This window comes from Dasypus novemcinctus, chromosome 10 (genome assembly GCF_030445035.2).
Source record: "Dasypus novemcinctus isolate mDasNov1 chromosome 10, mDasNov1.1.hap2, whole genome shotgun sequence".
Classification (NCBI taxonomy): Eukaryota; Metazoa; Chordata; class Mammalia; order Cingulata; family Dasypodidae; genus Dasypus; species Dasypus novemcinctus.
The window spans coordinates 40,511,956-40,656,134 of record NC_080682.1 but is presented as its reverse complement, the minus strand read 5'-3'; the positions used below and the strand labels follow the sequence as shown (position 1 = coordinate 40,656,134).

The window sequence follows — 144,179 nt, the reverse complement described above, 5'->3', positions numbered from 1 at the left end:
ACAACTCCAAGTCCCAAAAATGCCCCCACATCAATCTCTTCTTCCCTCTCCCTGCCCTCAGCAACTACCGTGGCCACTTTCTCCACATCAATGATACAGTTTCTTTCACTACTAGCCAAAATAACTATTTTGTAGAATATCTGCTATAGTAGAATATCAGTAAGTTCACTCTAATACATATTTTACTCCTCCATCCTGTGGACCCTGGGATGGTGATGTCCTCTCCACCTCTATATCAAGAGAGGGCTTAGATCCCACATGGTTGATGGATGCAATTCTCCTGCTTGCAGTTGTAGGCACTCTCTGTTCAATGGTGTGGTGGTTGACCATCTTCACCTCCCTGTTAGCTGATATGGGTAAGTCCAATGAACCAGAGTAGAAGTTGTAAATCTGATGAGGCACAGGGCCCATCTGGCACATGGCCAGTCCAGAGATTCAAGTCTCCTGAGTATATACCAACCCCAGCACCAACCACAGGTTCAGTAAAATTACAGAATAGGCATGTGTAGAAAGGTCACATCTGAGTCCAACTCCATCACACTCAGGAACACAAATTCCAAAGTAAGGCCCTTGACATGACTGTGAACTCCAAAGCCCTCAGCAACGACCATAGAACCTGTGGGTCACCAAGGCCTGAGGAGAATCAGTACCTGGTGTTGCATCTACTTTGGCTGTCTCTGGGATCCTGCAGAAGTGTGTATAAATCCAACCCCTCTGATGACCTCCTGACTCTTATTGGAAGACTCTTAGCCATATAAACTCACTTGTCCTTGCCATTTCCCTCTTTTATTCAAAGTCAATAAGCAGTTTTTAACACCTGATAGTACATGTAGGCTGAGATATTCTGCTGGTGTGAGCTGACCCTTTTATTCATGGTGTCTTTCTAGTTGCACAACCAGTTAGTGATTGATAGTAATCCCTCAGCACCAGGGAAGCTCATCCCTGGGATTCATTTCCCTTGCTGGGGGGAAGGTAATACATTTACATGCTGGGTTTGGCTTAGAGAGTGGCCACATTTGAACAACATGGAGGCTCTCGGGAGGCAACTCTTAGGCACCCTGCAGTTCTAGGCCTAGTTGAAATTTCAGGCATGCAGGCTCATAAGCATAGTCATTAGTATCAAGGGCTCATCGTTGGACAATCCTTCCTCATTGGTCTTTGCCATTGCACTTGGGGGATTGTTGCTGTTCCATTGGGGAATGTGATAGAGCTCCCCTGACTGGGAACTCAGCACTCCCTTAGTTGTTGTTTATAACTGTAACTACTATGAAAACACCCAACATATATCCAAACATTTTTATGTACCCATATACATGCCCTGGAGAACTCTCTCCCAACCATGTTCCCCCCATCTATAACACCCCACACAAGTCAGTGTTCCTCCCCTGTCATAGTTGAACCTCTTGCACTTAATCAGTATATCAACAGTTTGTAAAGACAGAAACAATAGTTGAGGAAAGATTTGTTTTTAATTTCAGAAAGTGTTCTAATATTTTTTACTGGTTGAGAAGAAAGGCGGTTTATTAAAAGGTGAACTCTTTGTGCCTAGAAGTCCTGCAGCAAAGACCCAGTGACTTTTCAGGACATGCGGTAGAATGGATTCCAGCCTCCATATAAGAAACTGAATTAGGCACCTTCAAAGGCTCATTCTAATTTTGTTTTGTAAAATTGAAAAAGTAGTATGTTTCTGTTCTTCTGGCACAGCATGGAATAAAACTTTATTATTAAAAAGTTAAATAGTATTTTTTATTATTAAATATGCTTTGAATTTCTCTGAAAATCCAAACTATAAAATGTCCACTATCTTGATATTAAGAATATGAATGCCTCACTTCTAAGTACCTCATCGGCATTGGAAGTAAAGAAGACAGGATGACATGATTGAACTCATTCTAAAAGAACTTATGCAGAATCCTCAGAGGCAGAGAATTCTATACAGGTCTTATTTATCATCTACATTGTCACTGTCAGGGACTACCTAATCACCGTGGGTATCATCATCTGCAGTAAGACTTTGGAGTCAACATTATATATCTTCCTTCTTGTCTTTGATATATGCATGCTATTTCTCTTCAATAATTCCTACAATTCTAGGTGATGTGCTATCTCAGACAAAAGTCGTCTCCTTCAATGACTGCATGGCACAGTCCTTTATTGAACTTCCTAGGCACTCTGAGGTTGTTCTTCTCATGTTTGTGGCCTGTGATGACTATACTGACATCTGCAGATCTCTGCACTAAGTGAGTTTCATGAACCACTGTACATGCTGCCTTCCGGTGGGTATGTTTTAGACAACAGGCTTTCTATAATATAGGACAGGTTCTAGTCACCTTCTGGCTCCCACTGTGTGGACCAAATATCATGGAACATTTCATGTATGACATCCCATCCTGATACAATGTGCCTGCAATGATGTGCTCCTTATTGGTCTCTGTGTAGCTGCCAATTGTGGAGTAACCCCTTGATTACCTTTAATATTGTTGATATCCTATGTTGTCATCCAGTACTCCTTGAAGACTCACAGATATGCATGGATAAAAAAGCCCTTTCTACATGCAGCTCCCACATCACAGTTGTCTTGTTATTGTGCTCTGTATTTTTATATATTTATGTCCAGAAGCCAACTTCTCCATGGATTAAATCATAGCAATATTCTATAACTTTGCCATTCCCACATTAAATCCTATTCGCTATACAGTAAAGAACACAGAAGTAAAAAATACTTACAACATTATTAAATAAGGATGTAATTTCAGAGAGAAAGTATCCAATACAAAGATTATATTTTTATCAAAAACTTTATATATTTTTTTTGTTTTCTCACTCTAAAACCATTTTGCCACATCTCTCATCCAACACTTACAGAATTTTTCCAAGATAGGCATTATCATCATGATTATTCCTATTTTACTGAAGAGGGAAAATATACTCAAAAAGATTAAATGGTCTACCCAAAATAAGAGACAGAAATAATAACTTGGCTCTATATTTGTCAAATTCCAAATCCCATGCTCTTTGCATCATTTTCAAGAGTATTAGAAAAAAAACAGCCTATAGATAAAATAATTTCTTGTAGCAAATTAATTATAAAAATGAGCAATTTTGAGTTGTATGTAAGACACCAAGATAAACTTATTGCAGAGTTGCATAACATACCTAATAAAAAAGCAACTGCTCCTCACAAAGCTGTATTACCTACTGGTATATAGGAAAGTATGTAATACAATTTAGAAAGAAGATACTTTATAATACTTTATTGGGACACACTCTATATTCTAATGTTGAAAATTATATAGGGCACTTGTTTTACTGAGGAAGAAATGCCAGTAATAATAAAAATTTGTTGCATTTAAACCAAAATGAAAACTTCTATGTGCCCTCATACACTCATAACAACCCTATGAAATTAAAATCTAACATACTTATTTAAACAGAAAAAATGGAGGATCATAAATGTTAAATACCTAGATTATAGAATGTGTAAGCCAGTCTTGAATCCCAAAATTCTTAATCTATTTCCTGTGAATTTTTTAATTACATAGAATTCCATGGTGTTGGTGTTTGGTTATGATTTGATATAATAAAATATTTTTTATTATATGACATAGGAAGTAATAAATTCATTAGATTCAAAATCAATAGTATAAACTAAATGCAGATTTTTTGAAAGCACATAGAAAAATATATCCATAAAATATTTTTTCACTGTTAAAAATCAGTTGCTTAGTTACGTGAATCAGACATTACCAAGAACATTTTTTATATACTTTGTTATTTGCAAACTGCTTCCCAAAATGGTTTATAAGGTATGGGAGACAATAAGATACCCAAGTCTGATACCCAAAGATAAATGTACATTACAAATGTCTTTTTAGTTACTCCTTCAGTTGACAAATCCAGCCTCCCATGTCATAGGAACAGTATATTTTATCAAAGAAGTTAATGAATATCATGATGTAACAATATTTAGCAAGCATATTATGATTGTAGAAACAATGAAGGAGAATAAGAATAAAGGCTTCAGGATCAGGAGACATGAGTTTCAATTTTATCATTGTTCCATCATCTCATTCTATGATCCTAAACTGTCTCGCAATTTCTAAAGACAGTTTATTTAAGTAATTCAGAAGGTGTTCCGAAGTGTTTTGATTCTGTTAATGTCATTTTTATTACCTTAAATATTGTTAATACATTTATAAATATATTTGCTTCTACTCTAAGTTTAAGAAGTAAAATTGAGGAGTTATAATTAATTACATGTAGAGACCAGCAAATGACCATAGTCAACCACCCTAAACTTCCCCATATCTGGTAAATACCTTAGAAAATGTCCTTCTGGGATGGAATGATCTTTGGATTGGACAAATGACTTGAGGATAGGAATTCTTCTTTTGAATGTTTTGTTGCCTTGAGAATATGAATTCGTATCTATTGAAATGCACAAAGTTACCCATAAGAAGAACACTGGCAGGCAAACAATTTTTGCCCAGTTAATTCCTGAATAGTTTTAAATCCTATTCAAACTTTCTTTGGCACTTGCTATCACAAAGATTATCATAGCCAGCACTACAGTAGTTAAATGGTCTCAACAAACTAAGATTCATTAGGTGGCTTCAGACAGTTTTCTTGACCTGTTTTTTTATCATGACATGTTGCTCAGTGATCACACCCTCTTGAGTCAATCCAGGAGTTATCTTTTCCATCCCATTGGTGTATTGTGAGATTAAATTTGAATTGTTTCAAGAAATACATTTTACTATATTCATATAATTTAAAAAGTGAAATTATTTCCTTCATTATCATATTAGTTTATTCCATAATGAATGCAATAAACAACTGCCTTGAAGAAGTGCTGAACATTTCCTGTGGTATGAGGTTCCATTATTATAGAAGGGTTTATAATAGTCCTGCATGCATATCTGAATACAATATCTAAAAATTATGATGAACATAAAGGATGGCTTGACAAAGAAACACAATATTCTGGTGAAAATTTTAAAAATCAGATAGTTACCTACATAAATATCTACTTTTTGCAATACCAAATATCCAGAAACTCCATACTAGACTCATTTGTTATCAAATGTTCAAATCATAGAGTCATTTAGTTAATTTGTAAGGGTTTGACTCATTTCATTTTGTTCTCTTGTTATTATGACTTGTGTTCAAGTAGACTTAAGGGTGGATTTGAAAGTTAAAGATGAAATGCTGTAAAAGTTCTCCTCTGATGTTCTGTTAAGTAATGTGAAATAATTGGATGATTGGCAGGTTCTACTAAAAATGGTAAAATATCCCTGAGGTCTCATTAGCCACAACTAAGAAATTTCACCTAAAACACTTGAAATCTTACAACTTTACTTCTCTCTGGGTCAGCTAACAGCTGCCTGGGCCCCTAGCAAGGAACTGTCAAACAGGTTAACAGGAGAGAATTTTATTTCCAGAAATGATATGATTGTAGATAAATCTGAGATATAAATGCACCTTAAAAATAATATAATCATACCTTAACTCACTGCAGTCCCAACAATTTGAAGTTTAAATTCTTTCAGCATGTAAGCATCAAGGAAAAGAAAATCATCCTAATTTCACCCATTTATAAGTAGCATCGTGGGATCTTTATTCTTTTTTCCCAATTAATATGTATTTAACTTACAATCGTATCATGTACTCAAATTTGCATTCAGATTTTCCTGCTAATATTATAAGATAGGAATTTTCCTACATTTTTACACAATATTTTAAAACATTTCTTTTAAAATCTATACACTGTTGAAAGTGATGTACTCTATTTTTATTTAACCATTTTTTCTGATTTTGGACAGTCCATGCATTTTCTAACTTTTCACAACTAATGAGTTTGTTGGACATATTTGTTAGTATTGATTTTCCCTTTTAAATATATTTTCCTTTATGGTCTGTTCCTAGAATGAATATTTTTGATTCAAAGAAAAATAAAAGACAGTAATTTCTATTTCTTCATAGTTATTTCTAAGTCATTTTGTAAATAATATCTTATTTCTTTTTTGAACAACATACCCTTTTTCAACTGTTTGTGGGATGCAACCTAGGATAAAAGAATTGCAAAGAAGTAGCAGCACTTTTCACATGTATATAAGATTTTCATGTTCACTAATTAAAATCAAAATGCTTTTATCTCTTTGTTTTTGGAAGGGAAATAGATATGTTTTGCAGAATAAATTTAACTAATTTTTTAAAATTTTCTCTTTTTTTCCTTTGGGGAATTTATGTCCCCAAATTGGGATGATTGTCCCATTCGAGAAATAAAGATACCCTTTAATAATTGATGGACGATGGATGTAAAAAGAGAATGGGAAGAGAATGGAAGAAAATGTATATAGTGGAAACATAAAACACTTAGGAAGTTCATTCATCTTACGGATGTTTGAACCATTGCTGTTTGGTAATAAAGTAATGGGAGTGGAGAGAGTACTAAAAACACTTAACAAGGACTTTTTATAACTTTGTAGGCAAACATATAAATGTATATGCATAATGAGAACCCAATAAAGAATTGTTCGATTAGTGAAAATGTAAGCAACAGGTAGATTTTATAAATGTGTGTTTGTGTGTGTGTGTGTGTGTGTATGTATATAAAAATATATAGTGGGAAGCAGACTTGGCCCATGGTTAGGGCATCCGTCTACCACATGGGAGGTTTGTGGTTCAAACCCTGGGCCTCCTTGACCCGGGTGGAGATGGTCCACACGCAGTGCTGATGGCACAAGGAGTGCTGTGCCACGCAGGGGTGTCCCCGCATGGGGGAGTCCCATGCGCAGGGAGTGCACCCTGTAAGGAGAGCTGCCCAGCACAAAAGAAAGTGCAGCCTGCCCAAGAATGGTGCTGCACACACGGAGAGCTGACACAATAAGATGACACAACAAAAAGAAACACAGATTCCTGGTGCCGCTGACAACAACAGAAGAACACGCAGCAAATAGACACAGAGAACAGACAACTGGGGTGGAGGGGAAGGAGAGAGAAATAAATAAAATAAATAAATATTTAAAATATATATATATATATAATATTTTATCTATTAAGCTATCTATCTACCTATCTATATATCTTTCTAACTTTAAAAACTTCTTTCTTTTCTCCACATTAAACTTATACTTTTTAAAACTTTAAAAGTTAGGGTTCTCTTTATTTAAAAGATCTTCATAGAATGTAGAATGTATCAAGATTCTTTTGCTTTATTTTTAACCACTTTCTATTGAAACTGTAAGTTTACTGAGTGGGAATATACCAAATTGTATGTGAACACAATTTTGTAAAATAAGCAATATTAATTGACCAGCATTGTAATTATCTTGAAAACCAAATACCTTTGTAACAAACTCTTTCCTAGAGGGAATTGATATATCAATACTTAACATTATAGATTATGCTACAAACTGTTAAACTGGGATGTAGCCTACTTTTACAAATATATATTTTTTTCAATGTTTATCATATGGTGGGTAATGATAGAGCAGGTTGACAGGACCACTTGAGCTCCTAGGTTTATGGACTTAGAAGCATGCATATTCTTTCACATAGGAATGTAAGAAGTGTGGCAATTCTCCAAGCATTTATTCATCATTTAGTGAGTTCCAGGCATCACAAACAGTACTTCTGGCATTTTACTCTGCACAGTGAGGAAAGAGAGGTGAATAGCATGTACTGTGGTAGGGAGCCAAGGTGTGTTTCCAACTACTTACAAACTTCCTTAATCTGTGGTTTATGACATTTCTTGTCCAGTGGACAATGTCTTTCTTTCTACAGTTAGAGCTGTTGGTTCAAATGTCAATTCTTCTGAAAGATGGAATAACCCTTTACTGTTTTCAGTATTTGGAGTTTACAAAATATATTTTGTGGTCCCTATTAGTAGGCTCCCAGATGCAGAAGAGCCCTTGGAATGTGAAAGAGGATTATCAAATTCTGCAGTAATTCACACGCAAAAAAGATGAGAGACTAACATATATGAGCATTTAATAGTGACTAGCTGCATTTGATTTCTTTTAATGTACTTAACCAAGGATTCAATGTTCAGGTATGATATTCATATTCTAGGATATGCAATGGAAAGAACAGTAAATCCTCAGTTTGATGATTCTAGGGTGTGTTTTGCTCCAAGGTTTCTCTGTTGTTTTACTAAATTTTTCACACATTTGTTACTTGAGTGAAATTACTTTTCCACAGACCTTAGCCTCAGAAATTCCTTTATTTTGGCTTTGTTTTGGTGAAGCAAAAAAGAAGAAACCCCAGGATGGATATATGGGGGCCAATGCAGAGTTGATGAGTGAAACAACCACCACCATTGTTGCTGATTATTACTATGAATCATGGAGAGAAAAAGGAGAAGTACAAACTAAAGAAATAAAGGACAAATTCAAAGATTATTTGTAAATTTTTTCTTGGCAAAAAAACTAAGTCAGAGAATATGAATTTACCTTTAATTTGGTCTTATTTATTCAAATAACTGCATGGTTCACAGTTTTTCTAGAATATAAAGAAAACTTTTTTCTTTTTTCTTTTTATCTACACTTTAAAAACTATTTGAAACAATAAGGATAAACATTCCTTTACTTAATCTCAACAAAAATGGTAAGTTTCCAAAGACATCAATCAATAAGTGTAATACATATATTTGCATTAAATGAATTTTTTATCTATCAGGCATAATGACTTCAATTAGGTGACTTAATCTATGTACTAAATTTATACTTACAAACTTATTGTCTCCATTTACAGAGAAGCAAATTGAAGCTAAGAGAGGTTTTGTAATTTACTTGCCTTGGTCACACAAAAAGTTTCAGCTACAGAATTCAAATCCAGGTCTTCCTAATCTCAATCCTATTCTCTTTCAAATAAACGACAGTTGCCTGTAGTATGTTCATGTCTATAGATAAGAAATTTATATTTACTCTTCATAATGTACTTTATCCTTCAAGAAAGATGATGCCAAATTTTTTGTTTTTTTTTCATATGTAGCAATATCTTTCAACAATAATTTTCCTCTATACACATGAAAAATATAGGAACATTCTAAATAACTACATAATTTATGAATCAAACATTCTTTGATATAATACTCCAGTTTGTGCTACTTCTCGCAAATAATCTCTTTCTTAAATGACTCATCATCTTTAGCTATTTATTCCATTATTTGACCTTACAGTAATGTCATTGCAAGATACATCTGTTTTTTTGGGTGACTGTGTTCTGGTTTGTGCATACCTATCTCTAGTTCATAAAAAACAGAACCTGTTAAAAACCTAGGCCTGGGGCACAATATAATAAGCAGCTAATTGACTCAAATGGCCAAAGTTGTAATTGCCAGTAAGAAATTTCAAGAGAATCTAGACAATGCCATTTCTACTTTAAGACAAAAGGATTTGAAGAGAGAAATGAAGACCAATATCTGTGTTTAGGGGAGAAACCAAGTGTCTTGAATTGAGAAGTGATAGGATTAATAAGACCCAGTTTACAAATTGTGAAAAGCAAATTTGGAATATGTAGAAACTGAAGGTGGAAATGTAAAGTCATCTGACATTCTCAATTGGTGGAATCTTGCCATTTAGGAATAATATTAAGGAATTAAATGTTTCTTTTCACACTATCAACAATATCTCATCTAGACCAACTTTCATTTGATTATTCTGGTACTTTAAAAAATAAAACAACATAAAAGAAAATACATATATTTTCTCATAAAAATGAATATGATAATTAATAATTGGATCTGATGTGTGAGGATATTTTGGTTTAATCTACGCATTCAATTCAGTCAAATTAGTATAAAGTGTTGTAGAATTTGAGAGAGGTTCAATTATTTGCGTATAGAGAGGCCAGGATTCAGGAATAATTTTGAGAAGGAAAAATGGTTTATTGATGGCCAGCCAGACTCGGGAGCTTCCTGTTGCAAACCTGAGCCCCGAACAAGACTTTCAAGTTTCTTTTATACAGAGAGGAAAGATTAAATGGTTCTTTTGTTTCAGTTCTTAATAGGCTTGAATTAGCATATATATTTTCCACATCTTAGGTAAGCTTTTAGCATGGACTTCATACATTCTCGATAAGCTTTTAGCACATTTGGCTTGTATTTCCCCTGAATATTTAAAGTTTATAGACCTTGCATTGTTAAACTGTTTCCTGGGACTGGAGTCGTTGCCATGGTCACCAAGAGCAGGACTGCAGCCTCTTACCGTCTCACACCCACAAGTCACAGACAGCTTAGGTTATCTCTGAAGAGACAAAGAGCCTCCCACCCATAGCCCACATCAAAGTATTTAATTAAGAAGAGTAGGCTAATCATTGTAGTAGGTTAATTATCAAACATACACTTATGTTAAGTTCTTTGCATCGTCTAACTCTTAAATCTAGGAGCACATATCATTATATAGCTCTTTAAAATGAGGCTAGTGAGGTTACACAACAATCTCAAGCATTAAGACTCTGCCTCCTTTACTCTTCTACTTCAGCTAATGTTTCATAACATAATGAGAAATATCCAAATACTGAATAGTTCCTTGGTTACATAATAAAGATTGTTCTTGAGGTTTTCTTCTCTATTTTGGGAGTTTCTGTTTTCTTTCCTTCCGCTTTCCCCTGACATCAACTTCCCAGATTACTTATATTCTCTTACTCCCCTTGGGTCAGGGAAAGTCTTCGGATAATCTAATTCCCACAGATGTATTACACTTCATAAACATATGTGTATATTTTTAAAGTGGGATACAATGGGCTCAAAGAATGAAACTTTATGGTTGAATTTCAAATAAAGCAACACATGAATGAAAGTGATATTTGGAGGAGAAATAAGCAACTCCACTATAGAGGGACTTGATACTCTATTTGGGCACTAAAGTATTACATTGAAAAGCTAAAGAGTATTTATGCAGGGATTGTCACATTGTTATTCCATACAGTGTTCACATATATTACTTGAAAATGTAATGAAAAATGGCTCTATGGTCAATTAAGTTTAGGAAATTTTGACTGATTCAATATATAAAATAAATATTTCTCAGTGTCTTCAGCGTGTCAGACAGTTTTAGGGACTGGCTATACAGTGTTGAAAAATGCAAACAATAGTTAGGTTTGTGCGGAACTTACAATCTGGGTTGGAGGATAATAAACAAGTAAAATGTAAGTAATATTATTTTCTTTTGTTAATGATAAGTTTGATAAGAAAAGGTTAATGCAAAAAAGAAAACTGGTTTTGGTAGTTGTTTGAAACATAGCTAGAACTTTAATTAGGCACAAGTTTAAAGAATGACATTACCTTTTCTTTTTTTTTACAGTTAAGTTTCCTAAAAGCATTCATTTACAATGGGGATGATTTTTGTACCAAGAGGGTAAAAATTGACTCTTGGTGAATGGGCTAATTTTTACTGTTTTTACATATTAAGCACAGATATATATATTTTCATATATGTATAAACAACATAAAGAGATAAATAGTATACCTATGGTATTAAATATTCTGAGAAGGTTGATTAGGAAAAATGTTTAAAAAGACTGCTTAAGGTATAATTTAAAAAATGGTTGAGAAAGGCTTCCCTGACCTATGTCTGAATGTTTAGGCAAGAATATGGAATAACTTCAGAGTTTTAGTCTAGATGATGCAGTTTTAAAGGTCAACTCCTCACCTATAATGATTATATTCTGTAAAATTGAGAATCTTCTCTCTCAAGAGAGTTCTCAAGATGTTAGGTCAAATGTGTCAATGAACCAATTATAACCTGTGAAGTGTATTGGAAATATAAGATATTATTTTATTGTCAAAAGTAGAAAATAAAGAAGGCTAAAACTCAAATATTTCTAAATTGTAAACACATTATTTGAGAATATTATTTGTTATGAATAAGAAAGAATTTAGTTTTATTTTTCCTAGCTGAGATAAATGTTTTTAATCTTTAATAATGGTAATTACCCTGAAGTCAAGCTGACATAATTTTAATAATAGTCTTAGGTGAAATGAACACTAAACTAGGTGATTGAAAAATTCAGTCTTGCTCCTGGTTAGGCGGCCAAGAAATAATCATACTGCCTTTTCTTCAATCAGGCGGTCAGGTGGATGGATCATTGTGTGGCTAATCTCTTAACAAAGGACAAAGTTTAATTCTGGGGCAACAAATTAAATGGTTAATACCATGATTTGGTTTTGTGCTGGTGAAGCATTAGCTTGGCCTGGCTCCAGTGAAGTTGGGTCCCTGGGAACCATATATCACTGCAGGGGTGGGTGGGAATTGACTGTCATTGTGATTAGCGCATCAGTCAGTAGAGACCCATCCTCAAAGGGATGCAACTGGAATGATGCAAGCCTGCACATTTTCACCACTTTTGAAAATGGCACTCTGCCCTCTTTTAGCCCAGACTCATTACCCATAGGAGAACATCTTATTAATGATGCTTCTTTTAGGATGTGAATTGCAAACTGTTTTCAAAATAAGCTCAAAATACAACCAAATGACAGCCACGGTCCCTTGAATGCTTTTATAAATAGCTTCCTTGGCTTGCTGTTTTGGCAACCTTGCCTATTTAAATGGCATCTAAATTATTTTGTCAACTACAAGATTTGTTTCTTATGTAAGTCCATAGGCAATTAGAATTGCTGTTTTAAATCTTTCTTTAAAAATCACTGGGTACTTTAGTTTTATCAAAATAATTTCTCATTAAATGATTGGATGATTTGTTCCTTGTGTAGGACCAGATTTATTCACTCCATACTTGAAATAACCAAGTTAAAACTCTAATGTGTCATGATTTCTAGCTATTCTATAAAAGAAGCTTCATGTGAGTAAATTCTGTTTGAGATCAGATATTTAATTAGGCTGATGTGATCTTAGAAAATTGATTTGCACAATTTTTCACCTTCTACCTATTGGTTCCATTGAGTAACTGACTGGATTTTGAAAGCTCACAGAAATGACCCTAGGCTGAGCTTTGGATGTGGACTTAGAAACTTACTTGAATATTAAACATGTTCCTATTAATTTGAGCTGCTATTTTGAAATGGTTGAAATAACTGAATCACCTAAACAATGTACAATTATATGATAATTAAAACGTGTTAATAATTCAACTGTTTTATCTGTTTATACAAATTGTGGTCATCTTACGGAGAATCTTGAGGTATGAAAAAATTTAGCTTGATTTAATTTCATCTCTTTTGAAAAAATATCAAAAATTAAGTGTCTTTTGGCCTCTATCTAGATCATGAAGTTGAGCAAATAAAAATATGTTTATATGTTTTAGAAATGTGCTATAAGTAAGGGAAGGCATGGAAAGAGCTGGTGTATCTAGAGTGGCTTCAGAGAGATTTTCTGATTCCCTCTTTTCCTTCATCTCTTTATTTCTCTGTCTCTGATATCTATCTATCTAACTCTCTCTCTATCTATCTCTATATTCTACTTTCATTTTGTACCAAGGTACTTTATTTTTCTACTAAAAATTTCTGAGGAGGAATTTATTCAGTATTTTTCTTTGTTTAATTAATGATACATTAGAACTCTTTTTCATTTTAAATGTAAGGATGGGTTGAAATTTAACGTCCTTCTCTATCAATATGTATATAAAAGCACAAACATTTATTTGTGAGGAGCTCTCAACTCTGCTTATAAGGGTGGTGGTAGTGATATTGGGGGGGGATGCAGATAATTTGATTGGAGATAGATGGTGAAATCAGGAAAGGTTGTTTCTGGATTAAGCCCCCCTCTCAAAGAATTCCAAGAAAACATTAACTTTTTTAACTAAAATGTTATAATAATTTCCATTTTATAAAGATGCTATTCTATATAATTCCATTTCCACCAACCAAGTCTCATCTTTCAAGAAAAACAAAGTAAATTATGGAGATTTACCACAGAAATAGCCTGTTTAAAGGCCTTGATTGGAGACATGTACAATTGAAAGTGCATGTACTCAGGGAATAGACCTTCCAAAGGACACAGGACCACTGATGGTTCACTGATGATAATCCAAGGCACTCACTATACGATTGCTAACACACTTAACTTATTATCCAGGATTTTATTGGAGAAATTATTTATCTTCATAAAAAATTCTGATGCAGGAAAAACATACCTACTGTAAAGTCAAATTCCTAGATTCAAATCCAGGCCCTGTTAATTATTAAATGTATGGCCTTGAGGAAATTAATCATTTTCCTATTTCTCAGCTGTACTATGTGCCTCATCATAAGCAGATGTGAGGATTAAATGTTATAATGTGTGTAAAATAACTAGCAAACTGTCTGGTCCATAGCAGGTCCTTAGCAATTTATTATTCTTATTCTTATTTTAGTTTGATATGGATATCTGCATATAGCTAATATATCTCTATAACTATTATATAGTACTTTATTTGGTTTTATCTGGAGACAAATAACTATTTCTTGCTTATGACAACTTTTTATGGCATCAGTGAAATTACATGAATGTGTGAATGTATGACTGAGTGAAAGAAAATTAAAATGAGTTATTTTTCACCATATTGTTTAGTGAACATAACCAAGATTGATAATATTTAGTGTTAGTAAGGTTGTAGGGGAAAATGATCCGTTTGTATACTATTGTTGGAGAGATCTGGTATAGAATTTTGTGAGAGTAATGTTACAAAATATGTTAAAGTTAAAATATTCATACTCTTACTTGGTGATGATGTTTCTAGGAATTTTTCCAGCATAAATATTCCAACATAATAAGTAAAGACCTCTCTGAATAGCTATTCATTACAGCATATGTGTAAGGAAGAGTATTGGAAATAATATAAATATCAGGCATAAATGAACTGGTTAAGAGAATTATGGTGCAACTGTAAAATGGAATAATATATGGCAATTAAAATGGAAAATGAATAAATACTGAAGTCAAGTCATGTTCATGTAAATTGTTAAATTAAAATATTTAAGCACTAATACAAAAGATAAATATTGATAAAATTCTTATATATTTTAATATAGTGTAAATTACAAAAATGAATGTACATATACAATAACTACATAAAGATGCATATCAGAAGATCATGAACTAAACTGCTAATACAGGGTCGAATGAGTATTTGTGGTTGAGAGTGGCCCTTTGACTTTAAATTTTCGATTACTCTATCATTCCATAGTGCATGCTTTACTTTTATAATTTATAAAATTAGTAATAAAAACTCTTCAGTTTTATGCAAAAGACTCATTTTTGGTTAGAACTGCAGATTATTTTAGAAAATGATTGTTTTTGAAGATTTGACTTTTAAAGTCAATTCAAATCTTGCATACTGATAAGTTTTGAAGAGTCATGATATCCTGTTTGTCAACTGCACATTTAAATAGACATGTTTGTTGGAAATCTAAAGACAGAGGATCTGTTTTTAAATGGTGATTGCCATCATTCTCCTCATCCTGGTAAAAGAAATGGGATACCACTCTAAGTACCCAAATGATTAAAAAAGTATCTAATATTTACAACTACCACTTCAGATAGAGAACATTAATTTTCCATTTATAGAGAATAAAACTGAAGTACAGAGAGGTTGTCAGGCATAGAGTAGGTACACAGAAGGAAGAATCAGGGATTTTACATAGATTTAGTTAAGAAAGTTCTTACTACATTTTCCCGAAATGAACCATCATCTAGCTAGACACATCTACTCAAAGCAACCTGTACCTAGGAGTCTATATGACTAAGTTTTATGATATGCCCACAATATGATATCTAAATGTCTATACTGCCTTTTTAGTATACTGTAATGTTTATAAGTTAAAACATTAAATTTTATACCATAATGCCAGGCACTTTATTTGTATGATATAATAATATTAAAACAAAACAACTGAAGATTAGAGGAAGTGTATAACCTCTAGTCAATTCCATCACTGGAAGGTCCATAGCAAAGTCAGGTTTATGTGATATCAAAGTCCATATCTTTGGCTATGTACTTAACTTTTGCCCTTTCTCTTTTCATGCCATGTCATGCTGTTGCCCTTACTGTTCACTTTCCTTTCAGTTTTCTAAATTCTCATATCAAGGCCTAAACCTTTCATCTTCTTTAAAATGGATAGGTCACACTGATGTCTTTCAGCTCTGGAACTTATATTATTGGCCCATTGTTTCGTTTATGCTTATTCTGTTTCCATCTTTAAGGATAGGACATTTCCCTGTATCCACCAAACTCTCTGCATACTATTGAACTTTAGAAATATTTACTATCTAGGTAATAGAAAATCGAAGGAAATGTAATCACCCACTTCTTCATTTCAACAGTACTGTGAATGATGGTCTTTCCCTGGGACTCACTACAGAAAAAAAAAAAAAAACAATGTTAAAGAGTGGATCTGATAGCAAAGATTCAACCCTGAACTGGAAGTCCAAGGTATGATTTAGCAGGTAGATATGGTTAATGCCTATCTATGATTGTACATGGTAAGGATGATTAATTGGATCTTTGAGCCTAGATACCAATGGAAGAGTAACTTAGCTCACACAATGGCAAGCTCATTTAGGGAGGTAGGGACTTGTACAACAGTGGTCGGGGAGTCAGAGTTCAATGTAAATGCAGTTTTCTTTGTATATCTTTGTATATCATGGGTTTAATTAAATGACTAGTGTGTACACAGCACAACATTAAGAATTTAGTAAAATAAGACTAAATTATCTATGCTTAAACACCAACATAAAGAGGTAAGACCACCATGAAATTGATATAAAAATTGAGCTGAGAAGATAATTTAATTATTGCCAACACAGTACAAAACTATATAGGTGAATGTAACAAACCCTCAAGGTTATGGTGGCAAGAGGGAATATAGGGAGGAAATGAGGTGAATGGTGATAGCTTTGGTTGATAGCAGAGGGCATTATCAGAGGCAGTAGGAAGTCAGCAACTTATATAGAGATGAAAAATAATCATGATATTTCAATAGTGCTCTCCATAGAATCTCGTGCTTGTTACTAACTTTGATCTTCAGAACAATGTGGTAATGCAGAATGTAGAATTCTTGGAGGGGATGCAGAAGATGGTGGTTAGCAGCCTGAAATATGAACTTGCCAAAAGGCTTTAAACATGTCTCATAATTTCTCTAACTCTCATCCACCTGCATGAAAAAAACAGCATAATAATAATTCCTACCTCATATTTTTGTAGTAATTAAAAAATAAAATCAGGACTTTATTATTGCATTATTTTATTATTGCAGGATTTGTAGGTTAGGAAAGTTGATATGTAGCCAAAAAGTGTCCTGACTGGGATGAGAAGTTAAGTCTGCTCACTGAATCCTTGATCTTTGCCACTGTATTACACAGACTGAGGTGTGTGCTTTGGCAATAAGAGAAGGGCCTGTCTTGGTGAGGGGGGGGAAGTACAAAAGAGGAGCTTGATTGTATTGGGAAGGGTTTTGAATGTCAGGCTGAGAAGTTTATTAATTGACTTTAAGACTGAAGGAACATTATTATCTATTCTACTGCATGTTGTTTAAAAGTATTTCATCATGAGACGACTCAAAGGAAATCTTTCTTGGAACTGCAAACAGTCAATGCGTACAAGATTTGAGCTGCTAGTTTTTAAAGGGGCAGCATCCATGAGCCTCTGATGTTGCACTGATCAACCACAACTACTGCATATTGCAGATGAGGGATCAAAAGCCCACAAGGACAAGCAATTAAACAAGGTATCCTAAGGAGGTAGAGTGACAGTCTTGAGTAAATTCAGTTATCCTGATTTCCAGGAAAGCATTCCTTCTACCTTATGAGGACTCTTCAAAAACTATTGAAGTTCTCAGACTCAAGATGGGAGAGTCTGGGTTTAGTCCACACTGAAGATTTGCAGAGTCTTCAAGGAGTGACTTTGTTTAGCATGGAGAAGGATATTATGAATGTGTCTCTGAGTATTTAGATGAGTCTTAGAGGACATGTAATTTATATTCCCCTTTTAAAAAATGTCCTTTAATATATTCCATCAAAAGACAGACAGTCTCTAATTAAAAACCCTTAGTAAAGAAAAGTTTTCTACTTAATGAAGCTGTTTGTTTTCTTTAAACATACAATATGTTCTTGGCTTCAATGGCTATGGCATTTAGCTCATAGAGGCTGCTGTTCATTTCTTCAGTTTACAGTGTAATAGTGATGAATGTGTGCTTCAAAATGAAGCTACCTGGATTCGTTATCCCCACTCATCATAGATGACAGGCTGAATGTCTCCAAGCCTCAGTTCCCTTATCTCCAAGATGGATTTTATAATAGTGACCACCTTGGGTGATGTGGAAAATGGATAATACACATGACTGAGCAGTCACATTGCTGGCACAGAGTGAGTAGAAAATAAATGAATTGTTTTATTGATATTTCATTATCCTTTAGAATCCTTTGTTCCATCTGGAAACAATAGTTCATAAGGAAGAATTGAAGGGACAATTTGCACTGATACAGGTTCATGTGAAGAGATGTTATCAGGTAAGTTGTGGGTCTAGGCCTTCCTAGAGCAGAGGAAAAACTCATGGTTTTAGTTTCTGTAGTCAGCGGCACATCTGGAAAATGACTAGTACCATTTGAAAATTAAGTCAATGATTGTGATTTCTAATTTTAGAATTATATTGTTCTTACATATAATTGGAACATGTTAGAACTGTATGTTAGAATTGCACAATTGTGTTGTTGAAAGAAATGAGCACAGGAAGTAGAAATCTATCTCATTGGATTGTTATGAAAATTATATCATGAAGCACAGTGTTTCACACATATAGAGCACCCTGAAAAGATGGATTTGAATTCAGTCATTTTTCACTCCTCTTAGCCTTAATATTTTATCCATAAAATCAGGAAAATATCTCATGGGTGATTCTACTACCTGAGACACAACAGTGACCCATTAAATATTAGCTATATGTAATAATAAAAATAGTAGATTAATATTAATAGGCCAGTTTGAGAAGGAAGACATGTACATAGAAAGTGAAGAACACTTGTTGTAGGACATATCTATCTTGTCAGCTTTCAACTAGCATATTCTTGGTGCTCTATAAGTATTTGAAATAAATTAATGGAAATTGATATGAAATTTTGCAAGTTCGTAAATATACTGGGTGATAAATGAAGGTCAGCACCCCAGCTTGGATTTCCCAAAAAAGAAAAGAGGTTGAAAGAAGGGCTTATATGGAGGTATTTTCTTTTGCAAAATTGAACAGAAGCACTGGTAAGAATGAAAAATGGGAAGGAATGAAAGTTAACCCAATATTTTGTTAAGTTGTTCATTAGTTTTCCACTGGCTCTTAAATCCTAATGGGCAAGTGTTTCCCTGGGAAGTGTTAACTCTCCAATATTTCTGGAAATTCATATGCACTAGAATGATAAAGCAGGCTTCCCCAAAGTGTCACAAACAGCAAGTTCCAGGACAGAAAGCAAGAGATGAGAGATGAATTCATGAGATGAGATGCTGTTAGAAGGATCCAGGGGAATCATGCTACTGCCAGGCTGTAATTGTGAGCAGCTGTTTGTTGTCGAAATGGAGAAAAGTAGTAGGTCAAAAGGGGGTGTACAAAAGGGCACAGTACAAAAAGTGCCCAAGACACTGGTTGCTTACTAATTAAAAATAATATCACTATTGCAAATTTTCCAGCTCATAGCGTTGTACTTGCATAACCACATGGTAAATGAAGAGTCAAAACAATGTGACAGAATTCATTCTTTTGGGTATTATAAAGAATCCAGAGCTGGAGAATATATTCTCTGCTGTGTTTCTAATCATGTAAGTGGCCACAGTGATGGGAAATTTACTCATTATGGTAACCATGACCACAACCCTGAGTCTGAGATCACCTATGTATTTTTCCCTTATTTTCTTAACCCTCACAGATGTCACCTACTCTTCTATCATTGCCCCCAAAATGACTGTGGACTCCCTTTCTGAGAGCACTACCATCTCCCTGGAAGGTGCATGACTCAGTTCTTTGCAGAACATTTCTTTGGTGGTGTGGGGATCATCCTTTTCATCACTTTGGCCTATGACCACTATGTGGCCATATTAAGCCCCTGGACTTCCAGACCATCATTAGTCCTTGGTTGTGCTGCCTGCTGCCAGAAGTGGATTAGGTTGGGGGATCTATGTACACAATGATACAGCTTCTCTTGATGTACTAAATACCCTTCTGTGGTTCCAATGTCATTGATCACTTTATATGTGATTTATTTCTGTTGTTGAAACTGGCATGCATGGACACCCACATCCTGGACCTCCTTGTCATCCTCAACAGTGGGGTGATGTGTGTGGCCATCTTCTTTACAATTATTTCCTCCTACATGGTCATCCACTGCTCTCTGAGGTCTTGCAGCTCTGACGGGTGGTGGAAAGCCCTCTCCAACAGTGGCACCCACTTCACGGCGGTCATCTTGTTATTTGTGTCATTTGTGTTCTTTGTGTATCTTCTTATATATGAGGTCTGTGGGCACGAACCCCATAGACAAGACAATGGCTGTGTCCTTTACAATTCTTGAACTCATGTTAAATCCCTTGATCTATACCCTGAGGAATGCAAAGGGGAAAATTGCCATGAGGAAACTGGATGAAACGAGAAACCTTGAGTGGTCACTAGCTTATATGCTAAAAACTCATCTTCTCTTCCTATACGTTGATGACTTACCAATACCATTCACTCCAATCCATGGCATACCCAGTAGTCAGCAGCATGTCATATGAATTCAATCAGGTTTTCATGCAATGTTCCCCTTAATTATGTCTGCTGATATCTCTAATACATTGTGTACTTTATTCTGTTTCTCACAGGGCTCTGGCCACAGTACTTTAAAAACAAACAACAACAACAACAACAACAACAACAAAAACTTGTCTTTTAAATAATCCAACTTTCCCTAGTATTGAGTTTCCTAGCTACTTAAATAAATCCCATACAATGGGTTGGTTTAACGGCAGAAATTTATTGGCTCTCATTTTCATAGACTAGAAGGCTTACTTCTGGAATTGGTATTTTATAGATGGCTGGCAATCTTGTGGTTCCCTGACTTCTCTGTGACATGGCAATGCACATGGCAGTGACTTTCCTTGCTCTCCTGGGTTTTGTTGGCATCCATTTCCTGGCTACACTTGTGGCGTTCTCTCTGTAAAATTACCTTTGCTTATAAAGTCTTAAACCATATTGGATTAAGGCCCACTCTCATTAAGTTTGGGAACACCTGACTAATGACATCTTCAAAGGTCCTATTTACCAATGTGTTCATAGCCACAGGACCAGGTGTTGGGGCCTGAACATGTCTTTGTAGGGAACAAGCTTCAGTCCACAAGACCCAGTCAGGGCTTTTGTTCTCATTCTTCTCTCTGCTGGAATCCTCTTTCTCAGATGCATCACCTGTGTGGAACCCTCTCATTTTTTCTCATTTTTTGATCAACTCCAAACTCCTCCCAGATGTATTTCTTCATAGCTTTTTCTATGTTATTCTATACTCTTCATCCTGTTTATATACTTAATATCAGTGATCTCAAAGTATAATTAAAAATTTTTGTTGACTTTTATATTCTCTATTTTTCATCAAAATTGTAATCCCTGTTATGGCAGGGATGTGTTTATTCATTCATGATATAAACTCAGTGGTTAAAACACTCCCAGTGACTTAGTAGGTCCTGAATAAATATTATTGAATAAATGCAAATCTAAATGAAACTTTTTTGACATTTGATAATTAAATGATTGGGGAGAAGGAGGAGAGGATAAACACATCTAAAAATTTAGGGGTTAGAATCTCACCAGTTTGCATGCAGCAAAGTGTCCATTTTATAAGAAGAAACAATATTTTAAGCAGTACTTCCCTTAGACTTGGACAAACAAGATCCCATTCTCAGCACTACACCATGGAGTGACTTCTGTTAAATTTTCCAAGATCGCCTCTAGCACCTGGGCCTGGGTAGGGTCTATAATGACTTCTGAGTTGAACACCCTATCTTGGACCCAACTTCTTCGGTCCTGTCCCTTTTTCTCCCTTATAGAGTACTCTGGATTGTGAACCCATGACTTTATCCCCAGCCATGTGGCAGAGACCTTGGTTCCAGGAGGGTTACCTGTCAAGAAAATGGCTGCAGGCTGGCTTTTTCTTTCACAGGATTGTTCTACCTTGCTTGCTTTATCAGAATATAGCTGATATTCTGATTTAGGATGACAGAAGACAGTTTTAGGGATTTAGGCCACAAATGACCTTCTGCTGACTCTTGTCCTTGGGCCATGGGTGTGTACTTTATCAACTCTCATCTGTCCATGTTCCAACAGTTGTGCTGCCATCCATCGCACTGATGGTTTATGGTGGTGGTACATGCATTCTTCCCTGCTATGCTTCCCACTGGCCTGCACACATGGCAGTTGCCTCAGTTCTTCCACAGGCTCTGTGACATGTTTCAAACAGTTCTAGGATAGCTGCACCAGTCTCCCTTACCGGCTTTCAAGACCATTGTTCTGCAATGCATAGTGCCTTTCCAACTGATGCCCTATCTGGCCACTGATGGATATGGTGGTATTGTATTCTCCTGTGTTGGTCTTGAGCCATGTCCAATGAGGGACTTCACATTCCAGAAGTGCAATGATTATGGCCTAAAGAATTCAAAGTACAACATGAATGGAAGGTGTGTAGTTCTATACTTACACTATAAAATTATGAACAGTCAATTTAAATGATCAGGAGATGAATAATTGTTTTCCCTATCAGAATTACATTTGTGGTCATCATCAATAACATATCCTAGAGAAAGTCATTGGAAATCAATACTTACGGATCACCAGATGATTGACACAGAATCATGATCAATGATGATGTATATAAAGAGCATCAAATAAATGGTTTTAAGAACCTGCAGGGTTGCAATGTATCCCCAAAATATATGTTCAAGTCCTAACCTCCAGTCCCATGAATGTCTATTTGGAAATAAAATATTTGAAGATATGAGAAATTGTGTCCAAACTGGATTAGATTGGGTCCTAATCCAATATGACTTAATTGGAGTCCTTGCTTTCAATTTGGTATATACCAAGAAGGATTGTTCTTTTCATGGTTTTCTTTTTAGGAACCTTCATTTTAATTTTTATTTGATTTCATGTGTATATTTATGTTGGTTGGCTTCTGATTAGACCCTGAAATGAAGATTACAAAAGATTTTTTTAATGAATTTGACCCCACAAATTTGAATATTTATGAGGCTTCTTATTTGGGGAGTAAGTGTTCTTTTCCTACCTCTTCTCTTTCTCTTACTTTTTATTTTTCATGTTTTATTTGTTTATCTTTATTAGAGAAGTGGAGGGTTAACAGAACAACCATGTGTAAAACAGATTCCCTTAAACTACCCCAATAACTTGCATTGGTGTGGAACATGTGTTACAACTGCTGATAGCCCATTTTTATAACTGTAGTAGCATTGTCTAAGATTTAATGTAGGATTCACTGTTTATTCAGTTTATTTCCATGTATGGTTTTAAAACTTTTAATTCTGTTATCATGTAAACAATCAAACATTTCTCCTTTGAATCACATTCAGATACATGTTTCAGTGCTGTTAATTACATTCTTAATGTTGTGCTACCATCAATACCATCTATTACCAAAACATTTCCCTAACTACAAACAGGAAACTGGATATTTTAAGCTTTTGCTTCCGATTCCCCACCCCTACCCCATACCCTGGTAAACTATATTTTATATGCTGATTCTATGAGTTTGATTATTCTAATTATTTCAGATCATACAGTATTGTCTTTTTGTTTTGGTCTTATTTCAACTCAAAATGATGTCTTCAAGTTTGATCCATGTGATCACATGCATCAGGACTTCATTTTTACAACTCAATAATATCCCATTGTATGAATATATATAGTACTTTTTATTTATCCATTCATTGTTTGATTGGCACTCGGATTGCTTCCATACTTTGGCAATTGTGAATAATTCCACTATGAATGTTGCTGTGCAGACGTCTGTTTGTGTCACTGCTCTCAGTTCTTCTGGGTATATACTTCTGGGTATATACCAGGTAACATAACAAATCTATATTCACCTTTCTTAGGAACTGCCAAATACACCTACAGAGTGGATGTACCATTCTACATTCTCAACAAAACTGAATAAGCCTTCCTATAAATCTACCTCCTCTCCAACCCTTGCAGTTTTTTTGTCTTTTTCCTAGTGGGCTTACAATAGGTGTCAAATGATACCTCACTGTGAATTTGATTTGCATTTCCCTAATCACTAGTGATGTCCATCATTTTTTATGTGCGTTTTTACCATTTATATTTCTTCTTTGGACAGTTGTTGTTTCAATTCTTTCGCCTTTTTTTTTAATTAGGTCATTTGTCTTTTTATTGTTGAGTTTTTATATAGCTTTATATATCATGGCTATTAAACCCTTGTCAGATACATATTTTCTCCCATTGAGGTACCTCTCTTTTCACACTTTTGACAAAGCCCTTTAAGGTGCAAACATGTTTAATTTTGAGGAGGTCCCATTTATCTATTTCTTTTTTTGTTTGAGTTTGGATGTAAGTTTTCAGAGACTCCCATTTACCACTAGGTCTTTAAAATATTTTCCTTCATTTTCTTCTAGTAGTTTTATGGTCCTGGCTTTTATATCCTACCCCGTCTACATTACTGGGACAAAACATTTTGAATTGATTCTTTTATAGGGAGTGAGATAGAGGTCCTCTTTCATTCTTTTAGTTATGGACATGCAGTTCTCCCAGGTCCATTTGTTGAATAGACTGTTTTGTCCCAGTAACGTAGATGGGATAAGTTTTACAAAATCCAGTTAACCATAAAGGTGAGGGTCTATTTCTGAACTCTCAGTTCTATTCCATTGATCTAACTTTATGTTCATGCCATGCTGTTTTGACCACTGTAGATTTGTAGTATGTTCCAAGTTCAACAATGAGGGTCCTCTTACATTATTCTTCTTTTAAGGATGTTTTTGGCTATTTGGGTGACTTATTCTTCCATATAAATTTGGTACTTTACTATTTCTTTAAGGTAGGCTGTTAGAATTTTGATAGGTATAGCATTGAATCTATAAATCAGTTTGGTAGGATTGACATCTTCATGATATTTAGTCTTCCAATCCATGAACATGGAATGTCTTTACATTTGATCAAGTCTCCTTTGACTTCCTTTTATAGTTTTTGGTAGTTTTATGAATACAGATACTTTACATCTTTGGTTAAATTGATTCCTATATATTTGAATATTTTTCTTGCTATTGTAAAAGTAGTTTTTGCCCTTATTTTCCCTCAGATTATTCAATATTAGTGTATAGAAACATTACTGATATTTGCATATAGATCTTGTATCCTGCCACTTGCTGACCTGGTTTATTAGTTCAAGAAGCTGTTGTCCAAGATATTTCAGAATTTTCTAAAAAGAAGATCATGTTATCTGTGAAGAGCAAGTGTTTTACCTCCTCTTTTCCTATTTGGGTGCCTTTACTTTTTCTCTTGTCTAACTGCTCTAGGTAGAACTTCTAGTACAATGCTGAATAACAATGGTTACAGTGGATATTCTTGTCTTGTTCCCAGTTTTAGAGGAAAAGCTTTCAGCCTATCTCCAGTGGGTAAGATGTTGGCTATGGGTTTTTCATATATGCCCTTTATATTGATGAACTTTGCTTCTATTCCTATTTAATGAAGTGTTTTTATCAGGAAAAGATGCTGGATTTTGTCAAATGCCTTTTCTAAATCAATTGACATAATCATGTTTTTTTTTTTTTCCTTCAATTTATTAATGTGATGTATTACACTGATTTTTTTTTCTTGATCCACTTTTAAAAAAAAAGAGCAAATACCACTTGGTCGTGACTTACAATTATTTTAATATGCTGTTGAATTTGATTTGCAAGTATGTTGTTGAGGATATTTGCATGTATGTTAATTAGAGAGACTGGACTGCAATTTTCTTTTCTTATAACATCTTAATCTAGCATTGATGCTAGGGTGATATTGGCATCATAAAATGTTTTGGATAATTTTCTCTCCTCTTCAATTTTCCCAAGAGTTTAAACAGGATGGGTGTTAATTCTTGAAATGTTTAGTAGAATTCACCTGTGAAGCCATCTGGTCCCCAACTTTTCTTTGTCTGGAGATTTTTTATAACTAATTCAATCTCTTTACTTACGATCGTTTTTTTGATTTCCTGTATTACTTGCAGCATCAATGTAGTTTTCGCATTTTAAGGAATTTGTTCTTTTCATCTAGGTTGTTTAATTTGTTGTCATACAGTTTTTCACAGTATGCTCATATAGTCCTTTTTATTTATGTGGGTTCAGTTATAATGTCCCTCCCTCTTGTTTCTGATTTTGTTTGCACCTTATTTATTTATTTTTGTTGTTGTTACTCTAGCTAAGTGCTTGTAATTTTTCTTGATCTTCTCAAAAACCAGCTTTTGTTTCATTTTCTCTGTTGCTTTTTGTTTCTCAATTTCATTTATTTCTGCTCTAATCATTTATTGTTTCTTTCATTCTGCTTACTTTGTGTTTTGGTTTTCTGTTCTTTTTGTAGTTTCTCCTGATGTTAAATGAGGTATTTGATCTTAGCTCGTTTCCTAAAAAAAAAAATTGTGAGTTTAAGGGTATAAATTTCCCTCTCAGAACTGCATTTGCTGTATTTGATAAGTTTTCACAAGTCGCAAGATGGGTTATTGTTTTCAGTTGTCTTGAGATATTTAATAATTTCTCTTACAATTTTTTCTTTACCTTAGATTATTTAGGAATGTGTTGTTTAGCTTCCACACACATGCAAATTTTCCCTTTCCCCATATATTGTTTATTTCCAGGTTCATTCCACAAAATTCAAACTGTCACAGGTTCTTTATAGAAAGTTCTTACTCCCAGACACTTCTTCCTTGTTTTCTTTTGACACAATAATAGGTATATATGAAGATTATAGAATTAGATTTAAATATATTATGGTCTCCTTGTTAAGAAAATAGTTTTTCAGAGTTGTGCTTTCCTTCACTGTTTACAAAGAAATTCAAATTGTTCTTTCCCTGTGAATGGAAAAATGTATTTCAGATATTATAAAATGTGACTGGCTGCCAAAGAATATGACATTCTTTATGGCATGATAGAAATATTCAACATCTTTATTGTAGTTTGATTACATGGGTGCTTATACTTTCAAAGCTCATCCAGCTATATGTTTGAACATGGTGCATTTTGTTCTATGTAAATTATATATTAGGAAGTCAATTTAAAAATAAATATAAGTTAAAATTATTTCCTTTCTCTTTCTCTCTTCTTTCCATTTTTTGTTGACTAATTAACTGTAAAATGTTAAAGAAATTGGGGAGGACCCAAGATGGTAACAGAGTAGGGAGTGAAAACTTTGGATGGATTGTGCAAGGTGTGGGGCTGTATAGCGCAGAGATTTCTGTGTGGATGATGACTATGGTTAACAATACAAATACAAGAACATTCTGTCACAAACTGTAAGAAATGCACAATAATAATGCATGTGTTAATAATAGGGTGGTTTATGGAAAAGCACACAACAAGCTATAGCCTATAGGTAGCAGTAATATGTTGATGATGTATTTTTTTTCATTTTTTACAAATGTGCCATAACAATGCAAGGTGCTTCTAGTGGGGTGAGGTATGGGGGTCCTGTATGTTATATATGCTTCATGTATGTTATATATGCTTCACAAATATTCTAATGGAAAATAAATCATCATCATCATCATAATTTGAAAACATTATGCTATGTGACAGGAACTAGAACAAACTACTACATATTGTAAAATTCAATTGATATAAAATGTAAAAATAAATGAATGTTTAGAGGCAAAAATAGATTTGTGGTTATGTAGGAGTTGGAATGGATAGGGAGACTGAGAGGGGCCTCTTAAGCAATAAAGGATATTTCTTTTGGAATAATGAAAATGTTCAAAAATTGATTGTGATGATTAATTCACAACTCAGTGATTATATTAAAACAACTGACTGTACACTTTGAATGGACTGCATGGTGTGTGAATATATCTCAAAACTGCATTAAAATATTAAAGAAATTATACAAAGTTTTTATTAACAGATTTCATTATAACTATTTACATTTTATATTTTCACAAACAAGAACCTATTTTATTCTTACTTTTCTCTCATATATTGTTCGTGCTATGCACTTTAAATTCTTTCTTTTTTCTTTTTCTTTATTAAATATTTTTGGAGCTGTCCTTTCTAGCCTCTGATCACCATGAGAAAGCTAGCATAAACCTCAGTGCTCATATCCTTTCAGGTACTCAGAAAAAGAACTTATTGTTTTAATAGAGCTCTGCAGCTTTACAGCTTTGCAGCTTTATTAAATGGCAATTTGAATGAATGTCTTTCAAAAATTGAAATTACCTCTTGGAAACTCTGTAGTAATGACTCTATTGAAGATACTAAGTATGGACATTTTCTATATGTTTTGCATCTATTAAATTAACTAACACTTATAGAAATCCTAAAATGTAGGTAGTTTTATAATTTCAGTTTTAAAGGTGAAATAAAATAAAGCACAAAGATACCAAGGGACATGTGAAATGTCACATCCCTGATCAATTTGAATCTATGCTGGGTGGTTTCAGACTCTAGGCATAGACCACTGTGTTCATACTCCTCTCAAAGAAAAAGTTTAGAAGGTTTGCATGTCAAAGAAAAGGTTCAGAAATTGACTTTCTCCAGTTAAAATTAAAGCTCATCCCTTACATAATTTTGAATTCCATACTGACCATTCTCCATACTTTAAGAATTTACACTTCTTTCCCTGCAAGTCATTTCTACTCTTCTAATACATCCCATGTGGTCCTTTAATAAATAATGATCTTATCTACATTTATTATAAAACTCACACTAGGATGTTTAGAAGAGTTGAGAATTTTCCACATTCCTCATAATAATTCCAGCTAATCTTTATTCACTATTTGAATCAAAAGACAATTATGGAGGGGAAGCAGGGCAGGATGGCATCTGAGTAAGTACTCTGTTGTCATCCTTCTTACAAAAGACCAGCTATGTGGTCACAGAGTCCTTCCAGAGCAGGCTGTTTTGGGAAGCTGCAGGGTTGGAGGTGTCTGGACATTGATCTGGCGAGACAGCAGCAGAATTGGTGTTTGCTCAAGGTAGAACTGTGGGTTTCTAACACTGAACTCAGAAGCCATGGGAAGGTAAATTCCTTCCCCCTAGGTCTAAGAGCCACAGTGTTCACTGAGAACTGCTGGTTGTGGGGTGGAGTTTCTAAGCCTTGTGTTCCCCAAATGTATGAACCCCAAGCCTGTGTCCCCTGAAACTCCGTGGCCCATGTTACACAGACCTACATACCCTGAGTCCATATTCTCCCGAGCATTACCCTACCCCTCTGGCCATGAACTAACTCTGGGAGTGGGAGAGTTTAGGTGAGAGGTGCAGAGGGGCCCTTTTATTGAGTTTGGAGGAGCGTATCAGCTGACTTGGGGAGAGCCTAAGAAGAGAGGAGAGGTGAATCTGGTGAGAGAGCCCAATTTACCTAAATGGATAGGAAACTTGGTTTAGGAGAAGGTGGAGTCAGAAAATTAACTACCCCCTTGTAGCACACTTAAGGGAGTGGGACAGTAGGACATGCTTTACAGGCTTCCAAGAGCATGTTTAGGGTTCCTGGCAAGGGCTGGGTGCTCTCTCAAGAAATTAAGAGTAATTATTTTCTCAGGGCAGTTGATTCACCTGAGATCCATTTGAATTTCCTATGGGAGACTTCACTCGGGATTCCTGCTGCCTTGGGAGAGAGGGAAGTGAGGAAGGGAGAAAGGGGAAAAGCCAGACTCCTAAGTAGTTTATCCAATTGCAAAGAGGATTCTTTGCATGAGGCCTTGTCTGGTCTTTGTTGTTGGTTCATTCTCTTGTTTTGTTCTTCCTCTTTATCCCCCCACCACATCTTTTTTTCTTTTTCTTTTTCTTTTTTCTCCCTTCAATTTTTCTTGTTCTGCTTTTTTTCTTCTCTCTTTCATTTTCCTTTTCTTTTTTTCTTTTTTCCTTTTTTTATATTAATGCTGCAGGCAACAGTTCTTATTTGCTGTGCTTCCTCAACCTCAATTTTCTCTTTTCTGTGTGAACTGATTTTGACTACCAACACTATATCCCCTTTCCTTTACATCATTCTGTCCTCTATCATTTTTTGTTTCTCTTACATTCCACCTCTCTCTGTTTAACCCACAATATTTGACTTTTTATCTCTAATACCTCTAATCTGTTTTCTATCAGTTATTCACTCATTATATTATTGTCCTCTTTTCTTTTTTCCCTCTCTCCTGACCACACTGACCTTTTAATTCATGGTATATCCTTTCCCATATTCAATTTAGTATCTTATAGGTACTCCACTTTTTTACAGTTATAACTATGCACAGCTTACATGAGTTCTATATCCATTCTTCTAGATCTCACATGGTTTTTCTGCTAATATTCACTATCAATACTACTATTATATTTTACTCTTCTTACCCCTTTTGCTTTCTCTGGACCTAATATTTTCCTTCAAGGGAACTTAGCCAACAACAATGAAATAGAATAAGAAGAAAAAAGTGACAAAGAGAAGACTTAACATGCACACAAAAACAACAACTAATTAAACCCCAAGACTAGACAAAGTAGATAATTAACAGAATAAACCCAACAAAATATGTTGATGACCAGATAGCAACAAAAAACTACAGACCATACCAATAATCAGGAAAACATGGCCCAATCCAATGAACAAGCTAAAAACCAAGGAGAGAAGTGGAGCATTGAACAAATAATTAAAACTCTCAAAACATGTATCATAGACCAATTCAATGAAGTGAAGGAAGAGATTAAGCAAGTCAAGAAAACACTTGGAGAGCATACAGAAGAAATGGTGATCATGCACAAAAAGGTCACAGATATGATGGGAATCAATAACACAATCCAAGAAATCAAAAATACACTCTCAGCAAAAAACAGCAGATTTAAAGAGGCAGAGGAAAGAGAATTCATGATGTGGAAAACAGTACCTCTGAAATCAAACAGATGGTAGAATTCATTGATAAAAAGGTGGAAAAATTCCAGCAGGGACTTAGGGATCTGAATGACAATGCAAAATGTAGAAACATACACATTATAGGCATCCCAGAAGGAAAGGGGAGAGATGGGATGTTGGAGGAAATAATGGCTGAAAACTTCCCAAACCTATTGAGGGAGATGGATACACATGTCCAGGAAGCACAATGCACCCCAAACAGCATAAATCCAAACAGGCCTACAACAAGGCATATACTTGTCAAATTATCCAATGCACAAGACAAAGAGAAAATACTAAAAGCAGTGAGAGAAAAGAGAACCATTACATACAAAGGAGACTCCATAAGATTAAGTCCTGATCTCTCATCTGAAAGCACAGAGGCAAGAAGGCAGTGGTATGACATAGTCAAGGTACTAAATGAAAAGAATTTCCAACCAAGAATACTCTATTCAACAAAGCTAGCATTCAAAAATGATGGAGAGTTCAAAATATTCACAGATAAACAGAAACTAAGAGAGTATGCCAACAAGAAACCTGCCCTTCAAGAAATACTAAAGGGAGTTCTGCAGGAGGAAAGAAAAAACAGGAGAGACAGACTTCAAGGAGAGTGTAAGAACAACTAAAACTACAAAAAAGAGAAAAAAAATCAAACAACATAAGACAAACACAAATTCAAAGAAAATATGGCTAATATAAGTAATTCCTTAAAAGTAATAACACTGAATGTCAATGGATTAAACTCACCTGTTAAGAGACATAGATTGGAAGATTGGATAAGGAAATATGACCCATTTATATGCTGTCTACAAGAAACTCATCTTAGACCCAGGGATTCAAGGAGATTGAAAGAGAATGGCTAGAAAACAATCTAACAGGCAAACAATAGCCAAAAAAGAGCAGTTGTATTTATATTAATATCAGACAAAATAGATTTTAAATTCAAAACTGTTGTGAAAGACAAAGAGGGACACTACATATTAGTGAAAGAGATACTCTTTCAAGAAGAAAAAACAAACATAAATAATTATGCCCCTAACAAGGGCACCTCCAAATACATGAGGTAAACATTGGAGAAACTGACTGAAGGAATAGATGTCTCCACAATTATAGTGGGGGACTTAAACATACTACTATCACCATTGGAGAGAACATCTCAAAAGAGAATCAGTGGACTTGGTCCAATGGGTAGGGTGTCCACCTACCACATGGGAGGTCCACAGTTCAAATCCTAGGCCTCCATGACCTGTGTGGAGCTGGCCCATGTGCAGTGCTGATGTGCACAAGGAGTGCCATGCCACACAGGGGTGTCCCCCATGTAGGGGAGTCCCACATGCAATGAATGTGCCTTTCATGCCCAGTGTGAAAGAAAGTTCAGCCTGCCTAAATGGCGCCACACACACGGAGAGCTGACACAACAAGATGATGCAACAGAAAGAAAACACAGATTCCTGGTGCCACTGATAAGAATAGAAGTGGTCACAGAAGAACATGCAGCAAATGGACACAGAGAGCAGACAACAGTGAGGGGGTGGGAAGGAGAGAGAAATAAATAAAACAAAACAAAACAAAAACAAAAGAGAATCAGTAAAGAAACAAAGACTTTTTAGCATTATATTAGAGGATCAGACCTAATAGACATATACAGAACATTACACCCAAATACAGCAGGATATACATTTTTCTCAAGTGCACATGGATCATTCTCCAAGATAGACCACATGCTAGGCCACAAAGAAAGTCTCAGTGAATCAGAAAGATTGAAACCATGCAAAATAATTTCTCTGACCACAGTGGAGTGAAGGTGGAAATCTGCAAGGACCAGAGGCCCAGATTTGGCAACAAGATATGGAAGTTAAACAACACACTCTTAGAAAAACAGTGTGTCAAGGAGGAACTATCAACAGAAATCAATAAGCACCTTGAAACTAATGAAAATGTTAACACAACATAGCAAAACTTATGGGATGCAGCAAAAGCTGTACTGAGAGGGAAATTCATAGCCATAAATTCATCATCAAAAAAGAGGAGCTAAAATTGAAGAAAGAACAGAACAATTGGAGGAATTATTGAAAGGAAAAAAAAACCAACCAACTAACCTGAAAGGAAGAAAAAATAAATAAAAAAGATCAGAGCAGAACTAAATGAAATAAAAAATAGGAAAACACTCGAAAAAATAAACAAAATAAGGAGCTGGTTAATGGAGAAGATCAATAAAATTGGCAAACCCTTAGCTAAACGAACAAAGAAAAAGAGAGAGAAGATGTAAATACACAAAATAAGAAATGAGAATGTTATATCACCACTGACCCCACTGAAATAAAGACTATATCATATCACAAGAGGATACTTTGAAAAACTGTGTTCCAACAAGACAATTCAGAGGAAATGGACAAATTCCTAGAAACACATAAGCAGCCTACATTGAAAAAAGAAGAAATCAATGATCTCAACAAACCAATCACAAGTAAAGAGATAGAATGAGTCATTAAAAACCTCCCAACTAAGAAGAGCCTAGGACAGGATGACTTCACAGGTGAATTCTACCAAACATTCTGGAAAGAAATAACACCAATTTTGCTTAAACTCTTCCAAATAATTGAAGTGGAAGGAACATTGCCTAATTCATTTTATGATGCCAACATTACCCTAACATCAAAGCCAAACAAAGACACCACAAGAAAGGAAAATTACAGACCAATCTCTCTAATGAACCTAGATTTGAAAATCCTCAACAAAATGCTTGCTAATCATATTCAACAACACATTAAACAAATTATACTCCACCACCAAGTGGGCTTCATTCCTGGTATGTAAGGAATGTTCAACATAAGAAAATCAGTTAGTGTAACACACCACATAAACAGATTGAAGGAAAAAATCACATGATCATATATATAGAAGGAAAAAGCATTTGACAAAATACTGCACCCTTTTTTGATAAAAACACTGCAAAAGATAGGAATAGACAGAAACTTTCTGAACATAATAAAGGGTATATATGAAAAACCCACAGCTAACATCGTTTACAATGGTGAAATCCTAAAATCTTTCCCTCTAAGATCAGGAACAAGAAAAGGGTGTCCACTATCACCCTTCTATTTAACATTGTGTTAGAAGTACTTGCTCAAGCCCTGAGGCAAGACCCAGATATAAAAGGAATCCGAATAGGAAAGAAAGAAGTCAAAATTTCACTATTTGCAGATGATATGATCCTGTACATAGAAAGCCCCGAGAAGTCTACAACAAAACTTCTATAACTTATAAATGAGTTCAGTAAAGTCACAGGGTATAAGATCAATGCACAAAAATCAGTAGCATTTCTGTATACTGATGAGCAATCTAAGGAGGAAATCAAGAAACAAATACCATTTACAGTAGTAAATAAAAACATCAAATACCTAGTAATAAATTTAACCAAAGATGTAAAAGACATACACAGAAAACTGTTCAAGGAAATCAAAGAAGACCTAAGCAAGTGGAAGAATATTCCCTGTTCATGGATAAGAAAACTAAATATTATTAAGATATCTATCCCTACTAAAATTTATCTACAGACTCAAAGCAATCTCAATAAAAATCAACACAGCATTCTTTAAGGAACTAGAAAAACTAGCTATGAAATTTTTTTGTAAATGAAAGGGGCCTCAAATAGCCAAAGACATATTGAAAAAGAAAAATGACACTGGAGGAATCACACTACTGGACTTTAAAACATACTAGAAAGCTACAGTAGTGAAAGTGGCATGGTATTGGCACAAGGATAGGCACAGTGACTAATGGAACTAAACTGAGAGTTCTGATTTTGATCCTCATATATACAGTCGTCTGATATTTGACAAGGCCACCAAGCCCTCTCAACTGAGACAAAATGGCCTCTTCAACAAATGGTGTCTAAAGAATTGGATATCCATATGCAAAAGAAGGAAAGAGGATTACCATCTTGCACCTTATACAAAAATTAACTCAAGATGGATCAGAGACCTAAATGTAAGAACCAAGACCATAGAGACCTTGGACAATAATGTAGGGAAACATCTATAGGACATTGTAATAGGAAATGGCTTCATGAACCTCACACCCAAAACATGAGCAGCAAAAGAACACATAAATAAATGGGACTTCCTCAAAATTAAAGCCCTTTGCACCTCAAAGGAATTTGTCATAAAAGTGAACTGAGAGCCTACACAATGGGAGAAAATATTTGGTAACTATATAACTGGTAGGTGACTTATATTCTGAATATGTAAAGAACTATATGTTGAAAATAAAGAGACAAACAACCCATTTAAATATGGGGAAAAGATTTGAACAGATGGTTCTCCACAAAGAAACACAAAAGGCTCAAAAACACATGAAAAAATGTTCAAAATCATTAGCAATAAGAAAATGCAAATCAAAACTACCATGAGATACCATCTTACTCTCATAAGACTGGCAGCTATGAAAAACAAAACAAAACAGAGGACTAAAAGTGCTTGAGGGGATGTGGAGAAATGGGAACACTCATCCACTGCTGGTGGGAATGCGGAAGGATCCAGCCATTCTGGAGGACAGTTTGACGGTTTCTCAAAAAGTTAGCTATAGATTTGCTATATGACCCAGCAATTCCACTGATGAGTATATACAGAGAAAATCTAAAATAAGGATATAAACAAATATGTGTACACCAATGTTCATAGCAGCATTACACACTATTGTCAAAAGTTGGAGTCAAGCCAAATGCCCATCAATTTCTCAATGGATAAATAAAATGTGGTATATACATCCAATGGAATACTACTCAGCTATAAGAACAAATACAGTATGAACACATGTGATAACACTGATGAATCTTGAGTCCCTTATGTTGAGTGAAGCAAGCCAGACATTGAAGGACAAATGCTACATGATCTCTCTGATATGAAACAAGCAAACCAAGCTGTCTCAGAGAGCTAAAGATTGGAAGATAGGTTTAAAGGAATTTGGCAGGGGGGGGAGGGGAGGAAGTTTGCGAACTGACTCCTACATGGGTGAAGTCTATGATAATCTGAAGGTAAGTATCTGTACAGGAAAGGGTTAAGATGGGGGCATAGCAATACCTTTGGGTGGGACTGTGTGGGCTTGAGAGGCTGAGGGTTAGGGAGATGGGTCAGATGACCCAAGGAATTGGGAGGAGGGCTGAGGGAACCATTGAATATGGAAGAATGTCAGGGATATGTTTTAAACCACACTGTTGAGAAAACTCTTTAGAAAATATAATAAGGAATGATTACATGTTTAAGGTGCTTAAGGAGGGGGGGGCGGTATCTGCTACAGGGGCAAGCTCCAAGGGAATGTGTGCATGCTCATTTTGTCATAGTGTGTTATATCATTGGGTGGAGACCCATACAATGAGTGTGAAGGTGTACCCACATCTTGGGGAGAGCTGATATTCCCAAAGAGAGGGAATTGTGTTTCTGGAGAGGATCGCTGACTCCCAATTAGTTAGGGCAGTCTAGTATGTTAAGCCCTCAGCATTGTTGCAGTATATGTAAATCTTGTTCCTCAAATAGTGAAGATTGAGTGTCCTGGTGTGCCCTGAGGGGAGGGGGAGGGTATAGCATGGCTAGAAGCAGGGCAACTAGGGGGCAATGGAAGTGCTCCACAAGATCATGCAATGATGGACATGTCAACTTACTCTAAAGTGTATAAAAGTCTATAAACTAAAATGTAAAACATAATGTAAAACATAAGGAAGCTAAAAATATAGAAATTTATACAGTCTAAAATATAAATAATAATGTAAACTAAAACGGAACCATTTTTGATAGCTATGTTTCAAAATTCGTACATCAGCTGCAGCAAATATAACATGAACATGTAAAGAGATCATTGCTGGGGAAAGGGAAAAGGGTTTGATGTTGAATATTTGGGAGTCTCCTATGTTGTGAATGTGAATTACTGTGATCTAAATCTTTTTTGAAGACAAATTAAAATTTTTTAAAAAAATAAAGGATATAGACACTGAGGAAGAAATGAAAGTGCCTTGCCACTGTACATACAGGTCAATACCTATTACAGTGATGAAAGGCAAAATATTAGAAACAAAGTTTAATAATATTTTTCATTTATACACCAATCTATTTTTACTTTATTTTAGTATTTCTAAATTACTATGTATTCTATTTCTAAACTTTAAACCCATCACTGTATTTCAATTTTCTATTAATTGAATTTGGCAATATATTAGGATTCATTGTTGAAGAAGTTTTGGACCACAGAGAGGTTCAACTATGACAGGGGAGAAACTCTGGTATGGGGTGTTATTGATGGGGGACACATCGGGGGGGGGGGGTGGGTTCTCCAGGGCATATATATAGGGAACATAAACATGTTAGGTTATATGTTGGGTATTTTTATAATAGTTACAGTTACAAATGTCAACTGAGGGAGTGCTGAGTTCCCACCCAGGGGAGCTCTGTCACATTCCCCAATGGAACAACAAAAATCTCCCAAGTGCAATGGCAAATATCAACAAGGAAGGGTGGTCCAATAATGACCCCTTGATACTGATGAGTATGCTTAGGAGCCTGTGTGCCTGTAATATGAACTAGGTTTAGAACTGTAGGGTGCCTAAGAGTTATTTCCTGAGAGACTCCATGGTCGTCAAATGTGGCCATTCTCTAAGCCAAACTCAGTATGTGAATGCACTACCTTCCCCCAGCATGGACCATGACTCCTGGGGATGAACCTCCCTGGCACTGAGGGATTACTACAAATCACTAACTGGAGAAGCAACTAGAAAGAGACCTCAAATAAAAGGATCAACTCAGACCAGCAGAATATCTAGCCTACATGTTGGATCAAGTGTTAAAAACTGCTCTTTGACCCTGAATAAAAGGGGGAAATGGCAAAGACAAATGAGTTTATATGGCTAAGAGTCTTCCAAAATGAATCGGGAGGTTATCAGAGGGGTCACCCTTATGCACACCTCAGCAGGACCCCAGAAAAAGCCAAAGTAGATACAACCTTAGGTACTAGTTCTCCTGAAGGCTATGGAGATCCACAGGGTACATAGTCATGGCAGATGGATTTGGAACTCTGTGCCATGTGAGAGGGCTCTACTTTGGGATCTGTGCTCCTGAATGTGATGGAGCTGGACTCAGATGTGATTTCTACACATGCCTCTTCTGTAACTTTTACAGAACCTGTGATTGGTGCTAGGGATGGTCCATACTCAGGGCACTTGAATCTCTGCAATGCCCATATGCCAGCTGGGCCCTGAGCCTCAGCAGAGTGGCAACTCCTACTCTCTGTTTCATTTGTCTTACTCTGGTCAGCTATTGGGGAGGTGAAGATGGTCAACCACCACACCAGGGAATCAAGAGTGCCTACAACTATAAACAGAGGAATTGCATCCATCATCCATGTGGAATTGAAGGTCTCTCTTGATCTAGAGGTGGACAGGACATCACCATCGCAGGGTCCACAGGATGGAGGAATAAAATATGGATTAGAGTGAACTTACTGATATTCTACTATAAAACTATTGTGATGAGTAATAGAAGAAATTTTAGCATTGAGGTGGAGAAAATGGCCACGGTAGTTGCTGAGGGCACGGAGAGGATAGAAGAGATGTGGTGAGGGGACATTTTTGGGATTTTGAGTTGTCCTTAGTGATATTGCAGGTTCAGATGCTGGATTTTATATATTCTGCCACAACCCTCTGAATATAATACTGGGGAAGAGTGCAAACTACAGGGTAAACTATTATCTGTGTAGTGCAGCAGTGCCCCAAAATGTGTTAACCAAGTGTGATGGGTGTGCCACAATGATGAGGGAGGTTGTTGGTGTGGCAGGAGGGGCATGGGGGTTTGGAGGTATACAGGAACCTCTTATACTTTTTAGTGTAACATTTTTGTGTGATGTATGTATCTTTAAAAAAATACAATTTACGAAAATGATGTGGTGAGAATAAGGGGTGGGTTGCATGGGACCTCTTATGTTTTTGTTTTTGTTATGTTTTTTAACATAACATTCCTCATGATCTATTAATATTAAAAAGGGGAAAAATAATATTACATCATAAAAACAAAAGACAATTAGGGAAGTAAGTATGAAGACAGAGTAAATATGACAATTTCTTTATTTTGAAAAAATGGAATAAATTACAATGGGAAATTGGCTAACTGGATTGTATAAAAAAGGAAAACTTTCAAAGAAGAGAAATCAACACACATGGAGAAAAACAAAAGCATATTAGTGGTGAAAGCAGAGTTTGAGGCTTTTAAAGTGTTTATTTTGTAAATAAAACTTTTTTCATTTATTGAGCATAATAACCCTGTTATGTCTAAAGAGGTTTGCCCAAGATCAATGGAAATAATGGAGCTTAGTTCTGACTCAGGCAATCTGACTTTAGCAGCTGAACTCTTAACTAAGAGATACAATAATTTTTATGTTAGATTAATACCCCTTTAGGTAAAATGAAAAGATTCAAAATGATGTGCCCACAAAGGATAAATGATTCTAATAAGAACAAATTTTCAGAAAGTCAATGCATAGTTATACAATTTTGTGGGTAATATATTTCTTAATAAAAATAAAAATAATATGAATTTATTACTATTAACCTAGTGAGATGAGATAACTTCAAAAATAAAGGTCTATTACTTATATGCGTAATAAATTTTTTGAAAAATCATCAACATTGAAATATTGGCCATGCCTGTGTTTGTGCATTAAGGAGGATATATGGATCCATATGCAATTTTGCAGTTATACTTACAGAAAATTTCTGGAAGGTTAGTCAAGAAACAAAGTAGTTTTGTCTGGTGATTAGGATTGTTGGTTTAAGCAACTGGGAGAGAGAGCTTTATATTTCTTCTTACATTCTTCTGTTTATCTTGAATATTTTATCATAATAATATGTTATTATATAATAAAACATAGTAAAAGGGTGCAACAATATTGAAAATAATCTGACAACATATCTATTTATTTTTCAGTTTTATTTATTTCTCTCCCCTTTCCCCCCAATCCCCGACTTGTCTGCTCTCTGTGTACATTTGCTGCATGTTCTTCTTTGTCCGCTTCTCTCCTTGTCAGCGGCATGGGAATTTGTGTTTCTTTTTGTTGCATCATCTTGTGCATCAGCTCTCCATGTGTGTGGCGCCATTCTTGAGCAGGCTGAACTTTCTTTTGCACTGGGCAGATCTCTTTACGGGGCACACTCCTTGTGCATGGGGCTCCCCTATGCGGGGACACCCCTGTGTGACACGGCACTCCTTGTGCACATCAGCACTGCACATGGGCCAGCTCCACATGGATCAAGGAGGCCTGGGGTTTGAACCGCAAACCTCCCATGTGGTAGACAGACACCCTATCCACTGGGCCAAGTCCGCTTCCCTGACAACATATTTATTACAATGAAAATCCTAGCACTTGGGAAACAATATTGCACTTTGAATATTATGGCAAAGTTGTTTATAGAACTGTTAATTATGAAAGTGAAAATTGGAGACAACATAAAATGAACAAATGATTAAATACATGTTTCCATAAAATGTATGCATTATTACATTATTAAATTTAGAATTAAATATAGACATTATAACAATATAGGAAGAGCACTTTTAATAATTCTAATTGAAATTTGGAATATTAAGTAGTATTTTAGTTATTACTATTATATAAACTATATATATGTATACATACACACAAAACTATACATGAACACAGATCTGAAATAAAAATCATAAAACAATGTGTTGGAAATATGACTTTCTTAAAAACATTTTAAAAAGAAATATTTTGAGCAACTCAGGATATATAGGGACATATTTAAGTACAGCACAACTTAGGTTTATTGGAATATTGGATATTTATACCAGTGTGAATTTAAAAACAGAGAAACTCAATATTCTATGTTTCATGTGATTAATGGGATAAATTGAAGAGTAAGTTAAAGAATAAGAATAATTTCACTCCATTATGAAAACTTCAAAATGTTATCCATACATTTGTTTTGTTGGAGCCATAACTATAGCAGAGATATTTTGACAAAGGAATAGTTAAACAAAATAGATCCTTTGTAAAGCATATTCCACCCAAGGCATTCAAGTGGTCAGGTATAAAAAGACACAAGAGTCAGTGAACTAAACTGAGCATAGTTTCTTCAGGAAGGATTCTTTATCAATATTATTGATTTATTTTATTGGAATAGTGGTTTTGCAATTTCAAAGCACATAGATAAATATATAATGCATGAAACATATGTTGTATGCATATGTGTAGGTATGGGTATAAAATCATCATTTATAAAATTCTTACAAAAACATTCGTAGTGTATCTGCAATTACCTTTTATTTTAAAGTTTTTCCTTTTTTTTTTTTTTTTAGATTTATTTATTTATATCTCTCCCCTTCCCCTCCACTCCGGTTGTCTGTTCTCTGTGTCTATTTGCTGCACCTTCTTTGTCCACTTCTGTTGTTGTCAGCAGCACGGGAATCTGCATTTCTTTTTGTTGCATCATCTTGTTGTGTCATTTCTCCATGTGTGCGGCACCATTCCTGGGCAGACTGCACTTTCTTTGGCACTGGGCGGCTCTCCTTATGGGGCGCACTCCTTGCGCGTGGGGCTCCCCTACACGGGGGACACCCCTGCATGGCATGGCACTCCTTGCACGCATCAGCACTGCACATGGGCCAGCTCCACATGGGTCAAGGAGGCCCTGTGTTTGAACCGCGGACCTCCCATGTGGTAGACGGAGGCCCTAACCACTGGGCCAAGTCTGCCACCTGCAATTACCTTTTCAAAGCAATTTAATCATTTGCCCAATGTAAAACAAGATCTGAATTCATCAATTTTGGTTAGGAAAAACTTCTGAAAGACATTATCTTTTGTTCCTAAATGCGAATTTGTTGGTCCTATACAGTAAGTTCCTGAATCAATAGATCAGTCTTGGAGAGGCATGGGCATGTGTAATTTATAAGGATTCATATTCCACTATGCACCAAAGTCAGTTAAAGGTAACAGAGCATGGAGCAGAACAAAGGAATTCAGAATTTAAGCCACTGATCTTCCTAAGTTCTCATGTTTTCTTCACTCTGAAAATTAAACTTTTTTTTCCAAATGAATTCTACCTATAGCTACCAATATGACAATGAAAAAGAGTGTGGGTGAATTCATTTTGCTTGGGATGACATAGAATTCTGGGGAATATAAAGCATTGAGTATCTCATGTGCTTCTTTCTATTCTACCTGTCTTTGATGATGCCTCTTCACTACAACCATGGCCTTTAGACTGATTATGGAGGCCCTTGCTAGAAGAACACCATTTCCCATAATGAGAATTTGATCAGGTCCTTGCAGCCCATTACTTTGGTAGCATGGAGATCTCTGTGCTCATTTCATGTCCTTTGATCTTTATGTGGGCATTAGGAAGACACTGTGGTAATGGTCACCTGAACCCATGTGTCTGGATTGTGTTCATGGCCTGGCTCAGACAGGATCTTGTATCCATTCTTCAGTACAACTCATCTTAGATTTGATTTGAGATTACCCTTCTGTTCCTCCACAATTTCTTTGACTTGCTACCTTTGTCGAAACTTGCCTATTTGCACATGTATCTTAAAAATTTGGCATTGTTTAAGTGGGCAGTCACCATGTCTCTTGCAAAAAAACAGCTGAGAAAGGGCAAGATTCTGCCTGAGTCGGGAAACGGACTTTGGCCCAGTGGTTAGGGCGTCCGTCTACCACATGGGAGGTCTGCGGTTCAAGCCCAGGGCCTCCTTGACCCGTGTGGAGCTGGCCCAAGCGCAGTGCTGATGCGCGCAAGGAGTGCCATGCCACATAGGGGTGTCCCCCGTGTAGGGGAGCCCCACGCGCAAGGAGTGCACCCATAAGGAGAGCTGCCCAGCTGAAGGAGGGAGCAGCCTGCCGAGGAATGGCGCCGCCCACACTTCCCGTGCCGCTGACGACAACAGAAGTGGACAAAGAAACAAGACACAGCAAAAAGACACAGAAAACAGACAACCGGGGGAGGGGAGGGGAATTAAATAAAAAAAAAAAAAATAGGGCTGGGAAATTAAAAAAAAAAAAAAAAGATTCTGCCTGAGTGAGCTGTTTTGGGATCCCACAGAGCAGGAGGCTTCAGGGCATCGATCTGGAGGGACAGAAAAAGAGATAAAAAGTCCAAGGGAAAACCACGAGTTTCTCACCCTGGAGCTGGTGGGTGGCTCAGTCCCACCTTCGAGGTAAAAAGCCACTGGGAATGCCCTGACTCCCACCAGCCATGGAGCAGGAGGGAAAGTTCTCTGGGACTAAGAGGGTCTGGCAAAGAATGGAGAGGGATGTTCTTTCTGTGGTTTTGGTTACCTGGACCCCCTTTGAAGTTTAAAGAGCATACCAGCTGGCAAGAGGTGGCCCTGAGAAGAGGGCAGAGTGGAATCTGCTTATGCAGCCTGATTTACCTAGCAGACATAGAAGAGAGGAAATTGGACTTGGAGAGATTGGAGTCAAGCAATTTCATAGGTCTGGTGCTGAAAACTATCAAAAGCCCAACTCCCCTAAGAGAGGCAGGCAGTAGGAAGCACTTCCAAAGGGCCTATTTAAGACATGGGGATGTCTGGAAGATGGTTGAAAGTCATTTTTCAGTGGTCAGTTTGGATACCAGGGTCCCATTCGAATTTCAGAAGGGAACTCAACCTGACTAGGGAGGTGAGGGGGGTATCTGATCACACAGTGTATCAAGGCCTGCTGCCCTGGGACGGAAAGCATTAAGAATAGAAATGGGGCAAGGACAGACACGCTCTTAATCAGCTGTAATTTCAACTGCAAGGAGTCAAACCTGCCCTAGGGAAAGTAACTGGATAGCTCGCTAGTTAATAGACCCAAAGAAAAAATTTAGCTCAGTGGAAAGAATGTCTACTTTGAATATATGAGGCCCCTGGTTTGATTCCTGGGGCCTGCTAGGTTATCAAACACCCAGCTGATATGTCAGAACAGGGCACACATAGAGAGTATTTTTGTATTAGCTACTCTTGGGTCTCTTATTTTTTCTTAAAAATGATTCTCTTCTTTACATTTAAATTAGTTTACTTGCTAAAACCCAATTCAAAGCCTGTATAGGGCAGGTTGCAGGGTAATTGACTGATGAACAAGAAAAGCCTGAAAAGCTCCTCAGGGGCCTAAGAGGGAAGGCTGTTTCTCCTAACATTTATTTGATTGCTTGCTTGAGTGTTTATATTTTTTTCTTTTTCTTCCCTCTTTCTTCCCATTCCTCCCCCATTTTTTTGAATAGGCACTGAAGTCTTGTTTTTTTTGTTTCCTGTGTATCCCCCCTCCTTTGTTTCCCCTTTTCTTTGTATACCAATTTTGTCTACCTATGCTATTTCTTTTCTTTCTTTCATCTTCCTATCTTCTGCTTTCTGTTTTTGTTCTTACATTCCACCTCTCTTTGTTTAGTCTTCGGTTTTTCTTGTTTTTATTTCTATCTCCTCTATTCTCTGTTTTCTTTCTTTTTTAAATTTATTTTCTTGTTGTCTTTTCTCTTTCCCTCTCTTCTTATCATTCTGGCCTTTTAATTCACTCTAGATATTTTTCCATATTTGGTTTTTTGTTTCATTCTTTGTACCCCACTTTTTTATTGTTATTCCTCTGCACTTCATCCATGAGGTAATCATTCATTTTCCTAGGTCTTATATGGTTCCTCTTCTACCTTTTACTATTATTACTGCTATTATCCTTTTTCTCTTCTTACATACATCCCTCTCTCTGTCCCTAATATTTTTCTTTCAAGGGAACATAAACTACAGCAAGGAAATAGAATAAGAGGAACAAAGTAGCAAAGGGAAAACATAACACAACTACAAAAAGAGCAACTAAATAAAACCCTAGAGTAGAGAGAGAAATAAATTAACTGAATAAACCCATCAAGATAAAGAGATGACTAAACACCAACAAGAAATTATAAACCATACTAAGAAACAGGAAGATATAGCCCAGTCCAATGAACAAACTGAACACCAGGAGGAGATGCAGAACATGGAACAACTAATCAGAGATGTCCAAACAAATATCATGGACTGTTAAAGGTTTGCAACAGTTAACAAGCTATACCTCAGTTTCCCCTGATATGCATTGGGAAAAAGGTACCCCCCCCCACCCTGTGTCTGATGACACAGGCACTTTCTCACAGGTTAAACAAAGGAACCCGGTAAAGACTGGAGTAAAGGGAGATATAGATCTTCACCATCTGCATATCAGAGGAAGATGGAGATCTTAACTACCTCTACCTGCATAGCAGAGGGAAAGGGAAACCTTCATATTTACATATTGGAGGAAATAAAGAAACCCTTTAAAGCCCTACAGATCAAAAGAAACATTTGCTCCTGCAGCACTCCAAGAGAACATACACCCCTAATTATTATCAGGAAAATTTTCTCACTGCCGAAGCTTCCTGTTGGCCCCTGCACCTCACTCGGACTCTAGACCCCCTCCCACTAACTATCATTTCCCTGCCTAAAAATGTACTGTATAAATTCAAATGCCCCCTTTTCAGGAGTGGAATGAAGTCTGTTCTTCAAATCCCCTCTGTTGGGAGAGATTCTCAATAAATTCTTTGCCTATGGTCAATCAGTCTCTGTTTCCCAGTAAGTGCTGTATTTTCTCCAACATGGACCAACTTAATGAAGTGAAGAAAGAGATTAAGGATGTTAAGAAGACTCTGGGAAAACATACTGAAGAAATTGTAATCATACATAAAAAGATAATGGATATGATGGTAATGAAAGGCACAATTCAAGAAATCAAAAATACACTGGAAACAGATAACAGCAAATTTAAACAGGCAGAGGAAATAAGTAGCAATGTGGAACACAGTACATCTGAAATCAAAAGGATAGTAGAACAGATAGATAAAAGGATAGAAAAAATTCAGCAGGGACATAGGGATCTGAACAACAATGCAAAATGCTCAAACATAAGAATTATAGGCATCTGAGAGGGAAAAAAGAAGGGAAAATGGGACAGAAGGATATTTGGGCGAAATAACTGAAAAATTCCAATCTCTACTAAAAGAAATGGATGTACATGTTCCAGAAGCACAGCACGTTGTCAAACAGTATAAATCTCAGCAGGCCTACTACAAGAAATACACTTGTCAAATTTTCCAATGCTCAAGAGGAGGAGAGAATAGTGAAAGCAGCAAGAGAAAAGAGTACCATAATATACAAAGGAAGTTCAATAAGATTAAGTGTTGATTTCTTTTCTGAAACCATGGAGGCAAGAAGGCAGTGATATGACATAGTTAAGGTATTAAAAGAAAAAAAATAGAATTCTTTATTCAGCAAAGCTAGCATTCAAAAATGAAGAAGAATTCAAAATATTCACAGATAAACAGAAAATAAGAGAGTATGCTAATAAGAAACCTACCCTTCAAGAAATAATAAAGGAAGTGCTACAGGTTGAAAGGAAACATAGGCAAGAGAAAGCGGAAGGAAAGTGTATGAAAATTTTTGAAACAGCCAAATAAAGCCACTATATGACATATATAAACTCAAAAGAAAATGTGAGTAATTCCTTGACAATAATAACACAGAATATTAATGGGCTAAGCTCACCAGTCAAGAAACACAGATTGGCAGAATGAATAAAGAAATATGACCCACCTATATGCTGTCTACATGAAACCTACCTTAGACCCAGGGATTCAAGGGAACTGGAAGTGAAAGGATGGAAAACAATTTTACAAGACAACAACAAATAAAAAAGGGTGGGAATAGTTATGCTAATATTGAACAAAATAGACTTTAAATGCAAAACTATTTAAAGTGACAGATAGACACTATATATTAGTACATGAGGAATTAACAAAGAAATAAAGACGTTAAATAATACATTAGAGGGTCTGGATCTAATAGACATATACAGAACACTACACCCAAATAAAACAGGGTATACTTTCTTCTCAAGTGCCCATGGATCATTCTCCAAAATAGATCACATGCTAGGCCACAGAACAACTCTCAATGAATTCAGAAAGATTGAAATTATAGAAAGAATTTTTCCTGACCACAGTGGAATGAAGCTGGAAATGAGTAAGGGCCAGAGAACCAGATTAGGCACAAATATATGGAAGATAAACAACACACTCTTAGACAAACAGTGGGTCAAGGAGGCAATTACAAAAGAAACAATTAACTGCCTTGAAACTAATAAAAATGACAACACAACATATCAATACCTATGGGATCCAGCAAAAATTGTTCTGAGAGGGAATTTCATAGCCATAAATGCACATATCAAAAAGAAGAGTTAAAATTGAAGACCTAATTACACACCTAGAGGAATTAGAAAAAGAAAAACAAACTAATTGCAAAGGAAATAGAAAGAAGGAAATAACAAAGATTAGTGCAGAATCAAAGGATATAGAAAATAAAAAAACACTATAAAAAATATCAACAATTGCTTCTTCAAGAAGACCAATAACATTGACAAACTCTTAGCTAAACTGCCAAAGAAAAGAGAGAAGACACAAATACAAAAAATAAGAAATGAGAAAGGCGATATCACCACTGAATCCACAGAAATGAAGAGTAATATAAAAGGATGTTTTGAAAAATTATATGCCAACAAGAAGGATAAATTAGAGGAAATAGACAAATTCCTGGGAACACACAAGGAGCCTACACTGACAAAAGGAGAACTTGATGAACAAAGCAGACTAATCACAAGTAACGAGACTGAATTATTCATCAAAAACCTCCCAATTAAGAGAAGCTCAGGATGAGATGGCTTCACAGGTGAGTTCTACCAAATATTCCAGAAAGAATTAACACCAATCCTATTTAAACTCATCCAAAAAAATAGAAAGAACATTGCCAACTCATTTTATGATGCCAACATTACCCTAATGCCAAAACCAAAGACACCACAATAAAGGAAAATTATAGATCAATTCCTCTAATGAAGCTAGATGCTAAAACCCTCAAAAAAATACTTGGTAATCAAATTCAACAATACATCAAACAAATTATACACCATGATGAAGTGGGTTTCATCCCTGGTATGTAAAGATGGTTCAATATAAGAAAATCAATCCATGTAATAAACCACATAAACATATCAAAAGATAAAAATCACATGATCATCTCTATAAAAGCAGAAAAATCATTTGAAAAAATGCAGCATTCTCTCCTGATAAAAATACTGCAAAGGATAGGAATAGAAGGAAAATTCCTCAACATGATAAAGGGTATGTATGAAAAACCCACAGGTGACATCATATAAAATGGTGAGATCCTAAAAGCTTTCCCTCTAAGATGGGGAACAAGACAATGATGCCCACTATCTCTAATATAGCCTGTACATAAATTCAAAATTGTTTCCAAGTATACCTAGTCTCTAGAAATCCAAATAAGTAATATAGGCCCTACAGTCTTGAATGTTCAGAAAGGATGTAAGACTAAATGTGTATTCAAAGTTGCATCCAGACGGAATGTGGGGGTGGGGGGGGATTTTACTTCAAACTCACCTGAAATGTGGAGGGTATGCTAAGTTCAAGCTCACCTGATATGTGGAGGATATGCTAATTCAAGCTCACCTGAAATGTGGGGGGTACTTTAATTGAAAACCTATCTAGTACTCAGACAAACACCTAACAATGAAAGTCGTTTTCTTTCAAAAGGACACCATTTAACTCCCAACCCTTATATCCTTTCTGTATAAAAGGGAACCCAAAATTCTTTTTGGGACTCGGTTTTTATTAGGACAGGAGTCTGCCGAGTTCAGCCGGTCAAAATAAATCAACTTCCTTCTCAGAGTTCTCGTGTCCTGTCCTTCAATACCATGTACACTCGACTTCTCTACAACATCTCCACACATATTTCACATTGTGTAAAAATACTTGCCAAAGAACTTAGGCAAGAAAAAGATATAAAAGACATCCAAATTGGAAAGGAAGAAGTAAAAATTTCACTATTTGCAGAAGACATGATACTATACATAAAAAGCCCTGAGAAATCTACCACAAAGCTTCTGGAGCTTATAAATGAGTTTGGTAAAGTCACAGGTCATAAGAGCAATGCAAAAAAATCAGTACCATTTCAGTACACCAATAATGAGCAGTTTGAGGAGGAAATCAAGAAAAAATACCATTTACAATAGCAACAAAAAGAATAAAATATTTAGGAATAAATTTAACTGATGATGTACATGATTTTTATACACAGAGAACTACCCAACACTATTAAAGGAAATCAAAGAAGACTTAAATCAATGGAAGAAAATTTATTCTTCATGAATGGGAAGATTAAACATGATTAAGATATTTATCCTACCCAAATTCATCTACAGATTTAATGCAATCCCAATAAAAATCATCACAGCATTTTTTTAATGAATTAGAAATGCTATAAAATTTATTTGGAAGATCAAGAGGTCCCAAATAGCCACAGACATATTGAAAAAGAAAAATGAAATTGGAGGAATCATAACACCTGACTTTAAAACATACTAATGTGGTCTATGGGTGGGAGGCTGTCATCCCTTTGTAGAGAACCTAAGCAGTCTGTGCCCTGACTTGTGGGTGTGGGATGTTAAGAGGATGCAGCCTTGCCCTTGGTGACCATGGCAATCACTGCAATCCCAGAGAAACAGTTTAGCAATGCAAACTCTATAAACTTTAAATATTCAGGGAAAATGCAAACAAAATATGCTAAAAGCTTATCTAGAATGTATGAAGTCCATGCTAAAAGCTTACCTACAATGTGGAAGATATATGCTAATTCAAACCTATTGAGGACTGAAACAAAGAATGATTTAGTCCTTACCCTGTATAAAAGGAACTTGAAAATCTTGTTTGAGCCTCGGGTTTGAAACAGAAAGTTCCTGAGTCCAGCCGGCCATCAATAAATCATTTTCCCTCCTCAAAATCATTCCTGAGACCTGGCCTTTCTATATGTAAATAATTAAACCTCTTTCAACTTCTACAACAATACTACAAAGCTGCATGGTATTGGCACAAGGATAGACATATTGACCAAGGGAACTGAACTGAGAGGTATGAAACAGATCTTAACTCCACACTTGACATGAGAGTAAGTGGGGTGGACTGAACATCCCAGTACTGGTGGGGACCAGCTTCTTTCCATCCAGGTCAGATTGCAGCTCTAGCCTAGACCCCAGTGCCACCTCCAACAGGAGGAAGCTGCGGGAACTTGTGCCAGCCCTTTCAGGAAATTACTGGCCAAGCCACAGAGGTCAGTGATTGTCCTACTGTAATGGTATAAGGTGCCCAGGAAATATTCTGTTGCTGTAATTGGAAGCTCCATTTCCCAAAAACAGGGGAAGAGGAGACTGTTAGTTGCTGATTTTGGCTACTGATTGGTAGACTTGACTGGCTAAGATATAATCCTGGGAAAAACTAGGGTGTGAATCAGCATAAGTCAGAAAGAGCCTGTTGGCTGCCATTTTGACTCTGCCCCCAGCCTGAGGAGAAGCCGGGCTGACTGAAAATTATAGTGATGGTAGGAACCAGTTTCTTTCACCAAGATGGGCCTGCAGCCCTAGCCTAGGTTTCAGCCCTGCCTTTGGCAGGGAGGAGGCTGGCGGGCCCTGCACCAGCCTATCCAGGTAACCACATGCAGGTACCTTTGGCTGGCAGAGACTGAATACTGGAAGTCCACCGAGGCAACTGCAGTCATTTAGGACCTGCACTGCATAGATTGCTGCCCATACCTGCAGCTCCATAACTGCTCCAGGCAGGAGAGAAAGGGGCATGAAACTTCATCCGTCTCTCTGGGAAACTACAGTCTAGGCTTGCATGACTTTGATTATTCCACACAGTGTGACTCTGTCCCTACCCCTGGCAAACGAGAAAGTTGGAGGAAGCTTCATTGGTCTCTGGTGCAATGAGGGCAGCTTGAGCCTCCACAGCTTTCAAACCATCTACATGCTTGGTTCCTACTGTACAACCAGCAAAGGAGAAAGGGCAGGGAGCCCTAAATTAAAGAGAAAAACTGCACCCAGAATAAATACTCTAGAAAGCCAGATGCGAAGACACCAACAGAAAATTACAATCCACACCAAGAAACAGGAAGCTATGGCCCAGTTAAAGGAACAATATAAGCCTCCAGATGACATAAAGGAGTTAAGACAACAAATCATAGATGTTCAAACAAATCTCCTTAATAAATTTAAATGAGATGGCTAAAAAGATTAAGGATATTAGGAAAATACTGGATGAGCACAAAAAAGAATTTGAAAGCATGCATAGAAAAATAGCAGATCTTATGTGAATGAAATGTGCAGTAAATGAAATTAAAAAACATTGGAATCATATAATAGTAGATTTGCGGAGGCAGAAGGAAGAATTGGTGAGCTTGAAGAAATGGTCTCTGAAAATGAACATACAAAAGAACAGATGAAGAAAAGAATGGAAAAAAAAATGAGCAAGGACTCAGGGAACTAAATCACAACAAAAGGTGTGCAAACACACATGTCATGGGTGTCCCAGAAAGAGAAGAGAAGGGAAAAGGGGCAGAAGGAATATTTAAAGAAATAATGGTAGAAAATTTCCCAATCCTATTGAAGGACATAGATATCCATGTCCAAGAAGCACAAGGTACTCCCACCTGAAAAAATCCAAGTAGACCAACTCTGAGACACTTACTCATCAGAACCCCAAATGCCAAAGACAAAGAACTCTGTGAACAGCAAGAGAAAAGCAACACATAACATATAAGGGATACCCAATAAGATTAAGTGCTGATTTCTCACCAGAAATCATGAAAGCAAGAAGACAGTGGTCTGATATATTTAAGATATTACAAAAGAAAAACTTCCAGCCAAGAATCTTATATCCAGCAAGACAGTCTTTCAAAAATAAGGTCAAGATTAGAATATTCACAGATAAATAGAAACTGAGAGAATTTCTAAGCAAGAGACCAGATTTTCAGGAAATACTAAAGGGTGTGCCAGATCCTGAAAAGAAAAGATAGGAGACAGAGGCCTGGAAGAGAGTCTAGAAATGAAGATTATATCAATGAAAATAGCGAAAATTTTCACAAGAGTGGTGAAAATAAAATATGACAGATAAAACTCAAATAGTCAGGAATAAGCTTAACCAATGATGTGAAGAACTTGTATTCATTAAACTGCAACTCACTGTTAAATAAAAAGAAAAAAAGGCCTAAATAACTGGAAGAACATTCCATGCTCATGGACTGGAAGACTAAATGTCATTAAGATGTCAATTCTACTCAAATTGATATGCAGAGTCAATGCAATCCTGATAAAAATTCCACCAGCATTAAAGGAAAAATTGAGAACATGATCATCAAATTTATTTGGGAGGGTAAGTGATCCTGAATAGCCAGAAACATCATAAAAAAGAAAAGTGAGGCCTAATTTCCAGGCTTAAATCATATTACCTAGCTATAGTGGTAAAAACAGCATGGTACTGGCATAAATACAGATATAATAGACCAATGGAACCAAATTTATGGTTCAGAAACAGATCATCACATTTATGCTTAAATGATTTTTGACTAGCATGTCAAACTTACACAGCTGGGGCAGAAAAATTCATTCAACAAATGGTGCTGAAAGAATTGGATATCCATAGCTGAAAGAAGGAAAGAGGACCCCTATCTCACACCTTATCCAAAAATTAACTCAAAATGAATCAAAAACCTAAAAATAAAAGCAAGAAACATAAAACTTCTAGAAGAAATTATAAGAAATTATCTTCAAGCCCCGGTGGTAGGTGGGGTATTCCTAAAGGAGATAAGAGGAGGACTGAGTAGACTATTGATATTTAAATTATGTAGAAGTTTTAATTGGCTTTATTGTAAAAGTGTGGAAATGTATAGAGTGGATGATAACACACAGTGAGTAACAGCTAGTTTATAAATGGGGATGTGACTGAAAATGGTAGTTTAGTTATATAAAAGCCAATTGACAGAATGCTAGAGAATAATCTAGGAACTGGATAGCACAGTAAACCAAGAGGTAGATGAGAATTGTGGTTGATGGTACAGATGCAATAGTGCCCTTTGTGAGCTAAAGCAAATGTATATCACTACTGTTTGGAAAGTGGAGAAGCATGGGAAAAATACAGCTGGAGTTATCTATGGACTGTGGTTAGGAGTAATAATATAACATTTTAATATTACCTATTTGAAAGATGTATTGTGTTGATAATGCATGTATTCGAAACATGTACTGTGTTGATAATGAGGCAGTATGGGAAATGTGAGCCAAATATGCACTATGGACATGGTAAAAATCAGATGATTTTATCTTACCTATAACAGATGTTCCACCACAGTTTGATGTGTCGATGGAGGGGTGTTGGGTTGGAATTCTCCACATGTGCATAATTGTTTCATAAGTTTACAACTTCTGTCATAAAAAATACGTTTAAAAAATAATAGGGTGGGTTGGAGGAAAAACACACCAAATGTAAGATAAGGAATATGATTAGTGATAAGATTTTGACAATATTCTTTCATAATTTGTAACAAATGTCTCACAACAATGCAAGGTGTTGGTGAAGGACTGATGCATGGGACCCCTGTATGATGTTATGCATGTTTGCTTTGTAAATTTACAATTTTTATTATACACTTAATTGTTTATGTATGTTCCTATATAAATGATATAAAGATAATAATAGGGTTGGTTGGAGGAAAATACTTTGTTTAGTAGTAATATTTTGACAATGTTCTTTAATCATTAGTTAAAAAGGTTTAACAACAATGCAGGTTATTGGTGGTAGAGTGAGTTATGAGAGTCCTGTATGATGCTATATATGTTTGTTTTGTAAGTTCACAACTATTATTACACAATTATTGTTTATGTATGAGTGATATACTTCTATACATTAATTTTTTTAAAAGTCCTACAAATCATATGAATGTAATCTATTAAAGTAAAAGTATCAATTAAATACTATTTCTAAAAATATGCACTGGAGTGGACCTACTGCTATTCTACTATAGATGTATTAGTATTGTAGCAATGGAAGAAATGATATCATGCATGTGGAGACAGTGGCCACCACAGGTGCTAAAGGCAGGGAGAGGGAAAAAGAGGTGTCATATGGAGGCATTTTTGATTTGCAATTGTCCTTGATGATATTGCAATGACAGATACAGGCTGTTATATATCCTGCTACAACCTACAGAATTGAGTGGGATAGAGTATAAATTACAATGTAAACTATAATCCATGGTTAGTGGCAATGCTCCAAATGTGTTCATCAATACAATGAATGTACCATACTAATGAAAGAAGTTGTTAATGTGGGGAAGGGTGGGAGGTGTGGGGAGTGGGGCATATAGGAATCGCTTATTTTTTTGTGTGTAATATTTTGTGTAATCTAAGTATCCTTTAAAAATTTTTTTTTTAATTTTTAAAAAAATTGCTAATTGTGTCCAATCATGGGGCCAAATGCCTGGTGTGTTTCTTATTCCTAAATTGTCTCTTTTGTAGTTTTGGAAAAACTGTAGTATATTAGGAAGGCAAAAATTCTCTCCACCTGCACCTCCCAGTTTGTTGTGGTTGTCACCTGTTTAGTTCTATGTATATTCATATACACTCACTCACTATCCAGATTTCCAATCTGGTCTGATAGAGTTTCTGAATTGTTCACTAGATAACTGATCTAAATAGAAAACAATTTTAAATGGAAGAGTTTAAATCAGGGCTCTAATTTATCTGAGAATAAATTTGAGAAAGAAGTAAATCAACACCTGAAATAGTACAAACCTCTGTTGTAATATATTTCCATTTCTACAGTCCCAATGATTAAATGTCCACAGTTAACTGCATTGAATAAAACTCTGACATTGCTTTGACAGAAACTGGAGTCCAATTTGGTAATCCATTCATTTACAATGAATATTTATATTTTGTGAAAATCTAGCCAATCCATTTCTGAGCCTAAAGAAGCCTCTAGAAATCATTGACTCAGCTTCTTCCTTTTGGGAAATTCAATGATCTCCTTCAAAACTAACCTCTCCAAAAGTTTCCCAAACATAAGTGGGAAGCATGTTCATTCCCCAAGAGCTGGTAGTTAGTTTAGGGTTTTTTGACTAGAAAATTTCATGCGGAAATCCATTCATTGCCTGTTTTATTTCCCACATCAAGGAAGCTTATGATGTTAATCTTATTCAAAGAAAAGAGCTTTATGATTATAATTAATACTTTGGATATTAAGCTCAGTTGTTATTACTAATTAGCTGTGTGAACTTGAGTTAGGTATTTTCTTTCTCTTGGGCTCAATTCCACATATTTAAGGAGGATTAATATAAAAATTTAAATATTCCTACTGTAATTTCTCTGAGCCAGGGAATCTTTCTTTTCATATGTTATTTAATATTTCTCTAAAAAAGAGAAATTTCTAAAAAGCTAAGCCTTCTTATTTCCATTTAATTCTTGGGGAAACTCAAGCTCAGAGATTGTAAATGACTTACAAAATCCTTCTTCGCAATTCTTCCAGTGCATACTTAAGAAAAATGTTAGGTGTTGGGGCATAATCTTCAAAGAAAAGTTTGCCGAGATACATGGGACTACTGTTTGCCATTAGGCCATTCATTTAAAATGCAAAACATGGGCAATCTATCCATGCCACTCTTTCGTCCCTATTTTGTCTCCCACCCCCATCCAGACTTTTCACTTTATTTTCTTTGAAGGTATATAGTAGGTATGATGTACAAAGCACTTAATACTTAAATCAGAATAGTGGGTAGTAATATGGTCTTCTAGGTAAGAGACATTTTATAAGGTAACCTGTCCCATCTTGAATAGCTTGCAACTACATTTAAAATAAAAAATGAAATACTCTTCTGTGGAAGTTCATATAGTCTCAGGCATATCTTTGAAAATTAAAGGAAAATACAAAAGACAAATACACAATCATTCTTTTACTTCTCTTGCATTTTATACAGGATTGAAAACACAAATGGGAACAGAATAGTGAGATGTTATTATTAAGTATTTTAAAATAAATTATTGTAATTATTAGTTATTTTTTACAATTAGAAGATTGAAAACTCAAGAGATGAAGAGACTTAATTTCATGCAGCAGTTGTGAGGCCAAGACTCCCATATGTTTCACCTATGTGCACCTTTAACGACTTCAAAGACTTCCTGTTTCCTGAAGAGATGTGTTTAAGCAATGGAGAAGAGAATGGTGTTTCTTCGCCTGCAATCAAAAAGTGTTGCAGTTTAATTAATTGGCCCCTTGGTTTGCTTTTGTCCTTGGACTGTCTGAGCTGGGTAGTTCATTGGACAATCCTTTGGGACTGGGTAGAGAGTAAAGATTTCCTTAGAGCTGCTGCTGAAAGTTTGCTTTAAGCATTGAAAACTTTGGTGGGAGATACTATAAATATCCATCGTAGATTGAATACATTTGACTCATGCTTCTACAAAGGAGAAACCAGGAAGAGAGCTGACCACAGAGATATTTCCCTCTAAGAGCAATGGAAGAATTTCTTCCATAAAGATGTTTTCAGGAACTGTATTGAGAAACTTCTCTTATTTTTCATATGCCCCATCCTATGCTGTAGACTCTGTTGCTTTGTTTAACCCAGTGCTTCTAGGAGGAACCATGTAAAGTGTGGACGCAGAGTCCCCTCTCTCAATGAACTCCCTACCCTCCACAACGTCCAGTGATAGAAAGCTTTGTTAAATCACAATGAAGTGTAGTTTGCATGTTTTATCAAGACTTCACATAATTCACCTCTAAGTAAATTAAAGATGAAGCTGTGAATGACACATTTTAATAGAAGTCATCTATTTGCTCATAAGAGGTAAGTTTTTTAGTCTCTGAGAAATATTTTCTTCTCATTGTCTCGTCAAGACTGGTCAGATGGACTCTATACTCAGTTTGTCCTATTCAAAATGATGGAGCACCAGATAGTACTTAAAAATGAAGATTTACATTGGTCCAGGGTTCATAAGCCTTCCCTAGCTTCATTGCAACACTAAGGTACTTCTCAAAAGCATCTCTTTTCCTGAAAGGGAAGGGAAACTATACCATATTGTTGAGGCCAATCTAGACAAACTTCTGTTCTTGGGGTCTTCTCATTTGAAGAGTTTAAGTTTAGTGGTGTTTTTCCTGAGTGATGCTCAGAAAGGGCTGCACTTCACACTGGTCTTGGTTATTTATAAACCCTGGCAACACTTGCCCATGATACACAACCACATACCCTTCTTGATTCTGGAGCAAGTAGTAGTGCAGGAGGTCGGGGCAAAGAACCTGACATCTGTGACCAATTTTGATCTAAGGACCCTTTCTAACATCAATTCTCACCTCCTCCTATATGTCTTTCAGTTTCCTCTTACCTGGCTCTTCCTTGCCTGCTTTCTGCTCAATGACTATTCTCTCCTTCTCTGATTTCAATCAGTTTCTGCCCTTTCTTCCCTTCCTTATTATTCGTTATGTACCTAGATTATTTTCTATGAACTTGTCTGAGAATGAGATTTACACAATTTGATATTGAGAAAAGATAAGGATGGGAACTAATGATACCATTTGTCAGCAAATTATCTTTTCTAGGAGGCAATTTACAGGGATATTTGCAATAAAATGTATCATATGACAATAATAGTATATTCCAGAGAAAGAAGCCATCTGGCAACATTCTGTCCTAATTTTAGCCCAACTGAACATAGCAAATCTTTCTGTACCACAGATCAAACTTTGTACTTTAAAATGAATAGATAAATTGGCAGATGTACCTCAAACAAAAATATCCAGAACAAATGAAATAACAAAACAAAAATGCAAGTCAATTTAAAGTACAAGGTCATAATACAAGAATAATATGTAGCTGAGATTATCTTATTCAATTACATACTTATTTATGGACCTTATAGTAAAATAGGCACCTAGCACTTAAAGAAAGATTTTTATTTGTTAAGGAAACAAAAGAAAAATACTTGGAACTAGATACAGACTTTTGGGAAAAGAGGCAATTTTAACTCGGTACATTGTCAACAAGTAAAAGAAAAATTAATATTAAACAAGAGAAAGCAGCATACTTCAATACTAGGATGCACCCTAACCCCAGTCAAAATTTTTTGGTTTGAGCCAAGGCATTTATCTTGTTAAGTGCTGAATTCCTATGATCATATCCTTAAATATCTTCTGCGAATTTAAAACAAAACAAATAATATTGAATGACCTGCCATTCATTGCTGTCCATTATCCACCTACAAATTTGTCTCTCAAAACTTTTATATTTATTGAATGTAGTTTTTACAGAGGTCTTCTCTATATTTACAAGAAGCAATGTGTGCTTCTCCCTTTCTTATAATCTTTTACTCACCTTTTTCACCTAACTGTTCCTCACAGCCAAGGGCACCATTTTTTTTTGTCTTTAATATCAAAAAATATTAATAATCCATCAAATAATCCATTTTTCTCCTTTGTATTTATAAGACTACTGGAAATTCCATTCAGAGTTACTAGTTATCAAAATGTAACTAATGTCATCACACTTAACTAATATTATTTCAGTTGGATTTTTAAAATGTTCAAGTTTTATTTAAATTATGGAGCTATATTAGGGTAAATGGAAAATTTGTGTTAATCATTTTGAAATATTTTCATCAAGGAGACTCAGTATAATTCCTTGAACACCTGAGTTCCACAGAATTTTGTTGGAAACTTCAGCTTCATACATCTAAAACTGTAATTCCACTTCTCTCTCATTTGTGAACCTTTGCTGATCAATTAATTCATTCTCTAGGAATGTCAACTTCTAGGACCATAATTCATTTGGTATTACCACATACAATCATGTGGAATTCTTATATTATTATTTATTAAAGAGTTTGAGGACATATTTCCACTACAGCTACCTCAGATCTGAGTAGTTTCTTAATACATACATGTAAACTGACTTCATAGTGTTTATTGATTGATTAGTCAGAAAAAGGGAAGGTATATAAAAATTCATATTAAAATAAATTCCAGATCATTTGAGATTAATATTTAAAAGTATAGAAATAATACAAGATGAAGCAAATTTGTTCTCTTCCCTAATGAAAAGATTAAACTAAACTGAAAAGGAAAATGTTTTGCTAAATTTGACTGTATCAAAATCAATAAAAAGGACTAGTCCTCAAAACATAAAGATACTGAAATTAATTGAAAAACACAGGTACACTTCAAAACATATAAAATATAAGAGGGAAAACATAGAGAAAAAACCATTTGACTATCAATAGTAATCAAGTAAATGTATGCCATTATTTGTATTCTATTAATTGAACAAAAATGGAAAAGTTTATTTTCCATTAGAAAACCATATTCCTGTATTTTTAAAGCAGTGGAGAATAATGATCCAATTTGTACCTAAAATATATCACCTTGAAAAACTAGAACATTATATAAAGAACTGACATTTAGCTCTGTTCAGTGGGACTGGAAAATCATGGATTTTTAGGGACGCTATTTTTCAACCTCAAATATACTTTAGACTTTGTATATTTTATTATGTAATTATATTGGTTCTATATTAGATATTAAAAATACTTCTAATAAATACTGATAAAACAAAATTGGAAGGGTATTTGAAAAGCTACCTTTAATGATAGAATATTCATATCATTGACACAGTAATCCCATGGGTTTGTTTTGATGAAATTATTAAAAATAAGGAAAAGTCTATGCATGTGAACAGATTCACTCAAAAGTATTTCATGGGTAATATTTTGAAAACACTTAAATAAAAAACAATTAAATGTAATATTTAATATTAATACAGTTTCATGTGAATTGACAACTACAAATGTACAATTGCACTATGGATGCCCTTTAGTCATATGAATAAAGGCTTTTAACCATCCAAAATGAAAATCAGAATGCATAATATTAAGGTATGATTGCATTTTTATAGAATTGAATACATGTGAACCTAGAATAAAAAAACAAAAAGATGACAGAGTAATCCTGAAATGTATTTTTAAAGATATTTTTAGGAGAAACAAAAATTAGACCAAAACAAAACCTCTGGAAGACAGAGGTATGAAAATTATATATGAGTAAAGATATTATTCATATTATATACATATAAGAAGTGGTACATAAGGTTGGATTCATAAGATGTGGAACTAAATACCATGCAACTGACATAAATAATGAATCATTTCATGCACATACTTCCCTCAATAATGACAGCTTCAGTAGTTTATTTAAACATTTCATGTGTTCTGATGGATAATTAAGGTAAAATTATGGTTGTGATGAGCCAAAACTTTAAAAAAGTTAAATTATTATAGTGACTTGCTTAGGATCAACAATAAAATCAGCAATTCTTAGACCTTGGCCTTACAATCTACCACCTGCATAATTTCGTTTTTCTTGAAAAAATCTTGGTTCTACCCAGGAAGTCTCCATGGTAAAAGCATGGGCATCAGCATTTATTTTTTTTTAAGTTTCCATGTAATTATAACACATGATAAACTTTTATAACCACTATATTATAGTGCTCATAACAACTATATTATAGAACTAGAAGTAGTAATGCAGAGACCAAGCACACTGCTTTTGCCAAATCATGACTTTCTCTATTTTTTTGCAGATAAACCATTTCTCAACTGTGCTTTTCTAAGTCAACCATACTATGTATCTGAATAGCAGTGTGAATGAGTTCATTTTGTATGGGTTCACACAGGATATTCTAAAGGAGGAAATAGTATTTGTGGTCTTCTTGTTTATCTATCTTGCAACTCTGATGGCGAATTTACTTATTGTGATGACCATCAGATACAGTCGGATGCTTGGGAGCCCCATGTACTTTTTCCTTTTCTACTTATCTTTCTCTGATGCCTGTTTCTCCACAACCACGGCACCAAGGTTGATTATAGATGCTATATCGGAGAAGAAAGTCATCTCCTACAATGAATGCTTGACACAGATCTTTGCACTTCACTTCTTTGGGTGCATGGAGACCTTGGTCCTCATCCTCATGTCTTTTGATCGCTATGTGGCCATTTGTAAGCCACTGCGATACACAACCATCATGAGCAAACATATCTGTGGTGTGTTGGTGAATCTGGCCTGGGTGGGATCTAGTATACATTCTTTAGCACAGATTTTCTTGGCTTTGAAATTACCCTTCTGTGGCCCTAATGTTATTGACCACTATTTCTGTGATCTGCAACCTCTGTTGAAACTTGCCTGCATGGACACCTATATCATAAATCTACTCATAGTTTTTAATAGTGGGGCCATATGCATGGTGAGTTTCATAATCCTGATAATCTCCTATATTTTAATTTTACATTCTCTGGGTAACCAAAGTGCAGAAGGAAGAAAGAAAGCCCTCTCCACCTGCACCTCTCACATAACTGTGGTCACCTTATTCTTTGTTCCCTGTATATTCACATACACTCGCCCGCCAACCACATTTGCAGTGGACAAGATGGTGGCATTGTTTTACACTATTGGTACGCCTTTGCTCAATCCTTTGATTTATACTCTGAGGAATGCAGAAGTAAAAAATGCCATGGGAAGGTTATGGTGCAGCAAAATATGACTTAAAGCAGCAGAGTGGAAGAATTCACTCACAAATTCTAATTGATAGAGAAGAAAAAATATTTTCATCATTTTCTTAGAGAAAATGAATGTTCTCTAAGTAAAATTTTAGGGGAAGTAAGCAAAATGAGCATAGAGCACTGACCTCCATTTTAATTTGAACTGATACTCCATTGAGTGAAAAAACATCAAATGCAGGAAGATTTATGGAAACCCAAGTCCACTCCCTTTCTACTCTTTGCATAGCAACTTGTGAGCCAGATTCCTTTGTATCGATGGTTTTAGCTCCATGTTTTACACGTATTCTTGTTTTGCTTTACCTTCTCTCTTTTATCCAATGTGGTAATTTGGGCCTGTTTACTGCCTAATCCTTTTTGTTGGCAATTATTTCTGATGCCACTGAATTTAAATCATATCTTTTGACTCAAAAGTCTGAGAAATCACTCCAGGAAACTACTCATGATCCCAAAGAATCATAAATATTAGCTTTTAAATCCTGCATTTGATTCTTGGTTCCATTGAATCATCCTTAGATGTGATATTTCATCTAACTCTTGAATACGCATGATAAAGAAAAAAATATCTAACTTCTTTTTCAAATAAGGGCAATTCTTGGTATAGTAAACATATTCATTGCATTGAGCCATAATCTTTCTCTGTATGTATTCTAATATTTTTATCATGTTAAACATTATATATTCACAATAATTCATTTTCTAGATTTTAGGGGGATGTAATTTAAATTAATGGACACTGCCCAAAACTCTTGTTTGGTGAATTTGTAAAAAATGCATAATACTGTGTGAGTTATAATATAAACTATCAACCTTCAAAAAAAGGTATTGTATATAATGAAAAAGGCATTGATTGCTACAGAAAGCAAAAGTGCTTTGCAATATCATGTAAGATAAAATTTTAACCCATACAAAAAGAAAAGATAGTAAGAAAAGTCGGTACAGAACAATATACCATGGAAGCAATATTTGTTACTAAACATTATGTGCAATCTTAAAGCAGAGAGTAGTTCACTGATTATTAGGTAGGACTCTCAAGCCAGTTTTCCCGGCAGATGCACTTTAGTGTTAGGAGGGATATTTTGATCCATGGGTACTTGAGGCCATACCCACTAATGCCAGTTATTGAATTTCTACCTTTATTAAGAAAACATCTTAATAAAAAGTCTTCTGGGTGGGCTCCTCAGAGCAGACCCGGCTGCGTGGAGGAATCTGCGCAATGGCGGGGTGGGGGCAGTTGGCGGTCCCGGTTGTCTAGGAGAGCAGAGCAGAGGAAATCACTAGGTCCAGGTGTCCTCTTCCACTCCGGGGGTGGCGAGGTCCCGGGCGAGCGTCTTCCGGGGCTGCGCGGAGCCGCGGGGCAGGTCTCAGAAACCCTGGAGGTGCAGGAGGCCTGCTCCGCCGTGAGGAGCCGCTGCCTACCGCTGGATCCCAGGCCGCCAGACGACTGCGCTCTGGGGGAGGCCACGGAGGTCGGAGGAGCGGGAGAAGGAGCGCGAAGCTGAGACCAGGAACTGGGCCCGAACAGGGGATCTCCAATGGGCGCTGCAGAGCCTGGTCAAGGTCGAGCAGGACGAGCAGCTATACCCGCCAGCTGCAGGAGGAGGCAGCGGCCGCTGCACAGCCAGAGGACAAGACCAGCTGCAGAGGCTGTGTGGCACCTTTCCCAGAACTCGGCATTTGATTAGCTTCCGGTGTGGAAAAGTTCCTCCACCTTGGAACTCTAAAGCTCCCCTGAGACCGACACTAGGACCCTTTAACTGCGCTACCTGAGTGGGAGGTAGCTCCTCTGTAGCGAAAGCTTTTTCAACCTTTCCTGGATGCTATAGCTCTGCATGGTAAATCTGTTTAAACATATTTCTTTGGAAAAAGGGTTTCATGTTTAGAGTTAGGTCCAAATACAGTGTGTTTTTCGTCCATTATAGTGAACACTTGTTCTAGAAATGTTTAAATAGAATGTAAGCCAATAACTTAAACGGGCAATTTTGTTTGGACTGTCAGCTAGCACGTCCTAAAGATTATGTTTTTAAGAAAGTTAGTTTGAGCTTACTGGTGTTACACTAACAGAATACTCCTGAAACTTTGATTAGAATCTATTGCTTTACATTTATAGATTGTGCATGTTTTCTTAGTAATTTCTGAGTTAAAGAATACGTTTTGTGTCTTAAGAATGCTGTTGCATTTATAATTGTTTGGAGTTTGTTTGGTGATCAGGAAAGTAAGAATTGGATTTTTCTCATGGGAACTCCCTCGAGAGTGATCTAATGTGCCTGTTGAGGGTAAGCGTTGATGGCTTAAGTAAGTGTACATAGAGGTGAGAAGAATATTCATGCCTATTGTCCCTCGGGTCTTTCTTCCTCTAGAAGCCAAGATGCAGTCAGTGAACAGGTCCATCATCGGCAGCCCAGGCAGGACCCATATCAAAAGGCATTCTCATCCAAGGGAGATGAATCTGACCTGGGGAAGCCTGGGGAATGTAGTTCCTGATAAGTCTGTTGTAATTTGTTGCCCTCTGATATAGAATTCCAAAGAGGACTGGGTGTGTTACCTTCTGTATGACAGTTTTCAAACTAAGGGAAATATAACAAAACAAGAGTGAAATATGACTTGGTTGAAACCAAGATGAAAACTTGGATCAAGCAAGTGACTAACCAGATGGAAGCAAACAGCAAGTTAGGTCTGAGTCCCATTAGCAAGTTGACTTTTGTGGGGCATAGAGTAGGTCTTCTAAAACAAAATAACCTGGTTATCAAAGTAGAGGGGTGTATACAAAGGCCATCTAGGTTATAGAAGCTTTACTGCTTATAAAGTTTCTTGCTCTCTTTGGCAAACTTTGATTCCTCAAAAACCCTAATCAGACCATGGGATTGGAAAATATGAGGCTTTTTTTCTTCTGATTTGTGGCAGTTTTTTAAAACAAGGAAAAGCTTTTTATTGTGAAAAAGTCCACAATGTATGTGGGTGGTACTCAAGTCTGCATACTATTTCTAATAGAATGGAACAATTAAGCCATCACAACTTTTGAAAATACTATTAAAAAGGGGTTGATCTGTTGCTATTGGATTACAGTTTCATGATATCTTTCTTATAAGTGTGGAAAATCTATTATTGGAAGCATACATAGTTGACAGATTAATTTTATTGCACAGCAGAATTTGATGTAATGATTTCTCTTTACGCATTCTGGTTTTCTTCCTTTATCATCAAGTGGGTTTATGATTCATTCCAAATTTAAAGTAGCATTTTCTGTATTATGCTATTATCCTTTAGAAGATAGTTTTAAGAATAATAAAGCCACATGTGTTATAAAATCTGGAAAAGAAAAAAAGAAAAGAAACATCCCATAAAGAGTCTTCCTTGAGCATTACCAGGGACCATGATAAGTATTTTTGTATTCTTTATTTGTATTTTTCATGACAGCTCATTAAATTTATATTTTAATCCATGTACTGTTAACAAATGATTTGGGGCAACAGGAGACTGCTCAACTCTAGAGAACAAAATGATGACGATTTTTTCCTTCTAGAAGTCTGGACTTCCGATGGAAGTCTGGACTGTGGTAGAGATCATATGATACCACTTTGGGAGGCTTTGATGAGCATGGCTGGAGTTGACTGTGCTGATTGATGTTCAAACTGTTGTTATAAAAGTATTGAAGACTTAATTTAAGCCAATATTTTTACTATAAAACCTCTAACAGTGAAAGTCCTATTGTTGTCCATGTGGCAGTAATTTCCTGGTTTGTGATTTAAACTATCAGCAAGTAATCTACCATGTCACAAGTTTAGCACTGCTATACAGAGGAAAGGGGAGATTAGGGATTAAAGAAAAAAGAAGCATAGAAAGGAGAGGTGGTGATGAAGTTAAGATGCTAGAGGGGCGAAACCTCTTTCTCTTGTATTTTAGGAATCACCTCTGTGCATAAGTATTCCTGAAAGGAAAATAAAGATCAGGAAACTTTTATCTCTAATTAATTAAGATAAATTGAGATTTCTCTGTTAGAGACTTGTGTTTAGGAAACCAAAATTCCGAGATTTAACTTCTTTATATTTTAAAATTACCAAATTCAAATTGAGTATTCTCTTAGCTTTAAGTATGCTGTCTATGCCAATGACTCTCAAATTTATGATTCTACCATAGAACTCTGATCTGAATGCCAGATTTTATATTCAACTAATTACTTGATATCTTCCTCTTTGTATCTAATGGGATCTTTACAACTAAAGGGTCATTGTTCTTCCCCCCCAAAAAATGCTATGCATGCAACCTTCTCCAGACAAATCCATCATACTTCTAGATGCCATCAAGATAAAATATTGGTGATATTGCAATTTGCATCTAATCTATTGGGAAAAATATTATTTTCCTGCCAACTGTATCCAGAATTTGATTTATTTTCACACCATTTCCCGTACTAGCTAGATCTGAGCTGCAGTCATCTTTTGCTTAGATTTTAGCAATAGACTGAAAATTCTTTTTGATTCTATTCTTGTTCTATTGAGTATATGTTCAACACAATTCCAGAGGTTCCTTTTAAAACTGGTGTTTTAAGTCAGACTGCTCTTCTATATAAACTCTGAAGTTGCTGTATTTCATTCAGAGTAACAGCCAAAACCCTCACAATGGTTTGACCTTCTGAAGCCTCTTTGACCTCTTTATTACTTGTGCACATACATTCACTCTTTTCTCCAGCCACACTGTCATACTTCTTCTTTGTTGATGACACCAGTCACACTTACTTCTTTTTTTTTAAACAAACCAATTTTATTTAATAAAATATACAATTCCTCCAAAGTACAGTCAGTGATATTTTGTATAATCATATTTGTGCATTCATCACTTCAATCTTTATTAGGGTATTTTCATTATTTCAGTGATAAAAGTAATAAACAAAAACCAAACAAACAAGAAAATTCCTCACCTCTCAATCTCTTTATGCTTCCCTCACTGTGCATAGCTGATGTTTCTGGCTATTCTATCCAAAGTATATAATCAATGGCTTTTAGTATAGCCACTATGTTGTACTTTCATCATATAAACAATTTTAGAACAATTTTATTATTCCAAAATGAAAGACTCCACACCCATTAGCATTCCTTTCTCAGACCTAAAAATCCACTGTTTTCATTTCATCTTTATAAATTGATTTATGTTCAAATTTTGTATAAATGGAATCATAAGTATGTTGTACCCTGGGTCTGGTCTCCTTCATTTAGAATAATGTTTTTTTTTTGTCTGATATTAACATTTTGTAGTATTAACTTACATTTGTTCAGCTTCAAAGAAAAACAGTCTTATGTATGGAATTCTACCCATATTCATATTTCACATAATATATTTATATTTCATAGTATATTAGTTCATAGTAGGGCAGTCATACAGTATTTGTGCTTTTGTATCTGGCCTATTTCGTTCAACATAATGTCCTCCAGGCACATCCATGTTGTCGTGTTTTGCGACTTTATTTCTTCTTACCTCTGAGTAAAATTCCATCTTGTGTATACTCCACAGTTTGTTTATCCATTCATCAGTTGATGGACGCCTGGGTTGTTTCCAACTTTTGGCTGTCATGAATAGTGCTACTATGAACATTGGTGTGCAGATATCTATTCGTGTCACTGCTCTCAGTTTTTCTGGGTAAATACCTAGCAATGGTTTGCTGGCTTCCAGAGCAAGTCTATATTAGTCTTCCTTAGGAACTGCCAAAGAGTTCTCCAAAATGGCTGTACCATTCTACATTCCCACCAACAGTGAATTAGCATTCCTGTTTCTCTATGTCCTCTCTAACATTTACAGTTAACCGACTTTTTATAGCAGCCAGTTTAATAAGTGTGAAATGATATTCCTTTGTAGTTTTGATTTGCATTTCCTTAATAGCTAGTGATGGTGAACATTTTCTCATATGTTTCTTCACCATTTGTATTTCTTCTTTGGACGGTTGTCTTTTCAAGTATTTTGCCCATTTTTTTTCCTGTACTTTTTTAAAAAATTATTTATTATTATTTTTTTAAATTACATTATGAAAAATATGAGGTCCCATTCAACCCCACCGCCACCGCCCCCCACTCCCCCCACAGCAACACTCTCTCCCATCATCATGACATTTCTTAATCTGATACTTTGTCTTTCTATTGTTGACTTGTATGGGCTCCTTATTTATCATGAATATTAAACACTTATCAGGTAGGTGATTGCCAAATATTTTCTCCCATTGAGTCGATGGCCTTTTCACTCTTTTGACAAAGTCCTTTGAGGTGGAAAAGTTTTGAATTTTAAGGAAGTCCCATTTATCTATTTTTTTTTTCTTTTGTTGATTGTGCTTTGGGTGTCAGGTTTAAGAAACTACCACCTACCTCAATATATTGAAGATGTGTTCCTACATTATCTTCTAAGAGTTTCATGGTTCTTTTTAAATATTTTGAGTTACTTTTTGTATAAGGCTTGACATAGGGTTCTTCTTTCTTTCATTTTATGGCTAGCCAATGGTTCTCCTAGCATCATTTGTTGAATAGACTTTTCTGGCCCAGCTGGGTGGCTTCACAGCCTTATCAAAAATCACTTGACTGTAGATGTGAGGGTCAATTTCTGAGTCCTCAATTCAGTTCCATTGGTTTATCTGTCTGTCCTTATGCCAGTGCCAGGATGTTTTTACCACTGTAGTTAACTAATATGCTTTAGAGTTAGCAAGTGGGTGTCCTCCAACTTCTTTCTTTTCTTTAAGACATTTTTGGCTATTCAGGTCCCATTATACTTCCAAATAACTTAATTATTGATTTTTCAAGTTCTGCAAAAAAAGCTGTTCAGATTTTCATTGAGATTGTGTTGAATCTGTGAATCAGTTTTGGTAGATTTGACATTAAATGGCAATTGGTCTTCCATTCTGTATAAATAGAATATCCTTCCATTTATTTAAGTCTTCTTCAGTTTCTTTTAACAATGTTTCATAGTTTTCTTAACACAGATCCTTTATCTCCTTTAAGTTTATTCCTAAATATTTGATGTTTTAGCTTTCTTATAATTGGATTTTTTTTCTGATGTCCTCTTCAGATTGCACATCAGTAGTGTATGGAATTGCTTTTGATTTATGTTTATTAAGATATTACAAAAAATTTACAGACCAAATCTCTAATGAATATAGTTGCAGAAATTCTCAACAAAATACTTGCAAACAAAATCCAAAGGCAAATTAAAAGAATTATACACCATGATCAAGTGGTTTTATCCCAGGTATGCAAGGGTGGTTCAACACAAAGAAGTCAATTAGTATAATAAACTATATTGATAAATTGAAGAAGAAATATCTCATGATCCTCTCAATTGATGCAGAAAAGGCATTTGAAAAAATACAGCACCTTTTCTTGTGAAATAAGAAAATATAGGAATAAGAGGAAGCTTTCTCAATATGGTAAAGTGCATATATGAAAAACTTACAGCTGTACTCAGTGTTGAAAGATGCAAACCCTTCCTACTGAGATCACAAACAAGACAAGGATGCCCACAGTCACCATTATTATTCAATATTGTGCTAGAAGTTTTACCTAGAGCAATTAGGCTAAACAAAGAAATAAAAGGCACCCAAAGAGGAAAAGGAGAAGTAAAACTTTCATTGTTCACCAATGACATGATTCTATTCTAGAAAATTCTGAAAAATCCACAAAAAAAGCCACTAGAATTAATAGACGAGTTCAGCAGAGTGGTAGGACACGAGGTTAATACACAGACTTACTTCTCTTTTTTAAAATATATTTTTAATTTATTTAAAGATACCTAGATTATATAAAATGTCACATAAAATATATGTAAGGGATTCCTATGTGCCCCATTCCCCACACCTCCCACTTTTCTCCACATTAATAACTTCTTTCATTAGTGTGGTACATTCATTGCAATTGATGAACACATTTTGGAGCAATGCCACTAAGCATGGATTATAGTTTACGTTTTAGTTTCCACCCTCCCACTCAACTCTGTAGATTATGGCAGGATATATATAACGGTCTGTATCTGTCATTGCAGGCAGACTTACTTCTTAAGTCATTTTCTTCAGGTGTTTTCTTTGCTTAAAGTACACTTCCAGTAATATACTTGTCTAATAACTCCATTTGCTTGAGACATTTCTCTAAATCTTCCCTCAGTGAGTCTTCCCTAATCACTATATTAATATAGCATCCTCATCAGTACTCCTGATTCCCTTATCATAATTTATCCTTTCTTTTTAAATAGAAATTATCATATTATTACTATTTAATATACATATTTATTATATTTCTTATTTCTAGTCTGTCACCACTAGAATGTAAAATCCAATAAGACCAGGATCTTTGTCTATTTTGTTCAGTAATATATCACGAGCCAGTTTCAGAGTGATTGGAATGTAACAGAGACTCATTAAATATTTGTGATGGATGCCATTATTGAGCTGAATTTGAAGAGAATACAGCACAGGTCCTAACACTAGGGCATGATGGCTTCCATAAGAATGCTTAATTTCATGTGTTTCATTTGCATGATAATTTCAAAATACCTATCAGCACATCTTGTGTCACTTGATGATCAACTTATATTTCATGACTGATTATATAGAAGAATCAAACACTACTACATTGTGGTTGACGCTAAGACATGAGCAGAGGTGAATGTAGTAGGTGAGTGTCACAGTTTGAATTTGGTGAATCCTCAAAAAGGATTATCTTCCTAAACTTAAATCTATACCTATGAGTGTCACACCATTTTGATTGCATTAAATTTACTTTAGATTTACTTTATTAGATTGCTTTTGATTGGACTACTTCAGTAAGGTGTGACTCAGGCTAAGTCTCTGCCCTCTTGCTGGGCCTTATATAAATGAATAATCAGAGAGACAGAGAAAAAGGAAGCTGCCGTTTAAAGAGGGAAAGAGGAAGGACTCAGGGTTCACCTACACATACAGAAATGCAGAGAATCCCAGAGAGGTTGAGAGAGGTCTCCAAGTCTGGAACCAGCAGATCACAGATGTACAGAAAGAAGCCCTAGAGGAGTTGGTGTCATGGAGTGGCTCAGGACTGAAGAGACAGGCCGTGTGTCTGATCCCCCACAGCTAGGGTCCAGGAGATGTAAAACCTTGAAGAGAACGCTGGGACCTTGGCAGACATCAAGCTTGGCAGAGATCCATCTTGATTGACCACATGGCAGGACTTCAGAGTCACTAGTAGCTGACTTTGGAGAAAAAGTATCTCTGATGGTGCCTAGATTTGGACATTTCATGGTCCTGGAACTGTAAGCTTTTATACCCAATAAAATTCCCATTATTTAAGCCAACCCATTTCTAACACTTGGCATCGGCAACCCTGTGGCAAGCTAAAAGAATGAGTAAAGGATTTATATCAGGTGGATGTTGACTGATTGTGGAGTGCATAAGAAAGTTTTCATAGTAGTTTAGAATGGGAAAATTCTTTCTAATATTAATGGGCTAAACTCAAAATTGCCTTTGTTTCCTGTCTGTGCAATGTTTATACTTGGAAATTTTCCTATAACAGAACTATAATACTAGCCATCTTAAATGCTTTCATTAATGTACATTTAATGGTGCTATAGTTATTTTTGTAAATTTGTTTAATTTTACATTTGTGTAAGAACTATGGTTATTAGATATTTATAACTTTAATTTTTGACTCCATAGTAGTTATAGATTTTAAATCATTACTTTAAAACTGGAAACCATGAGATTACTGTTTTCTTTAAAGCAGTTCTATATACCATTCAAAATTAAGAAAATACAATCTATCCTTTTGAATAACATTTGTGTATAAAAGAAGAACAATTTAAGTATAGTGTATCTGCACTAGAAAAATCAAAACAAAACATAAGATGGATAGTGGGAACATCATGTCAGATTAGGCAGACAAGTTTCAGCTCTCTCACAAAAACAACAGAGAAAGAGCCAAAAGTTGCCCGAGGAACCTGCCATGGGAATCAGCGACCAGGACAGTCCTTCACAACGCCCAGGAGGTTAAGGGACAGAGAGACAAAGAATCTGAAGGAACAAACTGTGAATTACTAAAGTCCAGACTGCCAAGGAAGTGTTCTCCTCCCCCACTCCCAAGATATTAAGCTTGGGTAAAACCCCTAGCTCATTGCAGCTGAGAGGGCAACAGACATCTTCCACCTTGTCAGCTGTTACAAGGGAAAATAGAGGGGTAGTTGGAGGGCTTTTCTTCAGTGAATTCAACCATCAAAACCCACTTTGAATCTCAGCTCTGGCCAAACCAAAACAAAGTTAAACCAAGATAGATACATCTCTGTGGAAAGGTGCACCAGTGAACGCTCTTTGTTGGCTGGTCTGGAAATTGAATGGGAAAAAAAACTGCCCTTGGGTCTCTCTGTTCTCTAAATTATGGAAGAAAATCTGTGCCCCATTAGTGAGTCCTTGACATGATTTCGATATCTTAAGTGGAGCAATTTTAAAGGCTTAAGATAAGTTGAACCAAACATCAAAGAAGACCTGTGAAAAAATAATAACAATAGGCAAGAGAGAGAAAAATGGCCATGAAAGTAAATTCACCAAAATTTTCAGATGCCTGGGCATCAGCAAAAATTAAAAGTCATAGTAGGAAACAGGAAGAGATGGCCTAGCCATCTTTTGGCCCAAAGGAAAAAACCAAATATCCTGAAAATATACAGAATTTAATACAATCAATGATAATCACACAACTCTCCTAAATCAATTTAAAAAATTAAATGAAACTTTGACTCAAGAGATAAAATATATTACAAAGACACTGGGTAAGGATAAAGAACAATTTTAAATTCTGCAAAGTCAAGTAACAGATCATATGGATGAATGAGATTAAATATACATTAGAGACATATGAGAGCATATCTAACTTGCACAAACACAGAATTAGTGATTTTGAAGGCAGAACATCTGAACTGGAAAAGACAGGAGAACTGGAAGAGAAGAGAATGGAATGGAACTGGGTCATAGGATGTTGAATGACAACATCAAACACAAAAACATGTGCATTATTAGTGCCCTAGAAAGAGAAGAAAATGGAAAAGGGTCAGAAAGAATAGCAGAGGAAATAATGACTGAAAACTTCTCTACTATTATGAAAGACATAAATATCAATATCCAAGAAGGACAACACATTCAAACAGAATGAATCCAAATGGACCTACCCTGAGACACCTACTATTCACAATGACAAATATCAGAGATAGAGAGAAGATTCTGAAAGCAGCAGGAAGAAATAAAATCATCACATACAAGGGAAACTCAATAAGATTAAGTGCCAACCTCTCATCAGAAACCGTGAAGGAGAAAAGAAAGTGGTATGATGTATTTAAAGTACAGAAAGAGAAAAATGGCTAGCCACGAATTCTGTATCTGGCAAAGATGAACTTCAAAAATTAAGGGGAGTTCAAAGTCATCAAAAACAAATAAAAGTAATATGTTCCCAAAAGATCAGAATTATGAGATATTAAAGGGAGTGCTGCAATCTGAAAGAAAAAAAAATACAAAGATGAGAGAATTGCAGAAGAGTATAGAAATGAAGATTATTAGAAAAGGTAAATTAAAGGGTACAAAGATAGACAATAGTATGATATGACAACAAAATCCAAAAGTCAAGATGGATGAAGTAATGACTTTACAGTAATAACATTGAATGTTAATGGCCTAAACTCCTCAATTAAAAGATATAGCTGATAGGATGGATTAAAAAATATAAGCCATCTGTACATTGTCTACAAGAAACTGACCTCAGATGTAAGGACACAAACAGATTAAAAGTGAAAGGTTGGAAAAATATATTCCATGCAAAGAGTAATCAAAAAAGACTTGGAGTAACAATACTCATATTGGATAAAATAGATGTTAAATGCAAAACTCTTATAAAGGATGAAGAAGGCAATTATATATTAATAAAAGGGGAAGTTCACCAAAAAGAAATAACTATATTAAATATATATGCACCTAACCTCAGTTGCCCATGATACATGATGCACACAATGGCAAAGATGAAGGGAGAAGTAAATGTCTGTACAATAATAGTTGGAGACATCAATACACCACTCTGTACATTGAATAGAGCATCCAGACAGAGGATAAAATTATTAAATTATTAAAGAGAGAGCTTGAATTTTATGACAAATGAACTAGATCGAACAGACATCTATAGAGCATTGCACCCCAAAACTGCAGGATATACTTTCTTTTCAAGTTGGGTCATGGATCCTTCTCCAAGATAGACCATATATGGGGTCACAAGACAAGTCTCAATAAATTTAAAAAGATTTAAATTATATAAAACACTGTCTTTGATTATAATGGAATGAAGCTGAAAATCAGTAGTAAAACAGGGAAAATTCATAAATATATGGAGATTAAACAACACACTCTTCAACAATCAGTGGCTTAAAGAAGAAATTGCTAGAAAATTCAGCAAATATCTTGAGATGAATGAAAATAATAACACAAAATATCAAAACCTATGGGACATCGCAAAGGCAGGGCTGAGAGGGAAATTTATAGTCCTCAATGCTTACGTTAAAAAAAATATAAAATTGATGATGGAAGAACTAGAAAAAAGAACCGCAAACTAATACCAAACCAAGCCAAAGGAAAGAAATATTAAAGATCGAAGAAGAAATAAATGAAATTGAGAAACAAACAAACAATAGAATCAACCAAATCAAAGGTAGGTTCTTTAAAAAGATTGACAAAACTGACAAACCCTTAGCTAGATTAACAAAGAAGAAAGAGAGAAGAAACAAATACAATCAGAAATAAGAGGGGGGACATTACCTCTGACCCCACTGAAATAATAGACATCATAAGAGGATACTATGAACAACTGTATCCCAAAAAAACTAGATGGACAGATTCCTGGAAACACATGAACAAACTTCACAGACTTTGGAAGAAGTAGAAGACATCAACAGAAGAATCACAAGGGAAGAGATAGAAACCATCATCAAAAACCATCAAAAGAGGAAAAGTCTGGGAACAGATGGCTTCACAGGTGAATTCTACCAATCATTCAAAGATGAACTAATGCATATCTTACTCAAGCTCTTCCAAAAAATAGAGTGGGAAAGAATGCTACTAAACTTATTCTATGAAGCCAACATCACCCTAATACCAAAACCAAATAAAGACACTAACAAAAGAGAAAGTTATAGACCAATATCTACTAAATATAGATGTAAAAATCCTCAACAAAATACATGCAAACAGAATCCAAAAGTACATTAAAAGAATTATTCACCATGATCAAGTAGGTCTTATTCCAGCTATGCAAGGGTGGTTCAACACAAGAAAATCAGTTAGTGTAATAAACCACATTGATAAATCAAAGAAGAAAAATTACACCATTCATTCAATTGTTGCAGAAAAGGCATTTGACAAAATACAGCACTGTATCCTTTCTTGATAAAAACACCCCCCCTCCAAAAAAAAAGGAATAGAAGGAAGCATTCTCAATATGGTAAACTGCATATATGAAAAACCTACAACTAAGATTTTATTCAATAGAGAATGACGGAAAACTTTCCTGCTGAGATCAGGAAAAGGACAAGAATGCCCGCTTTAACCACTAATATTCAGTATTGTGCTAGAAGTTCTAGCTACAGCAATTAGGCAAGAAAAAGAAATAAATGGCACCAGAATAGGAATGGAAGAAGTAAAACTTTCACTATTCATTGATGACATGATTTTGTATCGAGAAAATCCTGAAAACTCCAGAACAAAGCTATAGAATTAATAGATGAGTTCAGCAAAGTGGTGGGATACAAGGTTAATATGCAGAAATCAATAGTGTTTCTAAACACTACTGATGTGCAATCTGAAGAGAATGTAAGAAAAAAAATCCATTTATAATAACATCTAAAGTAATGAAATATTTAGGAACAAACTTAACCAAAGACATGAAAGCCCTGTATTCAGAAAGCTACAAAACATTGCTAAAAGAAACTGAAGAAGACTTAAGTAGATGGAAGGACATTCAGTGTTCCTGGATTGGAAGGCTAAATATCATTGAGATGTTAATTCTACCCAAAGTGATTTACAGATTCAACGCAATCCCAATGAAAATCCCCTCAGCTGTTTTTTAAAAAATCAAAATGCCAATAATCAAATTTATTTGGAAGGATAAGGGCTTTATATAGACAAAAATGACTGAAGCAAGAAGAACAAAGTTGGAGGACTGACATTCCTGACTTTAAAGCCTATTTCTTAGTTATGGTGGTCAAAACTGCATGGTGCTGGCATAAGGAAAGATAGACTGACCAATGGAACTGAATCAAGAACTCAGAAATTAACCCTCACATCCACAGTAAAGCAAATTTTGACAAGGTCAGAACAGTCTATTCAACAGATGGTCCTGCGAGAACTGAATAGCTATATCCAAAAGAAAGAAAGAAGACCTCTATCTTACACCTTATTTAAAAGATAACCCCAGGTGGATCAAGAATTTAAATATAAAAACAACTATAAAACTGCTAGAAGAAAATGTAGAATACATCTTCAAGATCTTGTGGTAAGTGGTAGTTTCTTAAGCCTTACACCCAAAGCACAAGCAACAAAAGAAAAAAAATGGACTGTCTCAAAATTAAACACTTTTACACCTCAAAGGACTTTATTAAAGGGTAAAAAGGCAGTTTACTCAATGGAAGAAAATATTTGGGAATATCCATGATATATAAGGAGATCATACAAGTCAACAATAAAAAGACAAAATATCAAATTATAAAATGGGCAAGTCTTGAAATGACAACTGTCCAAAGAAGAAATATAAGTGGTGAGGAAATACATGAAAACAAAATTCAACATCACTGATGATTAGGGACATGCAAATCAAAACTATAAGGGGATATCATTTCACACCTATTAGACTCACCACTATTAAAAAGTCAGAATATGGTAAATGTTAGAAAGAATGTGGAGAGATAAGAATACTAAATCACTATTGGTGGGAATGAAGTATGGTACAGCCACTGTAGAGGACTGTACGGCATTTAAGGATGCTGAATATAGGCTTGCCCTGGGACCTGGCAACACCATTGCTAGGTATATATACAGAACTGAGAGCAGTGACATGGATAGACATTTGCACACTGATGTTCATAGCAGTGTTATTCATGGTAGCCAAAAGTTAGAAACAACCCAGGTGTCCATCAACTTATGAATGGGTAAACAAACTGTGGAGTATACACAGGATGGAATATTATTCAGTGGTAAGAAGAAATGAAGTCATGAAACATGACAACATGGATGAACCTGGAGGACATTATGTTGAATGAAATAAGCCAGAATCAAAAGGGCAAGTAATGTATGATTGCTCTATTATGAACTAATATATCATGTGAAGTGTAAATATATTATGTGAAATAAGAATATGGTTAAAATTGCCTATATAAGACCATTTTTCTTTGAAGCTGAACAAATGGAGGCTAATACTATAAAATGTTAATATCAGACAAAAAAAGACCCACATTATTCTAAGTAATGGAGTCCAGAAAGAGATTACTACATATTTTATTATTCCATTTATATAAAATGTAAATCTAAACCTGCTTATAAATAGGCAATTAAAATAGTCATTATGTAAGCCTGAGGAAGGAATGCTAATGGATGTGGAGTCTTTCTTTTTGGAGTAATGAAATTGTTCTAAAATTTTGTGGTAATGAATGCACAACATTGTGACTATACTAAAATCCATTGATTATACACTTTGGATAGATATATGATATGTGAATATATCTCAGTAAAACTGCTTACTAAAGGAATAAATAATTGTGCAAGAATAGCCAGAAATAGCAGCTATGTACTGCAGGGAATATGTAAAGAGATTGAGAGATGAGAGTTTCTTGTTTGTTGTTCTGTTTTTTGTTTATTATTATTTTTATTGAAATGATGAAAATGCTCTAATAATGATTGAAGTGATGAACACACAACTATGTGATTATACTAAATGCCATTGATTGTACACTTTGGATGAATTTTATGCTTTTTAATATGTATTAATAAAATTGATTTGTTTAAAAATTAAAAAAAAATAAAACATAAGGCTTAAGTATGAAGATGATGTTCTGGGCAGTGGACAGAAATCTCTGTCCCAATCAGTTATAATTGTCAAAGGCCTACTCATCATGGAAATATACCATATGGTTTTGAAAAGTTTCTTTCCTACTAAGATAACTTCTTATGCAATTTACATTTATACTAGGACAATGTTTCAATGGCAATATATGTAGTGACTAATGACTAGGGTGAAATTCAATAGACTGTATAATACTCATAATTATTCTTGTCCCTGTTTTTCTCACCTGTGTCATTCCCTCTCCTTGAGTGTGGGTGAGATATGTGTTTTCCCACTAAACAATAGAATATGATTAAATGTAATGGAATGTCACTTCCATGATTAGGTTACATAACTGTAATTTCTCAGTTGTTCACTGTGTTCTCTTCCTGTTTTTGATGAAGCACTTTTCCACATTGCAAGCTGCTCTTTGGAGATGCCTATATAGCAAGGAACTGAGGGCAGTTTCCAGATAACATCCAGTAAGAAACCTTGGCCATCAGTCTTGAAATCTGCAAGGAACATAATTCTGCCAACAGCTGTATGAGGTCAGAGCAGTTTCTTCCCTGTTGAGCCTTGAATAGATGACAGCTCTGAAATAAACCTTGATTGTGGTCTTGTAAGAAATGTGCAAAACACCCAGTGCTTCATAGAGTTGAGTTCTGTCCAGGTCCTGACTCATAGAAACTTTGAGATAATAATGAGAATTGGTTTAAGCTGTTAATTTGTGGTAATTTGTATACAACTGTAGATTACTAATATCATAAGAATTTAAACATGTTTTCTGATTGCATTTTTCTAGCAAATTACTAAACTTATCTTCTGGTTTATATTCCAGGCCATATTTTGTTTGGTTAGAATGAACTAGTCCATACAAAGAAGTTCATCTCTGGGAAAAAATAGATTCCAATGTGTTGGGCAAATCTGAAGATCAATCCCTGATCCATAGTTGCTCCACAGGGAGGAAGTAATTTCTGTATTAACTATCTATGTATCTTCTTTGATGAGCATCAAGCTAAATGATTTTTTGGTCAACACAGACCTATATCCTTTTTTTAATAATTAATTATTTTTATTTTTCAAGATGCTTTAGCTTACATAAATGTTATATAAAAAATATAAAGGATTCCCATATGCCCCACTCTCTTCCCCTACCACACATTACCATTACACATTATTATTAACAATAACTTCCAATAGTGTGGTACGTTTGTTACAATTGATGAACCCATATTGAAGCTTGCTACTAACCATTAACTACAGTTTACATTATACTTTGCACTTTGTTGCACACAATTTTGTAAGTTATGACAAAATATACAATGGCCTGTATCTGTCACTGCAATGTCATACAAGACAACTTCAGTGTCCTTAAAATGCCCCCATTTTATACCTGTTCTTCCCTCGCTCATCCTTCAGAACCTCTTGTCACCACTGCCTTTACATTAATGATAAGAATTCTTCCATTTCTAGAATAATAAATCTATAGTAGAATAATAATAAGTCTTCTTTAGTCCATTGTTCATTCCTCAGTCTTAAGGATTTTGGAATGATGATGCCCACTCTGCTTCTAATTGAGAGGGAACTTAGGTCCCACTGGGCAGTTGGATGGAGCTATCTTGCTTGCAGTTGCAGACATTCTCTGTTCCTTGGAATGAGCATTGTCCATCAGACCTTTGGAAATTAAAGTCACAATTTTGGGGAAAGAATGTTGTCTTTGTATGTGATATACAAAATTAGAAATGCAGATATTATGCCAGATGAGTAGTAGTATTAAAGAGGAGAGGTAAATAGTATTAAAGAGTTCTATATTTTCATAGCATAAGATCAAACTTCTATAAAAGAAACATACAATGATCCCATTGTTTAACATATAGTAAGTTTATTCTTTTTTATGTGACAGACCCATATAAATAATCTCAATTGTCAGCAGTGTGCATCTTCTTGTTTTTCATGCAGTTTCTTTCTTGTTTCTTGGTCCTTCTCTACGGCCTTCATATTCAAAATGTGATCCAGGTGCTGGCATCACTGGTATCACCTAGAGCTTTTTAGAAATGCAGAATTCTGGCCTCACCCCAGAACTAGTGAATCATAATTTGAATTTTAACCCTAGGTGTTTCATATGTACATCCCAATTTGTAAAATATCACTATAGGACATTGTTACATACAGTTGCCAAACGCTTTTTTTGGTTTTATTTGGGAAATATAGGAAATAAGCTTGGAAGAGTATATATTCAACCTTTTGTATTTCAGCCAGGAAGTTACCCATGAACTTCTGGTTATAGCCAAGTAACAATAACTTAGTGACAGAGATGAACTTAGTTGCAAAGGAGTTGGGAAATTTAAATGAAAAATACTCTGTGAATGTTTTGGGGGTCAATTTCCATTTTAGAGAGTATTAGATATCCACTAGCAGGTTTGTTTTGAGTATTTTTTTCATTAAGGATACGGTTTTGCATTGATCATCAAAATCACAACATTAGAGTTTGAATATCCTAAACCCAGGTATGTCATTACTGCCAAAAGGGGAGAATGGATTTCAGTAGATGTCTAGCAGTCTATGACAAAAGAAGCACTTGACATCAAGAATATACATGGAAGCATTTTATATTCAACTTCAGTTCAATTTGGTAAGTATTCATTGACTCCACAGTATGTGCCAAGTACTACTGTAGGTAGACATAAAATATAAAAATAAAATCCCCGTCTTCAGAGATCACATTGTAGTTGATTACAATATTTCAAAAAAAGTAGCAAATCCAGGACCTTTGTGAGTTCTTACTGTTTGAAGAGATTGAATGAATGTCTCTCAGACTTGGGACTGCTAATTTTCTTTATGAAGATGCTTTAAGATTGAATTTTAAATCCCTTACTGCTATGTAGAAACCACCTTTCATTTTCACTCTCATTCCTCCACTTCCCTTTTCATTAGATTTTTTGGATCCAGGATCTAACAATAAACAGAATCCCCTACATTCTCAGTCTCTATTGCGAGCATTCCCTTTATCTTTTGATTTCCTTGTTCTCTCCTCTGCATGCTGTTTACCCTTAAGTTGAGTTGTTTTCTCTTATATAAATCTCATACACATAAACTTGGAGATGACATTTTTGTTAGGTTCATTAAAAGAATTAAAACCATTATTAGAAATCTTTGCACAAAGGCATTTCAGATCAAATGGCTCTAATGGTCAAGTCTTCCAGTCATTTAAAGATGAAATAAACTAATCCTACCCCAAGTATTCCATAGAGAGAAAAAAATGAGGAAACATTTTCCATCAAAACCTCCATATATAAAAAAGATTGATGGACTACTGAAAGGTGCTTAATCATTGAAATGTGACTTGTTGTAAGGAAAATGCAAATTTAGAGCTCATGGGAAAACTTTTAGACATCTATATGCTCAACCGAAAACTCAAATGAGTATGACATACTATGGTAATTATTGATGAGGATGTAGAGCAACTGGAACAGTCATAGGTACTTGTATGCTTATAGAGATTTAAATCATTATAGCTTCTTCAGAAAGCTCTTTGAAATTACCTACTAATGTTGAAAATATACATATCCTATGACCCAGCAAATTCCTTGCCATTTGTATCCAATGGAGAAAAATATATACATATATATATGTTCAACCAAAAGTAAAAAAAAAAAAAACAACAACAAAGAAAAACAACTGGAAACAAGTCAACTGTCCATATACAGTAGAATGAATAGAAATTATGGAAATTTATATAATAAATGTTATATAGCAAAATGAAACTGAATAAACTACATCTGTACAATGATATGGATAAATTACCCAAATATATTGTAAGTGAAAGAAGCCATAAACAAAATAAGTGTACTATCTAATTTTAATATACAAATATCAAAGGAAAATTAGGCTAAGCCATTGGATTAAAATATCAGAGTAGTAGTTTCCCTTAAGGAGACGTGAATAGAAGGAAAGAAAAGAATGTTTTAGGATTTTAGAATTTTAATTGTAATATTTCTTGACTTGGGTGCTGGTTACCTGGATGTGAGTATTTTTACTTTGTGAAATTAATTTTGCCTTTTTCTATATATGTGTTACAAGTCAAAAGTTTGCCTCGAATAAACACAAATGAATACATCAAAACACAGGCAACCATTCAAACAATCTTCTCCTTCTCCTGTATGCTATCACAATGACACAAACTGCTTCTCTACTTATTATAGAACAGAAAAAAAGCCCAAATATATTCTTGAGAAGTGTAAGAGTCATTGATAACAAATGAATTACAGGTTTGCTATAATTTTTGGTGGTAAACTATGACTACTCAATATTTCAGAAATCTATAAGTAGAGATGGTATAGCAATCCAAAGTCAAAAGGCATCTTGTTGTTTTTTCAGTACCATATCCAGAGTTGCTGATTTTTTGTTAGGCATTTATTGCCTTCAATTATATTAATTTTAATTCATTGACAATATGTTTATGTTAATAAATTTACTCTATTCTCTTAACTGCGTAAGAGTTGCCAATCCAAGGCATATATATATACTTTTATGTTTGTACATAGCTAGCAATAAAATAATATATATAATGTATGGTAACATGAGTGTTCTTGAAGAAAATTTAAAAATGGCATTTGAATCACTCAATTTTATAGATCCGTAGTCTATATGACAAGAAAAGGCATATTTAGTTTGTGCAATTATTTCATTTGTGAATATTTAGAAAATTCAAAATTAGAACTTATGCCTTTAGTCTAAGTTTTGAGCTCTTCCAGGACTGTCAGTAACAAGGAGAGAAGAGTAATTTTAGGAAAAAATAATGGAAGAGGGGAGTGAGTAGACAAAAGTGTAAGAATGTAGAGAAGAAAAGGCAGCTTGAAACCCAGTCCCTGACTGGGCAGAACACTGGGATAAAACAAATAACAAACAGGAGGCAGACACAATCATAAGTCCATAGTTCTGGTCCTAAGTCTCCTCAATAACATTTGGGTTGACCTAGACCTGATGTGATTGTAGTTGAGGGTAGAGCCATTTCGTTCATTAAAACTTTGTACCCATTTCAGTGATTTCTTAGGGAAGAAATCACTGTGTCTTTATAAACTACAGACTGTAGTAATTTTGGCAAGTGCACTCCAAGTGATCTGGATATTGGGTTCCTCTCTTCTGGTTATATGTATAGTTAAGTCTGAAGCAGTCTTTGGTACATGATGTCCTCTGAAAAAGTTCTTGTTTTTTATTGAACCTCATCACAAATACTAAGATGATATTTATTGGCTGTTCTTAATCCCACGCACTTCTTTCCTCACCTTTTTTTGCCATATAACAGGCACCAGGGAGGGTTACAAAATAAAGTGTAAAGTTATGTTATCCTTGGTAAGAAAATAATTTCCCTCATTATTCAAAATGAAAAACAAATAGTTATTTGCCTGTGAAAGGAAGATGTTATTGTGAAAAGTAAAAAGTAATTGGCTACAAAGAGACATGAGAATTCTTTTTGTCTTGAAGGAAATATGGTATAATTTGATTGTTTGGATGATTACATGTGTGTATATATTTTTCAAAACTCATCAACTGTATGTTTGGAAATTGTACTTTTTATGTAAATTATACCTTAAGCTGATTTAAAAATAAATATTTGGGAGCTGTAGATCATGATAGTAACCTTAGACGCTCCAGAGTTCAAGTCCCTCATAGGATCTTTGAATAACTGGCAAATTCATTAAAGCCATCCTCCTCAGCACTCTGAAAGCAGTTAATGTTTTGGGGTAATTGGGTGAGTACCAAATCAAGAAATGCAGGTTTGAAAACAGTAGAAGATGTGCACAGTGCTCTTGTGCTCAACCTGTCCCAAGGAGGTGTGGAGCCAACTGGAGTCCCTGACCCTGTTCCATAGGTAGCAGAGTAGCATGTATAGACATACTGGAAGGTCTGTATGTTGATGGTAACCTATAATGTGGCAGCATGAAAGATTGAGCCAGGAAAATCCTCTCTGTCTCATCTTCTGAGAACTTTTCCTGCAAGCAGAAGAAGCTTCTGGTTAGCTAAAACACTGTAAAGAGCAAATTACTCAAAAGTGTCCTGGGACAAAATATCACCTATGTGTGAAAGGTGTTTTCTTTCTTTGGTTTACTTGTTTTTATCAGTTCCTGGCACTCAAGGAAATCTCTTGTCATATCACTAGCAGGATACAAATTTAAGGAAGAGAAGACTAAATCTGAGAGTTAATACTTGAAAATATTAAAATGTTCAGTGTGCAATGAAATATTACAATACATGGAAAATAACAATAAATGGTGACTCAAGCAGAAGACAAAATAAAAATTAAGAAACTGTAAATGAAGAAGACCAATGTTTGAACATACTGAAGAATTTAAAACAACTTTCAATATGATTGAAGAGATAAGAGAAAACACAGAGAAAGAACTAAAAGAGATGAGGAAAATAAAGAAAAAATATGAGAATCTCAGTTAGGAGATAGAAATCTTAAAAAGGAATCAAATAGAATTTACTGGCCTTGGAAATCACAATATCTGAAATTAAAAAAAAAAATCCCCATAGGCTTTAAAGAACAGATTAGAGATTAGAGCTGGCAGAAGAAAGAATCAGTCAATTCAAGGACAATACGATTGAAATGATTTAGGGTAAATAGCAGAAAGAAAACAGAATGGAAAAAAGTGAACAGAGACTAAAATATCTGTGTGACACCATCACACATGCCAATATACGCATTACGGGAGTCCAGAAAGAGAAGAAAGTGAAAAGGAGAGTCCTATATAGCAAGGAACTGTGTAAACAATAGTTTCCCACCAAACTGAGAATGAGTATGTAAGAAACAAAGAGAGTTGGACAACTCCAGCTTGGCTAGTGATGAGCATTTATTTAAGGAGTTTACATGGGGATTCTGTCTTCAGTGGTGGAAGGATTCACGTCCAGTTCCCAAGGCTTGCCTTTTAACTATTTAGAAACGACGGTTACTGTGACTGGAAGGGTAAAGAATTGGAAGGGTTGAGGAAGAATATGTAAACTCATATATGCCACAATCTATCCCATCCCACAATTCTTACAATCTTTCTGCCAACTCTTCCACATGAAGCCTTGAGCATGGAAAGGGGGGCTTATAATCTGGGATAAGACCACAGCTACAATATACACAATGAGAAGACAGGTAATTATAGGAGTTTGTGGGCTCTGGGAGTTGCCACCTAGAAGGGCTGCTCTTATTTGCAGTCTTTAGCCAATTACTTTGTCAAAGGGAAGGAAGGATATTCCAGGGGAGATGAGTGCTGCCAGATGCTGGCATGTATATCTGTACTTCCAACTGTCTGATTGACCATGGTGGCAGCCCAGTTAAGAAGACGTTTCAGGAAGTCCTGTGAATCTAGAAGAGGAAGCTAAGGGCATAAGCACAAATGTTGAGTAGGTACTGAGATGGGGAGGTCTTCTCTGGTGAGTAAAATAACGGTGGAACTTTCTCCCATAGGCTTTGGGACATTTGCTGAGAGTGGGAGAGATCTGTGCTTACAGTACCACATGCATTGACCCTCCACAGAAGCAGGCAATAATGCCAGTTTTGTTTCTTCAGGTTCTACCCACATCATTCTGGCAATTATTGCTCTTGTTGTTATGCCTTTCATGCAGTTGACATACTTTAGTACCGTTGGTCCTGCTGAGAATAGGAAGGTTCACTCCATCCAGTGTTCTACCATAGTGCCCTCCAGCCCTATGAAACAGCCAGTCTAGAGGCAGTGTCCACTGCAAGCCCATCATCAGCTGGCAAAGACACAGGAATCTTCAGCAGCAGCAGCAGCAGCAGCAATTTTACATCCACTTCTGGCCAGTTAATATAGCAAATATCTTTATTGTTTTAGGTGCTGTACTAGCTGGCTTGCCAGTAACTCAAATGGAGAGACATTATATTCTGTACTTGGGGCCTGGTCAAAATGTATGAATCTCTCACCAGTCCCTAAGGGTAAGTGTGCAAATGCCCACTGCTGTAAGGCATAGCTGCAAACAGACCTCAGAATATTGAATAAGGTCATAATCTTGAACCAGGTCAGAATATTTATTGGGGATGACTAGCACCTTAGCCAGGCACCATGCTGTGGCAGCTTCTCTGTGGACACTCACTTTTTGCAGCAATAGGGCTGCTACCTCAGCACCTCTAGAGCTGGTTAACCTAACTTAGCTCTGAGTTCCAAATGTTACACAAGTCCTTAAAAATTCTAGGGAACTATTAAGTTATAAGCATTTCAGGATTTAGAAATAACAAGAGAGCAGAGTCAAGGAATAAATGTGACTGCTGCAAGAGCTTACAATCTAGGTCCTAATATTTTTTGTAAATATTTTAAATAAAGTTGTTTCTAGAGATCATTAACTACAGACTATAGTAGAAATTTTGTTTTCTTTTACTTTTACCTTTGCCAAGACTATGTTAATCAAAAGGCAAAATATAACTTAAACACTTGTCTTGCTTCTTTTTTTAAAGTACCTTTATGTTGAAAATGAACTTACTACAGGAACTTTTCAAGAAGCATCAGAGCAGAATAGTACAAATGATAAGGGATTTTAGTTGTTAATATATCGCATTCTCCTAAGAACAACTAAAACTGTAAGCAACAATACCACTATACAGATCAATATTAGGACAGAATATTGGCAGTGAGAATTTACCAGATTTAACCAACAGAGGATTAGAAAATTCCTTCAATTTTATAATACTTCCCAAATACTTGTCATGTAACTCATAATATATTAAGTGAAACTAACTATATTTTTTAAGGTTCTTGTATTTTACCTTAGATTAAAACGAACAGTTGCACACTGTTTGCTGTAAGATACACAGTATTCACGAATAAAGTGCAGCAGTACAGGAAAAAACTATTTTCTCAATTATTTTATGAAAACCAAAACTTCTCAATGGAGTCAACATTTTCTTCCACCTACTACCACCTTAATATGCAGATTAAATGGAAGACTATTCCTTGTTCATGGATAGGAAGACTGAACATTATTAAGATGTCTATCCTACCAAAACTGATCTACACATTCAATGCAATCCCAATAAAAATCAACACAGCATTCTTTAAGGAATTAGAAAAACTCACTATGAAATTTATTTGGAAAGGAAAGAGACCCCGAATAGCCAAAGACATACTGAAAAAGAAAAACGAAATTGGAGGAATCACACTACCTGACTTCAAAACATACTATAAAGCTACGGTGGTGAAAACAGCATGGTATTGGCATAAGGAAAGACACATAGACCAATGGAATCGAATTGAAAGCTCTGATATAGAACCTCACATATATAGCCACATAATATTTGATAAAGCCACCAAACCCTCTCAATTGGGAGACAGTGGCCTATTCAACAAATGGTGTCTGGAGAACTGGATAGCCATATGTAGAAAAATGAAAGAGGATTACCATCTCACACCTTATACAAAGATCAACTCAAGATGGATCAAAGACCTAAATATAAGAGCCAAGACCATAAAAACCTTAGAAAGCAGTGTAGGGAAACATCTACAGGACCTTGTAATAGGAAATGGATTTATGAATATCTCACCAAAAGCACGAGCAGCAAAAGAACTAATAGATAAATGGGACTTCCTCAAAATTAAAGCCTTCTGCACCTCAAAGGAGTTTGTCAAGAAAGTAAAAAGGGAGCCCACACAGTGGGAGAAAATATTTGGCAATCATATATCTGATTAGAAACTTATAACTTGCATATATAAAGAACTCCTATATCTTGAAAATAAAAAGATAAACAACCCATTTAAAAAATGGGAAAAAGACTTAAACAGACACTTCTCCGAAGAAGAAATACAAATGGCAAGAAAGCACATGAAAAAATGTTCCAAATCTCTAGCTATCAGGGAAATGCAAATCAAAACTACAATGAGATACCATCTTACACCCATAAGATTGGCAGCTATGAAAAAAACAGAAGAATACAAGTGCTGGAGAGGATGTGAAGGAAGGGGAACACTCATCCACTGCTGGTGGGAATGCAGAAGGATCCAACCATTTTGGAAGACAGTATGGCGGTTTCTCAAAAAACTAGCCATAGATTTGCCATATGACCCAGCAATACCACTGCTGGGTATATACCCAGCAGAACTGAAAACAAGGACACAAACCGATATATGTACACCAATGTTCATAGCAGCATTGTTCACTATTGCCAAAAGTTGGAATCAACCCAAATGCCCATCAACAGATGAGTGGATCAATAAAATGTGGTATATACACACAATGGAATACTACTCAGCTGTAAGAACAAACACACTACAAACACATGTGATAACATGGATGAATCTTGAGAACCTTATTTTGAGTGAAGCAACCCAGACATTGAAGGACAAATACTACATGACCTCAATGATATGAAATAAAAAAGCTGCCCTAGATAGCAAGGGACTGAACGATAGGCTTACAGGAAATCGGAGGGTGGAGGAAGGATATGAGCTGATGTCTGCAGGGGTGGAACTTAAGATGAGATGGTGGTAAGTATGAACACAAAGAAGAGATAAAATGGGGGCAAGGGGTTGCCTTTGGTTGGGGCTTTATGGGTTTGAGGGTGGCTGGGGAGGGATGGTTGGGTAATGTTGCCCAAAAGTGGGGGGAGGGAGGGGTAGCATACGAACACCGGAGAGGGTTAGGAGGTGGTGGAGAGTAAAATGCCGAGAAAATAATATCAAAATATAATAAAGAGGGTTACCTGTTTAGAATGCTCGGAGGGGAGGGTCTGATGCAAGAAGGGCTCCTGGGGAATGTCTAAATGCTCATTCTGCCAGAGTGGGTGACACCATGGGGTAGAATCCCAAGTAGTGAGAGTGGGGGTGGACCCACATCCTGGGGAGGACTAATGCCACCAAATAGAGGGAACTCTATCCCTCGAGAGAAAGGGTGGCTCCCAGGGCATTGGGGCAGATGAGCAAGTTAGGCCCTAAACACTATTCCATCTATCTCTGGAAGTGGCCCCTCAGGTAACGGAGGTTGGCTGTCACTGTGGGCACCAAGGTGGAAGGGAAAATGGACGTTAAATGTGTGGAACCAAAGTAAATGGGGGGCAAGGGAGGAGTTTCTTGAGAGTACACAAGGATGGATATAAAACATGTAATATTACACCATAACATATAGGAGACGACAGACTGATAATGTAAACCATAATGTAAAACATAGGGGAAATAAAAATGTAAAGAACTGTGTATCCTAAAGTATGCACCATAATGTAAGCACAGATATTACCATGTTAGAAAGCTAATATCTCAGACTCTGTACATCACCTTAAGTAAATATGATGTGAATAGGGTGTAAGAGTATCGCTGTGGAAGGATAAATGTGTTGTGGTGGATGTATGGGAGTGCTGTATATTATATATATGCATTGCTGTGGTCTAGGACTCCTACGAAGAAATGCTGAATAATTAGGGGGGGGGAAAAAAAAAAAAAAAGGATAGGATGTGGAATTTTTTTTTCAAGTCAACATTCTTTATCTAAATTCTTTATCTAACTTTATCCAAGTTCTTTATCTATCCTTTAAACCCATCGCTATATGCCATTCCCTAGTAAGGGACCATGGCATTATATTGGGCTTCAAATTTCGGGGAGTTCTGGATCACAGAGTGTTTCAACAATGGCAATGGAGGGATACTGGTATGGGATACCAATGACAGGTGATATATAGCTGACAGAACATATGTCCAGGGTGCATGGTAATGATTGGATATACTCATAGTGGCAACAATTAAAAACCCAGCAGGGGGGGTACTGGGTTCCTGGCCAGTGGTGCTCTGTCGTGGTCCCTAGGGGAGCAGCGATAGTCTCCCAGGTACAGCGGCGGGGACCGGGAGGGAGTGAGGGTTCAACAGTGAGCCCCTGATGCTAATGACTATGCTTGTGAGCTGATAAACCTAAAATAAGAACAAGGCCTAGAGCAACATTGTGCCTGGGAATTTCCTCCTGTCAGCCTTCATGTTACTCAAATGTGGCCAGTCTCGAAGCCAAACTCAGCATGTAAATGCAATGCCTTCCCTCCAGCGTGGGACATGACACCCGGGGATGAGCCTCCCTGGCAACGAGGGACCACTATCAAATACCAACTGATGATGCAACTGGAAAAGGACCTTATATGGAAGGTTCAATGCGGATCAGCAGAATATCCATGTCTACATAAAATAACATGACTTTAAAATGCTGTTTGACCTAAAGTAAGGGGGAAATGGAAAGGAGAAATGAGTTTATATGGCTACGAGTTTCTAAAAAAGAGTCTGGAGGCTGGCAGAAGGATTGCCCTCATGCACAACTGAGCAGAGTCAGAGAGACAGATAAAGCAGATACAACCCCCAGATATTGGTTCCTATGAAGGCTAAAGAGACCCATGAGAGTTATGGTCATGGCCGATGGGGTTTACTACCAGGGCAGATGGCCCCTCTCTGGAAATGGTGTTTATGTGTGATGAATCTGGACCCAGATGGGATCTCCCTTCATAAGACTTTCATACTAATCTGCTGGAGGTGCAGTTAACGTTGGGGTTTAAGATATAGTTAGGGGATTTGAATCTCTGGACTGATAATGTGATAGCCAGGTCCTGAGCCTCAACAGACTCCAGCACCTACAATCTGATTTATTGGACTTACCACACTCAGCTAAGATGGAGTTGAAGAAGGACAATCACCACACCATGGAGCCTAGAGTGATTACAACTGAAAATGGGAGGATGGCAGCCAGCATCCATGTGGAATCTGAGCCTCCTCTTGACATAGAGGTGCAATGGACACAACCAATCCAATGTCCACATAGAAGAGGAGGCATTGGATTGGGAAAAGTGGACATGGTGGACGATGGGTATGGGGAAGGGCAGGAAGAGATGAGAGGTGGGGGCGTATTTGGGACGTGGAGCTGCCCTGGATGGCGCCTCGGGGGTGATCACCGGACATCGTGGATCCTCACAGGGCCCACTGGATGGAATGGAGGAGAGTATGGGCCATGATGTGGACCATTGTCTATGAGGTGCAGAGGTGCCCAAAGATGTACTTACCAAATCCAATGGATGTGTCATGATGATGGGAACGAGTGTTGTTGGGGGGGGAGAGGGGGGGTGGGGGGGTGGGGTTGAATGGGACCTCACATATATATTTTTAATGTAATATTATTACAAAGTCAATTAAAAAAAATAAAAAATAAAAAATAAAAAAAAATATGCAGATTAAAGTGGCATCTGACAGGGTTTACTGTTATGAAGTTACTTTGTGTTATCAATATCAACTCATAGATTTCAACTTAATAATGGCTTCTTGAAATCTGCCATTTCCATTGAAATCTCTCAGTTTAGAATATGCTTTTATAGACTTTCCATAACCACCTGTAACCTCATAGACTAGTCATTTCACTTTAAGACAAATTTTACCTTTTAATAAGATTATTAAATTACAGTCAGCAACAAATGAAATTTATTTTCACATGCACTCTACAACTTTTCCTGTCCATTCAGGTCTTGTTCTACTTATTTGACACTCATGAAAACCAACAATTTTGTTTTAGTACAAAGACACATTCCCTTAAACAAGTTCATCAAATTTTAGTCAGCATTGATTATGAATTCATTTCTACAAACCTTTTATTTATTTCCATATTCATTTAAGTCTCATCTTGCATCCCTCATTCTGTTCTGTAATAAATTAATCATTTCAGGTTAGGACAGATCTTCATTCTGTTTAACTTAATTTCATTAAGCACAAACTTACAATTTTCATCATTTAAAGGTCTAATAAATATAATGCTAATTTGTTATCTGCATAAACCTAGGGAAATTACAACCAAGTTGAATAAAATTGAAACAATTATAGTTTATGCAAGAAATAGTAAAACCTTTGTTCCATAATATTCTAATATTGTGAACAACCTCAAAAGCATACTTGCTATCAGGTTCTGGAATATATATTTTAATAATTTAATTTATTTCAATGATAATTTAGAAAAACATTTCCATACCTTTCAAGGACTTTTTCTTTATGTATTGATTATTAATTACTCTCATCCCAAGGCTGTTGATTTTTCTTTTTTTTAACTAGGAAATTACAGGAAAAACTTTACAAAACAAGATTCATTGTATAATATTTTCTCTGGCTCTATCATTTGTAATTTCTAGGCCTAGTAGACAGAATTCTAAGCTAAACTTATATTTTACCCTATCTTATCACACATAACCCTTCCCCCATAGCTCCTTCAACCAATTTTAATGAGAGCCTTGAATTCAAAGTTAGGAGAAGGTCTTAGGGGGCAGGATAGGTGAAGGAGCCAGGGAAAACCTTTTTCCTTCTTCCAATAGCTCCTATATTCAGATTTCTATATGACCTTTCCATCTTACTCAACTTTTCTAATTTGGGGTTCCAGGAGTGCTCATTTACATATATACACATATAAATGTGTGTGTGTTCTTATTTAATTTTTAGTAATTTCGATAAAGCTCTCAAGAATTTTCATTTATTAATTTGATATCACCATCAGGAGGTACGAAAATAAACGTTGAACAATCAGACAAAAAAAGTTAGACACAAAAAGGAAGATAAAACTCACAAATTTGATTGAATTCTCACTCTTTTGGTATTATTTATCCTTGGGTTTAGCATCATTTCATGCCTCTAGTTTTTATACCTTTTAAGATCTTCTCTGGAATCAGTTTTGATTGCAATAAGTGAGCTTGTTTGTGGAAACATTTAAAAAATGGAGAAGGTATCTGGCCATTATTTTGTTTAACAGGGTTTTGGCAACGGATATAGATTCAGGAGGCTATGCTTTAAATATTTGGTTTTAATTCAGTAGCAAATTTTTCATCTCCCTTTGCCTTTTCTCCAGGTTTCTGTTGTTACTGCCCAACTGTCCTTGGGTTTGATAATTCCTTAAGAATGTGTCCCTTCCCTTGAGGGATAGTTGAAGCGGTGGGCTTGCCTTTTTTGTTTTAACCCTGTTCTAATTGACCTTAGTAGTAGTGACCTTTACCCTTTTGAAGCGTGGCGGGTTTTTTTCAACTTGACTTCAAAGGAAAGCTGAGGGACTTTTCCTCAGTTCCAGCACTACTTCACTAATCCCTGTAAATTTCAATTACCAGTTGGAGCAATTAAGCTTTTTATTTTCTTTGGGTCTCCTCTATAGAGTGGGATATATATGGGGAATAGAATAGGAATGCATACAATTATTTGTCTTTTTCTGAAGGCATTTCCCAGAGTAGAAATTTTGCTGGCTCAGCTGCTGATATTAGAGAGCTTCCCTGACCAAATTGAGATGCAAGATTCTTTTCTACAGAACCATACTCCAGCCATTTTCCTACTCCAATATGCAGATTTTGCTGTCTTTCTCAGACAGTCTGCTGTAGCTAACCTTACTACCCATAGCAACTGCGGATTGCTGTTGCAGTACACTTACTTTGTTAGCTTCATAATTTTTTGTTCTTTGCTCTCTATTCCTTCTGGTGTTTTCATGGCATCCCCATATTCACATAGAGGTCAGCAGTAAGCAATTGGGCAGCCCCTCCAACACAGAGGTGGAAGGCCACCCCGGAATTTCCCTGTGGATTCCCCACCCAAGCTCATACTTTGGTCTGACAAATTAACTATGCCAATTGTCAAGTATGACTAGGAGCTGTGTAAATGACAGCTTTCTGCCAAACTGGAAATGAATATGTCAGACCAAACAAAGACTCTGACAAGTCCAGCTTGATGAATAATGAGCATGTGGGAAGAGAGACAGCATTTTCTCCAGTATTGTATTGTATTTTTTGGTTTGCAGGCCATTTTTCTTACAGGTTATAAAATGCAAATGTATGAAAAGGAATGATAAATCTTTGATTTAAGACATGCAATGTGTAAATATATAATTTGTAACAAGCGTACCATAGTTTTAACACAAGGTTGTTGAAGCAAAGTATCAGAAAAGGGTTAACTTTTATAGTGGGGATTTTCTTAGAGTAAATGTGTACAGTTCCAGGACTGAGAAATGTCACAAGCAAAACATCAGCAGAGATGCTTTCTCACCCAAGTCAGCTACTGGTGATCCTGGAGTCCTGCCATATGGTGAGGAAAGCTCACGACCAATCTCTGATGAGATCCGTGACTTCCCCTTCAGAATCTACTGTCTCCAAGAGCTCAGCTTTGGGCAACTAGTTTTAAGGCTTGTCTCTTTTCCAGCTTCTTCTGTCAGTCTTGGCTGCTCTGCTTTCCTCCCAAGTTCAGCTTTTCAGGTATTTGACTCATCATTTCAGCCATGAGCTGCTCTGCGGCCCCAGCCTCTTGGGAGCTTCATGCTTAAGCTTTGACTGCTATGGATCCTCACATGGCAGGATCAAAGTAGCAAGGCAGGATCAAAAATAGTAGAACTCCCTTTTCCTGTGTGTCTCTCTATGTCTCTGTTTATATAATATCCAGCCAGAGGGCAGAGACTCAACCAAAGTCACTCCTTACTTTCTTACAATCAAAAGGTTCTCACACCCACAGGAATGGATTAGTTCAAAAAGATAATCTTTTTCTTTTTGGGATTCATATAAGAACTCCAATCTGCCACAAAGAACAACAAAAAGATGGGACAGGGAAGGAGTATACGGTTAGTGTTTATATATGTTATTGAATGTAAGTCGATATCAAATCAAACATGATTGTTACAGATTTACGATGTTTTATTTGTGTACAATGGTAACCACAAAAAGACATCTGAAAAATATATGAGAGGGAACTCAATGTTATGCTACAAAAAGTCAAATAAATATGAAATTAAACACTAATTGAAGAATTAGTGACAAAAATGGTATAAGAATAAGACTTTAAAAGAAGAAATAGTAAAATGGCAAAAAAAATCCCTTCATTATTGGTGGTAACTTTAAATGTAAATGAATTAAACTCTCCAGTCAAAAGGCAGAAATTAACAAAATTGATTTAAAAAGCATGACCTTAACACTGTTTACAAAAGACTAACCTCAAATTCAAGACATAAGTTAGTTGAAAGTCAAAGGATGGACTAGAGTATACTATACAAATGATAATCAAAAGAGAGCTGGGGAATCTATACTAATATCAGATAAAATATACCTTATGTCAAAACTGTTACAAGTGACAAAAAAATCACTATTATATACTGGTAAAAGGATCATTAATAAAAGATGACATAAAACTTATAAATATGTATACTAATGATAGGACCTCAAAATATGTGAGGCAGATATTGACAAATTTGATGATAAAAATAGAATGTTCTTCAACAATAGTAGGAAACATAAATACGCCAATTTCAATAATGGCTATTACACCTATACTTAAGATCAATAAGGACATAGAAAACTTTAGTGACACTTAGACCTAATAGACATATATAGAATACTTCATTCAAAAGCAGCAGAATATTCATTCTTCTGTAGTGCACATGGATCATTCTCCAGTATAGACTAAATCTTAGATCAGAAAGCAACTCACAATAAATTTTAAAACATTTTTTTTAAGATTTATTTATTTATTTCTCTCCCCCCGCCCACGGTTGTCTGTTCTTCTTTGTCTGTTTGCTGCATCTTCTTTGTCCACTTCTGTTGTCATCAGCAGCATGGGAATCTGTGTTTCCTTTTCATTGCATCATCTTGTGCCAGCTCTCCGTGTGGGCAGCCCCATTCTTAGGCAGGCTGCACTTTCTTTCGTGCTGGGCGACTCTCCTTATGGGGCACACTCCTTGCGCGTCGGGCTCCCCTACATGGGGGACACCCCTGCATGGCATGGCACTCCTAGCTTGCGCGCATCAGCACTGCACATGGGCCAGCTCCACATGGGTCAAGGAGGCCCAGGGTTTGAACTGCAGACCTCCCATGTGGTAGACGGATGCCCTAACCACTGGGCCAAGTCCGCTGCCTCAAATTTTAAAACATTGAACTCATGCAATATATCTTTCCTGACCACAGTGGAAAGAAGCTAGAAATTAATAATGGACAGAAAAATGGAAAATCAGTATGTGAGAATTAACCCATGCTTAAACAATGAAAAAGAAATCACAAGGAAAATTGGAAAATATCTTAAGGTAAATGTAAACAAAACACACCATACCATAACTTAGTGGATGCAACAAAGGCAATGCTGAGAAGGAAATTTATAGCTCTATAGCATATTGAAAATGAAGAAAGCTCTCAAATCAGAGACCTAATTTTATACCTGGAAGACTTATTAAAAATAAAAGAGTGAACTAAGCTCAAAGTGAGAAAGAGGAAAGAAAAATATATTAAAGTTAAGGTAAATGAAATAGAGAATAAAACCTTACATTAAAAAAAGTTGATTCTTTTAAAAAAATCCATAAAATGAACCAAAAGCTACACATACAAAAAGAGAGAGGATACAATAACTAAAATTGGAAAAGGAATGAAGAACATTATTACTGACAACACAGAAATAAAAAGGATAGTAGAATCCTATGAACACCTGCACACAAATTAGCTAACCTAGGTGAAATGGATAAATTCCTAACACATAAACTACTAACAAGTGTTCAAGAAGAAAGAGAAAATATCAAAGCACAAGACATGATGAGATTATGCTCCTCCTCATGGCCTTTGATCATTACGTGGCCATCTGTAAGCCTTTGAGATACATGACCATCACAGATCTATGAGAATGAAAGACACAGTGCATAAAACACAAAACATGACTCCCAGGGATGAGCCTCCCCAGCACTGATGGATTATTATGAAGCACCAACTGGGGATGCATTTGGAGGAAGACCTTGACCAAAAGGTGGAAATGTTAAATACAAATGAATTTTTATGTGTAAGAGATTTCGAAGTGAGTTGGAATGTCATTCTGGAGGTTATGCTCATGCATGTCTTAGAAGGATCTCATTGACTGCTGCAGTAAACAGGGCCTTAAGCAGGGGTGCTCCTGAGCTCTAGACACAGCTAAACACTACAGACAGGGCAGACAGCCCTAGGAATTCAGCACTCTGTTAGGGGGCCTTTCTCTGGAATATATGATAATTTATCCCCCTAATGTATTGGAGTTCGACTCTCATTTATAATTTTCCTATACATGATTCTTATGCACCTTTTATTTGAACCTATAATTAACACTATACCCATTAAATATGTGTCCCAGAGACTTAAATCTGGCTCTTCGTATGCCGTTTGAGCCCTGAATCTCAGCAGATTTGTAGCCAACACCTACTCTCCAATTCATTGTACTCACCCAGGAAAACTAGCAAAAGGATGATAATGGACAATGCCCATCCCATAAAACAGAGAATATCTACACCTGCAAGCAGAACAGTTCCACTCATCTGCCCCATGGGATCCAAGGCCCCTCTCATTCAGAAAGATCCAAGGCCCCTCTCAATCGGAAGCAGAGTAGGTATCACCATCCCAAAGTCCTTCAGATTGAGGCGTGAACACATGTAATGTGGGAATGCAACTATGAACTAAAGTAAACATTTATTATTCTTGTAATGGAAGTGCTTGTAACATTGTTATAAATGCAGTGGTCACCAGAGTTTCTGAGGAGAGGGAGAGGGAGAATAGGTGTAACATGGGGCATTTTTGGGACATTGGAATTGTTCTGTATGTAATTGCATTGATGGATACAGACCTTTATACATTTTGTCAAAATCTTTAAAATTCTGTGGTGCAAAGTGTAAACCATAATGCAAACTATAGAACATGGTTTGTAACAGTACTTAAGTATGTGTTCATTAATTGTGACAAATGTACCACACTAATGAAAGCTGAGATATGTGAGAATCTCCTATATTTTGGATGTAACACTTATGTAAACTAAAGCTTCTTTTAAAATAATAGAAAGAAGTATGTAAAAAAAAAATCAAGGCATGATGCGGTTATGTTCATTCGCATGGCCTTTGATCATCATGTGACCATCTATAAACCCCTGGGAACATGACCATTGTGAACTGGCCATATATGGGTGCTTGAGTTTTTTCTGCCCTAGGAGGGATCTTGTATGCAATCCTTGCGTTTTAAAAAATAATATTAAAATTTACTTTTAAAGTACTTTTAGATTTACATAAAAATGTACCAGAAGTATTGGGAGTGCCCATATATCTCCACACACACATGGCTTCGCGTTACTAACATATTACATTAGTTTTGTCCACATGTTACAATTGATGAGCCAATACTTAAGTATTCTTACTTACCAAAGTCTGTGGTTTAAATTGCAGTGTATGCTTCATGTGTACAGTTTTATAGACTTTGTTAAATGTATAAATCATGTTTCCATAATTCTGATAACATACAGAAGAATTTCATTGCCCTAAAAATTCATTGCATTCCACTTATTCATCCCTCTCCCTCCCTTCTAAACCCATGACAAACATGTTTTTATGAATGTTAAAAGTTCTTCCATTAACACAGATCTTAACAACAATTAAAATGAATCTCCTTTATCCATGGTTGCACACTCCTCGTTTGCTAATTCCTCAACCTTTAGGGATTAGGAATGATGCTCACTCTGACTTCTGCAAGCTGAGAGGGGACTTAGATATTCTGGGGCAGATGGATGGAACTATTTTGCTTGCAGTTGTAGATACTCCTTATTTTTTAGAATGGGACTTGTCCATCATCATCATTTTGTTAGTTGTCCAGGGCAAACCTGAAAAACTAGAGAGTAGGAGTTGGCCACTACTCTGCTGGGATTCAGACTCAACCAGCTTATGAACAATCTGAAAACTTAAGTCTCTGAAAGATATATTTAATAGTTATATTGAAAATTATAGATTCAAAATTTTTAAAAAGGAGAAAAATTATGATTAAGGGAATTATAATTGAGTATACATATATTATATTGGGGAAATCGACTGTCATATACTCCTAATTAGGACCCGATGAGGTCGTATTGATTTCGTGAGGCTGTATGCCTTGCCTGTGGTATTCAGATATTCTTAGAACCTACAGGAGAACTTTCGTTTGAGGATTTGTTTATTGCGGCAGTTAGTAAAATTTTCTTGAGATTTGAACAAGTGTAACATCTGTAATGAACTCCCAACTCACTTTGAAATCTCTTAGCCATAAAAACTGTATTTTTATTTAATATTTCCCCCTTTGGGCAGGGTGTTTTTTCAAGTACATCACTGGTTAACACTTGGTATTAATCCCTCATCCCTGGGAGTTACGTCCCATGTTAGGGGGAAGGTAGGGAGTTTATTTGCTGAGTATGGCTTAGAAAGAAGCCATATTTGAGTAATACAGAGGTTTTCAGGAAGTAATTCTTAGGCGTTAATTGTTATTAGGCTAAAATTCACTTTACAGGAAGAAGGTTCATAAGTACAAGGATTAATATTAAGGGCTTGGCATATTGGGTCTGTTTTCTTTTATTAGGGATGGCTTATTCCAGAGATTTTTGCCATTTTATTTTAGAAAGTAGCAGGATTTTCCCAGGATGGAAGTTTAATATTTTGTTATCTACTGTGGGGACATCCTTCAGCACAGCTTTTCCGGCTTTGGGGTTGCCTTTCTGTTGCCACAGTGAATCTAATCACTATTTTTGTAACTTGCAGCCCTTGTTAAAATTAACTACTAATGTGATAAATTTGCTAGTTATGCCCAATAATGATATCATAGTATGATATGTACCATATCCTGTTGATCCTCTATGTACTTATTTTATAATCTCTGATGTACAGCAGTACATAAGAAAGGAAAAGAAAAACACACCTCTCACTACCTGCACCTGCTACTTTATTGTGGTTGTCATATTTTTTGGTCCATGTATATTTATATATTATGTCCACTAACCACATTTCTAAGTGAATCAGGTCAGAGTTTCTTAATTATCCTTTGGAAATCTCATGTCAGTGACAACAATTTTTTTAGTCAGTGTTTAAAGTAGGTCACTAATTTATCATATGATTATACATAAGATAGAAGTGGACCAAAACCCCAAATAGCACAAACCTCACTTTTTATCTATTCCTGTTTCTACATTTACTGTGCTTAAATGGCCACAGTTAACTGTTTAAATAAAACTCCAGCACTGCTTTCTCAAAACCTGGAGTCCAGTTAGATAGTCCTGTCATTCAGTCTATAATGAGTATTTAATGAGAACTCATGATCATTTCACCTCAGAGCTTGAGGAAGTTGCCAGGGATCATTGACTCAGTTTCTTGTCCACGGTTTGCTAATTGATCACCTTTGGAACTTCTCTGCAAAATTTTCCCATCAATATTGCAAAGCTTGATGATTCCCTCAGAACTGGAAGTTTATTTAGGGTCTTTTGAGTGTGAAGTTTGATTCAAGGACTCATTTATTGGCTATTCTTATTTCTGTGGTGAAGGAAGCTCACAGCATTAGTACCCTATGTAATTAAAAGAGAAGTGCTTTAGACTTGTCATTAAGAGATTTGGATTCTTAGCTTAATTGTGTTATTAATTAGATGTGTGAGCTTGAGTGGAGTATACTCCTTCTCTTGGCCTAAATTCCAGATATTTTTAAGGAAGATTAAAAACATACAAACATTTCTTCTGCATTTTCTCTGAAGCAGGGAACCTTTACTTTCATATATTTTCTCTTGCAGTCTCCATGAATAATTTTAAAAGCTAAGCTTTCCTATTCTCATGTAATTAATAAGGCAGCTGAAGCTCTGAGCCTTTAAGTAAATTATAGAAAATGAATACATTTTGGAGCACTGCTGCACCTCATGGATTATTGTTTACTATGTAGTTTACACAGTCCCCCAGTACATTCAGTGTGTAATGACATGATATATAATGCCCAGCATCTGTCCCTGAAATATCATTTAGGACAACTCCAAGTCCCGAAAATGCCCCACATCTCATATCTTCTTCCATCTCCTTGCCCTCAGCAACTACCGTGGCAACTTTCTTCAGATGAATGCTACAGTGTCTTCCATTACTATTCACAATGGTTCTATAGTAGAATACCAGTAAGTTCACTCTAATCCATATTTTATTCCTCCATCCTGTGGACCCTGGGTTGGTGATATCCACTCCACCTCTAAATCGAGAGGTGGCTTAGATCCCACATGGTTGATGGATGCAGTTCTCCTGCTTGGAGTTGTAGGCACTCTCAGTTTCCAGGTGTGGTGGTTGACCATCTTCACCTTTCTCTTAGCTCATCTGTGCAAGTTCAACAAACCGGAGAGTAGGAGCTATGACTGTTGAGGCTCAGGACCCAGCAAATGCAATGAATGTGCCACAATGATGAAAGAGTTTGTTGATGTGGGAGGAGTGTGGGAGGGTGGGTGTGAGGTATGTGGGAACCTCTTATATTTTTTAAGGTAACATTTTTTTGTGATCTATGTATCTCAGAAAAAGACAATTTAAATAAAAAATAAAAATAAATAAGTTACAGAAGAATTGCCTCAAGATTCTTCAAATTCTTTTATTAGCAATAAAGGTAGGGAAGCAGATTTGGCTCAACTGACAGTGTGTCCACCACATAGGAGGTCCAGGGTTCAAACTCAGGGCCTCCTGACCCATGTGGTGAGCTGGCCCATGCGCAGTGCTGATGCATGAAAGGAGTGCCGTGCCACACAGGGTTGTCTGCCACATAGGGGACCTCAACGCACAAGGAGTGTGCCCCTCAAGGAGAATCTCCCCATGTGAAAAAAGCGCAGTCTGCCCAGGAGTGGTGCTGCTCACACTGAGAGCTGACACAGCAAGATGACGCAACAAAAAGAGACACAGATTACCGGTGTCGCTGACAAGAATGCAAGCTGTTGAAGAACACACAGTGAATGGACACAGAGAGTAGACAATAGGTGGGCGGGAAGGAGAGAGAAATAAAATAAATCTTAAAAAAAACAATAAAGGTAGATGTTGGGGCATGATTTTATTGAAAATGTTTCTCTGTGCACTTGGGTCACCTGGTTGCTATTAAAAGCTTCAATAAAAATGCAAAGCATGGTACAGTTTATTCATGCATTCTCCCATAACCATTTCTGCCCCAACCTCTTGCTACCCATCCCCAACACAACCTTTCAATTTATCCTCATTGAAAGTACCTGGCAGGTGTGCCTTGCCAAGCAGTTAAATTCCAGGTTGAAACTTGTGGGTAGTAATTTGTTCTCCCACGTATTTAATAGGAAAGTAATTTCATAATGTGAACTCTCCCATCTTTAATAGCTTGCAACCACAACTCTAGAGTTTTAAATGATTTGAATATTACAGGATGAAAGCATTTATATAGAAATATATGTATATAAGAAAAAAGATCTGTATGGAAAAGCTAAAATATATTTTGAAATAATGTTTAAACAGAAACAAATATTAAAAGAAAACACCACCACTGGCAGATACTAGCAACAAAATCTTCATGTGACAAAAAATCATTACTCAGATTATGTACCTATAAGAAGATGTACATTATGTTGGATCTGTAGGATATGGAACTGAATACAATACACCTAGCATGAGAAATAGATAATTGCACACACACAATAATTTCCCTTAATAATGCCAGCCCATGTGATTTATTCAAACATCTCATGTGACTTGACTGACAACAAAGGTAAAATTATGGCCACTGTGAGCCAAAAATTAGAGAAATATTTTCTTCTTATACCCTAACCCAACTAATATGTTGATGAGGTCATATTAATGCAAATTAATATCCAAATCAAGAAATATTTTTCTGTAGAATCTCCAAATTTAATATTTTGACTAATATATGAATGTAGTTTTTCAGTTATTGAGATGAAAAATCTATGCACATTATATATTGTATATATTTATGTATACATTTAATAAAGTGGGTCCCTTGGAATCTTTAGTTTTCATGTAAATTAAAAAGTTTAGTGGGGCGGCAGACATGGCCCAGTGGTTAGGGCATCCGTCTACCACATGGGAGGTCTGCGCTTCAAACCCCGGGCTTCCTTGAGCCGTGTGCAGCTGGCCCATGCACAGTGCTGATGCGCACAGCGAGTGCCCTGCCATGCAGGGGTGTCCCCACATAGGGGAGCCCCACGCACACGGAGTGCGCCCCATAAGGAGAGCCGCCCAGTGCGAAAGAAAGTGCAGCCTGCCCAGGAATGGCGCCACACACATGGAGAGCTGACACAACAAGATAACACAATAAAAAGAAACACAGATTCCCATGCTTCTAATAACAACAGAAGCAGACAAAGAAGATGCAGCAAATAGACACAGAGAACAGAACAGAGGGAAGGGGAGAGAAATAAATAAATAAATAAATAAATCTTTAAAAAAAAGTTTAAGCAATTGCAGTGACTTACTCAAGGTCATACAGCAAATTTAGCACTTCTCAGTCCTTGTCAGAGAGCAGAATCAACTGCATGTATGTTTTTGCTTTTCAAAAAATATTTATCTAGGTTCCTCAAAGGAAGACTCTGCATAAAGCAGTGTCATTAGCATTTTCAAAAAAAGTTTCCATGTGATTGTGACACATGGAAAACTTAAGGGACCACTGAATTATTGTATTCATAGAATTAGACCATAAGTAGTAAGGAAGATTCCAAGTCTACTGCTCTTGCTAAATTACAACTTTCTTAATTTTCTTTGCAGATAAGCCATCACCAGCTGTGCCCTTTCTACATATACTGTAACTATATACCTGAATATCATTGTGAAGGAATTCATTCTCCTTGGTTTAACAAATGATGTTCTAAAGGAGAAAATAGTGTTTGTGGTCTTCCTCTTGCTCTACCTTGCAACTCTTTTTGCAAATTTACTTACTGTGATGACTATCAGATACAGGCAGATACTTGGGAGCCCCATGTAGCTCTTCCTTTTCTACTTATCCTTAGCTGATGCATGTTTCTCCACAAGCACTACCCTCAGATCATAAATGCTGTATCTGAGAAGAAACTCACTTCCTATAATGAATGCATGATCCAGATATTTACACTTCACTTGTTTGGATGCATAGAGGTTTTGTCCTCATCCTTATGTCATTTGATCATTATGTGGTCATTTATAAGCCACCACGGTACACAGTCATCATGAGCCAACACCTCTGTGGTACACTGGTGAAACTAGCCTGGGTGGGATCTTGTATCCATTCTTCAGCACATGTTATCTTGACTTTGAAATTACCCTTATGTGGCCTTAATGTTATTGATCACTTCTGTGAAATGCAACCATTGTTGAAACTTGCCTACATGAACACCTATGTCAGAAATCTAGTTGTAGTCTTTAATAGTAGGGTCATATGTATGGTAAGTTTCATAATCTTGATCATCTCTTTTATTTCAATCTTTCATTCTCTTAGTAACCAGAGTGCAGAAGGAAGAAAGAATGCACTCTCTACCTGCACCTACCACATAATTGTGGTCATCTTATTCTTTATTACTTGCATGTTTACATATATTTGCCTTCCAATGGTATATCTGGTGGGCAAGATTGTGCCCATGTAAAACACCACACCCTCGCTCACCCTTTGATTTACACTCTGAGGAATGCGGAAATGAAAAATGCCATGATAAAGTTATGGTGCACCAAACTAGTTGAGGGAAAAGAATGAAAGACTCCAATTGAAAAACTTGTTTTCCCAAAATGTAATGATAGAAAAGAGAAAATGTATTAATCTTGGTGAAGACAATATAAACCTCTCTTGGTAGGATTGTTGGAGAAGTAGGTAAAATGACCACACAGCACAGACCCACATTAAAATTTTAAGACAAAGTCACATAGATAAGAATACATTGTCAGCAAGATTTGTGGGAACCCAAATCCACTCCTCACTTCTTTACTCTGAATTGCAGTTTTTTTTTTTCTTCTTTGTTTTCTTTTAAATGTTACATTCAAAAAATATGAGGTCCCCATAAGCCCCCCACCGCACCCATGCCACCCCTCCCACATCAACAAACTCTTCCATCTTTGTGGCACATGCACTGCACCCAGCGAATACATTCTGGAGAACTGCTGCAGCACATGGACAGTGGTCCACATTGCAGTCCACACTCACCCCCAGTCCACCCAGTGGGCCACAAGAGGACACACAATGTCCAGCATCCATCTCTGCAGCACCACCTAGGACAACTCCAAATCCTGAAAATGCCCCCACACCATGTCTCTTCTTCCCTCTCCCAACCATCAGCAGTCACCATGGCCACCCTCTCCATATCACTACTACAATATCTTTCCTTACTAATCACAATAGTTCCCCACTAGAACACCAATAAGTCCACTCCAATTCATACTCTATTATTCCATCTAGTGGACCTGAGATGGCTATGTCCAGTCCCCCTCTACTTCAAGAGGGGGCTTAGATTCCACATGGATGATGGATGCAATTCTCCTGCTTGCAGCTGTAGGCACTCTTGGCTCCCTGGTGTGGTGGTTGACCCTCTTCACCTCCCTGTCAGCTGGCCAGGGTAAGTCCAAGAAACCAAAGGGTAGGAGCTGAAAGTCTGCTGAGGCCCAGTGCTTGGCCATCACATGGACAGTTCAGAGATTCAGGTCTCCTGAGTATACACCAACCCAAATGCCAACCACAAGTCTGGTAAAAGTGACAGAAGAGGCTTGTGTAGAAAGTTATATCTGAGTCCAACTCCAAAACACTCAGGAACACAAACTCCAAAGTAGGGCCAACTGGCATGGCCCTGAACTCCAGAGCCATCTGCCTTGACCATAGAACCTGTAGGTTGCTGCAGCCCTCAGGAGAACCAGCGCCTGGGTTTCCATCTACCTTGTCTGTCTCTGGCATAAGCATCACCCCCTGATGACCTCACGACTCTGTTTTGGAGACTCTTAACCATATAAACTCACTTGTCCTTTCCATTTCCCCCTTTTTATCCAAAGTCAAAAAGCAGTTTTTAACATCTGATATTACATGTAGGCTGAGATATTCTGCCTGTCTGAGTTGACCTCTTTGTTCATGGTCTTTTTGTAGTTACATCATCAGCTGGCGCTTGGTAGTAATCCCTCAGTGTCAGGGAGGCTTATCCCCAGGAGTCATGTCCCATGCTGAGGGGAAGGCAATGCATCTATATGCTGAGTTTGGCTTAGAGAGTGGCCACATTTGAGCAACATGGAGGCTCTCAGGAGGTAGCTCTTAGGCACCCCACAGCTGTAGGCCTAGTTCATATTTCAGGCACACAGGCTCATAATTGGAGCCATCAGTAGCAAGGGCTCATTGTTGGACCACCCATCTTTATTGGTCTTTGTCATTGCACTTGGGGGATTGTTGTTGTTTCACTGGGGAATGTGATAGAGCTCCCTTGGTCAGGAATTCAGCACTCTCTCTTCTGTCATTTTCAACTGAAACCACTATGAAAATATCCAAACCTTTCTATGTACCCTGTATACATGCCCTGGAGAACTCCCTCCCAACTGTGTGCAGCCCACCAATGACACCCCACACAAGTGCTCCTCCCCCACCATAGTTGAACCTCACTGTAGTCCAAAACTTCTTCAAAAAGGAAGCCCAATATATTGCCAGATTCTCATAATAGAAAAATGGTATATAGTGATGGGTTTAAAGGTTAGATATAGAATACATAGAAATTTAGAAAAATTAAATGAAGGAAAAATAAATTGGGGTTTCAAATGAAAAAATGAAAAAGCTTTGTTTTTGACATTTTGCCTTTCATCACTGTACAGTGGCAAGACAATTTCTTCCATTTCTTCCTCAGTGTTTATCTCCTTTCTTTCTTTTTTCCTGTTATTAAGTTTCTCTTGACATAAGTTTTAGGTCACAGTAATTCACATATACAATATATGGTACTCCCACATATACAACATCAAATTCTTTGTCCCTTCCCCAACAGTGATCTTTTTACATGTTCATATTATATTTACTGCAACTAATGTACAGATATTGAAATGATAGCTTTCAAACATGGTTCCATTTGGTTTTCCATTATGGTTTATATTTTAGACTATACAATTTTCTAAATTTTTAGTTATCTTATGTTTTACATTATGGTTTACATTAGCTTATAGACTTTCATACATTTTTTGGTGTAATTTAACATGACCTATATCCATCATGGAATGATCTTGTGGAACACTTCCATTGCCCCACAGTTAACCCTGATTCCATGTGTTCAATCCATGCCCTAACCCATTGGGAGCCACCGATTCTCTCAAGAGATACAATTCCCGCTGTTTGAGAACATCCTCCCCAGGATGTGGGTATATCTTCACTCTCATTGTATGGGTCTCCACCCAATGATATAATCCACTATGACAAAATGAGCCCTCACACACTCCCCAGAAGCTTGTCCTGTGTCAGATGCCCCCTCCCTCCTTAAGCATCCCAAACAGGCAACCCTCCATATTACATTCTCTAAAGAGTTTAGTCTGCACCACAATTTCAACCACATACCTGACATGAATTGCAGTTTATGAAATTGATTCTGTTGCTCCTGGAGTTTTACCTCTCTCTTTGTACATTATTTGAGTTCGGGTTTCAATTCTCCATGTTTCCTATCCAAGTCTAATACTTTGTTTCTGATTTATGGCTGATCTGTTGTGTTGAAAAATCATTTCTGACACTACTTAGTCTGGATCATATCGTCTGTCTCAAAATCATCCCAAAGTCACTCCAGGATAAATACCAGATAATTTGAAACTTGGTCCCTTTTGGTGACACCTGTAATGTAGTTTTTCATCCTCTGCTTGAGAACCTATATGAAGAAAATATAACTTTTTTTTTTCAAATAAGGGCAGTTCTAATTATAATAAACATTCACTGAATTGAGCCATAATCTTTGTCTATGTACTTTAATATATTTTGGTCTTCTTTTTAGCCATTATTCATGTATAATGTTAGGTTTTATAGACGTCTTTTGTAAATTGTGAGGGGACACTGAACAAAAATATTGGTTGGTGAATCTGTGACAATTTTGTAACATTGTGAAATATATTACAAAACTCAACACTTCATGAATGAGTTAAAATATAAGAAACATGCAACAGAAAAAGAGCTTTACAAAACAATATAAGATACCATTAAAATCTATCCAGACAGAGATGTTAAGGGAAATGAACACAGGTCAGAGTATAGCAAGGAGTCAAAATTTCCCAGTTACTATTGAACACAACCTAATTCAGGGATAGGGTTCATTGATTATTATTTAGATTCTCAGAGAAGTCTGCCTGGCAGGGGCACTTTTGTCATAGGAGGGATGTGTGAGTTATGGCTACTTAATGCCACAATAAATAATGCTTAGTCAAATTCTCTTTTTATGTAGGAAACTTCATAGGGCAAGTGTTTTTTTTTAATAGAGACATCCCTCCTTGGAGAGGACGTTATTATCCAGTGACCAGATTATGTTATAATTAAATTAACACATATGGATATTATACGAAGATGTACCAAAGGTAATTTTGAGTTTGGCACAACAATGTTAGTAATAATTTTTTCAAATGAAACTACTGTGAAACACTGTTTTTGACCCCACAGTCATTTATCATCCACTTTATTGAAACACTTTCCTCACCGTGTTCATGTGTGCTTACTTAAACTCCCAATATATCTAGTAGTAGTTGGTGCAAACTTAGTAGCAATCATTTTTGACAGTGAAATTAGATGGTTATATCTGATGTCAGTTAGATATCAAATGACTCAGAATGTGCCTAAGTGTGTTTTTACACTTATCAAATATAAACACTAATTAAGCATTCCTATAAAAACCAACATGCCATCACCCCAGGGCCCACTGGATGGAACGTGGGAGAGTGTGGGCTATGATGTGGACCATTGACTATGGGGTGCAGCGATGCCCAGAGATGTACTTACCAGGTGCAATGGATGTGTCATGATGATGGGAGAGAGTGTTGCTGTGGGGGGAGTGGGGGTGGGGGCGGTGGGGTTGAATGGGACCTCGTATTTTTTGAATGTAATATTAAAAAAAAAATGAATTAAAAAAAAACCCAACATGCCAGTGTTAGTATCTGTGGTTTATTCTTCAAACTTTGAGCACTTAGTCATGACAACCACCACAAATTAATGAGTTTCTGCTATGATACCATAACTCTACAAATGACTTGGATATATTCCTGTATAAATTAGACAAAGATACATGCTTTGTTGGATTTTACATTCTAGTGAGGACAGCCTGGAAAAAGGAAATATATATGTAAATTAATAGGCATGGTAGGAGGTGATAAATTGTATTAAAAAGGAAAGTAAAGTAATATATGGGAATCAGGAATGCTAAGCAGATGTTTTGTTAAGTAAGGGGATTTGGAAGGCCTCTCTTTTGAGAGAATTAGAGCAGTGTCTTAACATTATTGTCAGTTTGAAACTATATCATTATTGGAAAATATGCAAAATATTCAGGAAGGAAATTAATTTAGTATGTGTTATATAAGAATAGAAATTCAAGTACTCACCAATGAAGAGTATTATTGTATACAGGAAAGGATAATGTCATGTGTGTTTGAATTATGTATTATTTTTAGAGTAATAGTAGGCTTCTATAAAAGAGACTCAATGATAAACTTGTTAATATATAGGATGTTTTTATTCTTTTTGATGTGACAGACTCATTTACATGGTCCATATTGACTGAAAATGTTTTAATACCATGTGCTAATATTATGAGCACCACCTGAGAGTTTGTAAGAAAACAAAGAATTCTGGGCTCTACCTCAGAACTAATGAATATAATTTGAATTTTAACACCAAACTATTGTAATTTTACCACCATTTGTAATGTATTCCCTTGGGGCCTTGTTGTCTACAGTTATGACACTAATAGCCAGGTTTTAGGTGGCAAAAAGAAGAAATAAAATTGGGGGAGTACATGTACAATATTTTAGATTTAAGCCTGTAAATTACACACATCCCACTGCCTACAGCCAATTGATAAGAACTTAGTCACAAAACTGCACCAAATTCCAAGGGGGCTGCAGAATTTTCAATAAAACATTATCTGTGGATGTTCCTGTGGTAGTTGCAAATGTGAGAGGCTGCTAAAACTCTCTACCAAGTGTGCTTTGAATATTTTATTCCATTGAGGATATGGTTTTGCATTGACCATCAAATATCAGAACATGGAATTTGAAGGCCATTAACCCATGTAATTCTCTGTTATACTGCTGAAGAAAGGTATGCATTTTCATGGATATCTATGTTTCTGACACAGGCACCCAGAACCAGGGACACAATTAGAGGCACTTTTATTCAAAATTTGACTTAATTTGTCAAATATTTATTGATTCCTTATGTTTCAAGGATCATTTTAGGTAGTCTAAAAAAATACAATCCCTGTTCAGAATTTACATTCTAATGTATTCTTCTATTTCATAACTCTCAGTAGCTAACCCATGGTTACTGTGAGTTCCTAGAATTTATAGAAATTAAATAAATGTTTATAAAAATGGACTGCTTGGTTTTTTTGGTTTGTTTTTTAATGAGAATTGTCTTAAGTTTTTCTTTTAATCCCCTACAGCTCTGAATAGTCCCATTTCCATTCTAAATAATGAAACATGAAGGATGCATGAGATTTTGGACACCAATAAACCCATGCCTAGATTTTAAGTATAGTGCTGCAAAGATATTTATATGTGTGTGTGTGTATACACACATAGTTTTCTTCTGAGAAAAGTTTATTTTTCTCCAACACTTGTCCATTCCCTGTTTGTTTGCACCAATTCTTATGTTGTTGGTTTGGGGCTTTCCAAGTCTGTGTTGGGTAGATAGTAGCAGGAGATTGTCATGGAGCCTGAAGTTCTGGGTTCTGATCCTTAAACGTTTCTGACTGCTCTCTTGCAAATTCTCCATCCTGGCTTGGCACTAAGTGCACAAAACTGAGCAACTCTAACTTGTCTTGCTGACTTCAAGATATATTGTACGCTCTCATCAAGTGAACAGAAAGATATTAAAGCAGAAATGAGAGAAGGTTATAATTCAGGATTACATCATGAAATTAAATGTGTGTGTATGTGAGTGTTTGAATGTGTGCATTTGTAACTGAACAGTGGAATGCTGCTAGAAAGAGAATTACTCGACTGGGAGCTATTGGGAGTTTCTCTGAGGAGACACTTTTTTCACTGGGTTCTATCTTCCCAAGGAGAACTAGAGTGGTATTTTTTTTTTTTAACAGAGGAGAAGGGTTTCAGCTGCTGTGAAATGTGAAAATATCAGGGAATGAGTCTGTCTGGTTGTATTGATGAGTTACATCTGCATTAATAGAAGTTTCAGGAGGAAAAGTGGAAAAAATGATAGTGCAGGGATAGAGTTCTTGAAACCCAAGTTGAGTATCTCAACTATTAAAATTTAAAACCCAAGTAACCAACTTATTATATTTATGTCTCATCATGTTTTTCAAATACCTATGTTTTCTTTACAAGACACAGCATGATGGTTAAAAACAGAGTGAAGAAGGAACAAATGAATGAGAAGAGGAAATCGCTGAATTTGGGCTTCTCAATAAATACCTGTAATGATCCACTTAATGAATTCCAGATGTTGTGTTGTGTGATATTGGAATTGATGAAGTTTGTGAATTTCTTGTATGTATGACTTAATATTTCTCACAAAGAAAACTTACATAAGTATATCACACAACATACTATTTTTCTTCCACTAAAATTATGAGACATTTAAAGTTCAATGACTACTAAAAACTGTGTGAAATAAGTTATGGAATTTTAAGTAAGGAATACAAAAAATACTACTGTTAAGCAGAGGAAAGATTAATTTCATGAGACCCCTGTTTTTTAAAATAGTGATACTGAAGTGTAGATATAACCTAATTTGACCAAGATTGAGAGACATCTTAGACCATAGTCCAAGTTTGGATTTCTAACATTTTCATGTATCCCAGTGGAGATTTGGAGGCAACATTTCTGATCCTTTACTAAGAAAGAGAGTGACTAATCTATTAAAAACCGTGGACTATATTTACTAGCACAATTAAAATAATTTTCATTAACCAGTAGTCACAAATATACTATACTAAAGCAAATGCTAATAATAGGATTAGGGGAGGATATTAAGTTAACACTGTATTTTCTTAGGGTTTTCTCATCCAAATGCCCTCATCTCTCTGCTTTTCAGATCTCTGTATCCCAAACTTTTCAGAAGCAGGGACCTATTTTATTTACTTTCCTCTCAACATGATGCTTTGTATTTAGGCTATTAAGCTTTTTTTTACATTTATGTCTTTTTTTAAAATTAAAGTTGTTTACAACTGTCCATTGAAGTCTCTGCTCATCATAAGATAATTGGTATCATTCTCAGTGCTGATGTATTTTCAACTACTCAGCCAGGAACTTAATGTTTCAATCCAAGTGTGGGTTTTATAAGAATGATGAATCGTTTTTCAAAATTTGATAGAACGTTTTGGAAACAAGTAACTTTTCTTATTGCAAGTATAGGGTACCTGCATCTAATGTATATTTTATGTCATATGTTTATTTATGTAGCAACCCTTAGAGGATGATTTCTTTAAAATTTCTCTATTCAGATGAATAAAAAAGCACAAAGATATCAACCAATTTAGGGTTTGATCACTGTGCTCACAACTTAGCAAAATGAAGTTTTTGGATGTTTGCATCTCAGAGAACCTGCTTTGGAGCAAGATATTCTCCAGGTAATGTTGTAGCTCATCTCTTAGAGAATTGTGAACTCTTCACTGACCATCTGTACATTAAGAATTTTTATTCCTCTCTGCAGATTGTTTTTCTACTACTTCTCACATGGATGGTGCCCTTACATATTTAATTTTCATAAAACCTATGTGAAGATGTGAACAGCAGGTGGGTATTTTCCCTATTCTTCGTAATAATAACAAGGTTAGTTTGATTCAATATTTGAGAGAAAAATGATTATATATGTATATGATGACATTATAAATAAGATATTTTTTATTTTTTATCAAAAGATTAAAAATTAAAAAGAGAAAAGTGCCTTATTGGACAATATAAAATCAAAAAAAAATTTATAGAAAAAAAGAAATTTAAAATACACATAGAAATAAACAAGTAATAATAGTGGTAAAAACAGAGGCTAAGGTTTATATTGTGTTTAGTAGTAAACAGAATTTAAAAAAAAAATTATTTACATAGTACCCATGATTGTGTCTATTAAACAAGATCACAGCTAGTAAATAGTGAACTCCAGATCTGAACCCAGAACTGGCTCCAGTGACTGAACTTTAATTAAGATTTGCTTTTTGTTAGATTAATGCTCATCCTAGGTAAAATAATAAGATTCAAAAAGATGAACAGACAAAAGATGAACGATTCTCTGAAGGGTATATCTTCAGAAAAAATGCATGAAATTTAAATTTTGTTGTTAATACATGTTTAATGAAAATGACAAATATATAATTGTAGTCTTGTTAACAAAGTGAGATATTAAGAAATACCACAAGGAAGTATATTATCCATATGTGTATCATTTTTATCTGCACAATCACCAAAATTGAAATATTGGCCTTACTAACATAAAAGAAGACAGAAGACATACAGATAAACATATGCAAATATGGAAGGATATCAAAAAATAAAAGCGCTATGTCTGGAGAGAAGGATCATTGTTTCAATAAATGGGAGAAATATTTTATATTTTACTTCTCTCACTGTTGTTCTTCTTATCTTGAATATTTTATCATAATCACTAATTATTCAACAATAAAATTCAGATAAAAGTTCTGACAATATAGAAAAGTAAATGTATACCTTATTATTCATAATAATGAAATCTTGCACTTGAAGATACAATATTGCATTCTGAAAATTATTGTAAAGTTGTCTACAGAATTGTTATTTACGGCAGTGAAAATGTAGACAAAACAAATGTATAAATGAAAAATGGTTCAATAGATGCTTCATAAAAAATAATGCTTTTGTACAGCATGAAATTTAAAACTTAAAATAGAAATTATATTTTATTGAGTGCTGATATAATAATTCTAATTGACTATCAAAATACAAAATATGATGTATATGATTATTAAGTAATGTAAACTATACATATACATGAACAAATATGTAAAATAGAAAAAAACATCATTTTATGCTGCACTATATTTTTTTTCAAATCATATATTAAGAATAAATATCATTTCAGTCTTTCTAGAATGACCATCATTAAAATTTAAAAAGCTTTAATTGGTAAAGGTAGGAGAGGATATGGAGGAATGGGAGAAATTGTTCATTGCTAGTGGTAATGTAAATTGGTGAAACTGCTGTGGAAGACAGTTTGGCAGTTCCTCTTGAAGCTAAGGGTAGAATTACCATATCATTTGACAATCCTATTATTGATAGCAGGGACTTGAGTAGATATTTTTACACCAGTATTCACAGCAGCATTATTCACAATTACCAAAAGATGAAAGCAACCAAAGTATGCATCATCCAATGAATGGATAAACAAAGTGTGGTATATGTACACATATACATATGTATTATATACATGATAGAATATTGTTCAGCTGTGAAAAAGAATGAAGCCCTGTTACATGTGACAATGTGGATGAACATTGAGACATTATGTTGAATGAAATAAGCCAGGGGAAAAAGGAACAAATATTGTATGGTTCACTGTTTCACTGTTACGATCTAATTATAAGAAGCAAACACATAAAGTTAGAATCTAGAATATAAGTTACTAAGATATAGAATGGGGTGAGATAATGGAGAGTTGAAGCTTAACTTGTACAGGATTTCTATTTAGGCTGATAGTAATGGTTTAGAAATGGATAGTGGCAATGGAAGCATTTTACCATAAGTGTAATCAACAGCACTGAAATGTATAGGTGAATGTGATGAAAAGAGAAAACTTTAGGATGCATATATCACTACAATAAAATTAAAAGATAAAAATTAAGACTGTACATCACAGTAAATCCTCTTGTACATGATGGACTATAGTTAATAGTACATGTGTAAGAATATTCTTTCATGAGTTATAGCATATATATAATACTAATACAAAGTGGGAATAATAGGGTGCTATATGGGAAAAATTCATCCGATGTAAATAATGGATGATAGAATTATTTTAATAACCTTTAAATGTAACAAAGGTAATTATTTTAAAAAAAATAGTACAATTTATTTAAAAGTGCTATCTTCTATAGCAACAGACATTTCACACTAATACAAAGTGTTGGTGGTGCGGTGGTGTAATGAATCCTGTGTTTGTAAGTTCAAAACTTCTCTAATAAAAAAATTAAATGAGAAGAAATCCCCTAGGTAATTCAGGGTATAGCAGGACATATATGAATAAAATATGACATTGGAAATTACACATTTTGTACCTGCTTCAATTCATAGACAGAAAAGCACAACACTCTATTTTTAAACTGAACAATGGAATAAATTCTGGAGTAGGTAAAGATAGCTACTTACCATTATGCATTCCTCTAAGTGTTACACAGCAATTTTATTTATCTCTTGTTGTTTTTTGTTTATTTGTCATGAACAGCAATGAAACTGGTAAATAAGCATAATTTCTTCAGAAGGGCTTATTTGACAATGTTAGTCCTTATTTATATTGGAATAAGCTTTTTCAGATTTTATAACAAATGAATTGAATACATGTGTATATGTCTGTACTGTGAGAGTAAAAATATTTTTTTTAATTCTTATGACAACTAATGATGATGTAGGGTGGGTATATGTACTCAATTTTTCATATTAAAGCCATGTTTCAATGCAATTAAGTCACTTGGTCAAGGACTCAGAACAAGCCCTGAATTTCTCAATCTTGGTAGGATAAACTGTTTCTCAAATATATTTTCTTTTTTTCCAAAATAGAAATACTTTGGTCTAATGCAAAGAGTTTCCTAATCAATAGATAAATCTAGGAGAGAAGTGGGCAGCTGCAGATTTACAAAGATTCCCAAAAGGTTCTGGTATGGACCAAAGGCAGTTTAAAGTAACAAGAATATAGAGCAGAACCAAAGAATTTAGAATTCAGTCCACTGATCATCCCGTGAGGTCCCTTCTTTTCTTCTCACTGCCAATTAAACTGATGGCAATCACATTCTACCTAGAGGTGCCATGTCAATAAACAAGAGTATACATAAATTGATTTTTATGAGGTTGACAGAAGATACTGGGAAGCAGAAGCAATCTTTAGAATCTTCCTAATGCTTTACCTAGCGACTGTCTTGGGGAATGTTTTCATTGCAATGACTATTAAGGAAAGGCTAACCCATGAGAGTCCCATACAGTCTTTCTATTCTACCTGTCCTTTGCTGATGCCTGCTTCTCTACAAATGTGATTGGCAGGCTGATTGCAGATTTCCTCACTCAGAAGAATACCATTTCCTACAATAATTGCATGACTCAGGTTTTTGTTTTTTTTTTGAAGCATTTGCTTTGAAAAGCAGGATTTATTTAGGCATTGTAAATTCTTTTTTATTTATTTATTTTTTTTATTATTGATTCTGTAAAAATATTACATTAAAAAAAATATATGAGGACCCATTCAACCCTACCACCCCCACCCCACCACTCCCCCCCCCCCCCCCCCACAGCAACACTCATTCCCATCATCACGACACATCCACCGCACCCGGCAAGCACATCCCCGGGCACCTCCGCACCCCACGGTCAACGGTCCACACCTTGACCCACACCCTCCCCCACTCCATCCAGTGGGCCCTGTGAGGATCCACAACGTCCAGTGACTGCCCCTGAAGCACCATCCAGGGCAGCCCCAAGTCCCAACGATGCCCCCACATCCCGTCTCCTCCTGCCACTCCCCACACCCATCAGCCACCATGTCCACCCTTCCCACCCCAATACCACCTCTTCTCTGTGGACATTGGATTGGCTGTGTCCATTGCACCTCTATGTCAAGAGGAGGTCCAGATTCCAAATGGATACTGGATGTAATCCTCCCGCTTTCAGTTGTAGGCACTCTAGGCTCCATGGTGCGGCGGCCATCCCTCTTCAACTCCATCCCAGCTGAGTGAGATGAGTCCAACAAACCAGATCGTAGGTGCTGGAGTCTGTTGAGGCTCAGGGCCCAGCCACCACACTGTCAGTCCAGAGATTCAGATCCCCTAAATATATCTTAAACCCCAACACCAACCACAACTCCAGGACAGTAGCATGAAAGTCTTATGAAGAGAGATCCCGCCTGAGTCCAGATTCACCACACATAAACACCAGCTCCAAAGAGGGGCCATCTGACATGTCAGTTAACCCCATTTGCCATGTGCATAACACCCATGGATCTCTTTAGCCCTCAAAGGAACCAACACCTGGGGGTTGTATCTACTCTATCCGTCTCCTAGACTTCGCTCAGTTGTGCATAAGGGCAACCCCTCTGACAGCCTCCAGACCCCCTTTTTTTAGAGACTCGCAGCCATACAAACTCACTCTCCCCTCCACTTCCCCCTTGCACTAGGTCAGACAGCATTTTAAAGTCATGTTATTCCATGTAGACAGGGATACTCTGCTGATCCACATTGAACCTTCCTTTCCAGGTCATTTTCCAGTCGCATCATCAGTCGGTAGTTGATAGTGATCCCTCGGCACCAGGGAGGCTCATCCCCGGGTGTCATGTCCCATGCTGGGGGGAAGGCACGGCATCCACATGCTGAGTCTGGCTTCGAGACCGGCCACATCCGAGCAACATGAAGGCTGTCAGGAGGAAATTCCCAGGCACAATGCTGCTCTAGGCCTTGTTCTTATTTCAGGCATATCAGCTCACAAGCATATGACTCAGGTTTTTGTTGCCCATTTTTTTGGGTCCATGGAAGTCTTTGTGTTCACACTTATGGCTTTTAGATAGCCATCTGTAAGCCCCTGAAATTCATGACCATCAAATGTTGAGTGTCTGTCGTGTTTTGGTGATTCTGGCTTCTGTGAGATCATGTATCCATTCTTCAGTAGAGCTATCTCTGGGTTTGACTTTCTATTTCTATGACTTGCAGCCCTTGTACAAACATGCCTGCACAGACATATGTGTGATAAATTTACTAGATGTGTGCAATAATGGGACTATATGCTTGGTGTGCTTTATAAATTTGTTTCAATATTCTTTAAGAAACAGCAGTGTAGTATGTAGACCAAAGCTCTCCTCACCTGAATCTTCCATTGTGTAGTGGTTAGCATATATTTCTGTCCATTAACATTTATATACACATGCCACTAACCACCTTACCTGTTTCGATCTGGCCATAATTTATGAACATTCATTGAAAACCTCATTTTAGTAAGGTAAAAATTTACGTGGATGGAGACTAATATAGGGCATGGGTTCATCCTAAAGTTGGATGTAAGAAAGACATTGACAAAACCCGAAATAGTACAAACATCAGTTTATCATACCTTCCCATTTCCAGAGTTCCCATGATGGAATGACCACAGTTACCTGCATTTAATAAAACCACAACTCAGTGCTTAAAGCAACTCAAGGAATCACTCATTCAGCATCTGGAACATGGAGAGTTCAATGATCTTGGTTGGATTATAAACTCAGATCAGCTACTATTTAATTGTGTGACCTTGGTTAAGTTATAATCCTTCTCTTTGCCTCAAATGCACATAGTTATGAAGGATTAAACAAAGCATAGAAAAATTTTTCTACACTTTCTTGAGACAAGAATTCTTTCTTTTTATATGTCATATTTTTAAGTCATTATAGAAACATTTTAAACTTAAGCCTTTTTATTCCCATTTAATTGATGGGAAACCTGAGCTCACAAAAATTAAGAGACTTAATAATAGGCTTCCCAATACTCTTGCATTCCATATTTAAAATAAAAGGCATTTTCTTGTTATGTAATTTTCTCCAAGGAGTTACCATGTGACTTTTTGGTCTGTTGGTTGTCAGTAGTCCCTTCAGTAAAAGTGGAAGGAATGGTACAATGTATTCATGTCCTTCTGCTATCTCTGCTTTTTCTCTAACTGCTCTCTAACACTCTCACCCCAACCATTCCCTTTATCCTCATTGAAGGTACCTACCTTGTATGGATTGCTAAGCAGGTAAATCTTGGTTCAGAGTTCTAGATAATTATCTTTCTAGATAAGAAATTAATTGCGTAATGTAATCTGTTCAATATTTAGTTGGTTGTAGCTCTGCACTCAAAAGCAAAAATCTAAATTTTTACACTGCCAGTAGAATAACATATGCTCTCAGACATATATGTGAAATAAAATTACAAAAAATATTTGATATATCTTTTACCTTTGAAGAAAAGAATTCAGGTCTTTTCTTTCTACATTATTTAAAGAGCATAGATGGGATTAGAAATGGTAGAATTGATTATTAATTGTGTTACAATAAATATATTATTGCTAGTTACATTTTACAAAAGATGAAATTGAAATTAAGTTTAAGAAAATTGATTATTCATAGCTGGTAAGTTATAGGGTCACGTTTCACATCTACTCCAAACATTTCATCTATATCCACATTTACATGGTTTCAAAAGCAACCCTAATTCTAGAAGAGATGGCAAATCATAAAGAAAAAGGAATGGTCTATCTGCACCCACAATTCAGAGTTAGATTCAGTTTAAATAATTGTTCCTGTAGATTTCTTTTGTCCTCTGACTTGCTGTGTGAGTAGTTCATTGGGACTGGGTGGGGAGTATAGATTTCCTTGGCACTGTAGAGTCTGAAAGCTTTCTTTGGCACTGCAAATTTTTGTGGAAATTAGTATAAATAGCCAGTTCAGTAAAAAGAGAAACCTTTAACTCGTATTTATTAAAAGGACAAACTGGAAAAAGAGCTGGCCTCTGAGGAATTTGCCTCTCAGATGGCATACTTTCTTCCATGAAAGGGTTATCAGGACTGTATTGAGACATTTCCTCTGTTTTGTACAGCAGCCTCTCCCATTCCATAGAGCCTAGCATGATGTCTAACCTAATGCTTCAGAAAGAACCTTGTGAGACTGGACAACAGCAAATGTCTCTTCTCTCCCTGTTCTTCCCATTCCTCTTAAACATATGTGATACAAAGCCTAAATCAATCTCAGCGTGTTTTAGTTCATATGATTTATCTAGACTTCACAAGATTCAACTTCTACGTAAACTGTTTCAACTGTGAAACGCACTTTATTGGAAGGCATTTATTTACTCTTAGAGGTAAGTTTTTCAGTCAATTTGAAATATTTTCTTCACATTGTTTCCAGAGGACTTATCTGATGGACTCCTTAATCAGTTTGCGTCAAAAAACAAATGATTCATCTGATATTGTTTCCAAAATGAAGGATTGCAGTGCTACAAAGCTTTTTAAAAGCCTCTTTATTCACAGAAGGGAAGAGTAATTACAGCAGCATTTTGAGGCCTGTCTTTGGATGTTTCTATTCTTGGGAGTCCCCTTATTTGAAGAGTTCAAGGTTGGTGGCAGTGTTTCAGAGACAGGATCTAAACAAAGCTATAATTCTTTTCTGTTGTTCTGGGTTTTCAAGACCCATGGTGGCATTTTTCATGACCCACAACCAGATGCCTTCTTTTGTTTGGATGGAAAGCGATAGTACAGTGTCAGGAGGAAAGAATCAGAACCCTGCAATGAATTATTTTGTAAAAGACCCTCGCTGACACTCTTTTCCACCTTCCCTCTGTATGTTATTCTGTGTCCTATTCCCTGAATCTTGCCTTGCCTCATGTCTGCTGACATGTTCTCTGACTTCACTGATTCTCTGCCCTTTGTCCCTTCACAATTACTCATTATATTTGATATTTGTCCCACCATGAAGTTTACCTAAATTGATATTGGGATAATGATAGGAACATTAGATGTCGCTTGGCTTACTATGCTGACCTTCTAATTCTCATTTTTTTGGTACAAATTACTTGGATGAATGAGATTTGATGTTTTCTATAACAGGTAGGTTCAGTGCTAGATGGAGTGGCAAGCAAGTGACCTTCCCTCCTAGTTCTAGCCTAACTGCATTAAGTGCAACTGCCTGTATCACAGGTCAAACTTTGTATATGATAGAGGACAAGGCATATAGCCACAGGTACATCACAGGAAAACAAGCATACTAAATGAAATAACAAAAGTGAAGTGCTATCTAAATGACAAATCCACATGTACAAGAATATATATAATTGAAGATTTTCTTGTTCAAATCAGAAGCATTTAATTAGGCTCACAGTAGATAGAATTAAAATTTTATTTGGGAAGAGAAGAATAGACTGAGACTACACACAGACTCTGGGAACCAGATATAATTTAAAATGGTTAAAAATTCAACTCGTAAAACTTCAGGATTTTAAAGAAGAGAAAATGGTACTCTCTAAAACTCCAATACCTCCAAAATTGGAGAGATAGAATAGTCCAGGAAAGTTCATAAATCATGGCTGAATTCAGTAATAAAATCTAAGGTGATGGTCTGAGCTAAAGCATCCAAGTTGTTCAAATGCTGCTTTCCTATCTTCATACCCTTAAATCTTCCCTTTGCTTATTTAAAACAAGTCTAAATAGTTGTGCATGACATAGCTTTCATGGCTGTCCATTATCTGTCCACAAATTTATCTCTTAAAATTCTGATATAATGATCATGTAATTTTAATGGAGATCAACTCTATGTTTAACTGAAATAATGCTTCTTCCTTCATTTTCCTCACTTTTCTTACCTCAGTGTACCTCTCTCCAAAGCCTTGGGCACACTGTTTATGCTTTTCCTCCATTATCAATGTAAAATATATATTGGAATTAAGTTATAATTAATTAATATTCTTTTGTATTTATCAAAAAATAATTGATAAAGATTTTAGTTATAATAAAAACTGGCGTGATTAATATGATCTACCATGACTTTTATTTATTTATTTTTTTGTTATTTTGGTTTTGCTTTTATAAAAATTTTTTTTGTCTTTGATTTTTTAATGTTACATTCCAAAAATATGGGGTCCCCATATACCCCCCACCCCCCTAACCCCACTCCTCCCCCCATGTGGACCATTGACCATGAGGTGCAGTGGTGCTCAGGGATGTAGTCACCAAATGCAATGAATGTCTCATGAGATGGAGGAGGTTGTTGTACCATTACTTTTAGATCAGATGGAAAATAATCTTCATATTTATGTAGCTTTATTAGAGCAAATGGACAATTTGAGTTACTGATTTTTAAATATTCTGATCAGGAAAACACACTTTAAGCTTATTGTGTACCTGAGTTCCAAGAAATCTAGTTGTTAGCTTCAATTCACACTTTTAAAATCATAGTAATTCCTCTTTGTCTCATTTTTCATTCTTCTCAGTGCATTCAATTCTTTCTCTCAGAATCTCGCTTTTGGAAAACAATTAATAACCAAGTGTAAGAATTGTGCAATTACTGACTTTATTAAAGGTTTATTCATCCCTCCAATTCAACTGTAAGCAAGTTGAGAACAGCTTTGCTCTATAGCTACTACACATGTGATTAGATTCTTAGTATACACATGAAAACTGAGTTGATGGTGTTATGGATTCATTGATAGATTGGAGGTTAGTTAACAAGGGACAGTATGCCAAAACTTATGTTAAAATATCTTCCAGATCACGTAACATTAATGTTAAAACTAGAATGCATACAGGAAAGAATGAAGCTTTTAACCTCCTTAATTGTAACCTAACCATCAAAGAGAAATTTTTTCTTGGAAATTTTATTGTATAAAAATGGAAAAAATCAGGAGGGGTAAGAGTTCACAAATATAATAGAAAAATTAACTGACAAAATACATGCATAATTCAAAACAGACAAAATAACAGAAATAAATACAAGCAAATATACCAAATTTGAATATGGCAATTTTAGTTATACAAAAAAGAAAGAAGATAATGTTGCAAGTTTGAATTTTATTGGAAATCTCTACTATAGTCTCATAATTTTATCAACAATTAGCAATAATAATGAAATTTATAAATTTATCTTTATGAGACTAGAATTCTGGAACACCATATTGGCAACTAGCAGTAGCAATGAAGAATGTGATTAAGAAATTAAAAACGGTAAAGGACACATTTATTTTTCATCCTGTGGCTTACTGTAAAACTTGATATTTTTATGGTAATATGTTATTTCATATAACTAAAATATTTCTAATATAATATTGATAAAAGCAAATTGGAAGGCTTATTGTCAATTTTTCATTACTATGCAATTTTTCATATCTTTTATCTCAGTAATCTCATGAAAATTTATTTCGATGAAATTTTAAAAAATAATGTAAGTCATGTAAATGAGAAATTCATTTCAAAATATAAGTGAAAATTTAAAACATGTTAAATGAATAATAATAAAATGGTTGCAAGTTAATTTACAACTGTACAATAATTGGGCTATGATTTTCTGTAGTTACATGCAAAAAGGGTTTTAGCAGATAAAATGAAAATTAATTTGTATAGATAAAATAAAAGATTGTTGCACTTTTTTAGATATGCATCTATATATAAAAGAAATAGATTTTTTTAAAAAGATTTATTTATTTATTTATTTATCCCCCCCCCCCCCCCCCCGTTGTCTCTTCTGTATCTATTTGCTGCATCTTCTTTTCTGTTGTCAGCGGCACAGGAATTTGTGTTTCTTTTTGTTGCGTTATCTTGTTGTGTCAGCTCTCCGTTTGTGTGGCACCATTCCTGGGCAGGCTGCACTTTCTTTCGCCCTGGCGGCTCTCCTTACGGGGCGCACTCCTTGTGCATGGGGCTCCCCTACGCGGAGGACACCCCTGCATGGGAGGGCACTCCTTGTGCGCATCAGCACTGTACATGGACCAGCTCCACATGGGTCAAGGAGGCCTGAGGTTTGAACGGCGGACCTCCCATGTGGTAGATGGATGCCCTAACCACTGGGCCAAGTCCGCCATCAGAAATAGATTTAAACAAAGGGAAATTCTGTTTGGGGAAATTCAACTATTCATTTTTACAATTTTGTTTAAATAGAAAAAATACTGAAAGGAAACAAAACCTGTAGCAGGTACATTAAGGGCAATCATATGAGAGTAAATACAAAATTAACGTTATAGAGATGTAAGAAGTGGAACACCGGGATGGATCAGTAAGAAGAGGAACTCAATATCATGCAAAATAGAGATTTCACATGCATGGTAATTTCACTTTATGATGCCATCCTTCATAATCACTATCCTTACTTATAGTGAAGGTAAAATGATGACTAACATGAGCCAAAAGTTGGAGATATAAAGAGTCCAAGTATGCTGTTCTTGTCAAATCACATCTAAATTAATTAATTAATTCATTCATTAATTTTATTTTTATTTTTATTTTGCAGATGAACTACTTCTTAGCTGCAACTTTTCTTTATCTACTCTAACCATACACATGTATAGCAGTGTGAACCAATTCATTCTGCTTGGGTTAACTCAAGATATTCTTAAGGCAGAAGTAGTGTTTGCAATCTTCTTGTTTTTCTACCTTGCAACTCTGTTGGCAAATTTACTTATTGTGATGACCATCAGATATAGTTGGATTCTTTGGAGCCCCATGTACTTCTTCCTTTTCTACTTATCCTTTGCTGATACCTGTCTCTCCACATCTACAGTACCCAGATTGATTATAGATGCACTGACAGAGAAGAAAATTATCTCTTATAGTGAATGCATGGTCCAGATCTTTGCAATTCACTTCTTTGGCTACATGGAGATTTTAGTTCTCATCCTCATGTCCTTTGATCGCTATGTGGCTATTTGTAAACCACTGCGATACACAACCATCATGAGCATACATGTCTGTAGTACACTGGTGAAACTAGCCTGGGTGGGATCGTGTATCCATTCTTCAGCACAGATTATCTTGGCTTTGAAATTACCCTTCTGTGGCCCTAATGTTATAGATCACTATCTCTGTGATATGCAACCACTGTTGAAACTTGCCTGCATGGATACTTATTTCATAAATATACTCATAGTCTTTAACAGTGGGGCCATATGCATGGTTAGTTTCATTATCTTGATCATCTCTTATGTTTTAATCTTACATTCTCTGAGTAACCAGAGTGCAGAAGGAAGGAAGAAAGCCCTCTCGACCTGTACCTCCCACATTATCGTTGTCATCTTAACTTTCGTTCCTTGTATATTCACATACACTCGCCCTGTAACCATATTTCCAGTGGACAAGATGGTGGCCATACTTTTCACTATTGGAACACCCTTGCTCAACCCTCTGATTTACACCTTGAGAAATGCAGAAATTAAAAATGCCATGAAAAAGTTGTGGTGCAAATAAATATGAGTAGTTGCAGCAGAAAGGAAGCCTCCACTTGCATATTCTGTGTTTTAATAAAATTTATTAGTGAAGAAGAGAAAACATGCTCATCATGATGTAGACAACAAAATCCTCTCTCAGTAGGATTGTCAAGTAGACAAATTGAGTACAGAGCACAGAAACCCAGTTAATTTTGGGATAAAGTTAGAAAGATAACAGTACATCAAGTGCTAAAAGATTGTGAGCCCAAACCTTCTCTTTCCTCTGCTCTGAATTGAAGTTCTCAGCCAGATCCTATTATATCTATAGCTTTACTTCTCTCTTTGTGGATTTCTGGTTTAGATTTTATCTCTCCATGTTTCTTACCAAGTCTAATAATTTCTCCGATTGATGACTGATATATTTTGTTAACAATTCATTTTTGACAATATTGAATCTGGGTCATATCTTCTAACTCAAATTCATCTCCAAGTCACTCCTAGAAACCTATGAGCTCAAATACCCATAGATATCAGATAAATAGGCCCCTAATTAAAACGTGGCCACTTTTTGTCATGTAATATGTCCCTTCATCTAAAAAAAAAAAAAAGATGGTTCTCTTGGAGAGTATTTTCCAGAACGAAGGATTGCAGTGCTGCAAAGCTTTCACAGCTCTTTATTTACAAAAGAAGAGAGTAACTACACCAGTGTTTTGAGGCCAGCCTTTCAGATGTTTCTATTCTTGGGAATCCCCTCATTTGAAGAGATTAAGCTTGGTGCCATGTTTCTGGGACAAGGTCTAAGCAGAGCTACAATTCTTACCTGTGTCCTAGACTTTCAAGACCTGTGGTGACCATTGTTTATGACCCTCAACCACATGCCTTCCCTTGTTTGAGGGGTAAGTCATATTGCAGAGTGTCAGGAGGACAGAACCAGAACCCTGTGATGAATTCTGACAGAAGACCTCACTAACACTCTTTTCCAACTTCATTCTGCATGTTTTTCTGTGCCCTATTCCCTGACTCTTACCTTGCCTGGTGTCTGCTCACATCACTCTACTCTCTCCTTCTCTGACTTTACTGATTCCCTGCCCTTTCCTCTCTTCACAGTTATTCATTATGTATCTAGTTATTGGCTTTGATATTTGTCCCACCATGAACTTTAAACTGATGTTGGGATAAGGATAGGAGCATTAGATGTCAGTTGGCTTCCATCTATACTGTTCCTCAGATTCTCTTTTATTGTTTTTTTTAGTGCTAATTATATGGATAGATGAGATTGGATGTTTTCTATAGCATGTATATTCAATGATAGGTGCAGCAGTCTGCATCACAGGTCAAACTTTGTATGTTATAGAGGACAAGGCATATGGCCACAGGTATATCACAGGAAAACAAGCACACTAAATGAAATAACAAAAATGAAAACCTGTCTAAATAATAAATTCGCTTGTACAAGAATATATGCAATTGATGATTTTCTTGTTCAAATTAGAAAATATTTAATTAGGTTCATGTAGACAGAACTAGAATTTTATTTGGGAAGGAAAGAATAGACAGACTAGATACAGACTTTGAAGGCCAAATATAATTTAAGATGGTTAAAATTTCAGCTCGTAAAACTTAAGGATTTTAAAGAACAGAATATGACACTCTAATACTGGGATGCTCCCAAAACCAGAGAGATAGGATAGCCCAGAAATGCTCCAAAATCTTGGCTGAATTCAGTAAGAAAAGTCTGAGGTGATGATCTGAGCCAAGGCATCCAAGTTGTTCAAGTGTGGCTTTCCTGTCTTAATATCCTCAAATCTTCTCTTTGCTTATTTAAAGCAAGTCTAAATAGTTTTGCATGACATGGCTTTCATTGCTGTCCATTATCTGCCCACAAATGTGTCTCTTAAACTTCTGATACTATGACCATGTAATTTTAATGTATATCATCTCTATATATACCTGAAATAATGTGTGCTTCTTCCTTTCTTACAATCTTTTTCTCAGTTTTTTATCTTAGTGTGCCTCTCTCCACAACCAAAGACACCCTGTTTTTGTTTTTCCTCCATTAGCAATGTAAAATATATATTGAATTATAATTAATTCATTTTTTCTTTTATATTTATCAAAAAACTTGGTAGCAATTTTAGTTATAATAAAAACTGTTGTGACTAAACTGATCTGCCATTTCTTTTAATTGAACTGGAAAATTAGCTTCATATTTGTAAAGATGATATAGCTTTATTAGCGTAAATGGATAATTTGAATTGCTGATTTTAAATATTCTCATCAAGTAAACGCACTTTAAGCTTATTGTATACCTGAGTTCCAAGAAATCTAGTTGTAAACTTCAGTTCACACATTTAAAACTATAATAATTCCATTTCTTCTCATTTTTCATCTTCTCTGTCCATTTAATTATTTCTCTCAGATTCTCCCTATTTGGAAACAAATACTTTTCTATAATCTCACAGAGTCAAGTGTAAATCTTGTGAATCTGATTTTACCAGAGATTTTTCATCACTCCAAATGTAAGAAGCTTGAGAAGAGCTTTACACTATAGCCACCCCGGAAAGGGAAATTGTTTCCTGGTAATTTGATTGTATAAAAATGGAAAAAGTCAAAGGGGTAAGAGCTCAAATCTATGATATAAAAAATAACTGACTAAATAGATGCATAATTCAAAACACACAAAATATTAGAAATAAAAACAGGCAAATACACTGTACTATCATCAGTACAAAAAATTGAATGTGATAATTTTAATAATACAAAAAAGATAGGAGGTGATGTAAGTACGAATTTTATTAGAAATCTCTATTATATTCTTTTAATTTTAACAACAATATAAAAAATAATGCAATTTATATATACGACTATACAGCACTAAAATTCTGGAGCACCGTGTTGGTAACTAGCAGTGACACTGTAGAATGTGATTAAAAATTATGAATTTTGAAAAGACACATTTATTTTTCATCCTGTGGCTTACTATAAAATTTGAAATTTATTATGGAAATATTATTAATTCATAGAGTTAAAATATTTCTAATAAATGCTGATAAAAGCAAATTGAAAGGCTAATTGTCAAGTTTTTAATTATTATGCGATTATGTCTTTTGTCTCATTAATCCCATGGGAATTTATTTTGGTGAAATTTTTAAAAAATAAGGTAAATTATGTAAATGAGAAGAGATTCATTTCAAAATACTTTTAAATGAAAATTTGAAAATAAGTTGAATAATAATAAATGGTAAACTGATTGTATGAAATGGTTGCATGTTAATTTACAACTCCTAAAGGAATAATTATGTTATTTTCTTTAGTTACATGCAAAAAGGGTTTTAACAAATTTGACGAAAATTAATATGCATCTATAAAACACAGGATAATAGCTTTATATAGATACACATCTAGAGGTATAAGAAATATATTAAAACAATGAGAAATATCCTTGGGGAAATTCAACTATACATTTTTACAATTTTGTTTAAATTGAAAAAATAAAGAAAATCTGTAATAGTTTAAGGAGAATCATATGTGTGTAAAGACATGAATCAGGTTATATATATGTAACACCAGGATGGATCATTAAGAAGTGAAATTCAATATGCAAAATAGAAGATTTCACATGCGTGATAAATCCCTTTTACAATGCCAGTCCCAGTGATATATTTAAGTATCTCACTATCATGTCACTGTCTTGACTTATATTGAAGGTAAAATTATGACTACCATGAACGAAAAGTTGGAAATATAAAAAGTCCAATTTTGCTCCTCTTGTCAAATCACAACTATCTCAAATTTTTTTTCTTTTTTTACAGTTGTACTATTTCTGAGCTGCATCTATTCTTTATCTATACCAATGAACATGAATAGTAGTGTGAATGAATTCCTTCTCCTTGGGTTAATGCAGGATGTTCTTAAGGAGGAAGTAGTGTTTGTGATCTTCTTGTTTCTCTACCTTGCAACTCTGTTGGCAAATTTATTTATTGTGATGACCATCAAATACAGTTAGATACTTGGGAGCCCCAAGTACTTCTTCCTTTTCTCCGTATCCTTTGCTGATACCTATATCTCCATAACCATGGCACCAAGTTTGATTGTAGATGTGCTGACAAAGAAGAAAATTATCTCCTATGATGAACACATGATTCAGATCTTTGCAATTCATTTCTTTGAGTGCATGGAGATTTTAATTCTCATCCTCATGTCACTGTGTGGCACTATGTGGCACTATGTTGATCACTATGTGGCTATTTGTAAACCACTGCGATACACAACCATCATGAGCATACATGACTGTAGCAGAGTGAAGAAACAGGCCTGGGTGGGATCTTGTATCCATTCTTCAGAACAGATTATCTTGGCTTTGAAATTAGCCTTCCATGGCTGTAATGTTATCAATCACTATCTCTGTGATATGCAACCACTATTGAAATTTGCCTGGATGGATACCTATTTCATAAATATAGTCTTTAGCAGTGAAGCCATATGCAAGGGGAGTTTCATAATCTTTATATTTTAATCTTATATTCTTTGTGTAACCAAAGTGCAGAAGGAAGGAAGAAAGCCCTCTCAACCTGCACCTCCCACATTTTCATGGTCATCTTAACTTTAGTTCCCTGTATATTCACATACCCATACTCTCCAACCATATCTCCAGTGGACAAGGTGGTGGCCGTGTTTTACACTATTGGGGCACCCTTGCTCTACCCCCTGATTTACTCTTTGAGAAATGCAGAAATTAAAAATGCCATGAAAAAGTTGTGGTGTAACATAGTGTGAGTTGAAGCAGCAGAAAGGAAGCCTCTACCTGGATATTCTATGTTTTAATAAAATTGATATAGAAAAGAAAACATGATCATCCAAATATAGACAATATAATCCTCTCTCAGTAGGATTGAAGGCGAAGTAGGCAAAGTGAGTACAGAGCCCAAAAGCCCAGTTAATTTTGAGACAAAGTCACAACGATAACAGTACATCAAGTGCTACAAGATGGGGAGCCTTGTATCTCCTCTCTCCTATGCCTGAATTGAAGTTCTCAGCCATATCCTGTTATATCTAGAACTTTAACTCCTCGTGCGTTTCTGGTTTAGGTTTTTCTTCTCCATGTTTCTTATCCAAGTCTAATAATTTCCTCCAGTTTCATGACTTATCCATTTTATTAACAGTTCATCTCTGAAAATATTGAGTCTGGATCATATTTTCTAGCTCAAAATTAGCTCATATTCACTCCCAGAAACCTATAACTCAAAGAGCTGTAAACACCAGATAAATAAGCCATTCTTTGAAACTTGGTCACTTTTTCTCATGTGTGAAATATGTCCCTTTGTCTTCCTCTGGAAATTTTACAGTGAGAAACCTCATAATTTTTAAAATAAGGACAATTCTACTTAAAATAAACCTGTTTAATTAAGTCATAATATTTCTCAATGTACTTTAATATATTTTGTCCATCATTTTGGTCATTATTCACTCACAATATTAAGTTTTATCGACTTTTTTTGATAATTTTTCAGTGGACACTGCCGCCAATTTTGGGTTGAATTGATGACAATTTTATAATATCGTGAGATTTATATTCTAAAAAATGACCTTTCATGGATGGGATATTATATAATGAAACATGCAACAGTTGGCAAAAAAGAAAAAGACTTTAGAGTACAATAAAATATACCATTATAATCCATCCAAAGAAAGAAGATAAGAGATGTGATCACAGAGCAGAGTAAGTCAAGGAGGCAAAATTTATCACTAGATATTGGACAAAATATTTATGCAGGGACACAGTACACTGGTTGTTCTTTACAAAATCCAGGACAGTCTGCCTCACAAGTATACTTCTATGTTAGGAGGAAAGTTTTGTGCTTTAGTCAAATTCTACCATTGTCTAAAAAATTTCATATGGTAATTGGGATTCCTATAGAGACAAACCTCCCTGGATAGAAATTTATTACCCAATAACTAGGAGTAGTATTTTGTGTTTTAGATTTGTATATTTTACGACAGTTTATTGAATTTACATTTTAGCTAATGAGTTTTGGCATTAACAGCCTGACCGTGAAGGAGTGTGAGATAGTTAATCTTGGAGAAAGAAAATGATGAAGATTGTTTTCCTGAGAATCTGAGGGCTGAATTTTAAATTATTGGGGATAAACCATCTAATGCCACTTTGAAAGGTTTGCATGAGCATGACTCCTTGGGAATAACACCACGATGGAACTTAAAACCCTGATAATAAAGTTTTGGAATTTTAGGGAGGTTAATATTAATTGGAGGACAGCTTGAGAATAATATAGGGAATGTATAATAGTTATTTGGGTGGTAGATGAGAATTATCGTCAATAGTATAAATACAGGCTTGTTCTTCTACAAGGTGTTGAGAATGGTGTTTCTGGGAAAAAAAATATAACTTATGTAATGTACTGACTATATTTAACAATATTGTAATATATTGTCACAAAAGCAAAGAAGGTAAAATTAATTATTAATGCTAAAGATAAAAAAGTGGGGTTTAGTTTTGTGAGATATGAATATGATAAAGCATTTTTTTCTCTTCTTAATTTTCTTCATTAGGAAGAAGACCTTGATTATGTCATTTAACTAATCTGTGTTCATCTTTGTATCTTTCTGAACCCTGGAGGAACAATTAAGTGTGTTTTTAGGATTTGATAGGTAAAGTGCCTGGACATAATATTTTTGTTGTAATGTTTCCATAACTTGTTAAGTGGCTTTTTGTCTGTTTTTTAATTTTTTAATTTAAAATTATGTTTTAAAATATTTTTGAAGATTTACTTGAAGGCCATATGCGTTACTGGAAAATCTCTCAAACTGAAAGCCCTCTTTATATTGAGGCAAGTTTTTCCTGTTTTGTTTCTTAAAAGTATCAACAAGCATCTTTACTTGCCACAAGTTTGGCCTTGCTATCTTTTGATATGTTTTATCATTGCTGTATAGAGAAAAGTGAATTTTGTGGATTGGAGAAAGGAGAAATTTGGAAAGGAGAAATGGTAATAGGAAAGAGATGAGAGTGGAAAAAACATTTCACATTGTATTTTATGAAGCTCTTTTATTTTATTTTATTTTATTTTTAATTTTTTTATTTTTTATTGACTTTGTAATAATATTACATTAAAAATATATATGTGAGGTCCCATTCAACCCCACCCCCCCACCCCCCCTCTCCCCCCCCCAACAACACTCGTTCCCATCATCATGACACATCCATTGGATTTGGTAAGTACATCTTTGGGCACCTCTGCACCTCATATACATTGGTTCACATCATGGCCCATACTCTCCTCTATTCCATCATGTAGGCCCTGTGAGGATTTACAATGTCCGGTGATTACCTCTGAAGCACCATCCAGGGCAGCTCCATGTCCCGAAGACGCCTCCACCTCTCATCTCTTCCTGCCTTTCCCCATACCCTTTGTCCATTATGTCCACTTTTCCCAATCCAATGCCACCTCTTCTATGTGGACACTGGATTGGTTGTGTCCATTGCACCTTTATGTCAAGAGGAGGCTCAGATTCCACCTGGATGCTGGATGCAATCCTCCCATTTTCAGTTGTAATCACTCTAGGCTCCATGGTGTGGTGGTTGTCCTTATGAAGCTCTTTTAGTAATAAACATTTGTGGAAGGACTTTGATGATCAGGGATGGTTTTATCCCCCATTAAACAAGGTAAGATGAGATTATTCTGGACACTCATGTGTTTATAACATCAAAATCCAGAGAAGCAATTCCATTACAACTGTTATATATAAACTATCAAAGTCAAATATCATTCCTATGTTACTGAGACTCAATTTATGTATCTAACCAGACCTTTCACCTGATTAGGATTCTTGATATCTTACTCAATCTCTCTAATTGGCACAATTAATTGATTGTTTTTATTCGGACTATGCTCTATATGCAGCCTTCCTTTCTCAAATTCATCCTTCCATTTACCCTTATTCTCTTGTCTCCAGCCACAGTGGATTTTTGCTCTCCCTTGACCATACTGGGCTGATTTAAACCTAAAAGATCTTGCTCCAGCTGTTTCTTCTGCTTAAACCACTCCTTCAGGAATTATTTTGACCAGTAGCTTCATCTCCTTAAGATACTGCAATAAGTCACCCCACATTAAGGTCCCACAAATTACTGTATTTATTACAGCATCCTCATAGATCTCCAGAACCCCTTATGTTTCTTTACCTTCTTTTGAATATAATTTATCATCTTATAACATACTATTTTATTTACATAAATATTCCTTGTTAGTCTATCCCACTAGAATGTAAAATTCAATAGAGTAATTTTGTCTATTTTTATATAGGAGTATTTCCCAAGTCATTTAAAAAGTGTTAGAAAAATAGCAGAAAATCATTAAATAATTATCGTGGTTGTCTTGATAGAATTTTTAAATTTGAAGAATAAACACCATATCCTAACAATGGACCTATTGGTTTCTATAAAAATGCTTCATTAGTGTTTCCTTTTGGAAGATATTAAAAAAATATATAAGCGCATTTTGGGTCATCTGATGCCCAAGTTATATCTAGATGTAGTGATATTTGACAATAATTTCATTGCCAGAGAATGTTGCTAATATGGCTACAATACCACTGTTACACTGTTTTGGGATATAATAAGTAAGCAGGCAAGGACTTTAAGAGTGTTTTAGATCGAAAGACTTCTAAAAGCAAATACCACAAAATGGTTTGTCTTTTAACAACAGTCAATTATTAGCTATGGTTTTCTGGTTGAAAAAAAAAAAAATGCCCAAGTTAAGGTTTCTTTTAGGTGGTGCTTTCTTCCACAAACTGGCTGCCATCAATCCTTGGGACCTCTACCACATGGCAAGGAACATGGTGCTATCTGCTTGTCTCTCCATTTTTTCCCCATGTTTCATTGTTTTCAGGTTCTTGATTCCATGACTTTCTCTGTCTTTGCATTTATTCATCCCATTTATAATGGACTCCAGTAAGAAGATACAGACCCATCCTGAATGAGGTGGGTCACACCTTAACTACAGTAGCCTCTTCAAAAGAGCCCACTTACAATGAGATGCACAGGAATGAATTAACTTTAAAGAACGTCATTTTCTAGAATATATACAATTGCAAACTCAACAGTCAGAAAAATATCATCAAATAATTCTGGATGCAAGATAATGATTTTCATCATTTTTAATAGAGACAATTGGTACAAACATTGATGTGTCAAACTCAAAATTTTGTTTGCTACAGTTCTGTGTAATATTTCTATGTGTCAATTTTACATAACCACATTAATAGTCATGTTAAATTTTATTGCTAATTTTAATATTAGTAGTAATGTTGCAGTTATGTTTGAAAATTTTAGTTTTACATTTCTATATGTGCTATAATTGCACTTATAACATTTTTATGCTTACACAGATATATTAGTAACATGATAAATCATTCTCATTAAAATTAGGATTCATGAAATTTTTTTCAGATAAAATAGTTAAATAGTTCTATTTAATATTAATAATTAAGGAAATTAGTCTGTACTTAAGAAAATAAAATAAAGTGTAGCAAAAATAATTTACATAATGGAACTGTTCAGTCACATAGAAAACTGAAAATGAAGCACGAGAATTAAATCTTGGGGTAAAGCTCTGAGAGTGGATGAACTCTCTAGCCTAGTTAATTTGATTACCTAGGCCCCAATAATCAATGAAATGTTATGATATCATCTATTAATAATTCTATCCTAAGCATAGAAAACTTCTTACGGCAACTTTCGTTTTATGAGATCTTCTAATGGAAAGTCATATACGGACTAGGGTGAGCATGAGAGACTTTAAAATTTTTGAAATTATTGCTTCCCATGGTATTCATACCTGTGTCATCCCCTTCCCTTGAGTGTACATGAGAGATGTGTTTTCCTACTAACCAAAAAAATACGTAAATGTAAGGATTGTCATTCCTATGACTGTTACATAAGATTATGATTTCTGTTTTGATCACAAACTCTCTTATTTTGGCTATGATGAAGCAAACTTCCAAATTGTCAACTGCCCAGTGGGGATACCCACATAGCAAAGAACTCAGAGCAGCCTCTAGTTAGCACCTGGCAAGAACTGAGCCCATTAGTCCAACAACTTGCATTGAACCGAATTCTGCCAACAACTATGTGCGTTTGACGGCAGATTATTCTCCAAGTGAACCTTGAAATGTGATATTAGCTCTGGCTGACACCGTGATTGCAGCCTTGTGACACCACAGAAGCTCCCAGTGCTTCACAGAAGAGTTGTACCCACATGCCTGACCCACAGAAACTGTAAGATAATATGTGAAGTGTTTCCTATTTGTGGTAATTTGTTATACAGCAATATATAAGTAATACTGTACATATTAGGCCTCTTCCCTAATTGTATTTTCCCCCAAAATTAGTAAACTCATTTTCTGATTTATGTACCATTTATTTTGTGAAAATGGCTAGGCCATACAAGGAAGCCTATCTCTGGACATTAACAGATTCCAATCCGTCCTACATATGGAAAGATAAATCCCTTATCTGTAGTTCTTTCCTGATGGAGGAGGAAATTTCTAACCTTTTCTCCTTATGTGTCTTCTATGGTGAGCCTCTAATTCCAAATATGTATGTTGTTATGTCAATAAAACTTTATCATTGGTGGAAAATAGGCAAAATTTTCAGGAAGGAATTTCATCTTTGTATGTGGCTTATAATAATAGAAATCCAAGTACCCTTCTAGCACTATAGTATTGTTACATAAAAAGGAGAGTGGTGTCATATGTGATTAAGTAATTATACTATATTAGAGTAATAGTACGCTTCTGTAAAAGAGAAAACCAATGGTACAGTTGTTTAATCTGTAGGAGGTTCATTCTTTTTGATGTGACAGACCCTAAAAAATGGACCAGGTTAACCTGGCAGTCATCTCCTGTTTTTCATTCATGAACTGAGGTTCCTTTCTCTTCTTTTCTTGGCCCTCCCTCATGCTTATCATACTCATCATGTGATCAATATGTTAACAACACTGACATCATCTAGGAGCTTGTTAGAAGTGCAGAATTCTGGGCTCTACCCAAGAACTCAAACCATATTTGAATTTTATTACCAGGTTATTCAAATGTACACAACCATTTCTAAAGTATTGAAATAGAACCCTCTTATCGACAGTAATGACACCATTAATCTGGGTTCAGGTGGCAACAAGAAGAAATAAACTCAGAGAAGTACACATTCAACATTTTAGACTTCAGCCTGGAACTGACACATATCCTTCTGTTTATAGCCTGTTTTCAAAAACTTAGTCACAAAACTGCATCTGGGGACACAAAGAGTCTAGAATCATTGTGTGAAAAATTGCCTGTGGTTAATTTATATTAATGAGACTATACAGTATTTCCCCTTTTGTGTCTGGCTTATTTCACACAACATAATTTTCTCAAGGTTCATCCATGTTATATATATCCCAATTCATTTTTCTTACAGCAGCATAGTATTCTATTGTATATATATACCACATTTTCTTTAGCCATTCATTTGTTTATGGACACTTGTATTATTTCCTGTGATGAAAGTGAAAGCAGCCAAATGTACAGTATGGATAGACTGTACAAGACATGGGACTATATAACACAGAGAAGCATGTGGTAGAAGATTAACTGTGTAGTTAACCGTACAAATATGAGAGTGTTCTCTCATGAACTATACCAAATGTACAATACTAATACATGGTGTTAATAATAGAGAGTGTATGGAAAAAAATATATCAAATGTCCACTATGGATCATACTTAGTGGTAATAGTCTGATGATGTTCTTCAATAATCTGTAACAAATGTTCCACAACAATAGAAGGTGCTGGTGGAGAGGTGATGAATAGTAATTCTGCACATTAGGCATGATTTGTAAGTTTACAAACTCTCTTATGAAAATATAAATTTTAAAATGTCTTTGGATGTCCCTGGTGTCAGGTGCTTGTCTCAGAGCCTGCTGGAAGTTGATTACCAGGTGTCCTTTGAGGGTTTTTCCCATTAAGGATATGCTTTTGCATTGACCATCAAGTCTCACAACATTGAATTTGAAGGCCATGAACCCATGCAAACTTCTGTTATACTGCCTAGGAGAAGTGGGCATTTTCACGGATATCTAATAGTCTCTGACACAGTCACCAGCACCAGGATTCACAGAGAAGAAATTTTACTCAAAAAAATTCTAATCAACTTGACAAATATTTATTGGCTCCCTTATTACTGTGTCAAGTAGTAGTCTAGTTAGTCATAAAAAAATAAAATACTTTCCCTGTAATTGGAGCTCCCATTCTACTATGTTATTATATTTCAAGATTTTCAGTAGCTCATCTGTCATTATTGTGAGTTCCTAGAGTTTGTAGAAATTGAGTACATTTCTAAAAACTTATTTTTGGATTTTAATTTTTAAATGATGTTTTATGTTTTTCTTTTAATTCTCCTACAGTTCTGAACAGGACCCTTTTCATTCCTTTTTTAAAAACATACTTTTTCCTTTTTTTTTTAAGCTGATTAAGTTACATAAATATTACATTAAAAATATAGGGGATTCCCTTATGCCCCCTCCTTACCCCTCCTACATTTTCCCATATTACCAACATCCTTCATTAGTGTGGTACATTTGTTAAAATTGATGAACACATATTAGACTATTGCCACTTAGTATGGATTTTAGTTTACATTATAGATTAATTTCTCACCCACATAATTTTTTAAGTTCTGACAAGATATATAATAGTGGCCACCAGAGGTTCTGAGGGAAGGGAGAGGGAATAAGTGTAATATGGGGCCATTTTGGGGGGATTGGAATTGTCTTGAATGATGTTGCAATGACAGATACATACTCTTTTCATTCTTAATTAGATAAAGCATGAAGGATACAAAAGATTTTGGAAAATATTATGCCCATGCCTAGATTTTAGACATAGTGCTACAAGGGTGTTTTTTTGTTTTGTTTTTTTCCTGTATGCTTGTTTTCTTATGAGAAAAGTTGTTTTTTGATCCAAGACTTAAGTCCATTCCTTGTCTCTTTGGATGAGTTCTTATGTTGCTGGCATGGGGATCTGCCCTCTTTGGATGAGTTCTTATGTTGCTGGTGTGGGGATCTGCATGTCAGTGTTGAGTGGATGTCAGCAGGAGACTGTCATAGAACAGGAAAGGGTGGATTCTGGACCTGAAAACTCCTGAATAGTCTCTGTCAAACTCTGTTTTCCAGTTTAACATGAAGTGTGCAAACCTGAGCAACCATAACTTGCCTTCCTTACTTCAAGATATATTACATGTTCAAGTGAACAAAAAAACCTTAAAGCAAAAATGAGAGAAGGATTATATCATTTAACTGTGTGTGTGTGTGTGTGTGTGTGTGTAGATGAACTGTGAAATTTGGACTTCTCAATAAAGACCCGTGAATATCCACTTAAAGAATACCAGATTTAGTGTTTTGTGATATTGGCATTGATTAAATTCATTTGTGAATTTCTGGAATGTCTGAGTTAAAATTTCCCATAATGAAAACTCATATAAGTATCTCATATGAAATACTATTTTTCTTTCACCAAATTGTGAGACATTTTTAAAAAATCAATGCATACTAAAAATTATGTGAAAGCTATGATATTGTATTTTTGAGAAACACAAAATTATACTGTCAAGCAAAGGAAAGATATTTTTCTTAAGACTAATGCTTCTTTAAATAGTGATACTGAGGTGTAAACATAACCTAACTTGTCCAAGATCAAGAGACATCTTAGACTAGCAAGGTTTGGACTCCGAACATTTTGATGTACCCCAGTAGAGATTTAGAGGCAGACTTCTGATACTTCAGTAAGGAAGAAAGTGGCTAACCCTATTAAAAATGATGGGCTATAATTAATAGAAAAATTGTAATTATTTTCTTTCACCAGTTGTAACAAATGCACCGCACTAATGCAAGGTATTAATATTGAACAGACAGGAAAGGTGTAAATATATTTACTCTTGATTTTCTCTAAGAATTTACTATGAACTCACAAGTTCTCTAATTAAAAAACAAAAAACAAGAAAGCATATGGCTAGCATATGACCCATCTCATGGGAGGGTTTTCCTCTTTAGGATGGAAACATACCCATTTTTATTTGTCTTCCCATACTTGATGCACTGGAAACATGGAAGGCACATACTTTTCTTCATCTTTGGGAGGATTCCAAAGATGAGTGACAATAAAGTGACATCATAAGGATAATAATAGTAGTATTAAGACTCCAAGTATGAAGGCCCTGGACTGCGAATTTTATGGCCTCATTCATATGGTACCAGCACTCTATGGAAAGGGTAGTCTTGATTTTCCAGGGGAGATAATGAGGCAGTTTGTGAGGGTGGGGTCAGATTATACGTGAGACTATGACTCCAGAGGCCCCAGACTTTGTTACCACTGCCCCATAGGAGACCCACCTCCCACCTAAGAAGAGAGGAGAGCTATTAGTTGAGGAAGGAATATCTAGACCAGCTGTTGGAGGAGACAGGTGGTTCTAGGGAGGGAAAGGGAGTGGATGAGGAAGGGGAGTATATGAAAAAGAAAAGAAAGGAAATGACTAGTCTGAAGACACTGATGTGTCTTATGGGGTACATGTAGTTTCAGTCTTTAATTTTTTTGGTGACATAAAGAATCCACCTAGTTTCCACATTCAGGGAAGGAGCAGAAAGACAGATCTCCTCAGTGGAGTTCTGATACTGTAAAGAAGTAGGCCCATGAATACAGATAATTTCAAAGTCTGTTGGACAAAATTCCTTAAAAATGGTAGGTAAAATTAAACAACTTCTAATGTTTTTTGTTTTTAGGAATTGAATAAATCCTAGTAAAACCTGTTCTCATATTTCTGTGCCTCATTTTTCTCCTTTGTCAATAGAACCATGACAATTTCATAACCTGGCTTATTTGTCCTTTGGCCCTGAGGACTACTTACTTTTTTAATTAAAGAAATTTATAATATAACCCTGAATAACATACAGGATTCCTATATACAACCACATCACCACCAACACCTTGCTTTGTACTGGAACATTCATAAAATTGATAAGGAACTTTCTAATATTTCTAACTATTGTCTGTAGCTTCCATTAGGTTTATTTCCCCCCAAAATCACCCTATTATTAATACCATATATTATTAATGTACATTAGTTATATTTCATGTAAGAATGTTTTCATATATTTATTTTTAACCATAATCCATCATCCACCACAGGTTTACTATGTTATACAGTTCCATGCCTGGTACAATCCATCCACAGTGTACACTCAGTGGCTCTCATTTTCATCACAGAGTTGTATTGTCATCACTTCAGTCAATTTTATATGTTTCCATTACTCTAAAAAACCCCTTACCTTCTTATACCCCCTTATTGTTGACCCTTATAATTGATAAAATATCCTCTTTTGATAGTTCATAAGTTGAATTAGTTATATTTTCTCATGTATCACCATATTCTTAAGACCTAGTAAAAGTGGCATACATTTGTTCTAGTTCATGGAAGAAATTATTGTATTTGTACTATTAACCATAATCCTTATCCACAACAGAATTCACTATGTTTTACAATCTCAAGTTTATCTTCAAGCTTTACTTCCATAGATGTTTATGATCCTAGAATACCCCTTTCAGCTACATTCACCTTTATAGATCAGCAGTGTTACTTATTCTCACTATATGTTAGTGTCAACTCTATCCTTTCCCAACATTTACAATCAATCTAATTAAAAATTCTACATATATTAACCATCAATTTCCCTTACTCAATCTTCATACTATGCCCTAGTAACTTATACTCTACATTTTAACTCCATGAGTTTAGTTATTGTATTTAGTTCATTATAGTGAGGCCATACAATACTTTTTCTTTTCTCTCTGGCTTATTTCAATCAACATAATGTCTTCAGAGTTCACCCATGTTGTCGCATATTTTGCAATTTTATGTCTTCTTACAGCTGAATAGTTCTCCAGCATACGTATATACCACATTTTTTTTATCCATTTATCAATTGATAGATATTTGGGTTGTTTCCATCTTGTAGCAATTATGAATAATGCCACTATGAACACAAGTATTCAAGTATTCATGTAATTGCTTTTTTATGTAATTGCTTTTTAAAAAAACAAGTATCAGTGTATTTGAATGTATTCCTAGTAGTGGAATTGCCAGTCATAAGGCAATTCTATATTTAGCTTCCTGAGGAACTGCCAAATTATTTTCCATAAAGGATACACCATTCCATATTTCCACAAACAATGTAGAAGTGATCATATTTTCTTCACATCCTTTCCAGTACTTGCCATTTACTGGGTTTGTGTGTGTGTGTTTTATTTAATAACGGCCATTCTATCAAGTGTGAAATGGTATCTTATTGTAGTTTTGATTTGCATTTCTCCAATAGCTAGTGATGTTGAATATCTTTTCATGTATTTTCTGGACATTGTATTTACTCTTAGGAAAATGTCAACTTAAGTGTCTTGTCCATATGTTATCTGATACATAATTTCCAAATATTTTCTCTGATTGAGTAGACTGCCTTTTCACCCTCTTGACAAAGTTATTTGAAGCACAAAATTGTTTAATTTTGAGAAGGTCCAATTATCAATTTTTTTTCTTTCATTGCTCAGGCTTTTGGTGTAATGTTTAAGAAACCACCACTTACAACAAGATCTTGAAGAATTTTCCCTACATTTTCTTCTAAGATCTTTATAGATCTAGCTATTATAGATAGGGCTTTGATCCACTTTGAGTTGATTTTTATATAAGTTGTGAGATAAGGGCCTTCCTTCTTTCTTTAAATTGTGGATATCTAGGTCTCACAGCACCATTTGTTGAATAGACTGACCTGAAACCGTTGGATATACTTGATAGATTTGTCAAAAATCACTTCACAATAGATAGATGTGAGGGTCTGTTTCTGAACTCTCAATTCATTTCCACTGGTATAGGTCTATTTGGATGCCAGCACCATGCTGTTTTTACCACTGGTACTCAGTAATATGATTTAAAGTCAGGAAGTGAGCGTCCTCCAACTTCATTTTTTTTTTAAAGATATTTTTGGCTATTATGGTCAACTAACCCTTCCAAATAAAATTGATCATGGGCTTTTCCGTTTCTTTAAAAAAAGCTGTTGGAATTTTCACTGTGATTGCATTGAATCTGTAAATTGATTTGGGTAGAATTCACATCTTAAGGATATTTAGTCTTCCAATCCATGAACATGGAAGGTCCTTCCATTTATTTAGGTCATCTTTGATTTCTTTAGCAATGTTTTTGTAGTTTTCTGTGTAGAATCTTTTACATCCTTAGTTAAATTTATTTCTAAGTATTTGATTCTTTTTGTTGCTATTATAAATTGCATTTTTTCCTGACTTCCTCCTCAGATTGCTCATTACTAGTATATAGAAAAAGTATTGAAGTTTTAATATTATCTTGTATGCTACCGCTTTACTGAATTCAGATATTAGATCTAGCAGTGTAGTTTTTTTTTTGAACTCTGTTGGTATAAGATCATATCATCTGTGAATATCAAAATTTTCCTTTTTTATTTTCAATATGGATGCATTTTATTTCTTCTTCTTTCCTAATTTCCCTAGCTATAGCATTTCACAATATTAAACAACAGTGATCATAATGGACATGCTTGTCTTATTTTTTATCTCAGTGGGAAAACTTTCACTCTTTCACCATTGAGTACAAAGTTTGCTGTAGGTTGTTCATATATGCCCTTTTTCATGGAGAGAAAGTTTCCTTCTATCCCTATCTTTCAGTCTTTTTATCAAGAGAGGATGTGAGAGCATCATATTCTAAACTATAGTGTTGGGAATGTTCCTTTGGCATGTATGGCAGGGAAGGGGTACTGCTGCAGGGGTTAGGGAGAAATGTGGGATAAGGTGCACCTGGGCATGCTTCTTTGGAATATAAGAACGTTCATCTTGCCATCATGTGTTATCTCATTGGGTGGAGACACAAACAATAAACAAGAAAATATTAAACTCCCATCCTGGGGAGTCCTATTATGTTCTCAATTTGATGGGCAAGAAACTCTCAAGAACATAGGCAGTGCCTAATAAGAGAAAACAGATCAGTATATAAATCCCCAAATATAAATGCATGATCTATTAACATTATACTTCAAAAATTAAAACCTAGTGGTTACCATAGGTCCTCAGGTGAGTAGGAGAGAAGAATATAATGGATGGAACATTTTTAGGGCATTGGAATTCTGCTGCATGATCTTGCAATGATGGATACAGGCCATTATAAATTTTGGCAAAACCTATAAAAGTGTACAGTACAAAACGTAAACCATAATGTAAACTATTTACCATAGTTAGTAAAAACGTTTCAATATTTTCATCAGTTGTAATAAATGTACCATACACATATAAGATGTTATTGATAGGAGAATATGTGAGATGGTGAGGGGCTGGGATATAGGGGAATCCCTTATATTTTCTGTGTGACTTTTCTTATTTTGTAGGTCTTTTCATTTTTTTTTTTGAGATACTTAGATTACATAAATGTTATAGAGAATATATAGGGGATTCCAATATGCCCCGGTCCTCACACATCCCTCATTTTCCTGCATTAGCAACATCTTTCATTAGTGTAGTGCATTAATTGCAATTGGTACACACATTTTGGAGAATTGCCACTAAGCATAGATTAGAGTGTACATTGTAGTTTCCACTCACTCTGCTCAGTTCTGTAGGTTATGTCAAAATATATATTGGTCTGCATCTGTCATTATAATGTCATTCAGGACATTACAAAATATACCCCCATGTTACATCTGTTCTTCCCTCTCCCTATCCTCAGAACTTCCAGTGGCCACTGCCTCCACATCAATGATATTTCTTCAATTGCTAGAATCACTACAAATCTATAGTAGAATACGAGTAAGTCTACTTTAGTCCATAGTTCATTCCTCAATCCTGAGAATTCTGGGATGGTGATGCTAGCTCCACCTTTAATTGAAACTCATATAGCTTCAAACTCATATAGCTTATGGATGAGACACTCTTGTTTGCAGTTGTAGACACTCTTGGTGCCTTGGTATGTTGGTTATCCATCATCTCCTTCTTGTTAATAGTCCTGGGTGAGTCCAATGGATTGAAGAGTAGGTATTGCAACAATGTTGAGATTCAGGGCTCAGCTGGCACATGGACAACCCAAAGAGTGAAGTCTCTTGGATGTACACCTACCAACTTTAATACTAATTATAAGTTCAAATAGAAGGACAGAAGAGCCATGTTTAGGTAAACCACAACTGAGTCAAATTCTATCACACTGGGGAGTATAAATTCCAAAATAGAGTCCCCTGGCAAGGGACCAAATCCCGAGCTATCTACCCTGACTGTAGTGTCTGGATGTCTCCAGAGCACTCAGGACCCCACTATTTGGCATAGTATCTACCTTGGCTGTCCATGAGATCTTGCTGAGATATGCATAAGACTTATCTCTGGAATGCTCTCTGGACTCACTTTGAAGTCTCTTAGCCATATAAAATATTTGTCTTTACCTTTCTCCACTTTCAGTCAAGGTTTTTTTTTCCTTTCTTTTTTTTTTTTTTCCCAGGTGCACTG

The 144,179-nt window shown here is 35.6% G+C and overlaps 2 protein-coding genes across 2 annotated transcripts; both read left to right on the top strand.

The window, feature by feature from the left end:
• Positions 1-60,609: 60,609 nt before the first annotated feature.
• Positions 60,610-61,524, top strand: LOC101424500 (olfactory receptor 4C11-like). The gene has a single exon (XM_004447408.2). It carries the CDS (start codon positions 60,610-60,612, stop codon positions 61,522-61,524), a length of 915 nt encoding a protein of 304 aa, XP_004447465.2.
• Positions 61,525-74,390: 12,866 nt separating this feature from the next.
• On the top strand, positions 74,391-124,616 carry LOC101428484 (olfactory receptor 4C11-like). Its single transcript, XM_058306401.2, has 2 exons — positions 74,391-74,538; positions 123,664-124,616. Exons 1-2 carry the CDS (start codon positions 74,391-74,393, stop codon positions 124,614-124,616), a joined length of 1,101 nt encoding a protein of 366 aa, XP_058162384.2.
• The last annotated feature ends 19,563 nt before the right edge of the window (positions 124,617-144,179 follow it).

Excerpts from the sequence above, each read along its gene's own strand:
- LOC101424500 (XM_004447408.2), top strand. The coding sequence starts at position 60,610 with ATGTATCTGAATAGCAGTGTGAATGAGTTCATTTTGTATGGGTTCACA.
- LOC101428484 (XM_058306401.2), top strand. The coding sequence starts at position 74,391 with ATGGACAGATTCCTGGAAACACATGAACAAACTTCACAGACTTTGGAA. Across the intron at positions 74,539-123,663 it reads GGGAACAGATGGCTTCACAG|ATGAACTACTTCTTAGCTGC; the intron begins GTGAATTCTACC and ends TTTATTTTGCAG.